Here is a 121,771-nt window from a genome sequence, read left to right as displayed (position 1 = left end):
GAGAGAACCTTTACAACCCCCCTTACTCCTCTCTCAAACTACAATAATACTGAGAGCTTTGAAAGGAGTTCACACGTAATTACAATAGTGTTTTCTTTCCTTTTTTGTTCTTAGTTATATGTTTGTTAACTAGGGATGAGAGGGGTATTTATAGGCCTCAAGTTGATTCAAACTTAGAACCTAAAAATATCTCATCCCGGGTTTCCCGAGTCCTAGCAGTACCACCGCTTGCAGCATTGACATTGGACGGTACCACCGTCCAATCTGGCGATACCACCGCTTGACACTCTGCCACTAGGTGGTACCACCGCCTGACAGTCTCTCGAAGACTGTGTCTGGGTGGTACCACTGCCTAGACTGGTAGTACCATCACCTGACAAAGTCTCAGAGACTGTGTCACGACGATGCCACATGTTGGGTCATTGTTTAGGCCTTTCACTTGGTCCAACACAGTCCATACATGGGCCTAACTGGCCCCTAATTAGGTTGACCCAATTCTAATCCTAATTATGTGCTAACTATGAAGTTTAAGATATTTACTAAGCTAAACAAGTCTGTAAGTCTAGGTTTCTTCCGGCGAGCTTCCAACGATCACTCGGCAATGTTCCAACGAACTCCCGGCAAGCTCTTGGACTTCATGACGATCTTTTTGACGAATTCTGATGAGTTTCTTTGGGAAGCTCCTAGACTTCTCGATCAATTCCGGTAGAACTTCCGAACGTCTGGACTTTCGACGAACTCTCGAACTCCTAACGAAATCGCGTTTTTGACTCCGGGACTTCATTTCGCTTTATGTCTTGCTATCGTAGTTAATCCTATATACTTAAAACTCACTTTGATCTAGACAATTACTACTAAGTTAATCAAATTATGTTCGGTATGTTATTGGTTCATCGACGCTTCGTCCGATTCTTCGGTGCATCGGCCTCTCTTGTGGCCTATTGCCCAATCGGCCAGTTAACCTCTACAACTCCAATTTCCTTAGTGCAATATTTGCTCTTCTTGGCCCGATGCCCAAACTCATGGCCCGAAGCATTCTGTCGATATGTCGACTGATCCTTCAGCGCGACGTCCAATCTTCTGACATGTTTTTCTCCGGTCCAACATAATTCTTCCTGCTTTAATTGTATGTCCTTGATCGAAGCTTCGTGCGTCACTCAAAACGCAGATCAAATCATAAACATCATTAATTGGTTTCATCATCAAAATCCGAGATTCAACAAATACATGACTTATTTATCTTTTTAAAATTTTATATTGATGAAAATCTTATGCACTAACTTAATATAGTGCTTTGGATTCAACTGTCCATTTTAGGCCGATATCCAATATAGGCCATGCCCATATATGATATTTGGTAATCATATTTAGTTTTTAATTTGTTAGTTACTTGTAAGCCTACACCATCCGGTCACCAATAAGAAGAGGAAATGCTGCAAGCATATGTACATATAAAAATTAAAATTATGTTATTATTATGTAAAAAAAATTAATATAAGATAGTGTACTTTTCCATATCATTTAGAATACTTTTCTTCTGTAAATGTATAATCATTCAATCCAAACAAACTTATTTACAGGAAAAATTAGACTCATTTTTTTTTCTCTTGATAAAATATTGACTAAGGAAAGATGATAATAGTTCTATAATCTTTCTTTTATATATATAATCTTTAGAAAATCTTATCTATTTATAGATCAAAACAGATGGTTTAAGATAAACAGGAGATTCACTCCCATCAACATTATTTCTAATAAAAAAAACTTATTATAATTTTATATAAATTTTTTAATATATCTATGAATAATCATACAAATATCTAAAAATAATAGATGTGACTTCGATTGTGACAACGTGTGATACAGTGCAATGAACATGCATGATTACAAGCTATGCGTGCTACTTCACAGGATTCAGTTAGATAACAAGCTTTCAGCATAATATGATCAAAGTGATTACATGGATTGGACTCACAAAGACCATCTTGATTGCTTCTTGCACATAATGGAAGTATGACTGCTAGTCTTTGTCATGATCATGATCAGTATTTTATTCTGCTGGTAGTGCAGTAAGTGTGACCGGGGACATAGACAGCGTTACGGTGGAAAGAACAGATATGATCTCTCCGGTCACTACAGGATTGATGCAGACCAACAGAGAATTCTTACACGACTTCCAAAGTGTGTCATTCTTATAGTCTTTCTCCGAGCACAACTGAAACCTATAAAAAAATGATTCCAGATGCGCATAGCATTTAGTGGATGGATATATTTAACTCGATCGAGCTTTTTGGAGAGATGAATTCATGGTTTTCTTCTTAGCTGAGATCTCTGTTTGTATTAATTACTATTTGGCAACTTTAATGTATATTCTTTTTAATTTTCTCAAGTAAAATATTATTAGTAGTAGTGTGATAGAAGACTTTAATCGATGCGGAGTTTGAAGAAGATCAATACATATAGTTTTGTTCTTAGAGGAACTATATAGTTATTGATTTTGTATGATAAATATTTCTATGATTATATGATATCTATCAGTGTTTCTAAGATCCATAACCATAACTGACTGGTTCAGATAATATCATCAAGTTGAGCTTTGGATCCCTCGATTTGTAGGACTTCTTCTGCCCAATAAATGTCCTTTCCCAACAGCTGTAACTGTACCTCTCCTTCATCCTCAGCTGAGGATAATCTCACGTAACTTTGAAGACCAACGATCCATAAACTAGCTGAGATTTTGTTGCCATTTTTTTTAGTTAATCATTAGGAAGAGAAAAGAAATCACAGCACTGCAGAAGCAGAAGCAGAGAAAGGATTAGAATTCTAAAACTGCTAGTGATGTGAGAGAGCTTGAAGAGACAGAGATCCAAGATATGAGGAGTTTAATGGGGGAATCTCATTTTGTCATTTTACTGAATCAATATGTGAGAGTAGAATCTCATTTAGGAAGAACTCATCTGGTTCTGTCTACCGCAAGCAAATCACTCGATCAACAAAAGAAGGTTTCTGATTGTGCTTAGCCACATAGCCTTGTGATCCATCCTGTCATGACAATCTCTTTCATTGCTTAGCCACATATCTTCTTCAGGTTCCTCACAGTTTTGGGCTGCTTGGCGATCCAACAGACCATTATTTTCTCTGTGGAAGCACTAAATGCCAACCAGTATGTGAAGCCAATAGTTTGGCAGATGAAATGAATCTATCTATCTTGCAGTGAACTGGTCATGCTCTGCTGCAACTCTTAGCTCGAGAGCATCTGCTGCAGTCACTATCAGTTTCTAAACTTTGGACTTGATATTGTTGTGTTGATCAGAGCTGATCCGAAATAATGCTGAAATGATTTTGATTGGATGAATTCTTTCGATCAGCAATGAAGTAGGATTTGCATTGGATTCCCAAGGACACAAGTGTTGGCTCTTCTTCTGAGCATGCAAAAAACTGCAGCAGCATACACATCACACATTGCGAATCGCTTGCTATCCAACATGTACACATTCTGAGAGATTCTCTTCCCTAAGCATCAGTCTGGAAAAATCTAAATCCTCGATATGTAAAGATAATGCTTTAGAAGAGCTAATGATCAACCACTACTTTTCATTGTTATTTTGGATGCCTATTTGATGCTCATGATGTGGACATGTCATCACAGCCATTTATAACACCATATATTTCCCCTTCTTTTGGTTTTGAGGGTTGACTTTGAATAACATCTCGAGGGTTTGACTTTTGTCATGGTTTGAAACATCAGTAACTCCACTCTTCTGAGCATGAACTGCACGTTGATCTCTGAGGAGGGAAAGAATTGCTTTGAGATCAGAGTTTCTTTATCAGGTCAATGAGAAGAATTAAAGGTTTTGGTGTTCTATGAATCTCTCTGATTTGGGAGTCTTTTTTTTTTATTTTCTAGTTAGACTTGCTCAATTAATTTCTGCTGCTGGTTTGACCATGAAGAGTCCATGATAAACTATACCATGGGACAAATAGGTTTGACCAGCAAAATCTGGGTATGCTGCTTTGACTTGTCTAATGTCTCAGTGGACCAAGATGATCATTTCTCAAACATTCTTATCGATTTATGATAGAAGATTTGTGCCGACATCATTTGGCCATGAGGAGAGAGAAAATTGAGTCAAAGCCACATCATATGGAATCCATGTTTATCCAGAAAGAATGTTTCTGTACCTGAAGGCCATGTAATTTCTTGTTGAAAACGTGAGAATTGGATGCTTCAATACATGACAAACATTGTATTAATGCAAGTCTAATTCATATGTTTTATGAATAAATATGAAACATTATATATTCAATTTAAGAATGGAAAAAGAACATTAGATATCTATCACCTGTTCTCCAATATCCAAAAATAATCATCCTAATGTTCGATAAAAGAAAATATATATATATATATATAAATGGATAAAGAAGCGACGAAACACCACATCATACAATGTAATTTCTTATTGAAAAGATAAGTATTAATGCTTTACTAGCACTTACAAATTGTGTAATTTGGAACTATCAAATTTATTTCTCCATGTGTCATCCATTGATTGGTATCAATTCTAAAGAACAAAACTGTACTATAAGTATAGTGTGTATGTTTGATAAAAAATAAAAATTGATGAATATATTAAATGAATAAACATGAAAAAAAAACAATATCTTTTGATATTTGGTCAAACTTTGTGGCTTAGTTCAATGAACAGAAAAAGAAGTTCTTGTCAAGAGTTGTTTTTCTTTGCTTCTGGCCACATTTTGAAAATGACCATTGTGCTTTATTGGGGGGAGAATCTAAATTAGCATTGGAGAAACTTGGCTACATGCCTATTCTCCATCTTCAACAAGGCACTGTGATGTGATGTGATGTTTCCCAACATGAACCCAAAACCTTTGAAGGGAGAGGTGGCAGGTTGGTCAACCACAAAGCCCTGATACCATCATCCCCAAAGATCTCTTGAGGTGTGCCAATGCCGTGAGAGCCCCCTTCACCATATACTATTGCTTAAATTGGAAGTGCATCATCTCACAAGGTGGCCTAAAAGCCGTGACTTGATAGGGGAGGTTGCCAACCAAACCAACCTCAGCCATATTAAAATCCCAAACCTCTTGGTCTTGCATAGGTGAGCCACGATGACCACATCCCTTGGATGGATATACTCTGATCTGAGCTTGGAAAATGACTGCACAGAAGAGAGATGTAGCCATCAAAACAGCACAGTGATTTTTATTTGTTTGTTGTAAAGAAGAAAAAATTGTCTCAGTTGGCTTATTTTCATGATAATTTTATGAGTTCTTATGATTTACTTCCAAGGCTGGCTTCACCAAAATGAAGCTACTTTGTTACTTGCAATGTATATAAATATTACAATCCTCATCATACAGTAGATGTGGGATGATTTGATGGAAGAAGTTAATGCAGCATAGCACCTACCTTGTCCTTGGATCAAAGAATATGAGTGAGAGAGAGAGAGAGAGAGAGAGAGAGAGAGAGAGAGAGAGGGGGAGAGAGAAGTGGATTTGGATTGAATGAAAAGGATTTGGTTTTGAATTGTTTTTGTATGAACTCAACACCGCACTGCATCTATTGCTTCCTTCTTAAACCCCTTCTTTCCTTTCCTCCCACCATGCTTTTCTCTTCACTCGAAGGTATCCAAACACCACTTCATAAGCCTTCTTTCTCCTCTTCTTCCTGCTCGTTCTCTTCGGCTGCCGGTATTCTCCTGAGGAGAAAGGTGAGACCTTTGAAGACTCTTAGAAAAGCTGCCACCTTTTTTTCATTGCTTCCCCCTTTTCTAGCTTGTTTTGGCTGTTCTGTAATGGTCGCTACTTCCTTTCATGGTGCTATGCTTCTTTTCTGCTTTCTATCCATATGCTGTTGTTGTTGTAGAGGGTTTTTAGATGGTCCTTCGCTTCTTTCTGGAACGTTTCTCTTTGTTTGTCTATGGAGAAAGGCGTCTCCTTTTCGAAAATTTTCCATCTTTTTTCTTCCTTTTTTGGCTTCTGGGTTACTAAGTTACTCGTTTTGATGGTCGGAATCTTAGGGTTGTTAAAGCTCTGAATCCACATAAGTTCTCAGGTATTAGAGCTATTAAATTCGTTCCAAAACCTTATATGTTTATCCATATTTTTCTTGTTTATCGTTTCTTGATGTCTTTTCGTTTGAAAATTGATTCATTTCGATTGGCTTCCGCCTTTGCCCCTTTTTTTCTGTAAGTTTTTCATGTTCTATCGAGCCCTCGTTTCATATTGTATATGTTCTTCTTTTGGTTTCTTTCTATTCTTGAAAGCAGTTAAATCATTGCTCTTGTATGAGCTCGAGTCCTCCTGTCCGTTCTTCGAGTTATAGCATGAAAACCTAATTGCGAAAGAATAATCTTTAATTGATTTGTTGGATTTTAGCCGAGTATCGTCTATTCAATGGATATGGATTTATTTGATGATTTTGTCTTACTTTCTCTGTAATCATGAAGTGAATGGGGGACCATTTTGTGTTGTTGGTGGACCGCTTGCTCACGGAGTCAACCCTTGAAGCTGCCATAGGAAGGATAAATCAGGGGTCAAACACACCAATTGCTTCATTGTCAACAGTGGAGAAGGAAACTGATCTTTCTCCTAAAAAGAAACATGTTGGGGATGGGGTGTTCATTAGTAAATTGGTCGAGTGCCGAATCTGCCAGGATGAGGATGAGGATGCTAACATGGAGATTCCCTGTTCCTGCTGTGGAAGCTTGAAGGTAAAAGGAATATACTTTTTTTCCTAAACTGTAGAACAACTCCATGTTGACGTCTATTTCTCGGTATGATGCAATTAAGATGGATAGTTTTGCTAGACTATTTTATTAGTTGCAAATCCTTCATTGTACAGCGATTAAATACCGATAGTGATGTCAACACTTCGGTGGTGGACGGTAGGTGCAACAAGGAACATCAGCAGTTTTTTAGTATAACTAATTAACATTCAACATGAATCTGGAACTTTAACTACGAGAGTAGTTTTGTTGATGTGATTGCTATTTGATCATGAATGATGTAATTTAATTAGTAATTTAACTTTCAGGTGTTGACTCTTTTTCGTATAATGGTTGATTAGCTGAGTAGTGAAGTGTCCTTCCTTGCATCAAACTGAGAAGGTTGCTTGTTTATTAGGTATCATATAAGAACCGAATGATCAGTTTCCTATTATATTTCTATAATAACATAATTGGCAGTGTTCTTAGGGGATTGCAAAATGTTCCAATTCAGCATTTGAAGTTTAGCTTAATGAGAATGGAAACAGTGGTCTTATGGAGAATGTCTATAGCTCTGCGTTTGTGCTTTATCTCTCTTTACAAATATTTTATCATGCGCTTGTTGGTTTAGCTCGCAGCTCGATAATATCAGTTGCTCCTATTTTCATTTGGTACTGCCTCCTACGTTAAAAAGCAGTTGATCGGATTGTGTTGAACAAAATCATCAGCAACAACTTGTTCTACATGGCATTTATTTTTGGTTGTGCGAATTATGACCAGAAAGAATGACACAGAAGAATATTTTAAGCTATAACTTCTAAAGATAAACTCATCATAGCTGATGCATAGAACAAAAGCTTTCAATATGTCCAACTTGTTGTTTATTCAAAATTTTCCCATGATGTCATTCAGTAACACTGAAAATTCACTTTGGTAGAAAAAGCATTAGATGCTGAGTGCATACTTCTGCTTGTCCAGAAATACTTAACGGGAAAGTTGCTACTGGTTGAACACAATTTAATGAGCAAGATTGGTGAAGCTTTCTTCAGTTGAAACAAATCTGCTCATTAATATTGAATAGTGATTGCTTTTATAAAGTAAAATATATCTTCTAATCAGATCTTTTACTGCCTGCAGTATGCTCACCGCAAGTGTGTGCAGAAGTGGTGTAACGAAAAAGGTGACACTACATGCGAGATATGCCTTCAGGTAATTCGTGATTGTTTTCTTGATACATAACCTTCATATGTGCATCCATGGTCTAGTCGTTCCAATTTCAAGTGGCAGAGTGTTTGACTAAATCTCTTATCACTCGTGCTATAATATGGATCCAGCAATTTCAGCCAGGTTATACGGCCCCTCCTAAGTTGTTTCTTTATGGGACTACTCCTATGAATTTCAGGTACTCGCTCTGATCCTTTTTCACTAAAATGCAGTGAATTTTTGGGTTCCAAATGATCTTATGATTGAAATATGATCCATTTAGGGGAAACTGGGAGATTTCAAGGCGGGATATCCACAATCATCAATATATAACAATGACCCAAACTGACCGTGCTTTTCTGGCATCCAGCTACTATGACCATGCAGCTTCAAACGCTAGAAGCATAATGTATTGCCGCATAGTGGTTGCCACAGTGAGTTGCTTTTCTTTCCTTTTATGAAATTCCAACCCTTATTTTTGAGGTAGCAGTTGAAAATTGGAATCTTCTGTTTCCAGTTCATGGTTATTTTGGTTCTTCACCATTCTCTCCCATTTATCGCGGGTGGAGCTGAGCAGTATTCGATCCCGCTTTTCACAGTAAGGCTTTACTGGAACTCATAATATATACAAAAAAAAGGTTATATTATTTCTTAGATGTTGACTTATACTTTCACCAAAAACTAGCTGTTGCTCTTGAGGATTGCTGGCATCATCCTACCTCTCTACATTATGTTGAGAGCACTTACCACATTTTACCAACGGCAACAACTGCAGGTAATTTTTTTTTAAAATATTTTGCTACATTTTCTAGATATAGATTAAACATCTAATTTCTTTCTTTTTCTTCAAGTCAGCTAATGTTTCTCCATTGCAGGAAATGCAAGAATCTTCTATTTCAGCATCGGAAAGAGAGGATGAGCATCTGCACCCTTCTTCACAATCGACTCAACCTCCATCGCATCTTATCCACATTCATTAACCGAAATGCCTTTGGGCACATAAGTTAGTCCTGTGATATTCTTGTTGCATCTCTGGTGATGCAAAAAATTGTCGGTTTTGCTCATTCCCAAACTGAAGAAGGAAAATGGAATAAAACAGAAGAGAGGGAAAAACTCAAAAGTCCCGCAGCTAGTAAATTTACCACCGAAGCTTCATTTAATTTCCAGGAGCTTTATAATACTTGCATAGCAAGTAGCAGAGGTATCAAAAACTGTAAATAGTATGTTAGGTAGTTTCACCCAACATAATGGTGCCACTCTCTTCGAGTCCATGAAGATGAAGTGTGGTTATGTATGTGATGAAATGTATGAATTGGCTACACCCTTATAAATGTTGTGTTCTTGTAAATAAAGTCACAATCTATTCAATTATATAATAAGTTTAATGCTTGAATTTAGCTGTGAATACTCATTAAAATCATCGGTTGTGAAATTGTATGGTTGATTTTCCAGCTCATTTGAGTACTGTGAATTGTGATATCCAATTTACTGTGACCACTGCCTTGTATCTTCTTCAACGGGAAACCATCATGTTGAGTGAATTATTTTAGTGAATTAACAAGGAAGCAAGGTAGATGACTTACAAGAACTGTGGATGATTGGTAGAGAAGAAAGACTGATGATGGATAAACAAAAGCAAAAGGAGGCCTTCATGCTTCCTGGTAACTTCTTTCTGCAGTGTTCCACCACATTGGACCTTATATTTTCTGTTTGATCTCTTTTGTTTAAGATATGCTTTGGGTAAAACATAAAAACAGAACAATTTATAATAATTATTTCATGTGGTAATTCATTGGTGCCTCACAGGTTTCACTCTGCTTTCAGTTTCCATTTACTTTATCAAGATGTGATCAAGCTAATAGTTTCCCATCATGCATTTTTGAAGTTAACTTAATCCTGTAGCAACTAATAGAAATTGGTGAAAGACTACAGATTACTCATATTATTATGATCGAAATACTCCTGACCGATGTGAGATAAAAATATACTTACCATGGTACAAATAAGAAGAGCACAACCCCAAATCAAATTCCACATTACTTGAATGAAAATAGGTGACTGTTGAAACAATGGTGTTAATAAACAAGGTGACATGGGACATTATGATTTGCAATTCAGATATTATGATTGACAGGCATATCTTTTTTTTTTTGAAGTCTGAATGAATGTCATATAGTCAAAGAATTGGTATAAGATTTTACATACACCCATAGTTTCAACTTTCACCATTCACCTGAAGATTAAAACTTGAAAAATTGAAGTCTCTAATTCAATGGATGACATCAGTCAAACTTCAATGTTCATTGGTGTCATCTCAAAGCTCTGCATCAACCTCCAAGCCATTTACTACTATGCCCTTTATAAGATAACCAAATGTCTTGATCCCTAATGCCCAAAGAAAACTTGATTTGAATTACAAATCAAGGGTCTCCAACCCTTCCCAGTTTTTTCCACACAGCTGACCTTTCCAATAATTGTTGCTAGATGCAGAGCTACCTGACATTTGATGCTAATTAATATAAGTTTGACATACTATTTGAAAATTGTAGTGTGAATTTGTAAAACAGTATACAGCTCATTTCCAGGCAGACAACCAAAAATCAGATAATTAGTTGATGGCGAATTCTGGTGAATATCATTCATGAAGCCAATAATCCATATTTGCTTCAGTTCATAGAAGCGATAGTTTGACTTGTTCTTGATGCCTTCAGTTCCAACCTTTTCTGTGCCTGAAACATTAGCAGGGGTAACAAAGTAGATCACTTTCTTGAACAAAACCATAGTATTGCCTAATAATAGAAAAACATGTGAACGATTACCCTCCTACTAATTATATTTTCTTTAGAGAGTGTAGTTGGTGTAAGTACTTCCGATTCTTCTGTTGGGTCCTCCAAAAGCAAGCTAGTGCTCCGAATGCACAGCTAGCAACCGCGATGGCTAGTGCAGCTCCGATGGGAACTGTCACTGCATTGGTTGAGGAAGCTATGTCATATGTCAAAGCTGCATCGTCACTGCTGCTGAGAGTTGCTTCCTTGGAAGAAGCAATCGTTCTTCCATAATATCTGACCAAAAACTGGAACACTTCATCCTCATCCCATTCTATGTTCTCAGTGCCATTGCTTTCCCTGCTGTAGGAAAGATAGCATGATGGACAGAGCTGCTTCGGAGGCCAAGTGATCTTCGGGAATCTCGGATCACCAGTACCCAAAGTTTTTTCTTCTTTCATCAATCTCTGATTGACCTTGTTATGTGTTCTCCACAGCCACATTGCTAGGTCACGGGTTTTGTTAAATGGTACTGAGACACTACAGGCGCAAATGAAAAGTGAGTTATACATAGATAAGAAATTGAAATTCTTGGAATTAAAAAAATATCATATTTTATACCTTGACGATATCTCATGAAAATGATTGCGACATTCATCACAGATGAAAAAATTCTGAATAAATTCACATATTGCTATAAAGGCTAAATTGCTCTCTCCATCTCCAACTCTAACGGATAGGGAGTGAAATAGAACCCAGAGGCCACAGCTGCAACAAACACAGTTACTCCAATAAGCTATACAGTCACCATATATTGTTCTCCATAGTAACTCATTCCATATGATCTATTAAATATACTGTATCATCAGAAGATGCATGCAAGAAATGCATAAAATAATCAATACCACCTATCAAGAAGGTATTAATGGCAGCGAGGTATAACAGATGAAAATGGTACTGGGCATGGTGATATTAAAATGAGACCAAATAAGCATGACCACCAAAGTCTAACCGATTTGTGTTTGGATGAACATGTTTCTTATAACAACTGAGACAGAAAGCACATTCAAATGCCACCATTCAGTGAAGGAAATAAATCAATATATCCTAAGACTCTTCATATTTCTCTAAGTTGAACAAACAATTATTCAATTACCATGATATGTTCTAAATTCATATAGGTTCCTACAATATAATTCCACATCCAAGATTCTTCACAGCATAAACTCCTGCATGCTAATGATCCTAGTAAAACTCACATCACGATCATAAAGTTGGAATTATATTCAGAGATCCATACAACCATCTTATAGTTCAATCAGCTAATATCAACTATGTTTGTTTTTTAAATTATATTTGTTAAAACAAGGAAAAAACAGTATAAATCTTTCAGAAACTGCAAAGGAAGCAGTTGTATTGAATTACATTCAAAGGTGTACTAGAGATGAGGACCATTGCCTGTTACATTAGATTTTGAATGGAACAGTTACATGGTTGGCTGGTATAATTTTTTCTGTATCTAACAAATTGTTAAAATTAGGCATGAGATACAGGTTGAAATATCCAAAGGCTGCAGGCATTATTTGGCATCAATACATCTAGAAAACCCAAGAATAAGTATAAAAAATATCAGAAAATCCATGAAAGGAAACAATCCATCACCCTGCTTCCTCAGATCATTTACCTCCATGTCCTTTACTACCCACGAGAAGACCCAGAAGAAGAAAATAATGGCAATCACCTTCTAAAATATTAACAATTATTTGTTCTACAATTACACATAGACTGGATTTGTCATCATCATGACAGAGATGCATCATGCATGAAAATTTTTGAAGAAATATACAGATTCCGCAAACGACATGAAATTTTACCAATAAGTTTATTTTGTTGTACAACAGTAATCAAAATACCAAAGAACAGTATCTGCAAAGGTTGGAAAACTACCTAAAACCTCTGGTACCCTTCTTACTCCCATGGCAAAATATCTGCAACATAAATTTCCACACATTAGATAATATTAAAAAGTTGCTACTTATTTAAATATACATATGACTAACTCATATTTTCTAATGTCACACACAATTTAGCAAATCTTTTAGATAGTCTTCACAAACAAGAACAGTAGCTGTCCATTTCTCATCCTGTTTTTATTACCATCACTAGAATAGATTAGTTCAATGTGCAGGACAGAACATCACCAATCAATGCATTCAAGAATTATGCAAAGGTGAACCTTTCAGTAAATTATGCTGGTCCCATATTTATTAACACAGGAATTCGGTTATCATTAATGATTTGATTTGTCAATATATGCATCAGCCATAAAAGATCACATGCAGGTTATAGTTTCACAAGACCAAGTCTTAGCTTATCAATAGCCAGTTTTCGACAGATCTGATTTTCCCACATCTTTCAAGGAACTTGATAGCTCAACTATTTTATGCAATTTTGAAGGTCAGAACAGAAATATATAGTTCACTTGGATATAAAATACTACATGACTTGCTGCTTGAAAGGTGAACCCTCCAAGTAAATTATGATGGAATTCTCCTTTTAGTAGCTTAAGGAATTAGGTTGTCATTTAATCATTTGATTTGTCAATCTATGCATCAGACATAAAGAATCACATGCAGGTTCTTTTACAAGTACAGAAGTTTATATATTTGGTGAGTGGGTTAAGTGGGTGGTGGGAAGGCAGAAAGAAAAAAAAGGTCAGGGTGTATTTTCATTTTGTTTCAAGCACATACAAAAATCACATTATCTTGTACAAATTATTGTAAGCTGAATCATAACTGAAATAAATCAATTTCAATTCTACGACTATTCCAAAAATTGATGTTAGGCTAGTTAACCAAGCAAATACATGAACATTCCATGGGTTAAATCACTTGGATTTAATAATTTTCTCTAAACGAAAAGAACCAACTACTATGCTCCAAAATGAGTAATAAAGTAGAATGCCTACCCAGTACCCATGAGGAACTTCCTTGCCACAAATATGATAGTACTTGGAAGCATCTACTTGCTGCAATATGGTGGTCTCCTGTGAACTCAGTGATATGGGATCTGAAGGCCACAAATCATCGAAATTCACTAGCATTTCAGCACTTCCCCTCCGACACCTAATAATTAACTCCAGAATAAGTACTAAAGTCTATCTTATAAGCTATATACAAAAAAAGCCTGATCTTTGACCTTTTTGAGGGATGATGAACCACCAAAAGTTGAAGAAATTTTATAAGTGGGACTTGAGTATTTGACTTGATCATCTGAAATTGTACAATCATCACATAAATTCATTCTTTTGAGAATGTAAAATATAGAAAGGCACTACATCCAGAGAAAAAGAACTCAACCTTGTTCTGGAAGATTATTTCAAATGCTTGTGCTGTTGCTTCCTCAACGTCATAAATTGCTCGAGCAATCTTAGAAGATGAAGAATCAATAACAAGGAAAGTTCCAAAAGCACATTAAAGTTCACTGCTAAATGAAAAACTCAACTAAAAATTACACATGATGGATATAAATAAATCAGAGTGACTAGAAGAGCATACTTCTTCCGGATCAGAGGCATTCCTTGGGAGTGTATCCTCATTTTCATATTTTTCATCATCCAAGCCGAATGAGCTGCAAAAGAGAGGTAAAAAAGATGTAGTATCTGATGACTTACGATGCATGAAAGATTCAGTGACTTAAAATTAACTCTAAGGCAGCAATAGATGACATTGATCAGGAGCAGTTAGTTAAGGTCCAAGATATTAAAGTGAAAAAGAAAACTCATGAACAAGTTGGGTAAGAAACTAAAATAAAGAAAGTATTCAAAGTGAAACCTAAGCATATTCTTATCATCTTTTGGCAATCGATACAGAACTCTTGGGCCATCATCTCCAAAACCACATTCAAGAGAGACTTGCAGTTAGCGACAACAAAATGATAGCTAAGATCTAGCATGCTCCAATACAGTTTTTCTTTATGGTCTTCTCTACAAATAATACCAACTAAAAGTGACACAAGATTTTTGAAATGACAATGGTTGGCTGATTAATGCAGAGGCATTTAATTTGTTGGTTCAAGTTCAGATAGAGATCAGCTTGGAATGAGTCAGGTTTGAATCAATGGTTAGTGGTCACATATACATATATATATATATATATATATATATATATATATATATATATATAGTTTCTAAATTCAAATGAAGGTTTGTCTTTTTAAATTGATAAATAGGAAGTCAGAATCATGTGCCATGTCATTCTCGTTTTGGATCCTATTTTAGTCATAGATTGGCTTGAGAAGTCCTTAAGTCACTACGAAGTAAGTTTTAAGGTTTGCATCTCTCTTTACGTAGGCCTAGGGACTTCCAGAATTTACATTAAAATTGTATTTTTGCCAAAAGAGAACCTTGCAAGTCTACGGAAGGCTAACTTTTATGGGTAGTTAGTTATCACATTATAGTTTATAAAGAAATTAATGAAAGATATGTTTTCTTCTTCCCAGTGGTATGAAGTGTGTTTGACATGAGAGTAGAGCCCTATGTGTGGCCCCTAGGAGCTCTCATCTCTAGTACAAACATATGGAGAAAATAACAAGTAACACAAAGTATAAACATCTTGTCTCAAATTTTATGCTGCCTAAAGAGTCTTATTAAGGTTAGAATGCAAGGTATATACAACAAAACTATAGATGAACATCAATCATGAAAGGGAATTGACTATTTATAAAAAAATTCTTTTTTAGTTGCTTCGCTAGGACCCACATCGGTTGGAGCCTTGTGCATTTGGATCACCCTTTAGTGAGTTAGTTCAATTTTAAGAACAATTCATTGACAAAGAAATTGAAGGTGGATGCAATTACCATGATAACTTTTATAAAGAAAATTAACAAAATAATTATTTTGAACATTGACATCACTCTTGTAGTTTGCAATACTATATAAGAGAGAGGTTTTCCGCCGTTGTTTTACTTTCAGATGAACAATTTCTACGATTAAATTAAACAGGTGCTGCTGCCATTTTGTCAGAACATGAGGCAAAAAAAAACCACAAATTATACAATAGGAACTGATAAGTACAACTTGCCTGCCAATTCTCTTGTTTATATAACTGAGCAGGTGATCTGCTGTCCTCCACTCATCAATCAGTTGTATCTCATTCTTGTCTTGCTTAGGGTCCCATCGACCAAATGCAAATTTATGTGGAGGGCCCCAGAATAGCATAGGATAATGTCCAACAGAAAATTTACCACAAAGATCTGCATTTGTCTGCACTGCCAAAGAAAATGACAGTATTACTCATTAATTTTGTGGTACTAACTACTAAGTATATGGATCAAATATTACATAAACCAATTAGAAAAGAAGATGCAAAACTAGACCAATAATTTGCACTTATCAATATTGTGAAGTTCACTAAAAGAAACAAAATTTTTAAATAGACCACTCTGATAAACCACAGAACTTTATAGTTTCATGTGATTAAATATAAATCTTGGCAACCATGTCAGCACCAGAAATCGTCCATCCCAGTCAACTTTCTACTTAGTCAGATCTAATTGAGATAGAAAAATGTTGTTCCTGCCCTCAACTAGTCCACAAGGTTCAGATCTGCGGGATCAAATGTATATCATCACGTAGCTGGACAAAAATAGGACCCAGGAAGGTGCAGGGAACCCCTCGTCTTTCAAGCTCAGTACCATAGATTATACCAAATTCCACAATTTATTCTAAGATTTCTACTTAATTCCCATTTCTCTCATAGGCAGAAAATATATACATGAAAAACGAACAAGCAGTATATATCTACCCAAGATATTAGCAAGAAATATCTTCTTGATAATTGACATATAAAAAATACTATGTTTGAATCAGAGAAACCATACCTTCATTGCACAATCAACCCGTGCCATGAGTATAATCCCAGGATGCACTGCATTTGGCCCATTGAAAAGCTTGGCAACTTTCTCATATTGAGGCTATGTGATTGTTACTCAACCAATGTCAAATTCATAAGTAAAAACTTAAAATATAATCAATCCTAATAGCATGCACATATACCTTATAGTTTCTACAAGCAGGACACCTGCAAAATAAAAGATTTAAGATGAAACATATCAAAAAGAAATAATAACGGAAAAAGGCAACACAAAATACAATTTGGAAATTTAAATTGGTAAAAATGATGATTTAAGTTAAACATCCCTTCTAATGTGTGTTGAACCAATTGAATTAATAAAATCCTAGAACCTTGCAAGCAAATTTCAGAATCAATAAATGCAATATACTTTTCCAGCACCAATGACAAAATGCATTTTAGAAAGCAACAGATTATGGTATCAGAAAACTAAATTTCATTTATATCCCATCAAATATCAAATCCAACAGGAGACTGTGGTAATAAATATCAAGTTAAAATTACAGTTACCTTTTCGTTACCCTATGATAATTCATAGAAGATCCACTCGAGGTTCCAGAGTAAAGGACATTGTTTCCTCCCTTTACCACTAGAATCAAAGGTAATGACCGACAAAAGAGAATCATTAACTCTGACTATATCACATTCTTTTATGAAATCGTATGACCATATTATATTGCAACAATGCGTTGCCTATCAAATAGAACAACCATGCAATCTGTAAGAAATAGATTGATCTTTTGTGCCAAGGTCACATAGACACCAGATGTTTATCTGAAAGCATTCATTTTGATCAAGTGATTGTCTGAAACACTACTTTGTTAAGCAACAAGGGAACAATTTTTTACTGCTCTATATCTTAAGCAAAAGCCAAACCTAAAACATACAACCTCTGGGTACACAACAGCATTCCAATAATCTGACAGAGTCAGAGGCATCATAGAATAAGAAGTTAACTAGTCTTGGAATATTTCTTCAAGTTGTCAAAATCTTGTTATTCCATCTGCAAAGTGCCAACCGAGTTGTTTAAGAAAATATGTATTCTTTTGGAATTTGGGAAGGAGGCTTTCAAATAGAGTAGCTTGCTCTTATCAAATTTATTTGATGTGCCCTTGTTTTCCAGATATCACCAATTTAGTTGGGCCACACCAACTCAGATGGAGCTAATTAGATAGAATTATGTTGATGAACTCTAGTTAGACAGAGTCCCAAAGTATAAAATAACCAGAAGTGGAGGTAGAAAAAGAGATTAAAAGAAATTTAGAGAGAAGAATAAAGAAATATGGACAAGTGCCTCAACTAGAAACAGCATTCTCACATAAGATAATCACAAACACCTGCGGTGAGAGTTTAATACTTATCTGATCGGATTGTCAGATCCGACTGGAGAAAGACAGTTGGGAATCAACTGACTGGGATCAGTTCCCAATTTCTTGAGAGTTTAAAGATCACTGGGCTAGAGACAAACCAGGATCAACATTTTTTTTATTGAAAGACTTGTTTTTCTTTAGTTGCATACGCTTCTACAAACAGAAACATACTGACCTATAACAGCTGGTATCGCTGAATAAAATAATATAAAATGAATATTAAGCATTTTCAAGCTATATGGTCAGATATCAGTCCTTGATTAGTATATTAAGTACCCATTTGCACATAACAGTCTAACCGATATTTGAAAACTCGAGATGACCTACCAAAAAAATGGATGTATAAGTGTGTTTCACTTTGTGCTCTCGTTATTTCTTAATTCCATCCCTTTTAGGTGGGTTGGGTAGGAGGGAGGGAAGAGAAGTGGCTATCTAAAGATGGCAGGGGCACATGTTTGCGTAGCTTTTGTTCGCTTGATCAGTGTTTACTTAAGAAAAGGAAATTCTAGAGAAACCAAAATGATAAAGTTCCAAGTAGCAAACCTTTATAATGAAAGGTGCTTCTCACAATATGATCTTTTAGCTACTGGCAAACGCAAAAGGCCTTACATCTATGTTAGCATGACCCTTATAAGTGTCCAAAACGTTAATATCCACTTCACGAACAACCATGGGAAACCATCCTATTGACCTTATCATAAGCCTCTATAGACAACACCTGCCAACCTGTCCCCTCGTTTCGGAGCAAACCAATAACTCGCCTGAAATTTCATCATCTTCATCGACGAAGTTGTGACAATCGCATCATGATCTATGACAAAGTTTCATTCTTTTCCAGTATTATTCGATTTGGAGCTGCTCAACAAACCAAAATTTCTATGATCCAGACAACAAGAGTAGAAATCCACCAAAGGGGGTAGAGATTTAAGTGAGCCCTCTCTCATCCAATAACCACACCGATCAAGAATCCCCAACACGCAACTCGCAGAGAAACCGGAAACGACAAATCTTTGTCAACCCGATCCTCGCACAAAGGTCAACTTTCCGATAGGAAACTAGAGCGAAGTCCGTACCAGCTGGCGAAGAACTCGACGACGGCGAACTTGAGCGGGGACTCCTTGAGGACGCTGTCGAAGTTGGAGGCGTTGAGCTCCACGGCGGCGTCGGGGGCATCGGCGCCGCTGCCGTCGCCAAGGGTTCGCAGGGCGTCGAGGCCCGGGAGGAGGAGGAGAGGAAGGGCGAGGGCGAGGAAAAGCCTTCGCCCAGGAGGAGGCATCGAACACCCAGAAAAGAATCGAAGAAGGAGCAGAAGAGAAATCACCGACACGGAGACCGCCGAGATCCACCCTCTTAATGAACAAACGGGGTGGAGAGTACAGGAAAAGGAGATTCCATGAAGGATCTCCTCGCGAGAGAGAGAGAGAGAGAGAGAGAGAGGGGCGGGTTTAATAGTTCTTCCGTTCGATCTCAAATGGGGAAGTCTTCACGGGGTGAAGGGGGGATGTTTAGAAGCCGATACCGAGAATTCTTTTTGGACCGACGCGATTGGGCTGTACATGTGGTAAATTACCAGAATAATGCTTAGCTTTGTCCATGTATACATACACACATGTATAAAGAATGAAGAAAACTCTTACCGTTTATTAAGATTGTGATGCGAATCTTAAAGATAGCAATCAGATCAATTTTGCAAGTGCAATAAATAAAATCGAGTCGCACACAAAAGCAAGTGGTAATAAGGAAAAAAATGGTGGAGATGGAGACTTCTTCATAGCTCATAATTCTAAACCGACTGATGTCTAACAAAATCTAAATATAATTTCGACTCGCAACGTAGTATAGAACATAAATCCACTAGTAGTTGGTAGTCTGTAGTCAATTGGAAATTTTGTAATTAAATTGATTGTAAAAAAAAAAAAAAAAAAAGATTTATAGGCAATCATCTACTTGATCGAGAGGGACTTGTCGGACACTATGATCAAGCTTATGATGGAGTCGACGTAAAGGAAAGTTTAGATGTGTGTATGCAAGTGCTGGTGAATGATTGAAGCACAACCAAGACGGAAAGAAAAACAACAAGTTGGGTGAGCGGTTGTGGTCGTTGTTGGTAGCTAGAAAATATATTAGTGATTAGAATGCTACTAGTAAGTGGTGATGATGATGTATCTATCATTCATGGCTGGGTAGAACCATGCTTTCAGTGGTAACCTATATAGAACGGATAGATGTGCACAGTTCACCAGAAAAAAACATACTTAATAAGATTAGATGATTTTATTATATGAAACTTTGGTAGGGATAATCCTTCCTTTGGTCAGTATAAAAATAACTAGGGACTGTTGAAAAGGCAGAATCTGCATTCATGAGTTAAGGAGCACATATATAAATAACACCTTGGAATCTACTACAACAACAGCATATAGCAAAAGCCACACGAGAAGGCAGCAACCTTATCAACCCACCTGCATCTTTCCTAACATAGTTTCAAACTTCTCACACTTCTAATAAAGTAATTCCAACTAATAAGGACAAATTTTGCATAAAATAATTTTTTTTTAAAAAAAACAGTTAGTAATGAAAATAGGATAAGATAAATAAAAAAAAATACTAAAATTCAATTCTAAAAAAGGTAATTCCAACTAATAAGGATAAATTTTACATAATTTTTGTTTATATATATATAAAGAGTAAGGAAGGAAAATGGGATAAAATAAGAACTAAAAAGCATGAGCACATTCAAGGATAAAAGAATGAATCCAAAGGACTGAACCAAACTTATTTCAACAAATAAGGTCAAATTTTGCATAAAATAGAGTTGTAATTGAAGAATTAAAAAAGTGAAAAACCAGCATGAGCACATTCAACGATAAAAGAATCCAAATGACTGAACCAAACTTATTACAACTAAGTTGTTTTCCGCTGCTTGGACACCAATCAAGCTTATTGCACAGCGACGATATGACCATCACACAGACCAACTCAAACCGACGAGGGCTTGGTAGATGAGCCCTTCACATACGACTCTGAAACATTCAGACTTATATGACTTGCTATGATGACAGCCACAGCAAACGCAAATGAAAAATGCATGTTGTCACTCTTCATCGGATTCAGACTCTGCACTCTGAAGCCACTCCACAAAGGGCTTCACATTTTTGAATACCTGAGAGTTCTTGCCACCTGCAGTACCTTCTTCATACCACTTAATTATGGTCTCTTCTTCCAGGATGTCATCATCGTAAAGTACTTTCACAACAAGGGCAACTTCTTTCACAGCTTCTGGGCTACACTTGCCACAATAGGCTTCGATAGCATGGAGCAGAAGCACCTGGGAGTCTTCACCATGGACAGCAGCAGCAATGTACTTCTTTTTCTTCCCAACCTCCTTGGAAAACCCTTTCCCCACTCCCTCAAAGAGAGCTTCAAAGAGAGCAGCCATAACCTCCGGACGAGATGCAGTCAGAGAACCCAGAAAAGTCTGCAGCTGGCTGGGGGTAGATCCCTTGTTCAAATTGTTTCTGATCTTCCCTAGCAATGTGTCATAACTGTTGGATAGGACAGCATTTTGGCCTGCACCATTTTTCTCCTCGTGTTTCACACTGCCATTGGTAACTCCCTTGTTTACTTTTTCTGTTTTCTTCTCTGGGATGGACTCACTGGTTGAGAGCATTACCATCTCAGCTGTCACAGAACTCAGCTGTTCCTGGATACGCTGTTGAGCTGCCTCCAATGAGGTATCTGTCTGCCACTGGACATCGTCATCATCAGCAGCAGCATTGGCAGCAACATTTCGACTGCCAAGAGGGGAAGCTGAACAATCCTCATCAGAGCCACCTCCAGCTTTCTTCTTAGCAGCGGTAGCCTTTGAAGAGGTTACTTCCTTGGTAGAGGTGACTCCTTTCTTCTTTGCTTCCTTCTTCAGCTTCTTCTGTTCCTCATCAGCAGTGTCGCCTTCTTTCATCCTCTCCTTTTCAGCCCTCCTCATTCCCTTCTTCTCCTTTGCTCCCTTCTTCTGCTCAGGTGGGTTCTTCAGAATAAAGGTGGTCAGCTTGTCCCTCATATCAACATCAGACACAAATCCACAGGCTGCACATTTTAGGGTTAACATCTGGGTCTTGGTGATAATAATCTCTGTCTCAGGGTTGCCACAACCATAGCATTGCACATACTTCTTAATAAAATTCTCAAGCAGACCAGCAAGCTTAGCAGTATCATGGGCCCCATTAACCAAAGAAACCCCTGTCTTATCATCAAATTTAGACTGTGCCCCCAACTCACATCCAAAATATTTTGTTGTATAAGAAGCAGGCCTAGCCAGTGCTTTAGCAATATCAACCATGTTCACAATGTTAGTCTTGATGCCATTGCCACGACCTTCAATTTTTGTTATCATCTTAGGCATCTTGTACCTATAAAAGGCATCATCGCTGTTTGAAGCACCGATATTCTGCAAAGCCATATTCACTAAGCTGATTCTTTGGTAAGACAAATAAGGTCTGTCAAAGGTAGCAAGAACTGATAGTGGCAATGCTGTCCTTTCCTTTACAAACACCAGCAAAGTCCCCCGTGATCAGAAGAGGTTGCGTGCAGTAGCAACCCAAAAGTGGTGCGGAATGCTGATGTGACCTGTAATGCATGCAGCTAAAACTCCCCCAAAAGAGCCTTTCCCTTCTAGCGGTCGGAGAATATTCTCCAAGCAATCCGATTAATACCAAAAAGAGAGAGACTTGCTCAGACATAAAAGAAGCTTCAATGTTCACCCCCTCGACTTTGGCAATGTGCAATGGTATTAGTTATGGCTTTTGACTTCCTAAATCATTGTTGACCAACTATCATTCAGTGAGAAAAAAAGGAAACACTTAACAGATCTAACAAACAAAATGTAAATGTGTCATATGCAGTGCACCGATTTATAAGCAAAACAGAGTCGAACAGAATCCAAAATATGAGACCAAGAATACTACAATGTTCATTTGGTTCTAGTTATTTTGAGTGAGTGTGTCATGCCTAGCTGAAAACACCTTGATTGTATTCACAAAGTGCCAAAGTAGGTAAAATCTCATTAACAGTATAATTGGGTTATTAGCTGCACAATTCCTTCTAGAACTTTGTGATCCCATTAAATACATCATGGCCCAACATCTAACAAATTTGACCGCAGATGTGTAATTCTGTCGATTGCCTGATTACTGGAGAAGCCATTGGCATTTGAAATGATATAACATCTTTTGTTGAAAAAATTCATCCACAAAGCAAATGGAAAACATGAAAACCTAACAAAGAAAGCAAGGTCAGCCACATTGGTAATTAAATTCAGATGCAAATAGAACAAAATGAATGCCTGCAACACAAGAAGAGGGAAAGGACAAGTCTGTAATCATATAACTAATGAAAAATATCCAGTGTACCCATGTAAATTGCCATATCCTACTTACCCCCATCTGCTTTGTTTAAACAATGGAAAGTCTGAAATCATATATCCAATGAAAAATATCCACCGTCTGTAATGAACTTCCAAAATCATGTACACTGAACTTAGAAGATATTCAGCGACAAACTTTCAAACTAGGTAAAATAATATCCAGTGCATATATGCCACAACCATAATCAAAACTTCCTGGAATAGAATTTGCTGTCAGTTAATATAGAAAACTCCAGTTTAACACTATGGTGCTCGGCTATAGGCCAATGCAGTACAGGAGATAGGTGAATGGTAGGTCTAGAATGAGAAGTCCTTCCACAGTTTGAATTTGAGGTAGCTCAAAACAGATCATGCCAATCAGTTACCTGAGAAATACGGCTCATGATGTTTACCACTATTTTAGAGACCTACGACTCCAGTTAACTGCTTTTGCGACTCCACCATTAACCTTCATCTTTAATCTTCTAGAGCAGATGAGGTTACAAAATCCAAGCGCTTGTTGATAATTGATGTCTACTTACTACATCTCTCCAGCATTAGCTCATGGAAATCATTAGCCATCCTCCATGAATGATAAAGCAGTTTACATCAGATTCATTGTGATAAAACATCTTTCATAATACAAACAACCTAAAGAACTTTGTTGTCTGAACGAAATAACTTTTTGCTTATCACCAACTATAGATATAGACAAGAAGTGTGCCCATTTGAGTTTTATTACCACTTTCTAGAGCTTGATTAGTACAGTTACAGAAAAAAAGGGACAAACATTGGAAATTCTATGACAATGAAGCAATCGCAGACCAAAACATAATCATGTGGAATCACAAACCAAAATATATCCAACGCATCAAGTTGAGCTACTGAAATTAGACCAATGAATTTAGCAGCTATCAAAGGAATAAATTTGTCAAATCCCGCCCTCGTTCAAAGCACCTGTTACCACAGATATTGACAGGACACATCATATTATACACATTCAAACATAACCAAAGATTAGCCAGGCCTAAGAGATTTATAATCTAGAAACATAAACTTCACTATACTGAATCATATACGCATTAAATATTAAACAATGGCAATATGCCGATCCTACCATACATCAGTTTCCATCTCCCATATATATCAACATCAAATAACCATAACAACCATAAAAGAAAGAACCCAGCTCTAATCCAGCCATGAATCGAAATCTCAGTTATATCTCTTTCCATGTAAACAACGCAAAATCAAAACAATCCAAACACATCAAGATTCAAGAAACTCGAAAAACAGACTATCACAATAATCGACACGGTCGATCAATCATTAGATCATCCAATCTCACCCATAACAAAAAAACAACAAATAAATAGGCAACAAGAAGAACACAGAGGACAATCGGATCCAGCTGAATCAGATATTTCCAACTCAAGATCGAACGTCGAAACCGACAAGAAGGAAAGAAGCGAAACAGGGCGATAGACGGAGCAGAGAAGGGACTCATCTCACCTCGGATGCGATCGACGGCCAGATCGACGATCTGAGCTCGGAGGAATGGACGGTAAGAGAGGCGAGGATTGGGCAGATTTATAGGAGGGGGGGGTACCGAAGCCCTTTCCCTGAAGGATTAGGGCACGTCAGCGTATGCCATCCGCCCTGTTGGTTTGCTATTAACGCGGTTTACCCTCGGCGTAGGTTTCTGTAGGCGGTTGCGGCGATCGCTTGCATCAGGGTTGAGACGCATTCGGATGAACCATCGTGATGAGCTTAATGGGCCTAGTGAAGGCCGCGAATCAGTGATGGGCCTCTTGGGTTATGCCTCATTTGGGTTACGTTGCTACGTAGAACGGTCAAAACGATCAAGTCGACATGGTTGACGTGGCCAACATTTATAGATCCATAAAATACATGATTCATTCCACCATTGAGAAAGGATGAATCCCCCTAGAAAAGTTTAGGGGGTGATCTGGCTTCTCACCATCCACCGTTCAGAAAGGATGAATCACCCCACAGAGGTTTGATGGGTGACATGGCCACCCAACGTTTGCGGCCGAAGTCCACGGTCAACGAAATGTCAAATTATCGGAAAGACTTTTTTTGGAGTTTATAATAATTCTAAGGTGATTTCCGTAAAAGAAATTAAAATTCCTTTCGTCGAATCTATGGACTGCAACTAAATAAAATTCAGGCTAAAGCCAACTCGAACAACTCAAAACATCAAAATGTGCAAACTAGAGAGATAAAATTGACCTATGAGATGTCCTAATTATTAAGATGCAGTGAATCGCAAGAAAAGGAGTTCTAAAGAAATATTAATTCACTCCATGTAATTCATTAATCAAGAAAATTATGCAACTGGTAAAAGAAACATATTAAACCAGAAGGTAAGAACCACTAGAGAAACAAACTACATGGTTCAGTGACTGGTACAAAATACACATTTGGATATAGTTTGGAGTGCAAATGTCTCATGCAAGAAAGAAAAGAGTCGCTGCATATACTTATCATCGTGCCAAGAAGATCTGAGAGTTCATTTTTGGCTCTCTCGGAAGAAGATAAAAAATCCGGCCAGCATTAAAACAAAGAAAAAGCTGTCTACGGAAATGCAATTTTTCTTGATCGCAGGTGGTCCCATAGGCTATATCGCTCCAGTTTCTGAATGAGGAGAGAAATTTCTATCATGACGCTGACTCCTTTGCAATCTTCTCGGCCTTGGCGATGACTTCTTCGATACCTCCAACCATGTAAAATGACTGTTCGGGTAAATCATCGTATTTCCCATCCAGAACACCCTGCAAAATCATTATACAGAATAATCATCTGTGACAGAAACTCGTACCATGGCACAAAGGAATTTAATACATAGAACTTAAACAAACTAGACCATCCCAACTAGAAACTTAGAGAGATTTGCAAGTAATGGGCTAAAGATCTCCCCCGAAACTCTTGATCGGCGAGGTAGCTGCTCTTGATGTTCTTGTTTGGATCGAGAGAAAAAAATAGTAAAAATTATTCTTTTGTCGCTAACCGGACAAGTAACAACAACATAAATGGAATAGCTAATTCTACCAATTCTGTTGTACTGACCATTCTGTGAATCCTGCTGATTGACTAAACAGATATATTTATTTGACTAGTTGATTATATTTATTCTCCATCCAAAAATCCTAGTTGGTCATATTTATTCTCCATCCTAACATTTTTAGATATCATGGCAAGTTGTACTGTCCTGTATATTTGGGGTGCATGGAATTATAGCTCTTGGTTATCATCCTAAAAATGTTATTGAGAAAACAACAAAAAAAAAATACATATACATTCTAAATGTAATCCACATGTAACTTTTTCAAGTGGCATAAATAGATCATTAGCAACACTGATCACTGGGAAAAAAAAATGTTCGATGGAAAGCAAAGATTTCAAGAAACAAAACATGACACAAATATATATATATATATATATATATATATATATATATATGCAACAAATAAGTTGCTACACTTGTCATATTATTCTTCACATGAACTATTCACAAATCCTTGGTTAGTGAGAAGTTGGAATTAACCAACGCCAACATCCAAACAGAAACTTGTAGCTGGATAATTCTAACCATGCCTGGCAGTTTTGATCTATATCGTGTCATGTAGATGGCAGTTGAGTCCAAGCACCATAGTGTCACGGACAAACTTCTAAACAGGATGTTTGATGTAATGCTTATGTATGTCCGTGTCTTTTGGTATGTTCATGCTTTGCACAGCATGTAGAAAGACGACCGAAGACTTAATAGTCCCATTTTAGTTGGTTTTAGTGGCCGCTTTAGGCTTGTAAATAAAGATTGTGTCATGTGGACACTTGTGAGAAATAAAGATCACATCATGAATCAGTAACACTGTGTAAAGGTAGATTCCTAACCTGGAAACTGTTCACGCTCTCCTTCAATTCGACATATTTTCCAGGTGCACTAGTGAACACTTCAGCAACATGAAAAGGCTGGCTCAGGAACCGCTGGATCTTTCGAGCACGAGCAACAGTCGACTTATCATCTTCACTAAGCTCATCCATTCCAAGAATTGCAATAATATCTTGGAGATTTTTATAATTCTGAAGAACTTTTTGAACACCATGAGCAGTGTTGTAGTGTTCTTCCCCTAACACATGTGGAGAAAGCATTCTTGATGTGGAGTCAAGAGGATCAACAGCAGGATAAATACCAAGCTCGAAAATCTAATGAGTCAAACATAAATGTTAGAAGAATCACATCAAATCATTAAATAATATTAAGAACTCCAAAAGAAGGTATTATTATAGACAACTATGTTATCAACCTGTCGCGACAACACAGAAGTAGTTGCTGGAGCAGGATCTGTCAAATTATCGGCAGGCACATAAATAGCTTGCACTGAGGTGATGGAACCTTTCTTTGTTGTCGTGATACGCTCTTGCAGTCCTCCAAGATCAGTAGCAAGAGTTGGTTGATAACCAACAGCAGATGGAATACGACCAAGTAAGGCAGACACTTCAGAGTTTGCCTAGGTAGTTGAAGATATATGAGAAAATATTCTGCTAACAAACAATTTCATCATGAGGAAAAACACACCTGAATTCATAACTTACTTGCGTAAACCGAAAGATGTTGTCAATAAAGAGAAGCACATCTTGTCCTTCAGCATCTCGGAAGTGCTCAGCAACTGTCAGCCCAGTCAAACCAACACGCGCACGAGCACCAGGGGGCTCATTCATTTGGCCATAAACAAGAGCGCATTTACTCTCACTCTGAGGTACAAAACAATTAGATCACAAACACAGCTTCAGGAAGGCAACAAAGGAGTGCAAAAGAATAGAGGCATCAAAGATAATGAGATTTCTCAAGCATGGACCTGTTTGTCTCCAAGCTTAATGACACCACTCTCGATCATCTCCCTGTACAGGTCATTACCCTCACGAGTACGCTCGCCAACACCAGAAAAGACAGAAAAACCACCTAAAATCCAAAAAATTAACAAATATAACAATTAAAAACAAGTTGGAAACTTAAATGAATATATCTCAACAGGACTAACCATGAGCCTTTGCAACATTGTTGATCAGTTCCATGATAAGTACAGTCTTTCCCACACCAGCTCCACCAAAGAGCCCGATCTTTCCACCCCTTTGATAAGGTGCCAGGAGATCTACAACCTGGCAATTTCAGAGAAATAAAGACTTCTGTTTCTGGAAAAAAATTTAATACTACGACTGGATATGGGGGAAGAGCATTAAAAAATTACCTTAATTCCAGTAACAAGAGTTTGTTGTTCTGTTGCTTGTTCAACAAAAGCAGATGTCTCACGATGGATGGGAAGGAAGTGACTAGTCTCTGTTCATAAAAGAGAGGATTATACATCAGACAAATGAAGACAGAATTTGAAGACATTATTCATTAAAAATATTATCAAACTAGAACAAATTGACACTCTTACCTATTTCACCCTTCTCATCAATTGGTTCCCCAATAACATTCACGATCAAGAGTAGTCCTACCGACAGGAACCTAACAATTTAACCAACCACCATAAGTGTAAAAAGTCAAGAATCATATGAATCAGAGTCATCAAGATTATATATTTGTCAAACAACAATCAATTTTCTTATTGATGCCAATTCTACAAGCAAATTGTCATTACAAAACCTCTTGGAAAAAATTAACAGAAAATTTTGAGCAAGTCCAGCAATAAACAGCCAGACATGATTAACCTGCCATGCAAACCAACCTAGAAGCATCTACTTGCTTACATAAATGCAAACCAAGTACAAAGGAAAGAATTTTTTTCTTATAGGACACAGCTGCCATCCTTGCAAGTAGAGAAGCCAAGCGCCACGGCAGGTGGGTTTTACTCAATCTGCATCCATCTTACCACTCAAAAATCATACCCTGTACCTGCCCTAAGCCTGACCCAGATTAAGAAAAATCAGACCATTCCCAAGCTGCACAAAAACTAACAGTATAGGGTTCCACTGACTAGCCACGAGATACATATTTAACTTTATCTAACGACGAAAGCATTACTTTTTCAAGCATTATCGTCCAATTGGTTGCTTCGTCGCAAGAAGACATCGAAGATACACTGAAAGATGTTGTTGTTTTGATTATGCAGTCATTTCAATCAAAGAATAAGGGATGATGCATACAGTGATAGGAGATCCGGTGTTGAGAAACCTCTGGCCGCGTACAAGACCCTCAGTACCGTCCACGGCGATGGTCCTCACCATGTTCTCCCCCAGGTGCTGCGCGACCTCGAGGACCAGCCGGATCTGGTTGTCGAGCACCTCCAGCGCCGTCAGGATCGGCGGCAGCCCCGCATCGAATCTGACGTCGACGACGGCGCCGATCACCTGGCAGACCTTCCCAATCGCGCCGGCGCCAGTGAACTCGTCCGTGATCTTGCCGCTTGGCCCGGCGGGGGCCTTGGCCGGGGGCGGCGTGGGCTGAGAAGCTGCCACGGATGCGGTGGCATATTCGACAGCGCGGGAGAGGAGGAATGCAACGGGGGAGGGTCTCGGAGCGGCCCTATAGATGGGGCAGGTTGCAGCGGCGGATCTGAGGGCGGGGCCCCGGCGGGTGGATGAGCGTAGGAGCGAGGAGAGAGGCGGTGGGAGGCCATTGCGGCCAGGCGTAGACGACACAAGGAAGAGAGAAGGCGGTCAATTATATTCCTTGTTCGCGGCTCAAAAGCAGAGCGCCGAGGAGAGAGAGAGAGAGAGGAGTGAAGAAAGCGGACGTTAAATGGGCGAGTGAAGTGGAATTATGGAATCGTTGGAGTCCGGCCGGTTCGGGGTTTCGGATTCCCTCCAACTAATATCGCAAATGGGCACCCATCCATCGTCCTTCCGCACATCTTGGCCGCTCATCTCATCCATTAACCATGCTTTCGACTTGAACTTACTCGTAACGTGGACGATCGAGATACTGTTTCTAATAAATGGACGGTCGGGATAGAGAATTAGACCCACTGTGTGTGATTGGTTCATATATATATATATATATATATATATATATATATATATATATATATATATTCCAGAGGATGCCAACTCCGAAATACAGATTAAACTCAATAATTAGGACACCAAAGTCGATTAAACTACATATTAAATGGAACAAAATGGATTATCATTACATGAGCTTTTTATTGTGTATTAATCCTTGTAATACCAAATCATACTGCATACTAGTCCTGAATTGTTACAATAACAAGATAGGCTATATTGTCCAAGTTTGGATATGATCAGTTAACAAACACTTAAAAGACTGCGATTGGAAAGATCTAAATGGCCTACAAGAAATATACACTGAATGTAAACAGTAATGTCATATGTAAAGGAGATGTGCCTCATATTTTGATACACATAATTTCCCTGGTGAAGATAAAACATGCACAAGATGATTGGATTAACGACCTATTAATTTGACCATCCATGCACCACCCAAGTAGAGACCCAGCAGAGGCCCTGCCAGTAGCATCTGCGTCAGGGGATCGGTCGATGGGGTAAGAATGGCAGCGGCAATAACGGCACCAACCACGACGTATCTCCAGATCGACAACATTTGGTCCCCGGACACCAGACCAACCTGCCCTAGTAGAAGCTGGATAACAGGAACCTGCAAAAGCAAGATTGTTCAAGTATGCCATGCATTTTTGCAGTAGTACACGCAGAAAAAATGATGGAATTAAAAGTGTGTTTTAAGTTAATAGTCTGCAGCAGCTAACATGGAAAACATAACTTTACAGGATCATGAAACATTACCTGAAAAGACAGTCCTGTGCTGAACATAAGAACGAGAACAAACTCAAAGTATTGATCGATGGACCACAACGACTCCACGGCACCTTCCGCATAGTTCACGAAGAAATTCAAGGCTGCAGGAGTTAGAACAGCATAGGAGAATGCAATGCCAGCATAGAAAAGGACAGAGGAACCCAAGACAATGGGTCCTAGGAACTTCCTCTCATCCTTTGTTAGACCAGGAAGAACAAAAGCTATGATCTCATAAAGAATGACAGGACTCCCCAGAAGAAGACCACAGTAACCAGATACCTGTGTGACAAAAAACATACTGTTTAAGCTGGCACAATCACATCTATCAACTTGACTGATATCAAACAAGAAACAAAAAGAAAGCTAGCTGAAAGTTGTACAGAACATCTAAGAAGTGAGAAGGCAAATCACAGAATAGAAGTGTTAAGCTACAGATGCACTATTCTTTTCCCAAAGACTCAACAAACCATTCCCCACCATCAAAAGAACACAGAATAAGAGTAAAATGGATATGTTTATAAGTCAATGATATTCAGCTAAGGTCACTAAATGTTAATAGTGATTGCTGAGAAGAATAGGCTTCTGAACATAAGAATGCTTACTAGATGTGTCAAAGGACAATGAGCTTTTGTAAGGAACAAGAAGCAAAATTCATGTGGTCATAATGCACAGAATATCTATAGCATCAACTTTGAAAAGACTGGCACATCTAGCTAAACAGCAATCATTTCAGTTGTAAGCATCCAAAAAATTAGTTACGGAACCTGAAGCCATGGAGAAAACACTTTACCTTTAGAGTGGTAAAGAAAAATTCTCCAGGTGATAACTGCAGAAAGCGAACTCCTTGTGAACTAACAGGCTCTTCAAGGAGTATGATCAAATCCTTAGAAAAAACAAAGCAGCCTAACATAGCAGCTCCCAAAGCCAAAACTGAGACAAAAATTCTCTCGCGAAGCTCTTCTAAATGGTCAAATATGCTCATTTCTTTATCATCTGGAAGAAGCTCTTTGCTGGGATAGAGAAAGTTATAAACAGAGTTTTGCTCACCATCCTGCTTCATACTCTGCAATGGATCTTTACTCATGTTTTCAGCTGCACCAAAAGCAGTAACTGTTTTAGGCCAATTTAAACTTCAAGAAAACTGATTTTGGCCGCAGGTAAATACTTAAGAGGAAGCTGTATGAAATTAATAAGCTGAGGGAAGTGACACTGTCATGCATGAGATGTAAAAGAAAGTTCAAGTCCTAGATTTGTAAAAGCTTGCAAAAGAGTTATTTAAGTCACCTGAGCCTGAACATACAACAGTGGGTGCAGAATGCTGAGATCGACCAAGTCATGTTGAAGAAAACAACAGAAAACTGACATCTAGGTGTTAGTTCATACAGATGGGAAAAAGAACTCCCACACAATTTTCTGAGGGCTAATAGAAATATGAGACAGCTGCAAACTTGTGCTTGAATCTCAAGATTGGAAGCACAGCATTGGAGGTTGTGCACTTGCAACAGAATGTCATGGAACTACAGCCCTTATTCTCAAGACAAGGGCATCTTTTCTTGGTTCCTTTTTCCCAATGCCACACAGGGAAGTGCCAAAAAGTATATCACATTCAGAGAAGAAGGTATACAGCCCTAATGTCTCCAAACATCTAATGATATCTTCTATAATGTACTAGATCTACAGGCCTGTCTCAATTTCTGATCATATGTAAGATTGATCATATTTGACATAGCAATGAATGGTGAATCATAGCACATATCCTATAACTTCTAACCACAGCATGACCAGTCAATGCAAACTGATATCCTTCAAAGCTGAAGTCATACCTAGATCTCCTTAACTGAGAATTTGCCCTCTCTTTCAAGTTTGCAGTGATAAATATTTATGAATGCAAGAACGACAACAAGCTTATTTCAATTCCAAATGGATGAGTTTGTATCATCTCAAGTTCTCAATTAAGGGACAAACATGTCATAATCATGGCGAAGAATGGCTTTGATTGGCCAAAAGGTCAAGCTTACTAATACTATATTCAGCAATTCCTCCGTCAGCTGAGTAGTGGAGGATCTCCAGAAATGCAACCTTTGGCAAGTGTTGCAATCAATTTGTACAATAGGGAAAGCACCTAAAAGAGATGTAGATATACAACAGCACACCTGCTCGGTAATCCAATAAGCATTGTAACATAGATTGGAAGAAGGTAATGATTGATGTAAGTAGAACAATCAACTCTGAGGCACATTATGTGACCACTGGGTCAAAATTAAATCCAGTTTTGGTTGCAATTGCAAGCCAGTATTCAACAGTTAGAATTTACAATGGTGTCCATTCTGAATCATTTAAGTCTTCGACCATTTGCCAGAGAAAAACAATTTAAATCCAAGAGGCACTACTATTCACTATGTGATTTCTGTATTTCAAATTTAACTAACCAAACTCACAAGGAATAGCTACACATATCGGCTTGAGATATGATCATGATGGAAGGACAAAAGCTGGTCAAAAAGAAGAGTTTGTTTGTTCACTCTGGAAAATTGGTTTGGTACATATTAACCTCATCAATCAAAGGCCACTGGATTGGATCTGTTGTTGCTATGTATTATGTCACCTAATCAGAAGTCAGCAAAAGATGATAGTTGTCAATATCATTTTCAAAATAATAGGCTTCCCATAGTGAGTGCACCTTCAATATCACCATCAAATGAATCAACACCTGCTCAGCTTAGACTTCTCTAAATGCACAACCCTCTTTTCTTTTTCATCATTGAAGCTCTAATCCTGCTAGCTGTAATGGTAGAAAAACCATGCGTTGAAAGGACTCCATCTGACCGTGGTTAACATACCAGACAGTGTGAATGGCAAAGAGCACCATACTGAGTATGTCAATCCATGCTGGCTCAAGCCAATGCAACAACATGGACCTACACTTAGGGCTAGGTAAGCCAAAAACATGTGTTAACAAACAATGGACATATGGCACTTTATGATATGACAAAGGAAGCCATGTTTCTTACAAAAAGAACATCTCAGTCATCATGGGATGGCATGCTATACCTTCTAATTTAATTTCTTAAGGAGTTCCAATTAAAGCCTAATTCAAAATGTTCCAAGAGAGAGAAAAAATATTCCAACAAAATGAAGTAACCTCGGCTAGCTCCATTTTGTTTGACTTGTGAATCATGCAATGCTGCATATCTTGATTCCAAAAAGGATCAAACCATCAAATCCTTATTTACACTAGAGATATCTCATCCTGCTTGGAGGCATATAGTCTATCCTTCAATAAACCTGATGGCATACCCTGTGATATCCCCTCCAACGACAAAAAATGTTCTCAACCGCATGAAATGATACAATGGACGAACATGGGATGTGATCGCTCAAAAAACCGTTTGTTAACTTCTTTGTTCTATCATGATACTAGGAATTGAAGAGAGAATAAACTAAAAGGAAAAAATTCTACTCATTAGCAGAAATATGTTCAAATTATTAGCAGACAGAAATTTCGGTGTACAACCAGCTCAGCTCCACAAATGCCTCGGGCACTCATCCGTCACATCCTTTTTGGGCATTTCAGTTGTTAAGTGCTTCGGTGCATTATTTTCTTGACTCGCTTTAGGTTTTTCCAACCTAGGATTCTACTAGCTACTAGATGACATTTTTTTTTTTTTTTACTTTTGTAGTCCAACGACCGACTTACAAAAGTCCGCTGGCTGAAACTTATTAGATCATTCCAAATCCCCAAACTTTTAAGAGGACCGATAATGTACGAGATCATTACTTATCAGAATAGAACCATTCATGGAATGGCTGCTTGGAAGTGCAGCAACTGTTCTTCGAAAACACGAAAAGATGCAAACTTGGAAGCAATTCCGAGAGAAAAACCTCATCTTGGAACCAATAGAATGAAGAAAACGAAAGAAATTGTCGAAATATCATAACAAGAATAAAAAGGCAACAAAAAAGTAGAAAATGCTCGAGAGGGTACCGGGCCTTTCTTCGACCGCGGCGCCGACGCCAGCGGGGAGCTGCGTGAGCGGATCCTGCTGCTGCTGTTGCTGTTGCTGCCCCCCTTGCGGGGCATCGTCTTGGAGGAGGGCGGTGCAGATGAGGCGATGCCTGCTGGAAGGCTTCGGAGAGGTGATGGAGCTCCAGAAGAAGGACGGCGCGACGCTGATCCGCGCGACATCGCCCCAGTGGTTTGGTGGGCGGAGGCGGCGTCGCCGACAGCAGCAAGAGGGTTGCGGATGGGATGCAAGCGAAAGAATCGTGCTACCCATCTCTCTCTCTTCTCTCTCCGGAAGTTCGTTTTCGTTTTCGCTTCGTTTTGGGAAATTAGGGGGTTCTTATGACGGCTTTCTCTGTGCTCCTCTTATTTTTGGGGTATTATTATTATTTTCTGTGTCCGATATTTTTTTCGTGACAACTCACGAAGGAAACACGTGCGCTGCACGCTTCAGTAACCAGGCGATTCCATTGTTTTTTTACTGCACAATGCAATTAAGAGCCATCATTTTTTCCATTTTGTAATTTTATTATTTAATATTGACTTCTTAAGATGATAAAAATATCATGACTAGTTAATTCCTCTGTTACTCTCTTTTTTTTTCTGTTGATATATATGAGAGATTTTTATTGGTAAATATGTTTCCTATTTATATTTTTTTTTTATTTTTTAATATTCTTAATTATATAAATATCCTAACTTAATTCCAACAAACTCTTTCAACTCTTTTCTTCTCATTATTTTATTATTATTATTATTATTGTTAATGCGAGCAACGATATCATTATTATTGTTAATCAGGGGGAAGACGGATCGGGTCGGATTGATCAACCAAACCGCAAGACTGAGTTCACAGTTCGGATTCGGGTCAGAAATTGCACTCATCTGGTATCTTTTTCCTACCGGAGCTCCACCAAACCGACCCGTTAAGAGGTGCAATTGCAGCGCGGATCCACCGGCCGAAGGTGCTCATCGAACCCCTAAACCCCTCGGATGTCTTCCGTCACCACCCATGCCTCCACCATCACCTCCCTCGCTCCGTCGACGGGTGCCACCACCACCACCACCACCTCCTCTACCTTCTACACGAGGAAAGGGGCTTTGCTACTAGGCAAACACTCTTCTCAATCTCTTCCGATCATAAAGGTTCTTGCTTCATCACTTTCTTTTGGTTTCTTTGCTTGCTTTTATAGAGATTATTCGAGTTGTGAAATATGATCGTCTTTAGTTTATTCTCTTATTCTCATTTAAGAATTTTGTCGTATTTTTCTTCTCCTCTGATTATGATTTTAATTGCCCTTCGTCGTTAGAGGTATGTTGTAGATTTTGAACCCTTGCATGAGGTTTGTATGAGAGTGGACAAGCGAGAGAGAAACCTCTGCCTTGATTACAGTCTGCTGCTACGATATCCAAAAGGAAAGGGCACATGTCATATAGCCGTGCTGACACCTGATACATGCTTAAGATGAGATGGCGATCGGCAATAAGAAATGTTAATTGGTTTTGCTTTTCAATTTAGTACAATAATTCTAATTCCTTAATTATTAACTGCCTCTAGTTTTCTCCTTTATTTTCTTTTCTTTCTTAGTCTATTAATTGTTTCTAGTTTAGATGTACGTACATCTCAATCCTATAAATATAGCTCTTGTGCCATGACTACCAAAACAAAGTGAATAGAGTTATGTCTTAGCTTTTGGATGTCCAGTATCCTTGAGTGATTTCTTAATTTTCTTTGTAATGATTTGTTTGATATCGACTTTATGTTTATTTTGATTTGGTATTGTTTGTATCCACTTGTAATGTTGTTTTTCTATTAATTGGATAATGTAACCCCATCATAAATTTATCAGACGAACACTTACAAGAAAAAGTCTGCTTATTTTTCATTTGTTCATCTTGGACAAGAGGGAAACTTGTTGGACTTCATTGTATTGTAATTTAGGATATATTGTCTTCTTTCTTCTTTCAGGTTAGGGTTCTGTTATACTGGGAGTTTGCCAGGAAGAGATGGAGGTTTCAGAAGAAGTGAGAGAAATAAGCAGTAGTAATAGCGCGATGTGCCTTTTGACTGACCCTGAAGGGGAGCCTCTTGGTGCTCCTCTCTATCTCCCACAGAATGCTGGACCACCACAGCTCCAGGAAATAGTCAACAAACTGCTGAAGAATGTAATCTCAAAGATATCCTGTCTTTTTTTGCTTTTGATTATATTATTTGATAGTCTTGATTTACTTTCTTTTTCTTTGTTTTGTAATTGTCTTTGAAATTTTTGATTAGTCATGGATCCTCTGGTAAAGAAATTCACTTGTTTCCTTTTTTCATTTATTAGGAGGCAAATATGCCTTATGCATTTTACATATCAGTATGCCTCACCGTATTGACACATGATACATCAGTGCCGAATGGTACATATTGTACCATCGGCCAGTCGGTATATTGGTACAGACCCATAAGACGAATTTTGGTTAGTATACAACTCAACTGCAGTCTTTTGGAAAGTCATATGCATTGACCGATGCTCAAGAAGCCTCATGTATGATCTCTTAGAAGGTCATATCCAACTATTCCACTGGTATTGGCTCAAAACCAATTTTCTCCATTTTGTTGTTTGTCTCAGCTTACTATCCTTTAAAATATTCTGTTTATGTTAAAATCCTATTTTTACTTGTTAATGTTTTATAATATCAACTTTGGGCAGTTAACTTGACATTCTGATGTGCATTCATCATCATGTGCCTTGTGACAATATATATTTTGGGTACATTATAAAATGGCAGGGCCACAAGAAATCGATTACTGGTATTTCCTGGGAGCCTCTGCATTTGCAAGCTCCTTGTTGCCGTTTAGTTAGTTCCAGCAAGGATGGGGATGCACGTATTTGGGATATTTCTTTGAGCAAGTGTGTTGTTTGTCTCTCTGGTCACACTCTGGCTGTTACCTGTGTAAAGTGGGGTGGTGATGCCATGATATACACAAGGTATGCATTTCATTTGTATAATGTTCTATTGAAAGTTCAGTGCTTGTTTTTTCTTTAATTTCTATGTACCCAATACAAATAACAAATTTACAGATATTTCATACAAGTTGATAACTTGTAATCTGGTAGCTTCTCCTTTATTTTGTCAATGTTTTATTACTTTTTTAAAGAAATAATATATATATATATATACACATATATATACATATATATATATATATATACATGTATATATACATATGAACCCTAAATAGAATAAAAGAATTAGTAGATATGTTCTGCTCAACCCAAAATGGGAATGGGTTGGGATTATGAACTTATAATCATGAAATCGACTCGATCATCATATTATAAGTTCATTCCATACATCGGAATAGAGTTATGTATATTTTTATAATGAGGATGGGTCGTTTGAGCATATGTAAATAGATACTATGTTTACATATGAACCCTCCACATCAGATCCTGCATTGGTAATAAAGAATTCAACTTTGACAACTAGCATTGCATGACAAAATAACTCGCGATGTAGCATTTGATACAGCAGATACTACAAAATTAACCTTAAAGTATGATGGATGCATTAGCTTATGGAGTAAATGGGTGAACGTAGTGGACGAGACTCTTGCCGGAGTAATTGCATTAGCTTAAACAAGATCTTCCAGGTCATGTAGATGAGGTACTACTCTTTCCAAGAATCTTGATGAGTTTATGCACATCAAACTTCACTATTTAATGTCACATAAAGTCCTTTCTTCTTCTTTTTCCTAGGTTTTCTGTGTGGATTGGAGTCCAGATGGTGAAAAAGGAGCATCTGGTGGCAAGGATAGGCTACTAAAGTTATGGATGAACTAGGCAATAGCAAAATCAATGGAGGTTCTGGTATGATACAATTTGGATTATACTTGCACTTCCTACACCATAAATAATTACTGCTTTCTTCGACTTGATTGTTATCTCAATTTGCTTGTACAGCTAGCCCTTATTTTATGTGGTGGTATGACAGATTGCATGCCCAGTTAATATGTTTATCTGTTAATTAATCATACCATTGTTACTACAAATCTGCTGGCTGTACAATGAGCTCTTTGTCAGCAATTGCTGTTCATGGAAGATGGCAGATATTTAATTATGTGTCTACAAGAGCTCGGTATCTGTGCAAGAAGGTATAAGTGCAAGAAAACACACTTCAAAGTTCAATGATCACTGATGCATGCAATATCCAAAAATGCTTCTTAATTGAGTATAGTCATTAGATTCCATATGTACTTATATTATATGCATGCATATAGAAAAATATTTCTCCTCTTTTCTCAGTTAGAGTTGATTTAAAGAATATTTCTCCTCTTTTCATTTCTTAGTCTAAATTGATTTGGGCATGCGAGGAACCCTACAAGCATGGATCGATTCGATTCGTGGCTTCTCTGGACGATCCTCGGAGGCCAACAATTTCTGGAACAGTTGTTTATCTTAGTCTCGCGTAATAGAGGTATTGGGATCATCCGGAAAGAGGACAGGTTCAAAGAACAACTCCCACACGCTTTACCAATGAAACTTGGGTACAAGGGAAGCGTTCGGTCCCGTCTCTGTTAACCAATAACTCTTCTAAATGCCTTTTCAGCCTCTCCATGCGTTGCTTATTTCTTCCTCAACCTCGATCCGAACACTTTTAATAGACTGCAACAGCACAGAGAAGAAGAAGAAGAAGAAGAAGGAGGTGTAGAGAGATGGAGGAGAAATATTTGGACATGGTGATGGTTCCGCTGGGTCTCCTGCTGCAGGCCACCTACCACATATGGCTCTTCTTCACCATAGTCCGACATCCCAATCGCACTGTCATCGGCGTGAACGCCCAGGTCAAGCACCGGTGGCTCAGAGCCATGATGACTGTAAGTCTGCATCTCCTCTTCTTCTTTAAGAATGTTTTAGTTCCTTCCTGTATGACTCGAGAGTGTTAGTATAATGACAAAAATATACGAAAAAAATGCAGATAAAACAATTAAATTGGAAGTTCAAATTTATGATTGTTTGGTCCGATTAAATAATAATTTAATTTTTTAGTCAAATTAATTATAATATCGGCAATTATTTTTAATTATATATACAATTATATATATATATATATATTAATGTGTACGCTGAACAGGACCCGCTCGGGAACGGCACTCTGGCGGTGCAAACGCTGAGGAACGACATCATGGCATCCACCGCGCTGGCCACCACCGCCGTCACCCTCGCCTCCCTCATCAGCGTCTTCGTCAGCGCCACCACCAGCACCGCCACCTCTTCCCTCGTCTACGGCAACAAGTCCTCCGTGGTGCGCTCCATCAAGTACTTCGCCCTCTTGCTCTGCTTCATCCTCGCCTTCCTCTGCAACGTGCAGTCCGTCCGGTACCACACGCACGCCGGCTTCCTCATGAGCCAGCCGGTGGCAGGGCCCGTCTCGCCGGAGCACGCCGCGAGGAGCTTGGACCGAGGCAGCCTCTTCTGGTCTCTCGGCCTGAGGGCGTTCTACGTGTCCTTCACCCTCTTCCTCTGGGTTTTTGGGCCGATACCGATGCTGGCGAGCAGCGTGGTGATGTGCTGCCTGCTCTTCTTCTTGGACACCACCACGGAGCTTCCTCGGGCGTTTCATGTCTCCTCCTTCACTGTCGAAGAAGATGTCAAAGAGGAAGTGTAACGAACGGTGGTTCTTCACGCATGTCTTTAGTGCTATTTGATTCCATCACCATAAATCTTCCATCGGAAGCTGCACTGTCTTCTTCTTCTTCTTCATGAACATCCAAGGGTTGTAAGAAGCTTTCGAGAAGCAACTCGAAGGGGGCATCACCTACAAAGATCCTGACGGTGGCTGTGTGCAAGGGGCCGAAGGTGATGACAGAAGCATAGAGAGCACAAAGGAGTGGCATGCAAAAAGAGTTGCAAGCCATCATCTGTGCTCTCTATCTTCTGTCAACAGCATCACCGACGTGCCTCCTCTGCTTCTCACCAGGAACAAGAGAGAGGAACTCAAAAGACCTACAAGGACCCATGAAACCCTTCGTACCCTCCTATTTATAGGAGGACCGAGAGAAATTTACAGCAGTCATTGGATCCTGATCTAAGAAAATAATTAGTTGCTGGATTCATGCAACTTGGACGGAATTCCCGGAGAGCAGATGAAGGAAGAAGTGGAACAGTACCTTATCCCCCTCTATCTCCGGCCATCAAGTGGTTGCGTTCGCTCTCCAGTATCACCGTCGTCTCTGCGCATATGGATCCGCCACAAATGGCAACATAGCATCATGCTGCTTCTCGTTGGGTGATCCTAATGCCCATTTTTGGGTTGGGGTTCTCATGGATCAAGATTCTTGATCATTGTCACCAGCACGAATCTTGGCATGATGCTCTGCAAATAGCTCGCTGTTGCCCACATGCCCACTATTAGGAGATGGTCACGGAAGAATTATGCTATGCTGACAGAAAACTGGGACCTCAAAATAATTCTTGAATAAATGCTTTTATGTCTTAGGATTTCATCATTTCATGTCCTTAATAGTTATCCATCTCAAATATACAAAGTCATAAGAAAAATCGAAGGTATTTCGATCGACTGGAACGGTCCAATTATGGGGGATCGAATCGATTGAGGGTTCGATAGTCCGGTCCGGCCCGGTTGTATTGGGAAATTTGAGATTCGGCCCAGGCGCATGTGATCAGATCTGGGTCGAGTCAATTGTTTTGACTGGATCCTGGCTCGAGCCGCCTTGGTTTGATCAAATCAAATCAAAAAACCGTAAACCCTTGACAACCCCCGCGCGCGGTGGCATCTTCGCAGAAAACCTAATCGTCCACTCCTTCTCTCCCTGTTGCGCTGCAAAGCGGCCGACGATCGGCGACCGGCGTCCGTGCGCAAGGCTTGCCCCAACGCGGCTGCGCCTCCCATCTCGCGGACGACATCGACAGCTCGCGGCAGTGTCTCCCCCCTTCCCGCTTGCCCTGGCCGCCGGCGGTACAACCCCATCCCATCCTCCCTGCTCTCTGCTTCTTCCCAGTACAGCGGTCGCCTCTCTCTCTCTCTCTCTCTCTCTCTCCTCCGGACAAGTTTCCATGTGCCATCCAGCCTCCAGCTCCTCTCTGCCCCCCCTTCGTTCTCCGCTCTCTTGTTCTCCCGCTGTTAGGCCCTCGACCCCGGCTGCAGTCAGCCCTTCTCCCGTGCCTTCCCCTACCCTCAACCGACCTCCTACTGTTCTCAGCACCCTTCCCTGCCTCATCCTGAATTTAATAGTTGTTAATAATAGTGATCCCTAGTTCATGTTAATAATAGTTAATTCTAGTTAATACTCTATGAATTATGTTAATTATGGAATTGTCATCGCTAGAATGCTTGTCAAAATTCTTGGACTTTTGATTCGATGTTTCAGTGGTGATACTTTGAAATGAAATGTTGTGGAACTGATGCATCGTCTAATTTTTATTCTCAATGATTATATTTTCCTTAATTATATTTTTATATTTTTTATATTGACGGGTGTCTAGCACGCCGAACACCTTGGGTGTCTTTTAGCACCTTGTGTCACTGATAATTCCTTAGTTGTACTGCTTGTATCCCTTCCCACAACCTTCCACTCAAAAGCACTGGAAGCTGTACCAAAATTCATGTGTCATACATTGTGCAAAACATGCTCTCTTTGATAATACGAAAGGTTTTGCGAGAAAAGGCTATGTCACCTACGACACCTTGGATCACTCAAGGACTGATGTCTTCCTTGCAAATGAAATTGGCACGGAGGGCGTTATGTTCTGCATATTAGCTATTGGCTGGCAATTAGACTTTCCATCACATGAGAGCTTTAGGATAGTTCATGCTTTATGCCTGCATTTGGTGCTTTCATGAAACATGTCACCGTAAGCATCGTGTCACCATAAGCATTGCATGTACCTGCCCCACCATTGTGTTTTGGAGAAACACCAATTGAAGTTAGAATCTGGTCAGTTCAGTGGAGGTGATTCCAACCATCCCCATATGGTTTCAGAATTGCATCTCCCTCTGGCAAAACTATGTCCTTTAGAAAATTCCAAATCTTAACTGATTGGCTACTTCATCTCTAAAGGTTTCAGAAGGTATAAAATCAATTAAGGCGTGTATAAAATTCTATCATTTGTACTTAAGCCACCCTCTCTAGGATCCATTGTTCACTAATCCTATTGTACAAGAAATCATGGTCATTGAAAGCTGGGATTTGGGCATAGTATACACCATAGTTCATTGGCAAACCTACGTCATGCAAGCAACTGCTGAAGGGATTCTTGACACAAACCCACGTGGATTGTAACATACACTTTGTTCAATGTGCTGCATGTTCTTATATCTTCTATTTAGGTTTCTAACAGACATAATACTTCTGTCATCCATCTTGCTAAATAGAGCTATAAGATTTGTGTTTGAAAATCTTAGAAACTAGTTGTGACATTCGAATCCTGTAAGATATGTCACTTTGTTTACATAGACAGCCAAATAAGAATGTGTTTGAATTTAAAAGAAGTGCATCTACTGTCTTAAGAATATTTTCTATTAAAATTCTTAATCACACACCCCAACATGGCATATAAAGGAAATAATTAACTTTTTCAGCAGCAAGGGAGCATCTTACTTTTCAAAGACACATAAATATTAGGATTCCTCTTTGCCACCTTTTCGACAATCTTTATGTTGACTTTATCATCTCTCATTCTTCTCCTAAACTCATGAATATGTTTATATAGATCTGTGAGCCCTAAAACTTTTGATCGGGGACTGTTGCATGTAACAAAATGCTCAATTGCCTTCAAGAAACTGATCTTTGTTGACTTCCATCTGTCTGTTACCTGTGCCTGTATCTTTTGGTGGATAATAGAAGTTCATGATAGTTCACATGAATCCAATATGCTCAGTCGTAACTAATCCCACCTTACTGTGGGGCCATGCCAATTCTGCTCGTAACATAGACTTTATGTCAGCTGTACCTAACGGTGAAACTAGCATATACCGAACAGAAATTCACAAGTTCACCATTTCTTTTGAGTAACCACACACTCTAAGCTACAAACTCTGCAAAGTGATATTTCTGAAGTATGATATGTTTAGGTAATCTGGTATTTGATATTGCCATACTTTTGATGTTATGTGAAATTTCTCCAAGTTGACTATCTTGGATGAAATTATATCTAATTACAGGTTCATCTTTATTATATTTCGATTTTGTTACAGTCCCTACCAGTCTACGTAGAATTACTGGTGATATTAGATGTCATGGTGTCTGCAGAACTATGTTTAACCTGCATAATGATCATTCAGCTTTCTTGCAGTGCTTCCTGGAAGAGCAAAAACCCCCATTGAGATAGTTGCAGTTAGACATGTCAACAGGCCCTGGACTCGAGTCATTGGTAGATCGTATGTGCTCTGTGATCAATCTTCATCTTTCGAAGTTTAGTTACTTTAGAGTAATGATGTTCAGTGCCACTAATTCTACTTTCATATGTAGTGATACCGCTGCACATGATTTTATGGATCTTTGACTTTTAAATAATGAATTGAACTGATGAAGCAAAAGCTAATGTTTTTTTCTGATGCAGAAACAATATCAGTCATTACAAATGATGGGCGCAACATTGTGGTGAGTTGCTATAATTGTAAACAATATCAGTCATTGTAGCAGCTTGTAGTGTTCCTGAGTTTCTCATGGAACATTTCTCCTTGTTACTTGTTTAGAGTTAAGCTAATTCATGATTTGGTGACATTTTTTAATTCTCCTTTTATACACGAACTAACTCTTTTTTGTGGCGTAGTATAATACTCATACCCCATTAGTGATTTGTTGACATTTTTTTCTTTTCCTTTTATACAGGAACTAACTCTTTTTTGTGGCTTAGTATAATACTCATCCCCCATTAGTGATTTGTTGACCCTGGGTTTCTTGTTTAGGGAGTTTTGAGAGGCTTTGACCAGGCTACAAATATTATTCTTGATGAATCTCATGAGAGGGTTTACTCTACCAAGGTTCGTTCATCTTTTTACCATTTCCAACCGGAATATTATTACAATTGCAGTGTATTTCATTCTGTTTTTTTACTTGATTTTATTTTTCATTTCACATTAAAATCCTTGGAAGGAGCAAGAACGTGAGATCTGATAACCAGGATTAGACATTTTGAGATCCACAATCTGTGACATTTATTTTGGCCTATTTTGCAGGAAGGTGTGCAGCAACTTGTCTTAGGGCTCTATATTATAAGAGGCGATAACATGTATGGCTCCTGAGTTTAGACAGGCCTTGTTTTACTTCCACTCTGTACCCTGTAAACTTTGCTGTTTCTGACACTACCAATCCAGTCCTAAATATAACTCGTGTGTGTGCAGAAGTGTAGTGGGAGAGTTAGATGAAGAACTGGATGCAAATCTCGACTTGTCCAAACTCAGGGCGCATCCTCTTAAACCTGTGATACATTAACAGAGGAAGCATGATCAAGACAAGAGGACGGGCTACATGTTTGTAGGAGAATATTGTTCTTGTTTTAGAGCTCAACGTGAGTATGTTGTACCACCTTCAATATTGATCACAATGCCAATGATCAGTACTAAAGATTTGTGGGCTTGCTGCTTCTAAGTTAGTTCATCTGCTTTCCTTTTTCCTCTGTTTAGCATGTCAGGAGACCAGCAGAATTCCTTTAAAAATAGTATTCATGCTGTCCTCTTGTTTTCTCAAGGTTGGTTGATGGAGTATTTGCCGTTTCCAAGTCTTTCTTTAACCATGTTTATGGATAAGGAGGTAATCTTTCAAGTTCCCTGTGGTCTTAGCAGGTGCATACGTAGAGGCTTTTAAGATTGCTGTTAAACTGGCATTTGTTTGTTTGTTTGTTTGTTTGTTTGCTGTGGAGGCACTTAAAATTGAGATATCATGATCTCATCAATATCATGCCTCTTTCTTGTCTTGTCTGTCGGAGTCTAATGGAGTGCAGGCCTTTGACTAACGCCAGCCATGGTCTGGGTCAACCTTGGTTAATGCGCCCTTCAGATCTAGACGTACCACATGTCATGAGAGATGCAGACAAAGAGTCAACTAACCAAATTGCCTATACCCACGTCTCTCTCTCTCTCTCTCTCTCTCTCTCTCTCTCTCTCTCTCTCTCTCTCTGTGTTTCGTTTGCTCATCCATCCGAAATCAACAGGTCCTTCAATGGAGCATTCCACTCCCAGGGCCATCACCTCCATCTTAGTGTCAGCTCTCCTGGTATCTCCATCCCACTGCAGAGAAGTCCCAGTCCGCCATCATCCAAGCACAGGTCTGACGTTGATTTCGCCATCTTGTTCTGTGTTTTCTAATCTGAAGCCTACTTGTATGGATTCACGTATGCAGGCGGAGATGGTGAGGTGAGCACACAAGGATCTGTGAGCCTGGGCAGGGAGTCACTGCTCACGCCACCTTCTCCTACAGCCAACATGAGCCCCCCTGGAGGACCCTCCAGGTGAGCCATGGCATGGAGCTTCCTTCAAGGGTCTGCTTGCTTGCATTACTACTACTCGTTCGTCTGTTTCAGTTTCTGTCTCAATAAGAACTGTCGTAGAAGGCAGTGAACATGAGTGTTAAAATGTTTCTTGTGGATCCGAGTAACCTTAATCATACTTGGGAGTCTCAGTTCAAGTTCTTTATACTCTGTTGTTGCTTGCTATTTCACCCAGTTCCTTTCCGTTCCAAGGTATGGAAGCTAATTCCCCATGAGTTTTGCTCAATTACCTCTTACAACTTACAATTTCAATTGTCGAAGTTTAATCGATGGGTGTGCACATGAAAGTTGGTGCTATTGGCAAGGAATGAACGTAATTTTATAACAATGGATATTAAGAAGGATCAACTTAAATGAGCAAACACCATGAGCACATGAAATCAACATCAGCCACAATGCAACTCAAAGCCATCTCTTTACATTATTATTTGAGAAAAATATTCTCTCGAAGAAAAGAAACCATTAAATCCAGCAGTAATGCATGAGATTTACATACAACTGCTCCATCCATATTACTCATTCACGACAAGGCAACTCCGGCTCTACAATGGAATGGATCAGATGCATCATCATCCTCCTCTCGAAGTCTGCAGACCTGCCGCTCGCCTGCCTCGCCCTCGGCATCCTCCTCCCCCACAGCGCCTCGGAGCCGCTCCTCACCCTGCTCAGCGCCGACGGCCGGCCCTTCCCGCCGGCCAGCGCCAGCATCGCGTCCACGTAAGCGTTCCGCACCCACGCCAGCAGCCGTAGCGGCGCCGACCACACCTTCGGCCGCAACCGAAGCGTCCGCCACACCACCTTCGCCTTCCGACATCGCCAGCTGCTCGTCCTTATTCCTCCTCCTCCGCCTCCGCCGAGCCGTATCGCTTTCGCCTGCTTCTTGGTTGCGTCCAGTCTCCGATAAGTCCGGCGCCGCCAGTACGAGTGGATGCTGTGGAACACCTGAGTGCTGATGCTCTCCATTAGTCCTCACCTTCAGCTCACGAGAGGCTCTAAGCGGAGCTCACAGTATATAACATTCCCACTGCGATCGAGCAGTAGGCCTTCTTTGACTTGACTTTGTGCTGCTGTCCTCAGTGCGAGACAATTGAACCCGTCAATGTTGGCGATGGAGTGACGGACATGGCAAAGAACGGAGAAGTGACAGAAGCGAAGTGGTCGATTGTTTCTGAAGGAATTATTGTTTGACCAGTCAACAGTTACGTGGCAGCCTCCAATTGGTTAATAAACAGAGACTCTCCAAAAGTGAATTGATTAAGATATTATAATTCTTAAAAAAGAAAGAAAATGAAACATTGGTTTAGTCGGTAAAAATTTTGACCCTTAAAAAAAACAAAAAATGATTAGATTTAGTATCAAAATTGATCACCCATTGGTATATCTTTGATCTCTAATTGGACCATCTCCAAATCTTATTTTGACTTCAAAGTCAAAGTTTAACATGAAATGGAGCCTCAATTTTAGACCAGGAAGATGACACTGATGACACTTGCAATCATTGTAATTATTATAAGTAGCATGGAATAAAATATCACACATATGCATCCTTCTTAATTGACTCAAAGTCCAACTTGACATAATTGAATCATTGCCCTCGTCTCTTGAAATCAATGGCTTAAAGCAGCATTAGAATTATCTTAGTTTCCATGATTTCCTTATCAAACAAGTGACATGAACACTGATCAAACTGTGGAACACTTTTAATTATTGAGAGCGATGAGAAGAAAAAGAAAAATAATCATTTAGAAATAGTAGTTTATTTAGCAATTAATTTCTTGACTCAAATTCTTGAGATTGCAGAGCAGAAATCTAACTCGAAGAGCGTTACAGATGAAGGAGCATGGCATGAAACAACACGAGTCATAGCCACCACAACATCAACAGCGCAACCAGCCCGGAGAGCACAAAGACCGGCGTCAGCCCGGCGTAGCTCCGGCAGGAGCTCGAGGGGAAGTTTGCAGTATCGAACGGGTACAGATTGCCCGGCGCGCCAACTATGTAAAGAAACGGCGCCGGCGGTGGAGGTGGACAGTATGGCACTGGCCACTTCGGCGGTGGTGGTGGCGGCGGGCTTTGTGCGCAACCGCAGGGATAGCAAGTGCACTTGACCTGCGTATCGGACCCCACATCGCGCTCTACTGTTGCTGAGCGTCCGGCCACCATGGAAGCCATCACCAGCACCACAACAAGCATCGACTTGATGCGCGGTGGCGGCGAGTTCGGGTTGCCTCGTTGCATTCTCCGACAACGTAGTTATGCTCTTCGTCTTCTTCCTTGTTGTGACCGAGAGGGAAAGCTGCGATGTATATATAAGAGAATTAGGTTAGTGTTAGGTAAGGTGGTGTGCTTTTTCTCTTCTTCCTGCTGTGTTTGATGCATGAACAACTCCGGGCTTTGCATGGCTCACCCTCCATTATTGCTTGTGCCGAAGGGATCACGGTGTGGGTGCCCTAATCCTATGGTCCCCATGATCACGTTTTGATGGTAAGCTTTTATTTGGATGAAAGAGAACATGCCAACATTATTGTCATCTGTGACCTAAACCAGTGTTGTTTTGTATGTGCACATATTTCCGATCATTACATCATGTTGTGGATAATATATATATATATATATATATATATATATATATATATATATATATATATATATATATATATATATATATATATATATAAATGCTTCTGAGCTTGAATCGATTGGCATCAATAATTGTCATGTTTGATGTGCTTACTCTGTCGAGATTCCTTTGGGTAAAATTGCATCAGATTGAAATTACGAACAACTGTTAAGATGAGGAGAGTTATGACATGGAGAAGGGAAGGGAAGGGAAGGAACACTAACATGCATTGAATGATTGTGGAGAAGAGAATCATCAAAGTTGTATCTAATCCTTATCTGCAATGTGTAAACACAAGAAACTTGCAGCTTGGAAGTCTCTCACATGTCTATGAGCATCTCAATGATACATCTAACCATCTATCTATCTATCTTTTGCCAACTCTGATTACACCTGCTCTCACCAAATATTGAACTGAACCTACTTCGGATCTGTTGTAATGATGGGTGGCTTTTTGTTTTTTGGAGAAAGGTCAGTCAACAGCAGCATTGTTTTGGTATAAAGTTGTCAATATTGAAGTGCAAAGTCATATAAACACAAAACCTAGACAAGCTCACTGGGACAGTAACATCATTCTTTCTGCGTTGCTCAAGTTAGATAGATAATACGATGAATCAAGAAATTGACAATCATGTGAAACACTATGCTCTAACTCCCGAGTGATAGGTTAGTTGACCCATCAAATATATTCGTTAGATCTTTATATGTCAATCTTAATCACACTTACGTAGGACTAATTAAAATATTATAATAATGAATGACTAAGCTGACAAATTTAAGACTAAGAAAATATAGACATCCTTAGTTATTTTTACTAATTCAAGCATAAGCTTGACTAATGAATGTCTCACCTTAGTTTCCTTTGCAAAAAAATTATTAAAGCAATAATACTAAAATCTATACTTCAATTAAATAAAAATATATAATATAAGTGAAAAATCAAATAGAAATTATAGAAAAATTCAAAAGGCTATGCTAAGTGTATTCCTTGGTATATCTAATAATAAATCATTCAAGGTACAATTGGGTAGATTCTCCTACGATCTTGAAGAATCGGAAGATATTAGCATACTAATAATATAGAAATAATAAAAAATAAGAATAGTAATTAAAGAAAAAAATGAAAGTGGAATTCTTTTTCGTTGGCTTAGAGGAGAGAGAGAGAAAAGAGGACACGAAGAGTCCTCCAGCAAACCAACGTGGGACTAAACCTCGCAATGGAAAGACTAAATTTTCCTCCTCTAAACATAGATCCTAAGTGAGATTAATTGAAGTCATTAAGACATTCACAAATATCTTAGCATAGAATTATCTTTGTAAACCTTACATCCAACTATTATGGCCTCGAATGGTTTATCTCTCTACCTTCCGTTATCATACAGCTTCCCAAACCATGTTGCTTCCTCAGGACAGCTCCTCCTTAAATCTCAAGGCAGGAACAGCAGTTACCTGTTGAATTGGATCCTAGCACTCACTAATCATATCTTGAACAAGTAGGGTGCTCGATTTGGGTTTAGGAATGCGATTCACTCGAATTCCAACTCATGCCAAGCTTAAGTTTTGATGTGGTGATGTTTTCGATCACATTGATTCGATTTATTTCAACTAATTCCATATATATCTTAATTGGATTTTATTTGGGTTAAATAGATACCCCAATCAGGTTCAAATTCACACCTAAATAATTAGTGAGGCTCAGTTTCAAATAGGATTTACCATTCTTTTATTGAATGATAAGATAACAAATGTTTTTTAATATATATTTACTATCATAAAGTCTGATTAAAATTGGTTTAGGTGTTCCTTAATCGGGTTTGTGTATAAAATTAAATACTCATTTGATTGTTAGCGATAGTCATATTTTTATTTTATTCGATCGGAATAATAAGAAGATACTAGGATAATGAATATAAAATTATTTCTTACTTCATCCTTCTATTAGTATATGTCTACATTTATTAATCTTATTACTATGAATAATTTAATATGAGATATATCAAATAAATATAAATATATCTATCTTATAGATATAGGATATATTATTATTTCAAGGCATGAAACTTATTATTATTATTATCATCATCGTTTACTTAATGTTAAAGGACAGCAAGAAGGCATCATTTAAAATACTTAAATTGCAGGAAATTAGTCTACAGAGAATTAGAGGGAACTAAAACTAAATATTCATCTTCCATTGTACTCATAACATTATGCTTAACATTTAATTTTCTCTGATCCATAGACAAAATATAAAAATATTAGATTAGTTGTACCATACTATGTGAAGATCAAACTCCTATCATCATACATGTTTTCACCTACAAATAAATTGTAGAACTTTGTGGCTTCTCAATGTGTTTTTAGAACAATTCCTACTTCCATATATATAGGTCACACTGTTTCTTGTCAAAGGCAGCTCATTCCTGAAGTCTGAATGTGCCCACTGTATCAACCACTTTATCGATGATATCATCGACTCCTTCATCTTCTCCCCATTCTACAATTTACAGTAATATTTACGTCAATAATTACATGTAATGCTCACTTCCCTTCAACCTCCCACATCAATCTATTTTCAATTTCATTTTAGGATAATAATATTATAAAAGCTAATCACTTGATGATATATGTTATATACAAATCTGGTCGAAAGGGAATCTTATTATAATTAATTAGTATATCATTTCATAACCAAAATATAAAATTTAACATATTCTCTTCTTCAATTCTCACCAATATCTTATAAGCTACTGATAAAATTATAAAATAAATAATTATTAAAAATTCTAGTGTTTTTTTCTTTCTTGCCTCATGTGATCTATCTACCGTTGTTATATAATGTTACAATTATCATACTTATGACACCCAAACTAATGCAATCAACATGATACTAATGCAATCAGCATGATTCTTAATTTGCATGATACTAATGCAATCAACATGATTCTCAATATCTTATTATTTATGCTGATATTGAGGTCAACCTAATCTTATTATGATTTAATCTTTATTAATATCTTTAGATCAAAATTATTAAACTACTAATTATTAAAAACCTAAATTTTTCTCTACTTCATATATAATAATAATAATAATAATAATAATAATAATAATAATAATAATAATAATAATAATAATAATAATAATAATAATAATAATAATAATAATTAATAATAATAATAATAATAGACCATTGTTTTGTCCATCAAAATCATGGATACTATGAGCATGGGAAACCTATGCCTTTGGTAAGTGGACCTAAAGATGCATAGATGTGACATTGGAGTGCTAATGTCAATGTGTTCAATCCTTCAATTCTCTCAATCAAAATCAAAATGTGAAATTGGAGTGCTAATTGAATGTGTTCCATCCTCCACTTCTCGATCAAAACCATTGGAGTGCCTTTGGGATGATGGAGGGACGCTGACACCAACAAAAGTGACTGATGACCACTTTGGAGAGAGAACCACACAAACACACACATCCCTCTCACCAACACATGACGAGTGATGTGGTTTGATGCGTACTACCCACAAAACCTAATGTGAGTTCCGATAGCAAATAGTTGATTGGTACCTTAATTTTTGTCCCTTGTCGAAGGGATACAATGACATTGTTTTGCTATGACAGTGTTACAACTGATGAGAAGTACTTTTTGATAATGATAATTTTTATATTTTATAAAAATATATTTTTCTCCGAGAATCCATTGGTGGGACAAACATCTGAAAGGAAGAATATAAGAAAAATTACTATTTATTATTATTATTTTAAATATCATTGGAAAACTTTAGATAACTGAACAAATAGATGATTTCATTTTTATTTTTTAAAATGCAGACGGTTCTATTTAGTAAAAAATCTAATTGCCCAAATGTTTTAATTTCCGATTTTTTTATTAATTCTATTTTTCAAACCTTTAATTGAAGGCGTGAAAAAAAAGGTAATCCAAGAAGGATTTTCTCTCTCTCTCTCTCTCTCTCTCTCTGCCTGCAAATGCATTAACGAGGATTAAAGAGTTGCTGGCCAACCGATGAGACAGAGATAAGAGCATAAGAGAGAGAGAGAGAGAGAGAATATATATATATATATATATATAAGAAAATCTTTATCTATATCCGATGATTACGGCAGCCGTCCTTGGATCCGACAAGCGGACTGGGCAACCCCAGACAAGGTGACCTGCCGAGTCTGCTGCTAGATACACCCTGACGCGTGTCAGTCACCCCGCCCTACTGCGCCCGTTTGACGTGACTACTCGAGTCAACCTGCCGCCCTTGCCCCGACCCCACAATCCGCTCTCTCTCTCTCTCTCTCTCTCTCTCTCCTCACGCACTTACCGTTCTACCCCCTCCTCCTCTTTCCATTATCTCTAAAACCTCCAGCCTTTTACTGGCCGCACCACATGCTCTTCCTTGTCTTTTGGGGTGGCCGATGGGGAGTCTCGGGAGGAGCCCATCCGGGCTGGACCTCACCATTGGTGTTCCTGGTTCGAGCTCTTCTTCTTCTTCTTCTTCCCCAGTTTGGTCTGGTAGGCTCTCCTTCTGTTCATCTCTCTCCTCCGTAGCCGTGGATTCTGCATCTTCCACTGTCTTTTCATCTTCTTTCTTGGATGTCTTGGGTCCATATATAGCAGCGGGCGGTGGTGGTGGCAGCATGAGGGACTTGGACATAAACCAGCCAGCTTATGGCGGAGAGGAGGATTACCCCATGGGAAGCGTCGAAGAAGAGGAAGAGGAGGGCGGGACTCCCAGGCCCAAGAAGCTCCGGCTCTCCAAGGAGCAGTCTAGGCTACTGGAAGAGAGCTTTACGCAGCATCACACCTTGAACCCTGTGAGTCATCCTCCAAAACCCTCCTCCAACTCTCTGCAGGTCAAAGCATTGTAATAAATGCGCATTTGTTTTGTTGGTATTTGATGGTTGCGAAGTACTGACGTTGTAAATGAACGAAACGGCAGAAGCAGAAGGAAGCGTTGGCGATGAAGCTGGAACTGAGGCCGCGCCAAGTGGAGGTGTGGTTTCAGAACCGCAGGGCCAGGTGAGCGATGATTAATGCTCCTCCTCGTCTTTCCTTTCTTCTCCTTCACCGCCCACGGCGTCCTCGTCGCTGTTGCTTTGACTTGGGAGTTACTGATCTCATTTAAGGCTCGTGTTTACTTGGTCACGTTGAGGAAGGTGAGATATCGCTCGGACAGCGAGGACACGACAAATGAGGAGAAGTAGATAAGAGATCGTTAAATGCTGTGGTTGTGGCATCACCCGCTTGCAGGCTTTGCCTGGAAAGACCATGACGTAGAGCACTACTTGCGTTGTGGTGCAGGACGAAGCTGAAGCACACGGAGATGGAGTGCGAGTTCCTGAAGCGGTGCTTCGGGTCGTTGACGCAGGAGAACCGCCGGCTGCAGCGGGAGGTGGAGGAGCTGCGGGCGCTGCGGGTGGCCCCGCCCACCGTGCTCTCCCCCCACACCCGCCAGCCGCTGCCGGCCTCGTCCTTGACCATGTGCCCCCGGTGCGAGCGGGTGACCGCGGCGCCGCACCTCGCGCCGTCGTCGGTAGGGCGCCACCCATTCCGCCGTCCCGCCACCCTGCCCTTCGCCGGAATCGCGGATGGCTGACCGAGATCGTGTGGGATAAGCTTTGTACATGAGAGACGCACAGGTGTTTTTCCCTCTCAACACCTCTTCGTTCCTCTGTTTGTTCTGTCTAAGGTTCATGGAACATCAAAGACTTCCTGCAAATGTGTTCTACTAGTCACTCTCTTCATCTCCATTTCAAAGTGCTATCAGATAATGTTAGAACAAGAAGAATTCATCCCCCACTGCTTTCCCGGAAGCCATTATGCAACAATGAGTTGGCTGCTACAAGAACACATCCTGGAATGCAGCCTTTACAGTGACGAGATGGGAGTAATATTGGTTGTAGCAGCTTGTGGTACATATGGTCCTTGCGATCACCCTTGTCATCAGCTTCTGTGGAAATCGTATGATTGTGGCAGTTAAATGGACCTCATTCACAGCCAACTCTTCTTTGGCTTTGAGAATCATCCATCACCCAACTAAATTCTCTATTGCTTTGTGTGTGTAGTGTCTGTCATAGCATGGGTATGAATAGTCAACATGAGCTCATATCGTCAATTTTAGCACGGGTTACGTTGACTGTGTTTTTTTGTATATTGTCGGATGCGGATTCAATTGCATACAATCCAAAGTCCAATAATTTATCGGGTACGTGAGACCTCCACGGTTGCGGGTCGTTAAAACGATGTCGGACACAGATGATGAGAAGAGCACCCACGAACACCCGATCCATCTCGATCGCGAACGGACGACGCGGAGGAGGAGATCGAAGCATAGAAGAAAGAGGGTTTGCCGATGGGGTTCTTGATGACCACCATCATCTTCGTCGTGGTGGGCGTCGTCGCTTCCGTCTTGGCCCGTCTCTGCTGCAACCGCGGTCCCTCCACCAATCTGTACGTCGTCAACTTCTGTTCTTCCTCCTTTATTCTCGTGGTTTGATTGGCGTTTGGCACCGGATTCTTCAGGATTCTCGATCTATTTCGTTATCCATGTGTTTATGTGATGCGAATCTGATGCTCGATTTAGGGTCTTTCACGATCCCCGATTGCGTCAACTAGAATCTGTTGCTTGAAGTTTCATTTGCGACGTCTCTGATATGATTCGTATGGACGAAGTCTTTCTTTCTTTTGATCTGATTTTATCTGCGTACATTACCCTTCCCAGACTTCGCATTCCTCCTTTTCAGTATCAAAACCTTTTTTTAGAATTCTACGAATAGATTTTGTTGCAAATAAGTTTGTATTTTTCATAGTATTGGTTGATTTAGCGGATCTTATATGATTGTGAGCAGGTTTGGGCATCGATTGTAGTCATACAACCGCATTAATGGTTAAAAACTGTCTGTTTACGAGTTGATAATCCTTGGTATTGCAGGAAAAGTTCCAGTTGTCATTTGTTCAAAATTTTGCTGATATTTTTCACCTAGCCGAGTTGTCTTGAATTCATCTGTGGTATCGCAAAGGATACTTACAAACTGGATGATATTCAAGTTAATATTCTAATTAGGAGTGCAATAGCGTGTTGAGTTTTCCGTTTAAAAGAAGTACATCAATTTAATGAATTTTGAGCTGACCACACAATCCTGAAGGGGGCATTCTATCATCAATTGGATGCTGCATATTTGATTAATGATAGAATATATAATCAACGAGACTTTTTTTTACCCTTTTTCAAAATAAGAATTGCTATATTATGATGTTGTCTTATATAATTAATTTATTTTCTTGATTGAGCAACCTAATTAAATAAAAATAATTAATGATTGATTATTATTTCCTTATAAACAGATCAGGAATGTAGTTAATTGGCTAACTGATTAATTATTCGAAAATTATTTCCTTTAGGAGAGCCCTTCCTTTCCTCTAATTTAATATGCATGTTGATTAGTTGATCACATCTTAGGATATGCATGTTGAGATCAGCCGATCTACGTTCATCGAAGTTTGTTTTCTTCTGCTGAGCCTTCTTTTTCTTTTATATCATGAGAGACGTATGTACAGTAGTTGGGTTCCCAAAGACAAATAGATAATCTCTACGAGAGGATTACTATATAAATACATATTCTAAAATGTAATCAACTAATAATGTTGAAATCAAATAAATAATTAACATATTCTAACATATAAAATAATTCATGATTGAAATCATCTTTACCAAAGCATATATTCAACATGCAGCTAATGATGAAAAGATCATGAAGAGTTAACTAAATTGAAAAATATAAAATATGTCCATGTCAATTATATAGTAATTATGAATTAGAAATCAAACAAGATTGCTGCACATAAGAAGATCAAGTCAACAAAGATAGAATAATTATAAGACAAGCTTATGAATCCAAAGATGAACAAGGGATCCTAGAACAATCATCTGAGATAACCAAAGGAAAGGAGGAATGATTCTTATATTTTTTTTAGAGGAAAATGTACATCATTCTCATACTCATCTTTATCTTTCTCCTATCTGATCAACCCCCATTGACAAAATATGGGAGATTGAAGGTAAGACTCTCCCAAAGAAAATAATTAATTAATAATTTTGAATTAATTATTTACATTCTTAATTTGTCAGAAATAAAGATCAATCATTAGTTATTTTTTAATTGATTGCTAATAAAGAAAATTAATTAATGATATAAGACGAAATCCTAATGTAACAATTCTTATTTTGGAAAAGGGTGAAAAAAAATCTTGTTGATTACATGGAACATCATAATTAACTGGTAATACATATGATTTATTTCTTTCCCCCGTCATCCTGTTTTCAGGATGTAATTGACAATAGTTACTCTTTAGGTTTGGAACATGGATCACAACTGAGTTAGGTCTTCTAGCCTCATGGATTCCCATATAAAATGAAATGTTGAACTTCTTGTCTTGTAGCAGTGGGTCAAATACTTGTGGAACATTTTACTGCAAGCCTTTATTACCCTGCTAATAGTTTGATTGGGGAAGATTTTTGGCGAGATAAATTTAATTGATCTTGAATGCCATATGATATGAATGTTGTTTTGTTCAATTTGATTATCAAAATCTCATTCTTTGAATCGAGTTGCCCGGAAAATAATAATGATGTAAACATATTAAGTTATTTCCTTTAAAGTTCAAGGTAAAAGTTGAGTGGAACAAGGACTTTATAGAATGTACTTGAAGCAACGTCATTGTTTGGATTTGCACCACTTGATATGAACGGGCTGGTATCTGATGTCTGAGGTACAAATGGTAGATAGATTAGCGTCATCTTGCAATATAGATAATAGCTGATTTTTAACGTGATAAAAGAGTAGATGTAGAATGGGCATGAGTATGAGTAGATCGTAAATGGACAGGCTTCTCTGCCCTTCTTTCCAATAGATAATCTCAAACAAAAGTTCACCACGAAATAAAATGCTGTTGCTGCATAGCAATAAGAACATTGGTTCCAGTTATTTGACTTGGTGCTACGAATTTTTATAAATATTAGAAAATTACATAATAGCACTATTGCTTCTCGTCCTTCATTCACCATCTCAGCCATGTTCTTTTCTCAATGAATACAGTTAAGACTGAACAGAAATGATTTTTAGACTACAGAGAAACCAAAGCAGCCACTTATGTTTTCTAAAATTAAGCTATCAATATGATTGATAACGACCATCAGATCACTTCTGCGGTCAAAACAAGCTCGAATCTGCTACCTTATCATTTACCCTATGGTAGTAGGAATTGTAGCAATGGGGCCTTGAAATGCAATTAGGATGTTCATAAATTCACTTGCTATGATGCTAAGCTATGGAATTAAACGCTTTATAACTGCCAGTCTAACACTGGATGATAGATTGTGATATACACAAAGGTAGGGTGATACTAGCATGATAGCTGATGCTTTATTTTATTGACATAATAATTAGCAGTTTCATCTCAAACGTTTGTTATTGTTGGTCATCGTATGGCTTAGTGAAAATGTTAAATGATTTCGACAATTTGGTTGTGCAGGTTTCATTTGACATTGATAATCACGGCGACAGTCTGCTGTTGGATGATGTAAGTTCTCACCTTTCTTGCTATTGCTTTCTCAGCATGAATTGTTCTCTTTTATGGCATTCTTCTAATTCATGACAACCACTGGAATTTTATAATTTTATTTTGCTTCAATCTATATAAAACAGGGTATTTTATTTCTCTGTCATTTATATTTTATACTATACATTAGTCTCTTTAACCTTTTGTTGCATGAGAGAAATCATCAAGATTGCTTTGACTGATATCATAAGAACTTGACAAATGTACAGGAAAGGAATCTTTCGTTAAGGAAGGTGGACTATTTGTTTGGAAAAAAACAGAAATGCAGAAATTAGAAAGTTCTAATGAGTTTGTCTGTTTCCTAGGAATGGACTCCAGCAAATTTGTCTACAGGTAACATGGATATTTTGTGATCTGACAATATCAAAATAAATTGAATCACTAAAAAAAGGGTCCAAAAGCCAATCATATAGTTTATTCTAACTGTGAAACGTAGCCTCAAGTCTCAACATAAATTTCTGCTTTCTGAAAATTAAGGTTAATGGCTAAGATTTTTTTTTACATTTTACCTTTTTTCTTTTTGAAATATGGGCTACCATTTGGGTTTGTTTAGTTTTTGTGTGTGGTAACTAGTAAGCACAAGGTTTGCCGTACCGGACTGTATCGCCCGGTACGGGCGGTACGTACGGGTCCGACAGGCCAGCGGTACGTGAACCGCCCCATACCGTACCGAGTACTGTAGCAGTGTATAATAACACTGTAGCAGTGTGCAGTGCTCGGTACACGTGAGTGTACCGCTCGGTATACCTGAGTGTACCGAGCGGTATACCGTACCGTACCGGTACCGAGCCCGGGTCGAAACGCCGGTACGGTACGATACGACGAACCTTGAGTAAGCATGTAAAAGACAATAACACGGGATTTAGGAGATTATCTGTTAATATTATGAGCATTTGATAGCCTCTTGGGTCAATTAAAAGTCTATTCTGGTCTTATTTGTCCAGACTGCAGGGTTGCATCTGGAACTTACAAAGCTACTTATTCAATTTTTTTCTTCTTTCGCTTCATATGTGGACAACTTTTAAACACAGAATAAGTATAACAAGAACTATGGTACTATTCCTTGCTATAACAGCACAAACATTTCAAATTTACACCAAAATTTTTCATTCTTTCGTTACTTGATATGGTATGTAAGAAATGTTTAACAGATACAACACTTTCGATTGTTTATTTTTGTTACTACAGATTTGGATGTAAAATCTGGAAACTTTTGCATATACCTAGACCTCCTTTGAACCATATCTGGCTTGTCCTCAGGCCAATTCCTTTGCTTTCTCTGAGTTTCTCACTGATGTGTTCTTTGTAATTTGTTGTCACCTATTTCTTCTCCCAAAGTTGTTTTGTATCATTAAAAATTTTATTTTGGTGGAAAGTGTATTCAAGAACCCAACATTTATGATTGTTGAATATGAATATTACAGGGAACTTGTCCATGTGACAGTGGCACTTCCGTTTTTGTTGGCAGCTGCCTCTTAGATGCTTCACTGGACCTCAGCTTTCTAGTTGATCTATGAAATTTGCTTTAAATAATAGTTTACACAAATATTTATCATATTAAACAGAATCTAAGTATCATAACTGGACAAATAAAATATTCAATCAATTCTATGAGAACCTCAAAATTATCTTAATTGACAATGAGAACCAATTGAAAAAATCATAATAAAAATAGGAAATTCAATTCCAACAGCCAGATGAATTTATCTGACTGAATCTGAAGAGTAATTGCCTTAATCTTAGAACTTGAGTGAATCAAATTGATGCTAAGCTGACTATAGGTTGCAACAGGGACAAATGTCCAAAATTTTTGTTAGGAGCTCAACTTTTGAGAACTAGGATGTAGCATCAAATGTGTCATGGAGGATCATGATTACAGGGAATACATGCTGACAAAGACAAACGGTTGTTGAATTTGGTAATGGGCCAGTAGAAGGTGATAACATGGGATGTACCTTGAAACCAAGGTTTGCCGTACCGGACCGTACCGCCCGATATGGGCGGTATGTACCGGTCCGATAGACCAGCGGTATGCGGACCGTCCTATACCGTACCGAGCACTGTAGCAGTACACTGTATCACTGTAGTATTGTTACAGTGCTCGGTACACTTGCGTGTACCGAGCGGTATACCGTACCGTATCAGTACCGAGCCCGGGTCGAAACGCCGGTACGGTACGGTACGGTACGACAGACCTTACTTGAAACTTCACTTGAGTTGGAGCTTTAACTCTTTTTTCTCCTTTTTAGTAATCATTCCTAGAAAACTTTTTGTGCTTAGCAAAAGTGTACATCAGATTTGCCTCATTCTTACTTAGTGGCACAACGGGAAGTTAAGTTTGCCTGATTGGGGAAATATTATCTCTCTCATTACTTCAGCAGGTGAAACTTGAAATATTATTTTTCTTGGTTTCATCTATGCTTACGCATTTCTTCCCTTGTTAGGTGGGCAATCGTCTATCTTGCACAGCTGAAACCTCTGATTGTCCCAATTCTCAGCGAAGGAGAGTGAGATGCATGGCAAAGAATAACTTGGATCATGTGTAATGATCTAACAAAGAATATTCCATGTTGCTTGCAGTACAACTTAACAGTTTGTTGTAAGGGTCCATCTTTCTAATCTCTGAACTAGGATCAAAAACTGATACGTATCCTTATGGTTCTTGATGTTGTGCTTCATTTAGTTGATTCATGTGATCTTTACCTGAGGGCATTGGTCCCAAGTAGTTAATTGGTCAATTTGTTGTTTCTCAACCACATTGGTGTACGATAATAAGGAGAACAAGTGTAAATTTATCATACATTCATTTGCTTAATAATATTTTTGTCATTCTACCTTTGCATTCTATTATCTCAAATTTATGGTTTTTTATTGAATTTGTGACAAGCATATGTAGTTTTGTCTGTAACACACTACACTTGTGATTATGGAAATGTTTGATTTATAATTTTCTATCTTTATCTCTTAACAGCACTAATTTATAATTCTCTTAACAGCACTACTTTATGGAAAAGGTTTTCAATTGGACTAATTTAAACTTATTTGGTCTCAGATTCTTTTGGAATCATTGTTTATTACTTTTATGGAATCATTCTACTATCTAATATAAAAAGGTAAAGGATGCTGTTGATGACCCCTAGCATGTAGTACAAAGGAATCATGTTCACTGCATTGCTCAACTTGTTTTTTCCAGACAGCAAGCTTTTTGTTTTTGCATTTGTGATGCTCAACTTTATACTATATTATGTCTCATGTAGTTTACTGTTGCATAATTAATAGGTCTCATGTTCCAGTTGACATGAAAACTCATATGCTGCTTAATAATAGGATTAAGGCATAGAATAAAGTACATTAAGAGGTTAGGGGGAATAGTTTTTCATATAAAATAATATCTAGGAACTCAACATCAATGAACACCTCTGCTTAGGTATCTCTCTCACCAGCATTGTTAGTTCAGGTGGTTCAGACAGATATATCAGAAACCTTTAAGCTCACACCAACCTTGTGGTTGTCAGGTACTTAAGCCCCTTATTGTTCTCCATATATATATATATATATATATATATATATGGGGATGAATGTTAGAAGATGCAAAAGATATGGTTCTTTTAGCATATGATATTCTTATCAAGATTTAGTGGAACAAACCACTACACTGCATACATGTCAACAAGGAAAAAACAAGAGGCTGCATTTAATTAGCCATCCTTTTAACATGAAGTTTGGCCATCCCATTAGTGAAGTACTATTATACTACAAAAAGAAGAAAGGCTTTGTGGATCATATGAATGCCTATCCAAGTCTGATGACATCACAATGAAGCACCACAGGATATATTTCTTTGTTGAAGTGTGGGATGAGAGAAACATAAAACATGCCCTTTGTGAAGGTCATGAAAGTTGACTTCTAGAAGACATGAGAGTGACCTCAGAGAGATCCCTAACAGCTAAATGATGCCCGGTGTCCGTGCCTTTTCCTCTCCACTTCATCAGAAGAAACACTTGTCCAACCACAGGGATGAATATTTAAGTAGTATTTGTGGAAGTAGAGAAACTAGTATCAAAGACTGGTCTAACCTAATCCAAGTGGGGCCCTCCACCCTCAGCTGGCAGTAAATTGCAAGACACACATGGCTGACCTGAACACATTGTGACATTTCAGCTGTCAAATTGTTGACCAAGGTTTGACTTTTGAGCAATTTTCACAATTTTTTTTTATTTTCCAGATAAGTTTTGCTTGAAGAGATCATTAAGTTTGACATCTGGAAGAAGTCATGGAGTTGGAAGTGATGCAGATACAATTATATATTATTTTCAACAGAATTTTTCTTGGTCTGATGGATGCTATTTTGTTCATGAAATCTGACCCCTTTATCGATAATAGATTTTCTTTTTTTTTTTGGCTTATACACATAATTCATGAGGCACGGCTTCACTTTCACGTGCGGTTCACGTACCCGAAGTCGACTGCTCCTTAATCTGTCTTTTGATTGGCGGCATGTGCAGGCCCCGCAAAGGGGCCCGCACATTGCTTCAATCGCAAGGCAGGTAGGTAGGACGGCGAAGCGAGAAGAAAAACAACTTTTGACGGCGGCCTCCGTGACGGAGATATTTAATTTGTATTTTACTCGTGTGCGGATAATTGTCGCTGGACCATATTATTATGCGGAATTATACAAGCAATAATAAATCCGAATACGGAGATATACAGTGAATACTAAATAATCGTAATAAGAATTGCCGAAAGATTCAAAAATAGATTTTAGACTGAAGTGTTTGTGGATACGATGTGAATCTAATCAGCAATATTTAAACAATAATAAAATAAATAAAAAATCGAATAATAATTTTTTTGGTTAATATAGATTAAGTTTTGGCGCTTTTATCAGACAACGGATTCGGATGGTAGTTATAGGATCCGCTTGGGGCACATATTCGACATTAGAACGTATATTTTATATATACGTAGACGAAGTATTCGAAAGCCGGAGGAAGGCAGGGCAAAGAATAAGATCACCAACGAGAGCCACCGAAAGAGGGGGGCGAGAGAGAGAGAGAGAGAACGAGCGCGTAAGAAGAGGGGGAAGAGAAAGGGAGAGAGTCGCGGAGAAGAGGGCACGCGCATGGCGACGCTGCAGAGTTGGCGGAAGGCGGTGGGCGCGCTCAAGGACACAACCACAGTCGGCCTCGCCAATCTCAACAGCGATTTCAAGGTATATTGTTAGTAACCCTAAAAAAATCCTCCGCAGAAAGATCGGGCTTTTCCTCCCCTTTCGCCTCTTTTTATTTCTTGGAGTGACTATGGATTAATCTCGCTTTTCTTTGGATCGAAGGATTTGGACGTGGCTATCGTTAAAGCCACCAATCACGTCGAGTGCCCGCCGAAAGAGCGCCATCTCAGGAGTCGGTTCTCCCTGTTTTCTCTTTCCTCCCCTTTCCCTTTCTCCCAATTTTTCTTTCTTTAATTGATTGGCAGTGTGATTCTTGATTTCTTCTTTATTTGGGGGGGGGGATTTGGTTGTGGGGATTGCAGAGATCTTGTTAACCACTTCGATCACGCGGCCCCGCGCAGATGTAGCCTATTGCATCCACGCCCTCGCTCGGCGCCTTTCCAAGACCCACAATTGGACGGTACTCGTCTCCCCCTCTTCTCTTCCTTTGTAGTTGCTTCTTTAATAAGTAGTGATCTTACAATCCTGTTGATTATTAGAAGTATTTCGATCGAGGAATCCATGCTGATTTGAGAAAAACCAAAAATTCATCTTTTTTTTTTCTTTTAATTTTGTATACCAGGTATATCTGTTGACAAGGATTGTAGGTACGTTATCTAGGATCCTTACATTTGAGCAATCTAATCTAATGGGAAATTCATGATTAATGGATGGTCAAAGTCATTGAAGTTCTTCTCTTATTTGTATGATGCACTGCAATGTCTCTTGGGCTTATGGATTTTTATCCAGTGCAATATTGGTGAGTCAGATATAGTTTAGATAACACTAGCGCACCGGCTTGATTATTTAATATAATAGCATCAAATACTAGTTTTGGATTCTCGGATCCTACATCTGGTGATATATCACTGTAGCAGGTTTCAGCAACCCTTTAGGTGTGGCTATCAGCAGGGAACAAATAAACAATTTCATCCATCTACAACTTCTATTCATTACTGGCTAAACAATTTGACAAAGAAGGTTCAAAAGCTTCTTTGTGGAAAATGCAATTCCACTATAAGGCATCTATTGATGTTTGATGTATATGCTATTTGTCTTTATGGGAACCAAGGTTCAAAAGATTACCTATACATATCTGGATCAGTTAATGCTGTTGAATAACAAGTTTCTACATTATCATGTTTGAGAAATTAGAGTCCAAATTCCCAAGTTTGGAAGGTGCCATAAATATTGATGTTCTGTACCTTAATATAGGTCCAGAGGCATGCTGATTATGATCCTAGGGACTGATGCCCTAACCAATAATTCTTCCAAAATATGATATTGCAACCAGCTTACCGGATAAAGAAGGGTTTTTAAAGGGGTGTTCGGTGTTGACGAATGACGATACATTTCTACCATTTTCTTAGGATCCATGACTCTCAAACCAACCCGCTCTTTTTATTTACTTGTCACTGACCATTTGAAATCAAACATCACTACTTGCTTGCTTTTCAAACAGAGCTTCTTAAGGAGGGAAAGAGGACTGAGAGGAAGTGTAGGGGAAGTCTAGAGTGGATTGAGTTAACAAGGGCCAATCACTTGGGAAACAAATAAGTTTCCTCTTTCATACATCTAGTATGAATCGAACTTCTAAATGGATGGCCTAGTATATTCTTGTCAAATTGTCTGGTGCCGAGGGTAATCCTAGATATTGCATTGGGAAGTTATTTGGCTAACAATTGAAAAGGTTGGCCAAGTTTTGGTTCTTGGTTATTATCCTAGCCCATGTAGTCTTTGCAAGAAACTAATTGTGAGTCAAAGAAAAGTTCAAAAAGTAGTATAAAGCTAGCTTGCTGTTAATGATTTACTTATTGTAATGTTATTTTATAATATGTTATGAGTAATACATGCATTGATTACATTCATATATTCCTGTTGACTGCAATGTTATTCTACTCATACGAGTTTAATGAGTGATAATAGATAAAATAGGATCTACATAGGTTGGTATAATTTCAAGGTCTCCACATAATTGTGTTGCACAGGACATGAGCTATAGGCCCATCATGGGTTGAGTAGCATCCATCGGATTGAATCACCTGTATCATTCACTAAGCATGATCCATTTTCATGGATTGTGTGCTTGAAAGAATATGATATGATGATCAATGGTATGATACGAGGATTGAGGACCATGTTAAATTTATAAGGGCGGGAAGGCTAGTATACTGGTAGGCGATTTCCTTCGAGATCTACTAGGCTACCAGACATGACAATTAGATGGTTTATCCCTCCATTAGTTGTTAGGAAGAACGTGTCCCCTCTTTAGCTGTCGTGGCGCACCATTCCATCCATTGTTGGGAATACGATATGGATTCTCTACATCCCCAGATGAGAGAATAAAGAATTCGTCCCATGGAGTGTACCATTGGGTGTCCAACCTATGATAATGGCTTGATGTGCATATTGATTTTGTATGATTGTGTGATGCAACCTTTACGTCCCTTGATGCCTCATGTTTTATACACATGAAAATGAGATTTTATATTGTTTTTTATTTTCAAAGATTCCCACTTAGTATAATGTCTTAATTATTTGTTTATCATTATTTTCAGAGCAAACCTTTGATTCCTCATACCTTCACAAAGTTTTCCACTAAACCATGACCCATTGGGACTGCTGATTGAAGAAGAAACATTGACCAAGTATAACCTGTCAGCCTGTTGACCAGTATCTTGATGAAAATTGTGAGGGAACTAATGGGTTGGAATCGTTTTGCCTTGCGGCGACCGAAGATTTTGGGGATAATGAAATGATGGCATAATTGAATCTACTGATGAAGTCCATGCCTGAGTGATTTATAGAATCTTGACAACAGATCATGTTTCATGAGGTTCCAAAATACCAGTTACAAGGGAATCTGACTGTTGAGGCAATGGTGGATTTTCAGTATAGATTCTGCTCCAGTCTGCCTTTCATAGCGCTGGACCAAGCTGATTAAATAATTTCTTATAGACATTTGCAAGTACTAGGAGAATCTGATTCCAGTGTTCGATTGAAGGTTCTATTAGTTATTAGCTGGTCTTGGCTGACAACACTGATCCCTTGTTGATTCTGGCAATCCAACACTGCTCTCCAATTAATTTGAACTAGTTGATCTATTTCAATCTTGATGCGAAGGTTTAGTGTTAATTTGTAATTCTATTTTGACCTTTTAGACCATTTTTTTTGTATGCACATAACAGATCACATTAATTTTGAAATTTGCCAGTTTGCTTATGAATTTAATTGTTTTTGATGTTTCATCTTGTTCTATTTTTAACCTTTTATTTTGGTTGTTTGCCCTGCTTTTAGCCATCTTTTTTTTTATAAATGTTGCCATACAGGTGGCATTGAAGACACTTATAGTAATCCATAGGACCCTTAGGGAGGGTGATCCTACATTTCGTGAAGAGCTTCTTAATTTCTCACAAAGGGCAAAAATTCTTCAACTATCAAACTTCAAGGATGACTCAAGTCCTATTGGTATTCATCACTCATCTTATAAATCATTAGTAAAAAGTAACTTTGTTTGTTGGAAGTTGCACCCAGTTTCTTAGCTTGTTCAGAGAAATTATCTAATTTGATTATCTTTCTGCAGCTTGGGATTGTTCTGCATGGGTGCGTACTTATGCATTGTTTTTGGAAGAAAGACTTGAATGTTTCAGGATTTTGAAGTATGATGTCGAAGCTGAGCGTTTGATACGACCTTCTCAGGGTTCTGAAAAGGTCTGCACAAGGATGACTCTGAATGGAATTTAAATGGCTTATTTCACTTCTTGGAACAATCAAAACCATTGTTATTTGGTGATAACTGTTGACTTCAATTTTTGTTGAACTTTAACATTTTGGTGACAGGGGCACAGCAAAACCAGAGAAGTGGATAGTGAAGACCTATTGGAACAGTTGCCTGCTCTGCAGCAGTTATTATATCGGCTTATTGGATGTCGTGTAAGGATTGCTCTAACTTCTACAGAAACATAACTGATCTTGAATCGAGAAAGAATAATGTCTATGATATACTGTTTCTAATTATTTCTCTTTTTTATATTTCATCATTGATGCTCTATGGGTACTGACATTGGTTTCCTGTGTGGTTTATGCAGCCAGAAGGAGCTGCTATTAGCAATTATGTTGTCCAATATGCTCTAGCATTGGTAAGCCTACTTGATTTTATGAAACACAAACTATGGTCTCTTTCAGTCATATCAGAATTGGTTGCTTCCTTTTTAGATCTGGTTTCCAGGATCGCATACTAATCTAGTAGGCTATCTTTGAATGAAGGGCCTATCTTGATTTCCTAGAAAGTGAATTTGAGGTTTTGATTTTCTGCAACTATAAGAAAATCTTTATTGTCATACTTGAGTTTATCTGCTACGTTCAGATTATTGTTTTTGTCTAGAATTAATCACTTACCTAAACTCAGATTGTTTTTTTTTAGTTATTTTTTATCCTTTGGAATAAAAAAATAACAGTTAGGATCTACTTTTTGGGCTATGAGTACTATTAGAGTATTTTCATTCTAAAAATGGAAGCTATTTTTTCATATTTATGATGTTTTCATGTTACTTCTTTATAAATCTTAAAAGTTAGAATAATGCAATATATTATTCCACTTCTTTTGTCTCCATATTTTGACAGATATTGAAAGAGAGCTTCAAAATCTATTGTGCTATTAATGATGGAATCATCAACCTTGTTGATAAGGTATAATTTGAGGTTATCCTAATCTTCTCACCTTGGTGAGCGAAAAAGCTTGCTGTGTTCTTTTCAAAAGAGGTAATAGGTATATATAGTTTGTACTTTGTATTTTCTCTTAAATTTCTACATTTCTTTCTATTGCAGTTCTTTGAGATGCCAAGGCATGAAGCAGTTAAAGCACTTGAAATATACAGAAGGGCTGGCCAGCAGGTACTCTGCTATGATATATTTGGAAAAGCTGTTTTATGTTCATGGTTGAACATTTCTAATTTTGTTGTGCCTTGGTAGTCATTCATGATCTGACTGGAAGCTGTATAAAAGCAGAAACTGTTTTTTTCTTCTTTTCATTGGGACTTCTAAAGAATGTCTTCCCTTTCAGGCTGCAAGTCTTTCTGAATTCTATGAAGTTTGTCGTGGACTTGAACTTGCTAGAAATTTCCAGTTTCCAAACTTGAGAGAGGTATTAACAACATTTGCATGTTCTGGATACTTATAATTTTCTAATTCTGCCTCTTTTGTAGCCTCCACAATCATTTCTTGCAACTATGGAAGAATACATCAGAGAGGCTCCACGGGTAGTTTCCATCTCTAGAGAGCCGCTGGTTAGTAATTTCAATTTAGATTATTGATTTACAGATTCAGTATATCATATTTATTTGGTTAAGCGAAGTTTGATTTCTTTTATCCTTCCACATGCTTTTTGTGAGCTTTTGATTGACCGTGGTCCTGTGGTCTTTCATTGTATGTTTTAGTGTTTTTTTTCTTTTTTGGGGGTTGTGTTATGCAAATCACTAGTGTCATCAGCACTGTCTTGTTGAACTGAAAAATACATGTATTCAAATGCAAGGTATATGGGATCGAAATGGGGATGCAATCTACCGGGTGATATAATTAGTATCAGACAGATTGGATTAATGTAAATCAGGGTTGGCAAAGAGAATATTTTGAAAAATGAATTATAGAGAATCTTAATAATATTTTTAATGGAAAAAATTATAGTTTTAACTTTTAACTACTAAGAAATTATTTCACCATTTTTATACTTTTGAGGATGACAATAGGCTAGAAATAGCCAAAATGACCGACTTTGACCAGTTGGCAGTAAGGCTGAGAAATTGGTAAAAATCAGATTGGCCTTGGCAGATACTTAGCCAGAGCAGGATGATCTATACTGGCATCTTTTGAGCATTGAATTATGTTCAAATTGCAGCTAACTAATTATGGTTAGGATGCTTCATGTATGTATCCTTTTCTTGTATATTGAATTTTAAAAGTAGCTTGAGTTGGACACTTCTACCAATATGCCAATATTTTCTTTTCGATAGATCTGTCATAACTATCTATTGGAACCTTTTGATATCAAGTTTGATATATAGGTCTTGTGAAAAAAAATATGGATTGCTACTAAATTTTTAAAATTGAGCTACTTGTGGAGATTGATGAGGAACTCGTGCATGGCAACAAGCTTGCTCTAAATTGGTTTCTGATCTTTTAGGTCTTCCAATGAATGTAGAAGAAACCATGTTATTATCCTTCACTTGTGATTATGAAGTTCATTGTATTATTTGGCAAGCAATTGTAATACGTGAAAATGTTTTGTTGATGCATAATTATTGTTTACATGAAAATGTTTGTTGATGCATAGATTATTGTTTTTAGCATTGCACCTTTTGACATGCAAACCAAATAGGTGACATGTCCAAAGTAAGATCATATTTGGAGAAGTTAATAGATTTTTTTTTTCACCACTTATGCTACTTTGTTCTATTTGACATGTCACCCAAAATACTGAAAAGAAAATGATTTTACGAAAAGAAAGAGAAAGCATTTTTTGCACATTTCCTTGTGATAGGATGTTTATTTTTCATTTGAACCATTGAACATGTGATTTGCCATGGATTGACTTGGCATGCCTTATATTGTTTAACCAGTGCTAGACCTCGACACTGCATTCTGTGGCAAGCAAAGCCATGAAATTGATATCATGATAATGTTTTTTATTATTCCCAGTATGTCTTCTGATTATTGAAGAATTGGATAATTGGAAATGCCTTGGGATTTACTGTTGTGTCCTTGTCCATGCAAGCCTGCTTAATTGCTTGTTTTGAAAGCATAAGTACAAACAGGAGAAATTAAGGCCTTTGCTGGTTATCAAATATAATAAGCAATCTGGTGGCCTTTACCAGAGCATGTAGATGACAACATTGAACAAGCAATCTGGTGACTTTTACTAGAGCCTGAAGATGACAACATCAGTCAATCTATTTGACCTTTGTATGTACCATTTGACTGGGAGACCTTCAAGACCTGTAATAGCATCTGAAACTCGAACAGTTCAGAGTTTTGACTAATATTGCCTCAAACCCTGTTAATTGATGATAAACTTTTAGCGGTACATTTAACTATTTTTTCGTTAATCCATTATGTACTAGTTTCTTCATGTCATCGTAGTCTCAATAAAGTTGTTGATGAATTCTAGTCTTTGACCAGGAATACCCAGAAAGGCTCCTTTTGACATACAAAGTAGAAGCAGTTCCTGCTACAGTCGATGAAGAAGAAACACCAATTGCTGAACCTGAATCTGAACCTGGACCACTACCATCCACCATTGAAGTTGCATCTCCTGCTACACCCGTTAAGATCAATGGTTCAGACACTGGCGATCTTCTTGTAGGTCTTTGACAAGATAATTTGATTTCATTGTTTCTACCTAAAGTATTAATCTTGTTTCTTTTATACAGGGACTAAATGAAACTAATTCATATGCATCAGCAATAGAGGATACTAATGCTCTCGCCCTAGCCATTGTTCCAGCTGGTATGCTTGGTAATCTTCCTTACAGAAAATTTATATGGTTATTTTAGAGTGAGTATGAAAATAATGCTGAATTTACCTTCAGATGCTACGACAAACTCTGGTACTGCTCAAGATCAAGTATTTGATCCAACAGGCTGGGAACTCGCCCTGGTGACTACTCCAAGTAGCAATAATGCAACTGCTGTTGAAAGCAAATTGGTTAGTTTGTTTCCCTTTCTGTCTATAAGATATGATGTTTAATCATCTCGAGCTTCGTAGTATTGCTTGTTATTGTGTCAGCAAGACTTTTTAAATTCAATCGTTTGTACATTACGTAATGTATACAGTTTGGATGGTTTGTACGTTCATAATTTGAAACAAGTCATTCAAAACCTGTTTAGTAAATAATTAACAAATATCGGAAATAGTCTGTTTTCTTCTTAATAAGTTATAATGAATTTAGATTAGGCTTCAATTTGAAAGCTGAAATTGCTAAACAATTATTGTTGACAGCTTAGTGTACATAACTAAATATGGTCTGATGGCATTTTTTGTTTTAATGATTTCCAGGGTGGTGGATTTGACAAGCTCACATTGGATAGTTTATATGATGAGGCAGCATACAGACAGCAGCAGCAGCAGCTTTATGGAGTGCCACCCCCAAATCCATTCATGACAACTGATCCATTCGCAATGTCAAACCAAGTCGCTGCTCCGCCAGCCGTTCAAATGGCTGCCATGGCCCAACAGCAGCAACAGATGTCCATGTTCATGCAGTCAAATCCCTTTGCTCAGCCTCTGTATCAGCAGCAGCCTGTCAGTGCGGCGACTGCTTCGAATCCCTTTGGTGATGCCGGGTTTGGAACTTTCCCAGTAAGTAATCCGCACCAAGAGAGCAACCCTTTTGGAAATCCCCAGCTGATCTAAGCTCAGGGAATGGTGTCCATATAGTTCTACAGCCACCACAGGATTTTTTTGTGCCCATTGTGTGTTACCTGTCTTTTGTAATTTGATCAGGATCAATTGTCTTGGTTGTAAAAGAAACTCAAAGTAATAATCGAGTTATATGAAATATGTGATGTAGCTACGTGAAATTGAACAAAGCGTCTGGCCCTGTCCGATTTGCGTTCTCTGAGAATGTTTGCATGAGATGCTGTTTGGTGTGAATTTACTACTTTCGTCAAGCAAGTATTTTATCCTTTTACAAATTTGAAGGTTACTGTGCTTTTGGTATTGCTATGTTTCCTTTTACAAATTTCAGCAGCTGATGAAATTATTCGTATATAAACCCATCTCACTTGTTCTGGTTTCAGCTTTAAGATTCTTCATATGTGCTTCGTTGAGAGTATATGAGATGACAATGGCGTAATGGTTACCAAGATGTCAACGATACGATGGTGTGTTATCGGAGCACACATTGAGACTGCAGATTTAAAAGATGGAGGGAGAGCTGATCGATTAAAATAAGGTTGAAGGAATAATATTTCCACCATTCACGGGAAGAAGAGCACGAGACTCATTCTCGGCGGTTAATTTTAAGTTTCAGTCCTCACACTTTGTTACATTGATATAAGGTTACGAAAATAAAACATGTAAATCTATTTATCAGAACGATATTAGTTTTATCGACGAAAATATAAAAATAAAAGGTAAAAAAATATAATTTTAACGTTCCGTGACGGACAATGATATCATTGGCATAGACTCCAATGTAGTTGCCTAGTCGCCTTTAACGATGATACATTCCGTTCTCATTGTAAAGCCACTCGCCTCCATGAGAGGAGCACGATGCTGACCTCATCGCCACTCGTCTCGTGCCGCTCTACATCTATGTCGATGTTGACACTATCCGTCATCGAACTGTCATGGATAAAATTATAAATATGATGTTTGATGTAATGCTCACATGTTCATGTCTTTCAGTTTTGTTCATACTTTGCACAGCATGTATAGGGTTGATAGTAGGCTTAGCAACCCTATTTTGGTTGGCTTTCGTAGTCGCTTTCAACTTGTAAACGAAGGTTGTGTCGTGTGAGCACTTGTGGGCATTTTGATTTGTAATGGACCCTTTGTTGTGCAACCGTTCAGAGCTTGTGAAATTCATGTTTGTAATTTGCATAGCTATGAAGTGTTTGCTGAAATGGTTGCTTGTGGATCCCGAGTGAAAAGGTTTCTCTAACTCGTTTTCTCTTTTGTATATTCTAAGGGACCATAAGAGGTTTTGGGGAGATTGATTTTTGTGGACGAACATACAAGGGTGTCACACGACTTCAGCAAATCCAGCTAAGTTCGTGACATTTGGTATCAAAGTGAGATAAGCACACTTAGAAACACTTTGCATTCAAACATGGGAGACCTAGCTGGGCTACATTGAGGGCAGCTAACATGCGCGACCATTTGGGGAAAACAGACATGGAGATATATGGAAATGAGTCGCTAAAAAAGGCGGGCATCTGAGATTGGTTTTCAGAGAATTAGCTAACCCTTCATGCGAGAGGCATTTTGAAGATGAGCAAGCTATGAAAAATACCTAACGCACAAAGGTTGGGATGGCTGAGTTCGAATTATGGCTCGACGTTGGCAACCATACTTGACGGTGCTCAAGAAAAGCGAGGTGCTTGGTAAAAGATGAAACCATGTAAAGTGGGATGGGTTGCTCAGCGAATAAAAGAGTTATGCAAAGCTCACAGAGGTGAGGAGAATTACTAACTCGAAGAACTTGATACTCATACAAGGGCTTATATGCGGACAATGAAATGTTTGTGGCCATCTCAAGGTGACTGAAACTCGGCCCCATGGAGGATTAAAACTTTCTCTTTGACCTGAGAAGGATACGTTTGTAGAAGGCTAGAGTATGTAGCGAGTTCAGCATGCTGCTAGGCCTTGAGAGATGCAGCAGGGGTTGTATTGACGAGGAGTCACAATCTAGCAATTGCGTTTACGAGAGTAAAACAATGCACAATTTGTTTAGCAAGGTGGAATAGTCCAAAGGGATGGTGAGGAGTCTAAGAGGATACAAAGGGAAAAGTTATTCTAATGGGATAAATATTCAAGAGAGATATGTCTCGATTCTCCAGGGGGAGAATCATGTATAACAGACAACATATGTTTTGGAGGAGTACCTCAAGAAAATAACTCCATGAAGCTCAACGGATCGGGCAAGCAATGAGGAGTCATTGCATGATCTTATATAAGGTAATGTATTGGTGGATGCATTGTAAGATCAAGTTAGGGAGCGACCTAAGGCAATACCAAATGAAGGCATACTTGGAGCTGATATGGAGATCAGACTCAATGGAGGGCTAACCCATGGATTAATAAGTGCAAGGGTCATAATCAACTTAATGCAAACTAAGGAGCGAAGCAATTTGGGTGTAACTTAGAAGTACCCAAGTTGCATGAAGGGAGTCGACATAGAAGATGGAACATGGAGCAGAGGTACGAATCTTTTCTTAAACAGAGGTCATGAATATGAACTCTTGTAGAGGCAAGAGCGGTATCATGTCATTCCTTGGGTCGCTCATTTTGATGGAACGAACTCATCTTGCATGGTGTCAAATACGAAGGGAGCTTCGAGGCATATGCATATTATCTCAGAGAAGCATTTGATGAAGGAATCAAAGTGACTTAACTTGCGGAGGCAAAGTTAGGGTCAGAAGGCCTTGGCACAATGCAAAAGGATACAGAGGCAGGTACTCTTAAAGAATATGTCACAGTGCCGCCATTCGAGTTGCCATGAAGGAAGCCATGTCCATGGAGATTATGTTGGTGGGGGCAGAGGCCCAAATCCAAACAATAGTGTACCAATTTCAACGAAGTCGATGGACTTCAGGAGATGCTAAGCAATGGACCATCATAGAGTTGTGCTTCGTTTGAGTGTGACCCGAGAGCAGGTGGACGAATATCAATTGTCAAATAAGCGAACACAATCGAAGGTGGAAGAGGTCCTACGATATGTTGGCAGAGGCCACACATGGAGGGATCACAATGTGAGTTTATCCCACAATGATCAGAATGGAATAGAGATGTCATCAGGAGGTGACATAGTGCAGCGAACCGTGGTGGAATAGTTCGTGGCAATGTGATACACATGAAACTAGTCCCGCGAGGGATTGGATCATATAGAGGTATGATCGGGAGCTATTGAGAGCTCTACTTCGGTGAATAACTCGACAATAAGAAGGGCTATGGATTCAAGAAGTGAATGCCATGATACTATAAAGGCGGGTCTTCTATGCGTACACCGAATTTTACATCGGATGAAAGCTTTGGTCATCAGCATATAGGGGTTGTGTACCACCGAGGGAAAATTTTGAATATAAGTACCAATGAGTCTCATTGGGGGACTTGATCATGTAGGAGTATAATCAGAGCAGTTGGAGAGTTGGACTGCTCTAGAGCTCATATTCGCTTAAGGGAGCCTAGCAACTCAGAGGACAAGGCCGAGTAAGCAAACGTTGCTACCAAAGAAACCAAGGAGAAAAAAATTGACACGAGCCTTATAACATATAGTGGAGGCCATGCATAGGAGTTGCAGTTTGTCTTTCCATTAACCAAGGAGAATTGCTTAAAGAATACAAAGGTGTTGAAGCAAGTGGTCAAAAGGGGCGAATAAGCGACAATGAGCCCAAAGGGACTTAACTATCCAAAATCAAGCATCGATTAAAATGGAGGTAGATTTGGAGGAGTATCATAGTGCCGCAGAAGCAAGTCTACCGATCATGAAGAAAGAAAAGTAGATGCGATGTGACGGATAGTAAGGCCATGGGCATGGTAATACCATGGTACCATAAAGGCGAGACTTCCGTGAAGTCATCGATCCCTTCTTATGGAGGGAGAGCACTTGATCATGAAAGGGTCCGAGGAGGTAGAGAATGTAGAGGCAAACTCCAAGTACCGAGACAAGGCTGAAGGGTAGAGGCCAAGGAACTTCATAAGATCAGTGTTAATAAGCTTCTCATCAAGATAACCAAAAGTCTAGGACTTCAGGTCGATGCAAGAGTGCTCGACTAGGAATGAAATAGGCAGTATGCGATGCTATATCGTTACTACTTAGAGGAGTAGGCAGTAAAGATGATGATGAAGACTGTACAATCCTAGAGGCAACCAAAACTATTAGAGACTTGTTCAAAGTTGGGGTGAAAACTTTTTGCATTCCAAAAGTTTGATAACATTGAGAATATGAATCATAGTAGCTAACTCAACGCAATGAGTGCAAACACTTCGAGTGCTTTGGAAGTGTGAGTAAAGAGTGGATGAAGGCTAGTAACTAGTTCGATGCATAGAATACAACCCTTGAGACTGTGGGCAAAGTCAAGTAACCTTTGCATTCTCAACTCTTAAGAAAATGAGCGAAATCGAGTATCTCAATTCTCTTATTTATCTTGCAGAGAAGCTCTATATGGGTTTAAAGTCCCTCCGAAGAAACCTAATGAAAGACAATAATTGTCAAATCCTCACCAATAGTGATCAGTGCTATTGAGAGTAGATTATCTGCTTCATTTCCCAACAGAATGTTAATCGAAAGCAGAAGTGATACGAACCTATTTGGAAGTGACAACTAAATGAAAGAAAAATCAATGGACAAATTTTGCAGAGGAATGACCCAAAAACTCTAAAGTCTACAAGGCGATACTTATTAAAGCTGTAACAAGCATCCACCCAATTCAAGCGGTACGAGGCATTTGAGAGACTAGCATATACCAAGGATGATTTTTTCTTTCATTTGAGGGATCCACAAGAACTAACAGGGATAGATCAAAGTTTGACTATTCAACAATAACGGTGAAGTACATTTAGGAGCCAAGAGGCACATTGAAGTTGTAGTAGAAGATTGAAGACTTAACAAAAGTGAGGAGATACAACGTTTGTAAAGGCTTCGACGAGGACGTCGAAGGAATAAATGGAAGAGAATGTCACGGACAAAATTGTAAATGATGTGTTTGACATAATGCTCGTATATATTTGTATCTTTCAATTTTGTTTATACTTTGCTCAACATATAGCGGGCTGACAGTAGGCTTAACAACCCTATTTTGGTTGGCTTTGGTGGTTGCTTTAGGTTTCGAAGCGAAAGTTATGTTATATGGGCACTTGTGGATATTTCGGTCTGTAGTGGATTATTTTGAACCCTTTGTTCTGCGATCATTCAGAGCTTGTGAAGTCTATGTTTGTAATTTACATTAGCTATGAAGTGTTTGCTGAAATGATTACTTGTGGATCCTGAATGAAATGCTTTTTTAACTCATTTTCACTTTTATATGTCCTAAGAGACCATAGAAGGTTTCGGGGAGATTGACCTTTACGAACAGACACGCAAGGATATACCGCATGATTTCAAGAAAATCTAGCTAAGTTGGTGAAAAAACATTAAAATTATCTTTTTACCTTTTGTTTTTATATTTCTATCGATAAAACCGATATCGTTACGATAAATATATCTAAACATTTCATAACTATAATAATGATACCAATGTAATTTTTTAAAATATAAAAATCAGAACGTTAAAGGTATAATTAACCTCTCACTCATATTGATTTATCATAATATCTAGCAACTAAAAGGTATACCCCCTTAGATTGATTAATCAAAAGATCCAACAATTGAAATGTCAGTACACTATTGTTAGCATAGCAAAGCAATATGCTACTATATATTGGTTTTGTTAAGCGAAAATCCGATTATCCAAATAGAATGCAATGTGGAAACTTCCACCGACTGGAATCCTATTCCGTGTCTTTCTCACGAGGATGTCAAGGATAGCAAAATTAAAAAGATGTCGAATCTTGCAAGTTGCATCGTAGGCGCACCGAACAAAGAAAGCCCCACGGTGCCTAAGTTTGATGTAGTTAGCTTGAACATCAAGGTGTCAACAAAGACCGAGAATGACAAGCCAAATAGAATCTCCCTAAAACTGCACCTAAGACACTCATTTATAATACAACTGTTGGAACATTACATTCGCAAACAATGATGTCGGGCACAATTTCACATATTCGGCGACCTTCATAGAATTGTACTACGTCGAATCCAGAGAAATGAGGGCACGACAAAGTGGTCATGCCTTTTAACGCCTAGAGATCGTGATCACATCAGCCACATTCAACCAGGTTGCTCCACATGGTACTGAGGTGTTGTCAATCACCTAACACCCAGCTGTCAATCATCTTTGTGTTGGGGTGTTGGCCATGTCCCTAACAGCTATGCTATTGTCCATTTTGTTCATGGATCACTTGCAAAGATAAAACTACATCCAAAATTTTACTGTTCAAATGGATGATCACATATTTCAGACATAACTTTACATCACAAAGCACCCCCATGATCCAAATATACATTCATCTCGACACTCCTAATGAAAATACCAGTTACAATTGATGATATTATCTCACAAAGTACCAGTCTGATTAGCTCCTGCCACATACAAGTGAAGAAAAAATTGGGGATGGAGGATACCTGATTTCTGCAAAAGATACTGATGCCTGCAAAAATCTGATGCCAACAACAGGAGCTCGGCCGTTTCTAAAAATAAAGTATTCCTCGTGTGTCCACTTCTCGAGCAAAAACAAAAAATAAAAATAAAACTTTACATCACATACGAAAATATTTGCAGCTGCAATGTAACTATGTGACACCTGCAACCATAAATGTACACAAAGAAACGAAAACTATATATTGAGTTTAAAAAGTTGGAGATACAAGAAAATGATGTAATACTGAACAAGATATGAAACAGCATCAAGCATGAACAGACCATTTGATACTACAAAGAATGGACGTTGTGGCAGGGTAGCTACCTATAGCAATGACTGAAACAATGAAATTTCAGCGTTTTGGCATTCTGGTGATATGTGATTTGCTCTTCTCGATAGCTGACTTCCAGATAATATCATCCAGCTTGCTACAGAAGTTTTTATTAAACTGCGGATGAAGTGAACAACTGGTCACGTACTTCAAGAACACATGCAGAAATGGAAAAGGCCTAGACAGTGGGATGTAAGTTCATTTTAATTTTCAACTCATAGATACATTCTGGAAATAAAATATGCATGTTTCTGCAGCTTCATAATTGCTTCAACTTGCTAAATTGTCTTCAACATTTTTCTTCTCTTGCTGCATCTCAATTACCATACAGGTGAAAGTTTGTTTGACTTTGATGCAGTACACAAAATATGTATTCATTGAAGAACACCACAGAGATCAAATGGTTCGATAGTTCCCAGTTATAGTTCTCAGTCACAAGGTATAATAGCTTCAAGTTCTCATTGAAGATTTTTAATATTCTTATTTTAATCTTGTCTAAAATATTTGATTTCACTATCTACCATTTGGGAAAATTGCATGTTCATAACTTGCTTATATATTTTTGTGCCACTGTCCACCTGCTTTTAGCTTTGTTTATTTTGCTTGGTTTAGACTGCCCATTTCATGCTTGAATAGACCTGAATGCCAGCTTGAAATAAACCATGTATCACACTGCAAGACGATTGTGGTATGCCACCATCATATCAACATCACATGAGGTTTTGAATCCCACCTGTAGCCTCAATTTGCAGATCTTTAGAATCTCAATTACCTGGCTCTTTAGCAGATATGATGGCAGTTGTCTCATCTTGCTTGTTTATTCTGAGATTTATTGTCAAGACTCTAAGCTCTCTGGGTTGATCTTAGCCAAACCAAGCCAAGGTCAACAAGTTCATCTTCAGCTTGTTTGTGGTTTGCTTAATTAAGGCTAAAAAGCCCATGCGGCTAGGCCCTAGTCTGGCACAATTGGGGCTTGACTCCATGAATTGAACCAACTCAAGCCTATTATCAGTCCTAGTCTCCATTGTTTTATTTGGCTGCATTATTGAAATTCCAACCTGGGATTTCCATATTCGAATCTCCTTTTCATGTTTTGTTGGCCATTGGGTACCACAAGAATCCAAATCCTTGACTAACATCTCTAAGTTGCCTATTTACTGGTGGGAAAAGAGGGTGTTGGCTTGAAATCCTCATATTTCAAAGGAAATATCCAAGGAATCTCCAAAGCAGACAAAGCCTTAATAGTTTGAAATTTGAATCCCTTCTGCCACATTGAATAACAAATACTAAAAAAATGAATAGTGAGTATGTATGCTTAAAGAAACAAAACAGAAGATACAAGAATGGCATTTATCCTATTCACTTAAAGGTTAATCTCGGACAGCAGGCAATTAAGACTAACCTTGAGATAATCTGCTGCTTCTCCTGCTGCTCTCTGAATTTCCACCATTAAAAACGATGGAGCTATTTCAAAGATCTGATTCAATTTCCAGGAAAAAGAAATCAAATGAATATAACAGAACGTTCAATGCATCACCAAAACACTATATGCTAACAACGGTTGTACACATTAGAAAATAAAGTAGCTAACTTACTTCTATCATAACTGAAAGATGAGTGGCTTTATTTGCTGTGAGGCCTTCTACCCTCATCTGCAGATTGGCATCACATCAGAGATTGGGAAGTAAACATCCAACTATCTGTAGGTTCACTAACATTACAACCACTAAAAAAGATGAACAGAGTCAAATACAAATTGCATCTAAAGAGTGATCAACAAAAAAAAAATAAACAAATATAATGACGGCCACTTTTTTTGCCTTCCAGTATATTAACAGTAGTGCTGTTTTGAACAACTAATTATTCATTTCCCATCTAGGAAGCATGTGTATTGATCTAAAGATGGTCCAATTAACAACGAAACTTTTACTAAATAACATAAGCACAAGGATTTAGCAGAAAGTCCTCAAGAATAATTGACCAGCCATCTTTCTTCATTAGCATCTTACATGTACCTATCAACTCCTGCAGTTGAACAAGAACTTCCAGAGCACTAGGAGCAGAATGGAGTTGGACAATGTTAGAATTATTTTAGATAAGCATCTAATCATCTCAAATTATATTATTCTTGTTATAACATGATTAACAAAAGTAGCAATTTCAATTATTGGAGAATATTACAAATGGATTGACAATTCTTACTTATGTATATGTTCTATAATCTGATAAGTGATAACTACAATCCATTCTTGAGGTCTTATTTGAACTAAGAACAATTCAAAATGGAAATATAATTCAGTAATGAGAGAAAACTGTTGTAAGCTAAGTTTCTAGATACTATGAACACAGGTAAAGCTGCAAATCAAATTAATAAGTCTTTTAATGCACATAGAACAGCAACCATTCCAAATCAGTGACTCAGTAACGTATCACCTTATAATTACGAATGTGAGTCTTAAAGCCCATTGATTGTGCAACAACCTCCATGCTTGACAAGACAACTCTAGCCGATTTGCAAGATAGGAAGCGGGTTTCGTGTCTTGTATAATCCTTCAAAAAAGATTCATAATTCAAGTCGCATAGGGGAATGTTATTATGAGAAAAACTAAATGTCATTATGTATATGGTTTCTTAAAGATGGTATCATCAATTGTTAGCAGCAAGAAAATCAAGAACTCAAAGATGATGATGTATGATCGATTGCTACATTGCACAGAAGGACAATGGCCTTTGAGTTGCAAGGAACATGACAAATATATGAAGAAATCAAATTGCAGATATAACTGTTAATTTAAGAACAGAGAATATCAGGAGCAGAAGAGGGAATCGAGTGCAAACAGTTGATAAATAGAGCCCTAGATCTGCAATCATATGCATCTATCCTTGAAGTCAAGCATCTTGGAATATCTGCAATCAGAGATACAATGCAAAAAGCCTAATATTCTATAGCATGCACATAACACCTATTAGAAGATGTGAAAAGTTGTCAGTCAGATCCCAAAGAAACTCTAAGCTTGTCAATATCCTCTAAGAACCATCTGAATACCTCCTATCTCTTTTATCTACCTTTTTTTAACTCATTTCCTCTCCTTGTATGGTTTTCTCATATCAACTGGTTAGGTAAGACAACCCAATGTGTTTGGCACTTCGCTTGTGACATGAAATTCATGTCCAAGGACTATAGCAAGAACAAAGAATAGTGGGCATTTTGTTCTCAAATTAACCTGGGCTTCTACATTATTAATGCAATCTACTTTAATATGTAGGCCTATTTACAATTAAAATAACATGAACCTAACACCAAGATAAACAGCTTCTCAGGCGATCTAAGATACTTAAGTAAGATCATTCAGAAAAAAGGTCTGGTACTCATCTTACAAACTTTGGTTGTCTAGACCGGCCAATTACATCTCATTGCCATGATATAACTCTTATCTTGGGTCTGATCATGTGAAGATATATCTCTTTATCCAATTACAAAGTCCAAAAAATACTAACTACACTAAAAGAACATCATCTAAAATTGCATCCATGATCAGAAATTAATTATAAGAAACTAAATATTATAGAAATATTACAGAAAACAGAGCCATATGATATGGTATAGTTGATGTAAATAAAGTCATGGATCAGTTTCACAAATTGTATTGTTGATTACTGATCATTGGAAGAAAGTAAATCAAGCAAGATGGAAACAATAATGAAATAAAAATCTATGTATTTGTGTTTGTAATAGCCCCCAAATGAACCTGCATAAAGCCACGTACCTGCCTTCGGTCAAATAATGCTGAAAGATTCAGTCCTTGTGAGAGAATTATAAGATCAAATGCATTGAGATTCAGCGGACCCAACTCCTCATTCCTAGATTGCTCACTTGCCTGCTAATAGACCCAAAATCTCTAATAAGAAATGTGCACAATATTGCCATGGATTACATCGAGCTATTTACCAATGAGAAGAAATGCAACTAAGGAACAAATAGGAAAGCAACACAATAAACCATGGCAAGCATCTTGGGAAATACCTCAGGGTCATCAAAAGCAGCAAACACATCATCGAGGTTAATATCCTCAGTTTCCACCTCACTAACAGGCACATAATTTTTCTTGAACCAGTCATCATTTCTGACCTCTTCTATTCTCATACGCTGCACAAGTATGAAGAATGTAATTAGTGTTACATGGATAAGAATAAGCTACAATTGTCCGTTTGAATCATGAAAACAACATAGCTATCAACTTAAAAAATAGTGAATGTTCACATCACAAAGTTGCACAATAAAGAGAAGAAAGATTCCCCTCCTCATGCAGTCAAGCAGCTCTCTCAAACATTTTACAACATCCAAGCATTTACAAAGATGCTTAATTCTATCTTATTAAAATATGTTCACATATCCCAGTCTCAAGAAACATTCTATGAATATTTACCCTAGAGCAAGATAAGGTGCAAATGATGACATATATATAACTGACGAGGTTGTTGGTGACTTTGTACCATATTTGACAGTCATTCTTAGCAATTCTAAAAACTCAATGACCCAATAAGTGATTGTTGCTATCATTTCTAATTCATAATCCATAGTTTAGCTAGCATTGGCAGTTAGAGGCATTTCATTCATTTTCTTGGGCAGAAATATATATTCATTGTTGTATAATCCAATGTCCAACTATGCAAATACATAAAACTCAAGCACTACACCCTAGAGTCTGATGGGAACTTGATCACCAGAAGGAATTAGGAAAGACAACACAGGTCAAAATATTAGTTCTTCTGTCTCCAGACAATGTTTTATCTCTAAACAGTATGAGGCCTCCCAGACAATAGCAACAAGACAAAACATTATTCTGAAAGGTGACCTATCAGGTGGCCCATAATGCATTTCTTTGATGCCCAAACAATAATCAATAGCTCAGTTAGGCTTTAGCCAACAAAGGCTTCTCCAGGTTAGCCAACATTATTTTAAGGTTGATAATTTGGATCCATGGCTCAAGCCTCAAGCTTTAAAAAGAATGATTAAATTATTTTCTGTATTATTTGTCTACTGTGCTTGTTTCCATAAGTAAAAGCTTAGAAACCAATTTTCGAAGCACATTTGCTAAATGTGTTTATATTCATATATTGTTTTACATTCTTGAATGAAACATGCAAAATCTGTGAAGTTCATAAAATTCTAATAATATTTTTTAACTTTTAATTTTTAAAATATATATAGAATATGTTGAAGTGAGGATTAGTCTCTCAATTTCTCGTATTCATAGGATTAGTGAACTATTCATGTATTCTTTAGGATCTAACGAATTGCTCAGCCATTCCCCAAATTGGACAAATTGTTCATCCCACCAAATGTCAAGAGGCACAAACTAAGACACACATACCTCGGCACAAAATGAGATGATCTGCTGATATCCTATCAGCAAGATTTGTAATTTCATACCGTACCAGAGTTTCGATGCCAGTTCGGTATGGTACGATATAAGTATATCGAGCGGTACATTTCGATATATTTCTCAGTATATATATATAAAACGATGACGACGACAGGAGCACTCGGTTTCCCTGCGCAAAGGGAAAAGCGATGTCACCTCAGTTTCCCTGCGCAAAAAAAAACAGAGAAAGGCGACGTCGTCGAAGCGACATCGCTCGGTTTCCGCACAAAAAAAAACAGGGAAAGGCAGCGTCGCCGAGGTGACTTGCCCAGTTTCCCTGCGCAAAAACAAAAGAGGCATCGCCTCGCTCGGTTTCTTATGTTGGGGAGAAGAAATCGCTTCTCCCGTGACGTCGTCGAGGCTTCATCGCCGCACCGGATCTCCAGGTTTTCTTCTTTCTTCTCCATCACCAACCTCTTTCTTCTCCCTTTCTTTCTTCTTCGTCACCGATCAATGCTACAGCCCAGTAGCAGACAGTTCGTGTACCGATCTGTTGACAAACCAGTACATACCGCCCGGTACGAGTGGTATTATTCGAAATTAAAAACCTTGCCTATCAGTATGGTACACACCAATTGGTACATCTTGATATGACTAGCGTAGGCAAACCTTACGTTTCACCTCAGGGTCCATTCAGGTTTGTACTCACGGTGACCTTTAAGTGTTGACTAACAAACATACTTTTGGAAAACAAAGCATAAACAAATACAAAAATGAACATGTTTTTTAAAGAGCGAAATCAAAACAATGCCAATTATGCCCTTAATTTAGTTTTATTATATTTATTTTAATAGTAATAGATAGTTCCATATTTTTTCAATGATTGTCAAAACAAGTCATGTTGCTTATCAGATACTTAACCAAACTATGCTACAACAACAAGAAGTTGCACCTACATGGATCTTTAGCTGCCATTGAGCTATATACAAAGCAATATCCTTCGTTAAACTAAGAACATAAATATTTATTTGTATTTTCTAAGGTCTTTTTAGGACTCCCCCTACTACTTTCCACACTATTAATATTAATTGCCTCAATCTTTTTTTAACTACCACATCGATCGGTCTCCTTAGCACATGTAACCTGCAGTATCTATGCCAAATAACAGATGCCATTACAGGTGTAACCTGCAGTATCTATCCTATAAAAAAACAAATATACAACTGAGCCACAGACAAATATACAAATAACAAACTCCTCTCAAACATGTGTAACCAGTATTATCCATCCCATAACAGGTAAAATATCTCTACAGAAAATAAAAGGTATGTGGTCATTGGTCTGCTGGTCTAAATGAATACTCGCAAACAAAGTAAGAGGAAACAACTACTTACAGTCTCAGGGTTAGGATCCAGAATTTTACATAGAAGGGATTTTGCACCGATGGAAAACCACGAAGGACAAGAAAATTCTGCTTTCTCAATCTGTATGTAGTTTTTAAAACAAGACCAAATAAAAGTTTAGAACAATAAACCACATAGAATACCTGACATATTTAACTTTAGAAGAAACTGACATTAAAAATCAGATAATAACTAAGCAGAACATCATGTTTAGACTTTAGATACAAGTACAACTATATACAATTATCTAAGTCTTGCAGAAGTTATATGATAATGTCATAAAAAATAGGCATACAATTAGAAGTGCAAGGCTTTTCATGTTTGTTAAGTTTTAACGATATCCTACTAAACAGCACAAGAAGAAAGAAGGCCCAAAACTGTAGAATATGGAGTAATAGCACATTTTCTGTATATCTAAAAAAGGTTGAGAGACATTAGATACTTTGCAATTTGCACGATCTAACAGCATATAAATGGTTCATGTAGCAAAATTAGGATGGACGCTTAGTCATCTCTCTTCTCGCTTCTTAATAAAAAATTATAAAGATAAACTATTCCACTATCAATTCTTTCATAATTTCACCAAATTTGTAGATGGGCATGAAGCCATGAACTGAAGTATTATTACTTTAGGAAAATATCCCAATCATGCCAATGAAAGAACAAGCAAGGTAATATGTGTAAAGAATGCTGGTGTGTTTGTTGTGCATGCTGATATGTGAGTACATATTGGTGCTTACCAAACCAGATCAATGCACAACATGCTCCTGCATGCATCGGTTTTGCTATATTACATATAACCTAGCCTGTCGAAAACAGGCACAATACATGGATCACACATGGTATTCTACCATGCCTGTTGATACCTGGCAGGCTGGCACATGATATTTGATCCCTTCTTTCTAAGTTGTCATCTGTTAAACTATGTTTGCATCACAGTTGCCATATTTTATCAAAATTCTAAACATTCAGTAGCATAGCTCGGAACACTAATTGTTGAACAAACCAAGTACATATGCGTTAGGTGATCAATAGATTAACTAGAAAGAATATGAAGGAAGTAACTCATGTTAAAAGCATTATACAAAAAAAAAAAATGCCGCGTCATTTGGCCAGTCATGTTTGTGTCATATTTTGTTGTGATTTTCTGACATACAGGCTTGGCATATCAATATATCAAATATGTGTTAAAGCAACCCACAGATTTCAGTGTACTATTAATATTATAATGCTATTTTTGCTCAAAGATGATGCTGATTGTGAAAGTTCACCACAAGGCATGATCAGACCCAGAGTTGCAACCGCATTCACACGGCTTTTGAAAATCATATTGAAGGCACTGCTTGTCAAGGTAAATTACTATAGTTCATATAACTTTTCAACCTTACACTAGTTTTCATATTCCTTTATTTTTAAATAACAGAACAAGAATTGCTGAGATACAGAACATGACACACCTGGTTTAAGCATACCCACTTGGTATGCCAGGAATATATTGCTCACAAATAGCATGACACAGACAGCACAAATTGGCCCAAAATACTATAGAGAATAAATAAAAATTGCACTGACAGTATGTAATGCTTTGCATACTCCAAATATGTGAGTCACATAATAAGATTGTCACTGTTAACATCAATGTCAAAAATCAGTCCAGAAATCAGACTCCTCACATACAAGCCAGTGAAACATCGGAAAACACTAGAAGACAAGGTTCCTAAGATGACGACTGCATGTGTATATTATATGAAATCACATAAGATTAAATTCAGGGAACAAGGTCACAATTGTAAAACAAAAAAAACAAAAAAGGAAAACGAAGCAAAGTTCAAGCCACTTATTAGATTTTTTTTTTCACTTCAAAGATATGAACATCATGCTATGGAATAAGTTACAAATAAGCATCCAAACAAGAACAAATAATTTAAAATTAAAGTACATGATTCTAGACCTCCTCTAAAAGGAAGTAAGGAATTAAATTATAGAACTTAAGCAATTAAGAACCCAACAAGAAGGTTTCCTAAACAAATCAAACCACGCCGTATGTAAAAATAGCTAAAGAAAACTTGCATACCTTGCTATAAAGAGTAGTCAAATCAACTTCATCAAATGGAAGATATCCTGCCAATAAAACATAAAGAATGACCCCACATGACCAGATATCAGCAATGGCACCATTATAGCCCTTATGACTGAGTACCTGATGCACAATGTTCATTCATGGAATTATTAGACATCAGTGCTACATAACTAGCAAGAGATCAAAAAGAAGTCATGAACATGTAATTAAAAAAAAATACCAGATATATCAATGAAAACATGTAAAATTCTAAAAAAATTGAGGCTTGAGAAGGTTATTGGGAACAGCTATAATATGAATGGTATATTGACACAAATTATGCCAAAAGTGAAATCATCGTTTATGAGTTGCAATTGAAAAGAACAAACAGGAAGCCATGAGAAACCCAAAATAACATGGAATGACAGCATCTGTAAACTTTTTAAGTTTATTAAGTCATAACTTTCAATAAGTTTTCAAGGTATCATTCATGGATCAGTGGATGTTGTTGCCTGTTGGAACATCCAATAATCCATCAAAGTCATCAATAAACAAATTCTTTGATCTAATTTTAATATTTTGGAACATAGCAAATATAATTTTTTTAACTTTTGCTATTGATAGAACAAGGTATGCAAATAAAAGTCTGGGCGCTTAGGTGATCACCTAGGCACTCTTGGGATCCTAGATGGTCATACAGTGGACAGAAGCTAATGTTGTGCAAACAAGCTGACACCTAGGGAATCACCAAGGCAGATTAATGTCATCACCAGCTTTGGATCAAGTACATAAACAAGTCAAACCAAGCCCATTCCTGTGGCATCAATCCATTACTGAAGTAGTCCTCAAGATAACAATTGTATATATATTTGACTGTGACCACAGGGCACATAATGCCCTTTTACCAGCTTAATTTTGTCGGATGTCACTGATGAAGGATCGATAGAGGGCAGGCATATAAGTTTATCATACTATCTCTCCAACATGCATGGTCTGACGAACCAATTGCCTTGCTTCACAAGGACAAACTCTTGAAGATACATATTTCATCATCATGTGAATGCCTTCATTTCCTCTAATAAATCAGTGTTTTCTTTAAAATGCTTTTCTCTCATTATGTTCCACTCCTTCCTCTATGTTTCTGTTACCTGGGACATCGGCCAGTTGTCCAGGGAATAGATAGATTTAGACCGCTTCATACATGCACAGAATTACTTGACCTAACCCACTTAAATGTGATTATTGATAGTTGGACACATAAGATTAGCAGGTTCGCTTGATTATCATCTTCCATGGCAATAGCATAGAAATTCTAGAGGATTGTCTCTGTAGTACAACCCAACTAATAGATACCATATTTTGTAAGGAGTATTAGCATTTCTGTCAGTTGACTCGGTTCCTGTTGAACATCAAGCCCTAACATTTGCAGTCAGAATAAACTGCCAAGGTGCTCCTCGTGCGTATAAGATTACCTGCAACCCATTTTAGGTCAGGCTGCAAACAAGATTGCAGGATTATCTTCCTTACATGTCAAGCAGGTGAAATATCTTGTATATATCATAGAGAATTAAACAATTTAAAGTGAAGGACATTTGCCTTTCCCAGCAGAGAGTTGGGAGATTCAGAGAGCCTACGAAATATCCAACCAAGGTCAAATATGTTTATATAGACAGGATTTTTTCCCTTCATGCCACATCAGTTGATATCTAAAGATTTCTATGGCTGATGAAATTTATAAATTCAAGTTTGTTTCTGCTTTTTCCTCGATGCATAAAATTAGTCCAAATTCACTAATAATCTGGTAATCTGCATGATAATTTTATTACACTCTTTTACCTGTTTTTCATCCTAAATAATTTTTTATTTCTTGATAATGCTTTCTCTTGCTCAAATTTAAAGTTCCATGTTCCATGGATTTTAACATCTTCTGCTTTTGTATATAAGCTACTAGTCCAACAATGGATATATTTAAACCTTAGATTAATCCAACATCAAGGTTATCAAATAAAACATGGCACATTGCTATTAGCTATATCATATCTTGTACAATATCACTTCATGAAATAACAAGTAGGTTAGATACAAGTAACTGCTAGCTCCATGTAACCTGAATTAATAAAAATAACCTAACTTAAAGGTAACTGACTGGATATATTCAAGGAATGCCAACTAAACCTAATTTAAAGATGGCTAAGACAAATATTCACAATCATACCTCTGGGGCAACATAATTAGGAGTTCCACAAGTAGTGCGGAGAAGGCTAACTCCCTGAACAGAGATTAAGAAAAAAGGCATAAGAAATTTAATTTGGTAATCACTTCCGAGAAGGAATCTCAAAAAAACGTACCTGCACAGGCATGGCACTGAGACCAAAATCTGAAATTTTAAGATTTCCTTGCGAATCTAGGAGGAGGTTTTCAGGCTGCATATGAAATTAGGCAACTTTAAGAATTTCATGCAAGAGAACTTTCACAACATTCTTCTGTAAATCCAGCAGTTTAACACCTTCAAATCTCGATGATAGACGCCCTTGCTGTGGCAATACTGCACCCCATCAATAAGTTGCTGGAAATATCTACGTGACTCAGCTTCACTAAGTTTTCCATGATGAATCTGCAGATATCTGACTTGTCACCAAAAGAATAGTGTATGCATACTAAGTAAAAATCAACTGAATCATACAAAAAAAAAAAAAATAGTGCAAGATATTAAGTCCCAATTATATAGGGTTGACATAGATAAAATATCACTGTATAATAAATTGTGCAAGCACAAAAAAGTCTACAAATTAAATATTCATTCAAAGTAAAATGGAAGCTCAAAAGCTACAGCAGAAACTGGTGTATAGATTTCGGAATTAGTAGAAGTTCGTAAAGCAGTTTGCAACTTTGAGGCCTTACAATCTTATCAAACAATTCGCCGCCGGTAATAAATTCAAGGATTATATATATCTTGGTCCGGCTTGCCAACACCTACATGCGACAGAATCATGGTCACTTTTCAGGAGGTACGAAAAGAAAATTGCAGAAAACAGAGAAAGGGACGAAACATATGTAAGAAATTGATCGTGAAATCGAAGTCATACCTCGTGGAGGCGAACGACATAAGGATGCCTCACCAGCTTCATTATAGAAATCTCCCTCTTAATCTGCACGGAACAGTGAAAAGAAAGCACCTTAAGCGATTACGATAGAGCAGATCGATTCCAAAGATCCATCATCTTTTCTCCTCGTAAGAGAACAACCGAAGAGGAGGGAGAGACCTGGTCGACCATGTTGTGCTTGATGATGGTGGCACGGTCAAGCACCTTCATGGCGACGCTCTCGCCGGTCTCCGTGTTCTGCGCGAACTTGACCTTGGCGAAGGTGCCTTCTCCGATCGTCCGCCCCACCTCGTACTTCCCCACCCGCCGTAGCACAACCATGGCTCCCCTCCTTTGCTTGCACGCAACCTGTTCGCTTCGCGGCCTCGCCTTCTCTCTAACGACACGATCCGAGAAACGACGGGTTCGATTCAGAGGGGATCTACATAGTAATGGTGGGAAAGGGAAAGGAGGGCGTAGAGAAGCACCAAAGGTCTTTCGGTGGAGGAAGATAAAGTGATGAAGAGAGAGATAGGAAACCGGCGCTTGGCTCGCGTCGGAAGGCACCAAACACAGTGCACGAACCGTGCAGAAAGCTTGGGCTTATGGGATCGCCTGTACTAACCAATTCACGGTCGACAAAAAATGCGGCATCGCATATTGTATCTTGTGGGCCCACAAAATTAATCTACCAATAAGAGAGTGCCTTCCGTATCTGACGGTTCACTATTCACATAAAGCAAAATGCAATGCAAAATTGCATACATACCCCTCCGAAGTCGGTGATACATGTATTTTTCTTAATTATTTTTTGGTTTTATGTATATATATATATATATATATATATATATATATAACTTCAAATCTAGTTGAGGTATTTTATGATAATAATTTCTATGATAATAAAAATATCAAAAGCATTTGAGGTATTTTATGACTTATATTTTATCTAAATTAACATGCAAACATAACACACGGCTAAAACATTTATCTTATGATAGTATATCTAAAATCTCATATTCATTATTTGATATTTAGATTTACTCCATTTGCTTAATCAAGATCGAATCATTGCTTCACAATAGATTAAGATAAAAAATAAGTATTATGGTCATATTTAAATTCGGACTCCTTAATAGTTAATCGAATACAATATTAGATTTTGTGAAATTTGTAGTCCAGTCTATTGTTCTTCTTATTCTCAGAAGGTGATTGTTCCTTCATGACTTATATAATCATAATTTATGTCATGGATATAAAAGGGAAAATGTAAATTAATCCTCCTGTATTACCGAGAGTCTCATGTACTAAAAGCATTAACCTCAATTAGACAGAGGGTAGTCACGAGACCTTCAAAATTCCCATTAGGTTTAGCTAATTGAATGAATACAGATTTATATTTGATCCATGAAGGTTTAAATCTTGATAATATACCCGTTAAAGAGGTCAAATTTGATCATTAGCCCACGGTAGAGGGCTTGAATGATGTGTCCGGCTGTGTGGTTTATTTAAATAAATCAATAGAAACAAATATTACTTATTATACAGATATCGAGTGATATATGTATGTCGATCGGAATTTTCTTAATGGGTTTGGACCCGAGATCCAATACCGAAACGAATCCGCGTTCTCTCTCCTCGTCGAGCATCCGCTCGGTCCAACGGCTTCATTTAATAGAGATGGGCCCCACGTAAAAGTAGCTCTGATTGGTGATGGCATTTGATGGAGATGGGTCCCATCCCGACGCATCAGTGATATAATGTGTCGGTACCAATTATGCGACATCATTGAGTTCCTTTTGGACGGACGATGATGCGTGTTACAAAGAGGCGATCGAAAGGAAATCGTTCCCAGTATTCTTATAGATATTGGTAGTTAGAAGAATGCATATTTGCATGGGACGCGGTGCTCCAATCCATCCTTGTATACTTTTTATTTTATTTTAATTTACAACATAGTATTATATATTTTTATTTAATTTATTTTAATAAAAATTAAATACACAAATATCGAATTATAGATTAATAATAAACGGTCAAGTTGTTCTCTAGCTAAGTTAGTTAACATCTTTTAAATTATCTGATAATTTTTTTTTAATTTAAAATTTGTAATTTACTTAAACTATACTGTGTTAACTCGTCAGACATTAATCAACTCGATTAAATTATGCTAATTAATTTAGTCAGCAAGAATTTCTTGACTACTGATACAAAATAGTAGGATCAATACAAATTATTAATTATATTATTATACGTGTAAATGAGTTAATTCGGATTGAGGCACAACTCTTTTTTTTTGTTTTTTGTTTTTTGTACGACATCTAACATAATTCCAAAAATATTATTTCAAATGTTCTTTCATCCCTTTTAGATATAATAATAAAAAATTCAATGAATATAATTAATCAATTAAAGTACAAAATAGGACGTCACAAAAAAACTGATTTGGTAGATATCTTTGTGATTGTTATTCTTCATATCTGCCTCCAACATAATAATCGCCATAGTGATTACAGTCAAACTCGATGATCACAAAGAGAGTCAAAAACAGTGGGCGATAATGACAAACAAGGGACTCTAAATCCAAAGTGAAGACCACATCATGTAGTTTTTGTTTGACCACCTGATTCGAGGTTAGCTCATTCTGAATTAAAAATTGTCTGAAATCCTATTCCAAGCGCAACTTCTCCGTGGACTACTGTTAACTCCATCCGGCCATTCGTAGCTCACAACGTGATTATATACGGGATGATAGGGCTAGTAGTTAGCTTTATGATTTTTATATTTTTAAAAATTATATTGAGATTCTTATATTTATAAAAATAAAAAAATTTATCTTATTTATTCTCACGTTATAAATCCTGTTGACAAAAATACGATACGTGATTAGTAGTAAACCGAAATGGGATAGAGTCAGCATATATTTAGTGATAAACCTTGGTATTTTCGTCAATATAATCAACGACGTGAGTAGAAACTAGATTAATTTTTTTTATAAGTATAGAGATCCCAATATAACTGTTGAAAGTATAAGGACTAAGATATTAAATGAAGCTAATTAATTGACCCTGTGATAATATAATAGTTATCATAGTAATTATTTAAAAAAAAAATTCTACTTATATCATAAAATTGTTCTTTAGATTTAACTTATTATAAATATCTATCAAATTATTGTTATTGAGATTAATTACTATTCACTCATAATTCTACTTGTTATTTTGGTTCTAACCTAAGCGTTGAAAAGATCTCCACTAGATATTGATCTTCATCATCGATCAATCCATCAACGAATGTTCGAAATATCTTTTCAATAATTTTTAAACTTCTACGAACATAGAATTAGGCTCATCGATAATCATTCCACTGTGTAAACGTTCATATAATATCAAGAGATTTGAGATTAAATAACGAGAATGATAAAATACGTTGCATCACGAGGAACAAAGTTGAGCAAGCTGTATCCTAATAGCCATCGACATGCATGACAATCAACACACAATTAAATAAGGATGGTGATGGTTTTGAGGACAAGTAGTGGAACCCTTTAGAATTCCACAAAATACGACAATGGAAACTATAATTTAAGGGGTTTGACATTCTGAAATATAACTTTTAGAATTTTTTTGACATTAAATTTTATATAATATAATATTTTTAGTTAAAAATTATAATTTTAACATTTCTATACTAATAAAAATATCTTCATTCATGGCAAATATAATGACATTAACCACACGCACAAATACCTAATAAATATTATGATTTTACATGTACATTCCAGAATATGAAAATATTTCATCTGAAGTTGCAGGCATTATATTTGTCACTATAAAAAATATAACTCCTAAAAAAAATGTAAATTTTATTAGTTTTAAAAGGATATCATCAACGGCCGGCTCTTAAAAAACGATAAAAATAATAAATAAATTCAATTTTCTGATGAATTATGTGAAATTACAATTAATTATGGCCCCAAAATTATATATTGCTGCTGTTAAAGTCAAAGCTTTTTGATTTGACCCTATCAAAATGAAATGCTACCCGAAAGAGACACAGAAGGCTACCCAAGTGATCCTGACCGTCAATCTCACAAGTTCTCACCGTTCCCTTGTGGTGAGGGGCGCATCAACGATCAATAGAGTGCGCGTGAAGTCTCGTTGCTTATAATAACGGCGACTTGACGATTCCCGAGGCAGTAATCGTCGTTTCCGCACGTCGACGGCGTTATTAACCAAGGAGTGTTCGCTCTTGTTCTTACCAAACACTGCTCTCCCGCTCTCTGCGGCTTCCCGAAGCGTTCCACCTCCCCAAACGCTGACCATTTCGACTTCCCCACGCATCACGTTGCTCCGAACCCTTTCTTTCTCGTCCGCCTTTGTTCTCGTTGCTCAAAAGATTTGCCTTCGGAGAAGGCCAGGGTGCGGTGGGATCGGAAGCTGATGATGGAGTCTTTCGTGTGTCGTTGATCCCTAGGTGCGCATTGTTGGTTTCTTGCGTTCTTGTTTGCGCTTTGTTTTTCTTTTTTCCTTTGTATTAGCGACACCTTCCGGAGCAACCAAATCTATGTTTTATGTGAAAGTGTTCGGGAGCAGACCGTGCGGCCACTTCTTCGTGCAGAATGATTGTATTGGTCGAAAATATCTTGGAGCTGAATCTGTTCTGAATGTGGTGTTCTTCGATGAAGAATGAACACTTTTTACTATCGAGTTATAAGATGAATGTAGCCTCGCCTAGTTTGTCGGAAATGGTTCAGGTATCTGACTATTTACTAATGGCTTCGCGACATGACCAGCTGGGAACCAGCTGAAACAGACAGACAAGGACATGCAAATTGATGCAGTCAGTGATCTTCTATACTTCAGGGAGGAATTTGTCGAGTGAATCCCTTTTAGCTGTGCTAGGGCAAATAAATTCGATAGAAACGAAGAATTTAATGCCCAATTATATTGAACATTTTTGTTTGACATTGGTTCCTTGGGCATAATTGATTTGGGGATCCAATGCTGATCAGAAGGTTTCTCTGAGAAATCTCTTTGGATGGGTTACTTATTATTGTTATTTTTGTCACAGAGAGCACGTCTTTGGTATGTGTGATAGCACGTGGAGCCTTTTAACAAGGACATAAATTTTTTTTTACCTTTGTGAACTATCCCCAGTTAGTCTTAGTCATCTTCATTCTACAATTTTTCATAATCCTAGACAGCATATTATTCAACTAGAAAGTTACGAAAAGTTATGCTACACTTGTCTGTGAAGAAACAACAGAAACAGTGTTATGGGAGTATTTGTCTGCCTTGCTCATTATCAAATGACCATTTAGGTTTCTTTTGTCGAATTGTTATGAGACACTTAAATTATTGGTTTCATTTTGAATAATGTTTAACTTTTGATTCTAAAGAAAGAACGCAGAATTTCTCGAATCATTGCAAGCTTTCATTGAGAACACACTATATATTGATGGACTCACATGTCCTGAACACCAAAAAATAATCTTAAATGTCATCATTGTTCTTCTCTTATTTGCAATTTTTTTTCTCTTCTTTTGATATCCTTTTCGAGATTACTTTGTTATTCTTGTTTGTTGTAGAAACATTTTGTTTAAATTGTTAAGCTGGAGTAAACAAATAGGAACTGATGAAAATAGACAAGACAAGAAACCTCACTCGAATGAACCATTACTATTCTGACTGAACCATTGTGGCAAAGTATGCATGTAGTATTTAAAAGTTATCAAACATGAAAATTTATGTGAAACCAAATGTTGTTAGTCATAAGGCTATTCTTAAAGTCCAACAAGGAGGCCTAACCAAGTGGATCCTCATGTTCTCAGTGTGATCTCTTAGACTTTTAGTGGATTTGCAAAGTCCAAGTTCAGCACAAGGGCATAATAGCTCTAGACAGAATGTTACCAGTTGTCCTGGTGTTTTTGGATAAGTAGTTGCTAGGGAATGTTCGATCGCAAGTACTAATTCGTCATAATTGGAAATTCAGCTATCATGTTTGATATTTCGTAAAAAAATATTTTGTTCTGTATGTAGGATAATATATAATACTTCATGGTTGATTCCTTTGATCTTTTGACTTGTTTATTCTGCAAATGAAGTGCTTTCTATTGTTTTTTATCTTTCTCTAGAGTTATGCATTTTCTTCTTTGACAAATCTAAATTATATGTGTCCACAGGGAATTTGGTCTATATAGGAGGTTGTCATGGCTACAATCACTGACATTGGACTCGCAGCAGCCATTAACTTACTAAGTGCCTTAGTGTTCCTTGTGGCATTTGCTGTATTAAGACTGCAACCAATAAATGACAGGGTTTACTTTTCCAAGTGGTATCTTAAAGGTGCAAGAAGCAGCCCAAACCACTCAGGAACATTTGTTCATAAGTTCGTCAATTTAAATCTGAGGTCATACTTGAGATTTCTGGAATGGATGCCAGCTGCACTTAAAATGCCTGAACTAGAATTGATAGATCATGCAGGACTTGATTCAGCTGTTTTCTTGCGGATATATCTAATCGGGTATTCTATTTATGTTTTGGAAGTTTTTTCATCAATTACTTTCTCATTTAGCATGTTCTTATAAGGTGTATTGCCATACCATCTAGGAAATTCTATTTTTTCTATTATGTGGTAGCATAAAGTAATTTACTCTTTTCTTCTTTAAAGGAGATAGATTCTCATATTTTGATTTAGAGAATAATATTTCATTTTAATTAAATATCTAATCGATAGATTTTCATTTTTGTAGAATGGTGGGACTTTCATGTTGAGATGAAATCTTTAATCAATAATTGTGAGATTCAACCAAATTTAATTTTTGGTTTTTTTAATTTTTTATTTGCTTTCTTCTTCTTATTTGAGTAAGAAACTAAACTACAAATACTGGAGACACTGTCAAATGACAACTTAGGACATTTGCAAAATGCTCATAGACTAATCAAATTTATCAATCAAAAAATAAATTAAAATGGTACCACAACTTAATGTCCAGTAACCAAATATTAGTGAATAGTAGGTATATGTCAATTCTATTTTCTGTCTGAATGGCTTTTTTACTTCTCTGGACATGTAAGCTTCTTGTAATTACCACTGCGTGCCCCTCATTTTGTATCTCATGCCTATGCTTTTAGACCTTGGAACCTTGAACCGTCTTCAACCATTTATAGCTTTCCATCATAGAAATCCAAGTAATGGAAATGGGACTATTAAGGTGGTTTACAATTGCAATATTGCTCCATTTTATTATTTGTTTGTTCATTGAGGATATGACCAATGGTCCAAGGTGGCAATATTTTAGATTGGGTTCATATCTTTTGTCTGTCCAGTTAATGTTTGCTTGCTTCCACCTGAAGCATTTCCACTACTTATTTATTATCCTATTTTTCTTTCGCTTGTTATGGGTTGCTCTTGATTCACAAATTATCCTTACTATAGATGATTTTTTTTTTTACTTGATTAAAAGATGACACCAGTTTTTTATACCACTATGATATTAGTGGATAAAAACTGAACAATTATTGCTCTTTTAAATTTTAAAACTTTGGTATATTCTAATAGTTGCTTTGTGTCATTTCATTGTGGTGCATATCTGTGTTTCTTTTTTCTTTTTTACAGACTTAAAATTTTCATTCCCATCACTATCCTGGCATTCTCTGTTCTTGTACCTGTCAACTGGACAAATAGCACTCTGAAAAATTCAAACAAAGTGTACAGTGATATAGATGATCTCTCCATATCAAATGTTCCTACAGGATCACAGAGGTAAGTAATTAGAAGTTGATCACTGAGCAAGTTGCTAGTTAAATTCTATTTTTGTACTATTTTGTGGATTTTTAAATTATTTGATTTATATTGAACTTGTTTGGTAGCGGAATATGTCATTATTTTTTCATGCATTTGCTGAGCAAGGTGCGGCAAACCAACCAAGGCATCAGATTTAGGAATAAGTGTACCAGACTCGGAGAATGATTAACATGCCAACACACAGCACTGTCATGAAAAAAAATTGTCAAGAAAAGTTTGTTGTTATTAGATTAAAGTTTTGATAGTATGGTGATGGTTGAGGCATGGGACTTATTCAAACTTATGCTAGCTTATGTGACATTGAGGACACTATTTCACCCAAAGATCCAAGTACTACTCACTTTGTGTGACAAAGGATATGGAGAAGTTTGTTGTCCAGATTTTGCAATTTGCATACCTTAATGGCTTCAGGGCTTTGTCAAATTTCACATCAAATGTTTGGAATTGAATTCTGTAATTTCATTTTTGCACTTTCTATTGTAAATACAACCCCTCTATTCTATCTCCAATCTATTACTCTTTGATGTGTTTCCACTGGTCAAAGCAATCACTTTTCCTCCCTGTTTATTTTCTTATATTCGGTCGAATAATGATGTTTTATACTTATGTAAAATGTGCTTAATTTCATCACAGGTTTTTGGCCCATGTCGTTATGGCATATGTCTTTACCTTTTGGTCATGTTATGTGTTGCATAAGGAGTATGAAATTGTTGCGGCAATGAGGTTACACTTTCTTGCATCAATGAAAAGCCGTCCTGATCAGTTCACTGTAAGCTCATCTAAGACATTTAGAAGTTGTTGTTAGCATAAATTGTCCCAATTTAAAATTGAGATCCTGTTGTGAAACTAGAAAAAAATTGTCACTTGAACTCCTGATATCTTAGTTTCAATTGTAAAGGAGAATTACTCTTCTAGTGCTTCTTGTGTTTGTCATTTTTAAACTAGATTTTCCTTTTTTTTTTCTAGTGCCTTCTGGTTTTTTTTATGCTGCTACAATATCGATGTTTATTTAAGCACAATCAACTATTGAAAATTTATTTGCATCAGTGACTGAATATGATGATAATCATCACTAATGCAATAATTGATTATAAAAGTACATAGCAAAAGGGACTAGCTAATTTGAGTTACCTCTTGTTATATTAAAGACTTGCTAAGATTTAAATCACTTTTTTTCTATACATTATTGTTTAGAACTTAAATATAATCATCTAACTTTCTGAGTACATTTTACTGCTTAATTTCTAACAATGACACTTATCATCTCGATGGGAAAGGAAAGGTATACCTTCACTGTACTTTCTTTCATTTTTTATGCAATCTGATTTGAGAGTTCAAATAATCTGAATCTGTTTAATTGTTTAGCTTGTCATCCATCAAGTTGTATAGATTAAAATTTCTTAGCCTAATTATTTGGTAGCCTTGTTCATACTTCATAGTATATATATATATATATATATATATATATATATACTATGAACAAGGCTACCAAATAATTACATATATATCTGTACACACACACAAACATTACTTAGGCCAAAATGTATTTGGTTAGCAAAGTTTTGTCAACTTGTATTGAAGTAGGCCAAAATGGATCATCATGCCTCTGCTATGTGTTAACTAGTATTGAAGTAGATTTGGAAATCTTTTGGACACTTTCTACCTTACAATCATTCTATTTGAGGCTATAAACAATACAATGAAGAAGACATTGCAATTATTGTCATGTGGAAAAAGTCACCTGTTACATTATTACAAATTAAAAGATCAAGTTAGGATAACTTTGCACTTGTGATCTCGACAATGAGCTACATGTAATAGGCAGTGAACTAAGGCAATATGATATGAAGGATTTGAATCAGGAGTCCAAGTTGAACCAAGGCTTCATCTGGTATCAACTTGGTTAGATCAACTTTTGTAATTTTTGGAAGTTTTAATTGTTCTACAATATTTTCTTATTAATGAAGATGTTCAAGAGGAAATTATATCAATCAGGGTTTTTAATTTTGAATAATACCACCCGATACGAGTGGTAGGTACCGGTCCAACAGCATACCAATACGCGGACCGCCCGTTACCGAGCAGAACGCCCAATATCGCCCCATATCGAACGATATAGGGGTATATGAAATGGTAACGATCAAAATTTCGATCGTTACCGCCCGACGTAGCTCAGTAGCGATTGATTTCGATCGTTACCGCTTGGTACAGCTCGGTAACGGTCGATTTCGACACTTTCTCATGGGTTTTTAAACTTATCTCCTCCCGTATTTCACTCTCACACTCTCTTAAACTATCTCAAACTTATTTTTTCTCACATTTACACTCTTCTATACTCCACAAAGCAACGATTTATGAATTGATAATTTAAATAATTTTTTCTGTAGATATTTCAATATTTATAGAAGAGCAATCCGTAACAGACCGAAATACGAACCTTGCACAAGGTTATTCCTTAAAGTCCAAAAAAGATATGTATTACTATTCTTATCTAATTTACATTGGTTTCATTAAATTTATACTATTACTATATTTATTTCTAACTTGAAAACCCTTTCCTAACTTTCTTTTTATTTTTAGATATTTTTGAAGAATTTTATGCCTAAATTAGGCGTATTAATCAGTACGCCCTGGCATACCTCTCGGTACAACACTATAACGTATCGACCAAAGCTCAAAACTTCGGTATGGTACGAAATTTCAATCCTTGATATCAACTATACATAAATAAGAACAAGAGAAAATATTACACTACTAAAATAACAAATGTGTTAATTTGAAATTACCATTTATGGTTTATGCTAATTTTACAATGTAAATCCAAAATTCTAATTATAAATTAATCATAAATATATCGATACGTGGACTGCCCTCTATCGGGTGATACTGGTCACTTGACCCCGTATTGGGTGATATGAGGTCTGTATTGAGCAGTAACGATCAAAATCCGATCTTTACCAACCTATACCAGTCGGTAATATTCGAATTTCGACCATTATCAATCAAGGGTTTGTTGGAAAATCTTGGGGAGTATCACATGTACAATAGAAAATAAAAACTGGTTTTCCAAAACAATCTTATCGAATTGTCGTTCGAAGATTGGGAGTGTAAAACTCATGAAATTGAAAACTGTATAAAGTGGTTGAGATGTTCTCACTTAGGGGAACTCGTATATCCCCTAAGATGGTAGATTCTAGTCTGTGGATGAAGAAGCTCTCGCAAACTCCTCTCTAGTGGTGATCTACACGATGGACGCAGCGGTGACACATCTTCTCATGCAATACGTTCTTTCCTCGTAATCGTGCACCACCGCACAGTAACACACAAGGAGGGATCGGTCCCTCTTGCTGTCCTCTCACACCAGAGAGGGGGCAGTCGACTGGAGGAAGAAGGGGGGAGGAGATGAGGAGGGTAGTGGTAATAGGGGTCTTGCCTATAACTCTTTTAGTCCTAACTCTTATTTATAGAGAGCCTCCTTTAACTAACCCTAATGGATCTTTTTATTGGGTATTGAATCTCCATCCAATTACTCCTGACTTAATGAATATTGAATCCCCATCCAATAATCATTCTAAGCTCTATTGAGTCTCTCCCAAGGATCCATTTAATCAGAGACTTATCGGATATCCCATATTCGATCCTCTATTCGTCACATTGTCCACCATATGTGTGTGACTCTCTGGACCTAATATCGAACTAGCCATGAGTTGCACCTGTCAGAACTCCTTCTGATTCAGAACTTTTTCTGACTCAGTGAATTATTATCCTTATAATAAGTCACTCAACTCATCGACTATGAACGTATTAGGCCACTACATCATAGTTCCCAAACGACATAGGAGGATTTAATTCATTGGACCTGTTGGCCCTCAGTTACCTTGTATCTATAATCCCTTATTCATCTAATATTCTAGAGATCATATACTATGTATGGTGCTGTCATGCCCATATGAAATCCATTCGGGTCTCACTTTAATCGGATTCTCCCGAGAAACTCTTCTCTCAATCCGAGTCTCATGCTTATCGGATTCATCACAATCCAAATGACCTTGGTCACAGATTTACCAGAGTGAGAATATATAGGATATTCCTTTCATGATATAGAGAGTGGAAGATTCTCTATTGACACCCAATTGCCTTTGTAAGGTTGGTTGTCGTTCTCAATGATTGTCTGTACTAGATCCATAACTTCTAGACTTATAAATCCGGTATTAAAGAATGAAGTACTCAAACAAAGTATTCTTGGTGTCTCAAGTCGAAGGACTAGATACACAATTGAAACTATGAAATTATTGTCTGATGATGAGGTATCATTAACCATCCAACATTCCGTAAGCGGGTCATTCTGTGAACTCATTCTCCAACGAGCACCTGTACTATATCCTTGGTGTCCTTACACAAGCAACTATGAGACCAGCTGACTCCATTATATGGATGGGTATATAGTACACCGGTCTATCTAGTTACCTCGATGTCCTTCTCGAGTAACTTATGACAAGGAATGTTTAGGATCCGAGTTTAAAGATAAATTTATCATATTATCATGATCTCATTATGATCCAATTTTCATTGTACAGATCCAAGGACATCACAATATATATATTCATCCAATATAAAGTGAGAAAATGCCATGATAAATATTAACCAAAAGAGATTCTTTAGCGGATTACATGTGTCATCACTTATATAATTGGATTGCAGGGCACCTGTAACTAGTAGGGTTGAGATTGCCCTATTTTAAATGGCCAATTTGATCATTTGAGTTTTAGAAACGGGTTTTTAAACCCTTTCCTCCCCTTTCTTTTATCTCATTTCACTCTCTCAATATCTTGAACTCTCTTAAACTCTTTTTTACTTACATCTCTCTCTTATTCTTATATTTTCACTATCCTAAGCTCAACAAAGCTATGATTTATGGATTAAATCAAATTTAAGATGTTAATTTGGGAGGATTAAGAGGAAAAACATTCTAATCAAGAGGTATGTATTTTCTTTCTAGATTTTTATTGATTTATAAGATGATTAAGCTCATTCTATATGGTGTAAGACTTAATGTCTAATATATTGTTTGATATATTTTTGATGGTAGAATAGTGTTAATTAGGGAGTAACTAAGGTCTTTAATATTGTGATTATTATGTTTAATATTGATTTTTTTAAAATTAAATACTTAATAGGTCATATCTTTATATTTTATGCATATTAAGGATTAGATCATATATTTGTGATGGTACAATATGCTTAATTAGGTTTTAATTAATTTTTTTTAATGTTGTGATAAGTGGTTTTAATGATGATTTAATCAAAATTTGATCGATATTGGGTCAATTTACATTATTTTTGCTAAAATTATACTAAATTTATATTTATTTCTAACTTAAAAACCCTAATCTAACTTTTTTTTTATTTTTGATGGTGTTTTTAGTGATTTTGTATGTATCATCAGTACACCCTGGTGTACCATCGGTATACCTCGATACGTACTGTATCGAGCAGGCTCGGTACATTGGTATGAACTGAAATTACAATCATTGTTCTGAACATGTGCATAATATTTTGCAATAATTGTTTGCTTGACCTAGTCTCTTTCTCATGTTTACAAATTAACCTATGGTGCATTTAAACTCTTTTTAGGTCCTTGTTCGAAATGTGCCACCTGATCCAGATGAGTCAGTTGGTGAGCTTGTTGAACATTTTTTCCTTGTCAATCATCCTGATCATTACTTAACCCATCAGGTATTTATTCTGTCATTGATTCCTTAGTTATATGAATGAGCACTAAGATAGTGTCATCATGAACCTGTTGAACGCATTTCAGCTTGAAAGTATTATTATATTGCTTTAACTTATAGTTCTATCATCTATTAGCATAAGCCCAGGTGTATAACTCTATAAGCATATAATTTTAGATTCTGTTACTATAAACTCATGCTTCATATAGTTGGATTTTATGATCTATTTTGGTGTTTCTTTCTGTTTTCTATCTATGCAGAGTTGTCAGGTGTGAATGTTATTCATCAAGATTATGCATGCATAATTTTTATGCACATTTACAAGTGTAACTTGTTTAGCATCAAGAACTTAAAAAAAAAAACCTTATTTATGCATACTGCGTAGGTTGTGTATAATGCAAACAAACTTGCTAAGCTGGTTGAAGAGAAGAAACAAATGGAGAATTGGCGTGACTACTATCAACTGAAATACGTTCGCAATCCATTAAAAAGACCGACTAGAAAGGTACTATGGCTATAATGACATTATCACTCTTTGATGTTTTTATTCTTTTATGTTTAATTTTTATACTCTTTATTTATACTAAGACTAACTAATAGTATTTATCTGTCAATTTTTTTTGCACATCATATTTGTGCTTGGTTTTTAACAGACTGGTTTCTGGGGACTGTATGGTCACAAGGTGGATGCAATTGATTTTTATACATCTAAGATTGATAAACTCTCTAAAGAAGTAAGTGCTACTAATTGCATTGTTTGTCTGATGGGTTAAGCTTAAGTAACTTAATAATGTATTTATTTATCACACATAAATATTTCATTATTTTAAATAAATGAAAATATCAATGCATAAGTTTAAAATATCTGGTTTCTTTCATCTGATGTCTCCTGCACTGATTTATTTCTGTACTAATATTTGGTAATGAGAAATTATTCAAATTCAACATTCATTTGTTAACAAAGTTATCAGGAAATTTTCTATCCATAAGCAGTATACATCTATTCTTCACTAGTCTATGGCTGTAGAACATAATATTGATCATTACTACTCATCATTTCATTGCTTTTTTACTTTGGTATGTTGGCTCATGTGGTGCTGAATGAGCTTACAATGTGATTAACTGTGGATAGAAATTCATTGCATCTACAAGCCTAACTGCAAATAACTATAAGTGAGATGTTGATAATTTATTGATATTACAATTTCTAACACGTCAAAGTATGAGAAGTAACAAATAGTGCCTTTCTCATGTACAAGTTTGATAGCAAAGAACCATCCACTAGTGTATCCGTTTCTCTCTTTTATTATATAAACCACCTTGCATTGTCACATCCAAGCAGATTGGGAAGATAAGCCTACATCTAGTAGCAATTCTGTTCATCCATTTGCAACTATGTAATACACCTTCAAAAACATTACTCAGACTGATTGACCTGAAATCTTTAATTAGGTTATGCCTCCAATTTTCATTAAAAGGGCAATGCTGGAGTATGTTTAGGCTACTTGGGTTTGTAGGGTCTTGAAAAATATCTTAGAAGATTTTGTGGAATCTGATTAAAATGAGGCAAAGTTACTAAAAGAAAGCCATTCAACTCAAGGCCTTATCTCACCCAAAGCACTGCCTATTTTATCGCCCAAGTCAAATACCAAAGGCTGCAACATAATAAATTGGCAGACATGAAGGATCAATTATTGACAGTTTGTACAAATGTTCTTGGAAAGAGAGAGTTCAATGTAATACTGCCTGAAAGTTATAGCAATGTATTCTCATCTTTCTGTGTTCTCCTGACCTTGAGCTGAGGATACGATTCTTTCTTTTGCATCCATTAGTTATGACATGACACTATTAGTGTTCTTGACACCTTATTTAATTCAGGATATCCTGATTTGCTGGCTCCAGTAGGTCTCCTGGAGCTTAGTTGAATAGCTTAGCCTTCAAATTGATTCACTAGTCCCAACTAGCGAGGTTTAAGTGGTCCTAGTGCCTTGTCAGCATTAGTTTCAGCAACATTACACGAAATGCTTTGGATCTTAGTGGATAGATCCCAACTTTATCCTTAGACCTATTCTCAATTGCCAATCTTAGCAACTGCACCTTGAAGTAAAGTTAAGGAGTAGTAGGAATTAGGGAAGTAATTATACCGTTGTCCGTGTTTTCATGCTCAATTATTTCATGCATGCAGTAGATGTTAGTGGATCATTAGGTGCCTTCATATAATTATCTTATCATTATTGTGGAGGCATGATGATTTAACATGCGGAACTCTGATGTTTCATTTTTCTTGGTGTTAGATTTTACTTTACCTTTTTAGTATATGTTGCTACACAAACAATAGATAGTTACTTTTTGTTTGGATACTAAATTTGGTTTCCTGGTTTTTTGGTCAAATACATTTTCAGGAAGCTGCAGAGCATGAAAATATAATAAAGAACCCCAAGTATATCATGCCAGCTGCATTTGTTTCTTTTCGAACACAATGGGGGGCTGCTGTTTGTGCACAAACACAACAGACAAGAAATCCCACATTGTGGTTGACTGAGTGGGCACCAGAACCTCGTGATATATATTGGCAGAATCTATCCATTCCTTTTGTTTCCATCACAATTAGAAAGTTGATTGTAGTGGTTTCCTTCTTCTTTCTTACCTTCTTCTTTATGATTCCAATTGCATTGGTACAATCACTTGCAAATATTGAAGGAATCGAGAAGGCAGCTCCATTTTTGAAGCCCTTAATTGAAATGTAAGTATACTGTATTGTTTATCTTTTAGGTTCAATAATAGTTTTCTTTTTGGTCCTTTTACTTTATTAATTTGAAATTGTTATTTTTTATTTTCTTTGATTAAATTAATTTTCTTTGATTGATTTCAGTTCACTTAAAGCATTCTTATTGCCTATCAATCATTGGTATAGCTGTTCACTGACAAACCATTATGAGCATATGGAACTGATAAATGTGCTACTCCAAGATGACAACAACTTTAAATAATTTTGATTTTCAATATCATAAAGTTCAAGAATAATTTTGCCTGCATTACCCCTAATGCTTGGTGATCCTTTTCTTATTTCTTCCTAGTTTCTTCGACAGAAACATGCTTATTGACTCTATTGTGTAAATGCCAAATTTTGCGTTAGAATGGTTAGCTATAGGAGAATAATCAAGAACTTTGCAATAAAATTTGATTTATTACTACATTTCTAATGATATTATTTTTCCCTACATGGGTCTCATGTTTCTTCTTATGGAATTATGTGCAATTTCACAGACCCGTCATTAAGTCATTCATGCAAGGTTTTCTCCCCGGAATTGTTCTGAAGATCTTTCTTATATTGCTGCCTATGATACTGATGCTCATGTCAAAGTTCGAAGGATTTGTTTCATTGTCAGCTCTCCAGAGAAGATCTGCATCTAAATATTATATCTTCTTACTGGTCAATGTGTTTCTGGCGAGTATAATTATTGGAACAGCATTCGAGCAACTTAATAGTTTTATACACCAGTCAGCAAATGAGTATGTTTTAAACCTTCCTTTTTATTTGAAAGCCAGGTCGCTAAAGTTTCTGCAGAGTTCAAACTTCTTTAACTTTATGCAATTCTTTTGAATCATCAATAGCAATATTTTAGATCTATGTGATGTGTTATCAGCATACAAATGTTGATAGAATGCTACATCAACATGTTGTTGATCTGACTCATCGATCTATAAGATAAACTGTTACTTTATCTATACCTCTCTTTCTCATATATATATGTATGTTATCCTACCGATAGATAACCAATCGACAGACCATACATACATTAGATTTGATGTTTTAAAAGAGCTCAACCAGATGGAGAAGCATCTAATTAGTAATAAATTTGGTCAGTTATACCTTATCGGCTTATCCTACCTGTCTCAAACTTTGAGATAAATATGAACAGGCTTGGTTAGTCAGGTTGGTTGTTTGAACTTTGAAGTAAATTTGGGTCCAATTTGGGAGCTTTATTGTAATGTAAAGATAAGCTTCATGCTGTATAAAGATAACAGAAACACACATGCTACTAACTTAAGGTCTCAACAGTGGGTTAGATCTTGGTCGTCTTGCTTGAGCTTCCAGATCAAGCCTGAGCCAATTTTGTGTTGAACATTAAATTCCAGAATCTGTTAGCAGGTTGCTAGTGTTGCTTTGTAGATTGCATAAATATGTATATTTTAGATGGCATATATGCATACTACTCCATGAAAAGTCATGTGGTATTTGGCAATGAATGAAACATAATTATGTTTTTGAAGTCATTTATTGGATCAAACAAACATGGATGACTGATCTCTTAATGACATATATCCTGTATTGTTTATGCAAATTTGATGTAGATTTGTTAAGTTAAAGGAATGAAAAAGACATTGATATATATTTTCTTGGTTTTTTTATTTGTGACTTTTAATTTGATGATGAATAACAAGATGATGATTCTATTACCTAACTGACGCTGATTGAGCCGAAGTAAATAAAATATGAAATACTACATGTGGCTAGAAGGCTATGTATTGATGTAAAACTTGCCATGCAGTGATGCTTTATGGATCAAAACATGGCAATTAGGAAACAACATTTTCAAAATTTAGGTTAGATGAATACAGACATTCAGATGAATGAATTACAAGGAAAATAATTTGAAAGATACATTTGTGGTTGGCTAGAGGTTGCTCCACTCTTGTAGCATACAAAATCAAATAAATACTTATTCAAACATGCATTAAAGACTTCTAGGTTCACTAATCTGGAAATTTGAACTATTACAAGTAAATGGATCCAGTGCAGGAGGAAGATCATAAAAGACTTGGTCAGATATTTTTGAACAAGGCATGAAGTCTTTGGGCATGTTGAGGATGTTGCCTCCAACAAAGATTTATGGTGGAAAAGGATCCATGTAGTCGGCTTAATATTTTATCAACAAAACCATGCTGTTTTTCACCTCACAATACGGATGAGGCTGTATCCAATATTGATCTGTTCGGCACAGATAAAGATTTGTTCATATTGCCAAATCATTCTGACATTACAGTAAAGAGGCAAATTCATTATCTCAAGTCAACTTATACAAGCCGTTAAATTAAACAATAACATTTCTTACCAACATTTGTCATCATGTATCGACCAAGCAGAAAAAGAAGAGAAGAGGAAAGAACAGATAGTGGTAGAGGAAGACCAGGAGGAAGGAGGAAGAGGAAGGAAGAAGAGGAGGCACTGGAGGAAGAGGATAAAGAAGAGGAAGGAAGAAGAGGAGGTTTTGCCTGCTAAAATTGCATGGATGTCCAATAGCCATGCAAGCTGACTCTTCACTAGAAACCACCAGAAAATGAAGGAAAGAATTAATTGTCTACCTAAAAACTCAAGGACTTGTAATAAGCATCACAATGGTCTTTGTCAAGAATTCGTAAAGCAATGGAGTTGTATATTCCATATAGAAATGAATTATGCACTTGGACTTGAAGATTCAACAATCACTTAGTGTGTTTCATAGTTTTGTTTCTGATTGTATTTTTTCCCTTCAGTTTTTGACAACATGCTCTGCTTATAAATAAGCTGCCACACTGCTATAAGAGCTTTTGGTAACTAAATGAATACTTTAGGCTTAAGACCAGTCAAAATAAGATGAAGAAACAATAGGGACTATTCAGATTTTCTAAAAGCTAGTCTGGAATGTTTTGATGGGGTTTCTTTTACATATGTTTCATCTAGGGTGCATCCAATGCTATTACACAAAGCTGTCTTTATTGCTGTAGGCACAAACTCCTCTACTCCTGTATTCTTCACTTAATTTATTTAAGTTTACAACATTTCCATCTCATCGTCATCCATTTGTATCCTACATTGTTAATGAGTCAATGACCATACAACATTTTGGTCTTCCCTATTATTTAAATCAAGGTATGCAGTTTCGAATAATACCGCTCGTACCGGGCGGTACATACCGGTCCGTCAACTGACTGGTACACAGACCGCCCGTTACTGGATTGAATATATATATATATATATATATATATTAATATATAAATATTTTTATAAAAGGTGACGTCGCCCCACATGGGAGAAGGAAAGGCGACGTCGCCTTTTATAAAAAATATATATAAATAAATATAAATAAATAAATAAATAATATATATATATATATATACCGAGCGATATATCGAACGATATACCGCTCGATATATAGTATCGTACCATACCGAGTGAATGTTGAAACTTCGGTACGGTATAATATTTCAATCATTGATTTAAATTATTACTAAATCATCAAGGTACACATCTTCTTACCACTGGTTGCTGAAGATCTTATTTTATTGCATTTATTTGGATCCATCATTGTACAATTTTGTTTGATGTATCTAGAATTTTTTATTTCCACCATAGGATTTTAAAATTTTATTCCTTATCAGATCATTATGGAGTAAGGACAGACCTTAGTAGTTAATACCAGTGTCTGCCATACCGAATCGTACCGCCCGGTACGTACCGGTCCGACAGGCCAGCGGTACGCGGACCGCCCGGTACCGGTCCGCACTGTAGCAGTGCTACAATGCTCGGTACACCTGGGTGTACCGCTCGGTACACCGTACTGGTGCCGAGCCCAGGTCGAAATACCGGTACGGTACGATATTGCGAACCTTGCTTAATACAATGATAAGATTATTCCTTTGCAATTTGGGAGATCATGATTCAGCTCAATGATATGTCCTTAGCTGGGATTGCCTAAGGTGTCCGATACCCAAGTGATATGCATCTACTAGGGTCAGCCTATACCTTAGTAATGTGTAGTCCACAAAGGACCTACACAACAAAGAAAATATTTGAAAGGTAAACGTGTGAGTAATTTGCTGTTGACGTTGCATCATCATCTCTCGAAAGGGTCCTTTGTGGCTTGAAAGCAACACAAATGAACCAATATTTATTAGGCTCGAAAGGATCTCGAAAATGGGCTGAAGGAGCACACATAAAGGGGATTCCAATGGTTGATTTAGGCCTAATGTTTACTTAGCACTTTCGTTGAACATAAAACAGGTACACTAAAGACGTTGCATCACCTGTTAGATACCTATCCAAAGCCCCATCCACCCTAGTGCCACCTAGAGGGATTAGTCGAAAGAAGAGGGAGAAGAAAAGAGAGAACCTGAAGATCTGGCGCCGCTCTCCCTCGACGATCCTGATCTGTCGCCGCCCTCCCTCGCCAGATGCCGTAGATGAGATGTCGCCTCCTTCTCGTCTGAGGTGACAAAGCCTCGGCATCGTCGGCAACTTCTCCTCATCCGCGTGGGGAGAAGAAGCCTCAGCGACGTCGCGGGGAGAAGAAACCGAGTGTTGTTGGGAGAAGGAAACCTCGATTTCTTCTCCCCACATGGGCAGAAACATGAGGCGACGTTGCCTCGTCGCCCTATTTTACGCAGGGAGAAATAACCGAGGTTGGTTTCTTCTCCTACGTGGGCAGAAACACGAGGCGACGTCGCCTCGTCACCCTGTTTTGCATGGGGAGAAGGAAACCTCCCCACACAAAACACGAGACAACATCGCTTTTTTTTATACTTACATATATATATATATGTATATATATATATGTATGTGTATATATATGTATATATATATATATATGTATATATATATATGTGTGTATATGTATATATATATATATATGTATATATATATATATGTATATATATATATATATATACATATACATACATATATATAAATATACATACATATATATATATATATATATACACCGAGCGGTTTATCAAAATGTAGCGCTCGATGTACTTGTACCGTACTATATCAAGTTGAGCTCAATACTTCGGTATGATGCGGAATTACAAATCTTGGTACAAACTATCCTAAAAAAACACCAAAAACACGAAGAAAATAGTAGAAAACACGAACTAAAAATCATCGTGGACAAACGACGAACAGTTTACGATTTGGGAGATCATGATTCAACTAACAGAAATAGCCTTTTTAAAATTTAAAAAATAAGACTGCATTCATTGATCCTCCCAGACCTCGCATTGACCGGAGTCTCGTGCCCTTAGTATACCTTTTTATTAGATCATTATGGAATATATTATTTCCAGATAACAGCTAGAAAATAGAATTAGAATATGACAGACAAACTTGGTAAAATGAAACATTTTCAGGGAGCCCCTAGGGTTACCAATGGTTAACATGATAAAAAACCTTGAATCAAGGGGTATACGATATACAAAGTGTACAAGCTAATCTAATTTCAATACAAGAATATCATGATTCATGTTGGGACATGTCTGGAGCGATAGTGATCACTATAGCTGGGATGTAATTCATTGTAAATCATGCTGATCCTACAGCAACTGCCAGTTATGTTATCCTTAATCCCATTGTTGATTAATAAAGCTGTTAGAGAAAGTGCCATTCATTTTTCTGTTTTGGAATTGTTGTTACACGATATACCATTCTGTTTTCTACTCTGGAACAAAATCATGATGTCTATCCCTAGGAGGATTTAATATCCAGCTCGGACTTATGTAGTTAAGTTTTGTGTATTTATAGGGTTATATTTGGCTATTTAATGGAAGTACATGTTACTGTTCAGTATTTATGTCAAAAATGTATTTCATATTCATCTTTTTTATGTTTGAGAATGGTTAGTGAACTATTGTAAGTGGATCATATGCTATGCTGTTTTTTTTGGCTTGATCTCTGATGTCCTTTTCTAAGAATTATACTGTTAGATCTCATGCAGTTGAGGTGTCCGAGAACAATACTCTTAACATGATGCAGAAAGTGCCTGAGATTAACTTGGTTGATAAAAAGAGAAGAAATTTCTAAAATCTGTTCATTCAGCCGTAACTTCAGATTAGGTCTAGCTTGTTATGTTCTTAATTTTTGAACATTTCAGTTCTTTTAAGTCTCAATAAATTGAAGTTGGCTCTGTTATACAGAATTCCAAAAACAATTGGTGTATCCATTCCAATGAAAGCAACTTTCTTCATTACTTATATCATGATTGATGGTTGGGCTGGAATTGCTGGGGAGATCTTGAGATTGAAGCCTCTTATTATCTACCACTTAAAAAATCTTTTCTTGGTGAAGACAGAAAAGGACAGGGATGAGGCAATGGATCCAGGAAGCATTGAGTTTGCCATATCTGAACCTCAAATACAGCTGTATTTCTTGCTCGGTCTTGTCTATGCTGCAGTCACGCCCTTCTTACTTCCTTTCATACTAGTATTTTTCGGTCTGGCATATGTTGTTTTTCGCCATCAGGTGAGCAACTGCAAATTGTTGGTAATCATGCATTTATAATTCCAAATTTGCAATAATTATAATGCAAGGCTTTTTGTTTATTTAAGTCATATGCATGTCTTGTTAGTTATTACTATGTTGTAGTCATGATTAAGATTTGAATATCATTTGGTATGACACAACATTGATGAGATTTACTATTTACTAAAAATCAAGGTAAACCAGGTGGTATGCTAGGCTTGTACCAGACAATTCTTTTTTTTTATTTTTTCAGGATTTTTTAAAACTTGGTACCAAGGTATGCAATTTCGAATAATACCGTCCGGTATGGGCGGAAACGTACTGGTCCGTCAGCTGATCGGTACACGGACCACCCGTTACCGGACGGAATAAAATATATATTAATATATATTTATATATAAATATTTTTATAAAAGGCAGCGTCGCTAAGGCGACGTGACGTTGCCTTTTATAAGAATATAAAAAAATATATATATACATATATGTACATATATGTACATATATCGAGCGGTATACCGAACAATATACCGTTCGGCATACAATATCGTACCGTACCGAGCGAACGTCGAAACTCTGGTGTGGTACGATATTGTATACCTTGCTTGGTACATGTTGGCAAGGTTTGTAATTTTATACTGTACCGGAGTATCAAGCTCAGCTCGGTATGGTACGGTATAAGTATATCGAGCGGTACGCTCTGGCGTACTACTTGGTGTGTGTGTGTGTGTATATATATATATATATATATATATATAATAAGAAAAACGATGATGTTCCCTCGTTTCTTCTCCCCGCGAAGCCTCGACGATGCTGTCGACCGAGGCTTCTTCTTCCTGCGTGGATGAGAAGAAGTCGTTGATGTTGCCGAGGCCTCGTCATCTTAGATGAGGAGGCAACATCTCATCTGCGGTGTCCGACAAGGGAGGGTAGCGACGGATCGGGATCATCGAGGCAGAGTGGCATCGAATCTCCATGTTCTCCCTTTTCTTCTCCCTCGGCTAATACTGCCTTGTAGCGAGAGACAACGATCAAAATCGATCGATTTCGCGTGCTAATGGGGTTGAAATAGCCTCAATTGATGGTACCACTCGGTAGTAGGCGGTCCGCGTACTGGTCTGCTAGCGGACCGGGCGGTATCATTCTAAATGTAAAACTCAGCATGCTAGCATATCGATGCTTGGTACACCGGTATGAACTGGCATGGTAATGGTCCAAGCCCTAACCATTATACTATCAGTACCCAAAATTAAGAACCTTGATCATAACTGACTTTGTGTCTTGTTATGCTAGTCATTTTCTTTAAAATCCTTAGGTTGAGTTCATTCCTACAAATTATTGTAAACTACAATAACTGATTTTTTGAACAATAAACTTGAGAGAGATTTTTAAAAACTTTGAGCACTGTAGTATCCACCTTTTTTTAAAATAAAGAATAAGCTAAACCCTATTCAAATTCACTCATTCAATCAAGGAAATGAAATAGTTACAAAAGATGCAAATATCAAAGTTCACTCCAGCTACTAAATTAACAAACTACAATGAAATCACTCACTGAAAGAAAAAACGTGTCAAAGTTCTCATTGTAAAATAATTATCCAAGAGCTAAACAACCAGAAGATATTTACAAATAATTAACGATGATTACATTAAAAAAAATTATTTTTTTGTTTTCTGAACAATGCAAGTAATGGATATTTCAGTCGCAATAATTCCTTTGAAGATTGAAACGAAACCTACTTTCATCTTGAGTTGTTGGACATGTAATTATCATTTAGAAATATGTAGTCCATAATAGATTGGACCAGGTTCAGTCATTGGAGTTGGAGAGTTCTTGTCACAATTTGGATAGTATGGCAGTGTTAAAGCTTGTAATGCCTACAACCTCTGATTCTTTTCTAATTTGGCTTGCAAAAAAGTAGCGCGGGTAATAGAGGCAAGAGAGCACTGTGAAGACCAATCAACCTGAGAAAGCAAGTACCTTAGTCTTCCAGCTGGTATGCCTTGTCTTGATTTTTAAACGGGGTCACATAACTTCTCTTGTCAATGGCCCTGGTTTAAGGAAGGCCAGATATGCGATAGTAAGTCATCAAGAGGATAGTTGAGCAGGGTTGTGAGCCTTCTCCCTCTATTTCCATCAATTTCCATATAATAGTTGCTGTTTTAATTGACTGAATACAGACTCAAAGAAACAAGACGAGCTTGAGATTTATGATGTGTTTCTCTTCACTGGGACATTAGAAGTGTTCTCTGCTCATAATATTGAGAGGATTTTTGAACTATTGTTGCTTTTTCAATCGCTTGGATCAAGTGTCGTTAGTAGTCAATGACTTCAGCAAAATTAGAAAAAAAAAATCAGAAGTGCTCTAATCTCTAAATGTTTATAGAACAGAAGTTCTTAAATTTTACTGAATGGTTAATCAAGAGTTTTGTCTCATAATTATTTTATTGAGGAAGTTCATATCTTGTGATCTTTATTTCAGCCACTTTGAAACAGGCATTGTTGGCCTCAGCACAGCATTTGTTCTAAAAGTGAAAAGCAAATGAAGGAAGTTCAAAACATATAAATCAGGTTAACAAATAATTTAAGGAAACAAACATAATTCCACTGGTTTAGCAAAATCATATGGTTATGAACATGAACTTGAATGTCTCTGTATTTTATATCCAGTTTTTGCTCCAGTTTAGTTTCCTTGCTGATGCTGTGATGCATACAATTTAGTATCTATCATATGCACTAGTCAATCAAGAAATTGTATCTTTGAACTACAGTATTTGTATTCTGATATGCATTCTTGTTTTGTTTAGATTATAAATGTGTACAACCAAGAATATGAGAGTGCTGCAGCATTTTGGCCTGATGTCAATCGCCGCATTATCACTGCTTTGATCATATCTCAGCTGCTTCTACTTGGACTCTTAAGTACAAAGCATGCTGCTATTTCAACACCTTTGCTTATCCCCCTTCCAGTGTTGACTATATGGTTTCATAGGTTTTGCAAGAATCGCTATGAACCTGCTTTTGTTAAATATCCACTTCAGGTAATTTTATATTATGAATTTTCATTTCTTGTAATAGTTGAAACAATGTATTAGCTCCCTTTACGGTATTTTTGTCTTTGTATAAGCAACAAATTATTATATTTCTGAGATTAAGATTCATAGTCATAGACTCATAGTTATACTACAAAGTTACAAACAGCTAGTCTATTGATAAAATTGAGATAGAACTTCTCTTAGGGAAATAGCTTCCAATATAATGCTAAGTGGCCTCTTGTTGTGGGTCAGCATGTTAACTGGACATACAAGTGAATCTCTAGAAAAAGACACGTGTGGACAAATACATGCATGTATTTTTGCATATTTGTTTTACGAAGCAATCAGGAACTTGAAAAAAAAGAAGAACAAACCATGGAAGAAAAGAAATTCAATTGATGGAAAATGCTTTCCCATGATTTGCAGCTCTTATACTACTGACACATCCAAGTAGTACATGGCTAGTAACTTAGTATATTGCATTGCTGATGAATTGTCACCCTGATCTGCTGTTTTTGAACTGAGAAATCCAAGTTCACATTCCTAGCCATATCTAGGGGATCGAAAGGTGAATGTGCCAGTGCTTATTGAACTACATGCACTCCGATGCATGTGCCGGCATTCAGGATCTGTGTTAAATTGGCACAGTGCAGAATTGCATGGCCTTGGATGGTTAGAGTTTGATTTCTTATTTCGATTTATTTCTTTAGCATGGAGTTTACATTGAATCTTTTAGATATTTTTACTTTTGCCCTACTCATCTCATCCAGAAATTTTATCAATTTCCAAATCTGGTTCAAGTATGCCTCTGGGATGATTTTCTCTCTTTATGCATTTTCATGCCTTACTGCAACCTATTAGTCTATACTCCGGTTAAATTTGGTGTCCAGAATTTGTTGTATACATGGAATCTAAAATTATAGCAAAATGTGAGGAAATAGAAGCATACTTGACCGAACTAAATGTCTGCCTATGCACCTGTTGCTGATTGGTTCCAGTTCTTCTCTGCATGATCTTTATAGATGTTGTACACTTCCACTTCAGTAAGATGTTCTTGAGTTGATATAAATTCTGCATTGTGCTATAGAATACAGATGATAGTTCACTGTGGTCTTTCCAACTAGGATTACTAATGAGGATATCTTATTTTTTTTGTTTCAATTTCTTTTTTTTTTATCAGGAAGCAATAATGAAAGATACACTAGATCATGTTAGGGAGCCTAACCTAGACATGAAAGCATACTTGCTGAATGCATATACACACCCAGTCTTCAAAAATGGGGAGACTGAAGATAAGGTTCCAGGTGATGAAGAATTTGAGAACATACTGGTGCCCACCAAGCGCCAGTCTCGCAAGGGGACATCAGTTCCCAGCAAGTTTGGCTGCTCATCGTCGCCTTCCCTTCCTGATGTTGTCCAATAACAGCTATAACATAACATGGTACTGTACACCCTTGTAATGTATTGCCAAGTAAATCAGTATTGCAAATGTGACAAATGAGCAGAAATTCCATACATCCATATGCATTCTGTTGTGGCTGAATTGTTTGAATTGAAGTACTGTAGTTTAAACTTTGAGCAGATAATAGCTTATAGTTTGAAAGAGATTCATCTTCCTGTCTCATGTCAGTAAATGACTTGAATTTCATGCTCGTCTTCAGAACGTTCAAAGAAATAACTTGTATGGTACATTGGTAAGAGATGTGCTTTCTTTTGATATATTGGTAGAGGGTATTGTATGTGTTGCCAACAAGGCTGTAAAGAGTCTCTGCATTGACCTTTGTTGGTTTCTGTATGTTGGAAATGTTCTAAATTTAATTTCATGGCTGAATAACTTATAATGACTTCAAAGTTCCATATACAAGTATTTTTATGGAAATAAGTTGATAGCAAGATGGGGAATTCTTATTATGATATTGTGTGCATGACAGGAATGTGATTCACTCAGCATAGCTCTGCTACAAACTAGCATCATAACTTGTGGACTTGTAACAGATGATGTGTCATGGAGATCCTCTTGGTGTCGATTAAAATGTTGCATCTTCTAAATTAAGATCGGTTCAAAATGCCTTTGTTCTTGAATGCTTGCTAATGTTTGCAACATTGGGTTTATCCATGTTAAGATCAGTTGAAATTTTGTGGTGTAATTGCTTCCTTTGACTACTCCACTTGACGAGGAGAGTCCTAAAACCAACAACTCCTATGGTGATGAAAGCGTCTACAAATGAACAATGGTGATGAAACGGTAGTTACAGCGGATTTAAGCTGCTGGAACGGCGACGGCAGCGGTAGTAGGCCGATGGCAGATACAGCGCAAGGCGTGGAAGCAATGGTGACGAATACGGGTGGTGCAGTACAGCCGTAGGTGGTTCACAACGGCATTACAACGTGCAGGGGCGTTCAGCAGCGACAAGGGGCACCAAAGCACGGCAGACAACAGCGGCCAAGGGCAGCGTGCAGCAACGGCGTGCGGTGACGCAACTTGCCACAGAAGCGGTAGCGACGTGCCACAACTGTGGTATGCAGCAGCGGAGAGACGCAACGGCGGCGACGTGCAGAGACGGCGACATTGAACCCACCGACGCGACGGAGGAAGCCTCGGATGCGACGTGACGGTGGAAACCGCGGACGCGAAGTTGACGTGACGTCGAGCAAAGCCGTGATCGAACGCACCGACGCGACATTGAACGGCTGGGCGGCGCAGCGCTGGTAGTGGTTGTGACATCGAAAGGCAGTGGATGGCGACAACTAAGATCGGTGCAGCGGCTGCGATGGCCGTAGCGGAATGCTACGACATCGGCAGCGGACCTACAGTGAGGAAGAGACGGCGGCTGCAATGGCGGGCAACAGCGCAACGCGTGGTGGGGAGTAGCGGAGGCCGTTCCTAGGCGGCGACAACGGCTAAAGGAGCGGTGTAGCGGCAGCGGGCAGCCGCAGCGACGGTGGCGTCGGAGACAGCGTAGCGGAGGGCTGATCGGACGGTTGTTGATGCGGATACTGCAGGTGGAAAAGCACTGCCGCTTAGAGGATCGAGGGGCCGATCTGCCGATATCGGGCAGTCCTTGCTGTCTTCGCGAGGTTGCCGACTGGGAGGAAGAAGGAAGACTGCCGCTGCTGATGTGCTCCGATCGGGCAAAGGGCTCGCTGCTAGTCGTGAAAGCGCCGATGTTGTCGCTGCTTGGACAAATGCTAGGGCCGCACCGTCTTGGTCAAGTCGGGTGGTCACGGACTTGGGGCAGATCGTGGATCTTTGTGGCCGAGCGGAGAGAGCCGATGTTTGGAGGAACAAGGGCCAGCACCGCTGCAGCTGCTCCACCGCCGATGTCATGTACATGCCGATCCACGGCAAGTTGCACCTCTTCGTGGCATTGGCTGTCACCGTCTAAATGAGTTGGATAGTGCCAACTTCAGCAAATTGGGTTTGCTTGTTGCTGACTTCACCGGTTTGATTGGTGCCAACTTCACCAAGTTGAGCGATTAGGTGGGTTGCGATTGGAAGTGTGGTGGTCGTCTCGGAGATGTAGAGCTGTTTGAAGATAATTTGAAGGCACTAATCAACTTGAAGATGTGATTGTCTTGAAGAAGTGTGACCAACTTGATAATGCAGTTGACTTGAGAAAATGATTAATCTGTTGACATGGTCATGTCGTCTTGATGGTACATTTGACTTGAGAAAATGATTAACTAATGATGCCTTTATTTGTTGGATTTGGTGTATTCTAAGGCAAATAAGAGAGTAGTTACTTGTGCATCAATACAAGTGAAGCCCATGAGAAAAATTATCCAACTTGATGGGGTTAATGTCGGTGGTTGATTTAATGTTGACCAGCCCGACTTGGTTTGGACTCGATCTGTGCACGGAGTGTTGGATATGCCCGATGTTTTGAGCTCCCCAAGAGGTGTTGTTTCAAGGTGCCTCTCCTGCATAAAGATCGATGGCAGGAATGAGTTCTCGAGCAAGTTAGCATGATATAGGTTAAGGAGTCGAGAGGCAGAGAGTTTGGACCTTAATTGTCGCATCAACTCTAACTTTTATAAGGTGCTTCCCTTAATATTCTGCGTAAAAGAAATATTTGAGGAATATTTTTTATTCGGATTTTGTTGATGTAGCCGGGGAGTCAGTTAGAGCTTTTAAGCCTTTTCTACTGATTGGGGTGCTATGTGTCGAGCTCTACTTGGAAACTAATATTCTCCCTATCACTATACATGATTTGGAGTTAACAACTACCATCTTTGTATTAAAAGGTTGGAGCATTAGTACTCTTCGTGAATAAACTTTTGAAATTTCCATATATCACAAGAGCCTTAAGTATATCTTCATATAAAAAAAATTAAACGAAGATGGTTGGAATTCCTAAAAGATTATGACTTCAATGTTAATAATTACCTTAGAAAAGCTGATGTGGTTTTTGATATTTTGAGTAGGAGCCTTATAGCTTATTTAAATGTTCGAAGGATTTTCATGATTTTAGATCGAGCAGACATGAAATTAAGCTATTAATTGAGACGACTAAAGGTTTGGCTTGTACCGTAAATTTTTTTTATAGAAAGAATAAAATAAGTCAAAAATAATAATT

The 121,771-nt window shown here is 37.5% G+C and overlaps 12 protein-coding genes, 1 long non-coding RNA gene and 1 pseudogene across 22 annotated transcripts; 9 read left to right on the top strand and 5 right to left on the bottom strand.

Moving 5' to 3' along the window:
* The first annotated feature begins 5,337 nt into the window (after positions 1-5,337).
* LOC135635668 (uncharacterized) lies at positions 5,338-9,328 on the top strand. Its single transcript, XM_065146909.1, has 8 exons — positions 5,338-5,732; positions 6,471-6,734; positions 7,866-7,937; positions 8,063-8,130; positions 8,215-8,365; positions 8,449-8,529; positions 8,617-8,706; positions 8,807-9,328. The coding sequence occupies exons 2-8, from the start codon at positions 6,474-6,476 to the stop codon at positions 8,909-8,911; spliced, it is 828 nt and encodes a 275-aa protein (XP_065002981.1). The 5' UTR covers positions 5,338-5,732; positions 6,471-6,473; the 3' UTR covers positions 8,912-9,328.
* An 850-nt stretch (positions 9,329-10,178) lies between these two features.
* Positions 10,179-19,466, bottom strand: LOC103981358 (sulfhydryl oxidase 1). Of its 2 annotated transcripts, none has more exons than XM_009398072.3 (12): positions 19,052-19,466; positions 16,752-16,776; positions 16,577-16,669; positions 15,778-15,959; positions 14,254-14,326; positions 14,056-14,124; positions 13,895-13,968; positions 13,665-13,821; positions 12,644-12,684; positions 11,318-11,464; positions 10,751-11,236; positions 10,179-10,660 (listed from the first exon to the last, which is right to left on the bottom strand). In XM_009398072.3, exons 1-11 carry the CDS (start codon positions 19,252-19,254, stop codon positions 10,762-10,764), a joined length of 1,539 nt encoding a protein of 512 aa, XP_009396347.2. In that variant the 5' UTR covers positions 19,255-19,466; the 3' UTR covers positions 10,179-10,660; positions 10,751-10,761. The 2 variants fall into 2 exon arrangements, with proteins under 2 accessions (XP_009396347.2, XP_009396348.2); XM_009398073.3 differs by having other exon boundaries at positions 10,799-11,236.
* A 1,379-nt stretch (positions 19,467-20,845) lies between these two features.
* LOC135636325 (eukaryotic translation initiation factor 5-like) lies at positions 20,846-22,438 on the bottom strand. Its single transcript, XM_065148010.1, has one exon. It carries the CDS (start codon positions 22,435-22,437, stop codon positions 21,073-21,075), a length of 1,365 nt encoding a protein of 454 aa, XP_065004082.1. The 5' UTR covers position 22,438; the 3' UTR covers positions 20,846-21,072.
* A 3,316-nt stretch (positions 22,439-25,754) lies between these two features.
* LOC135635437 (ATP synthase subunit beta, mitochondrial-like) lies at positions 25,755-30,063 on the bottom strand (annotated as a pseudogene).
* A 613-nt stretch (positions 30,064-30,676) lies between these two features.
* LOC135634579 (sec-independent protein translocase protein TATC, chloroplastic-like) lies at positions 30,677-35,530 on the bottom strand. Its single transcript, XM_065144962.1, has 4 exons — positions 35,165-35,530; positions 31,970-32,271; positions 31,168-31,458; positions 30,677-31,021 (listed from the first exon to the last, which is right to left on the bottom strand). The coding sequence occupies exons 1-4, from the start codon at positions 35,454-35,456 to the stop codon at positions 30,812-30,814; spliced, it is 1,095 nt and encodes a 364-aa protein (XP_065001034.1). The 5' UTR covers positions 35,457-35,530; the 3' UTR covers positions 30,677-30,811.
* Positions 35,531-36,159: 629 nt separating this feature from the next.
* LOC135636921 (notchless protein homolog) lies at positions 36,160-39,392 on the top strand. The gene is made up of 5 exons (XM_065149104.1): positions 36,160-36,328; positions 37,152-37,348; positions 37,958-38,157; positions 38,745-38,836; positions 38,929-39,392. Exons 2-4 carry the CDS (start codon positions 37,190-37,192, stop codon positions 38,806-38,808), a joined length of 423 nt encoding a protein of 140 aa, XP_065005176.1. The 5' UTR covers positions 36,160-36,328; positions 37,152-37,189; the 3' UTR covers positions 38,809-38,836; positions 38,929-39,392.
* A 490-nt stretch (positions 39,393-39,882) lies between these two features.
* Positions 39,883-40,905, top strand: LOC135636920 (uncharacterized). Its single transcript, XM_065149103.1, has 2 exons — positions 39,883-40,046; positions 40,304-40,905. Exons 1-2 carry the CDS (start codon positions 39,885-39,887, stop codon positions 40,835-40,837), a joined length of 696 nt encoding a protein of 231 aa, XP_065005175.1. The 5' UTR covers positions 39,883-39,884; the 3' UTR covers positions 40,838-40,905.
* Positions 40,906-41,950: 1,045 nt separating this feature from the next.
* LOC135583547 (sm-like protein LSM8) lies at positions 41,951-45,881 on the top strand. 2 transcript variants are annotated; one of them, XM_065149105.1, is made up of 6 exons: positions 41,951-42,148; positions 44,485-44,569; positions 44,752-44,792; positions 45,101-45,175; positions 45,371-45,423; positions 45,536-45,881. In XM_065149105.1, the coding sequence occupies exons 2-6, from the start codon at positions 44,533-44,535 to the stop codon at positions 45,624-45,626; spliced, it is 297 nt and encodes a 98-aa protein (XP_065005177.1). In that variant the 5' UTR covers positions 41,951-42,148; positions 44,485-44,532; the 3' UTR covers positions 45,627-45,881. The 2 variants fall into 2 exon arrangements, with proteins under 2 accessions (XP_065005177.1, XP_065005178.1); XM_065149106.1 differs by having other exon boundaries at positions 44,474-44,569.
* Positions 45,882-46,265: 384 nt separating this feature from the next.
* LOC135636924 (uncharacterized) lies at positions 46,266-46,825 on the top strand. The gene is made up of 2 exons (XR_010496096.1): positions 46,266-46,458; positions 46,533-46,825. It is a non-coding gene; the product is annotated as an uncharacterized LOC135636924 (long non-coding RNA).
* Positions 46,826-53,697: 6,872 nt separating this feature from the next.
* On the top strand, positions 53,698-55,063 carry LOC103981702 (homeobox-leucine zipper protein HOX3-like). 2 transcript variants are annotated; one of them, XM_018825609.2, is made up of 4 exons: positions 53,698-53,831; positions 53,934-54,133; positions 54,259-54,338; positions 54,621-55,063. In XM_018825609.2, the coding sequence occupies exons 1-4, from the start codon at positions 53,735-53,737 to the stop codon at positions 54,913-54,915; spliced, it is 672 nt and encodes a 223-aa protein (XP_018681154.2). In that variant the 5' UTR covers positions 53,698-53,734; the 3' UTR covers positions 54,916-55,063. The 2 variants fall into 2 exon arrangements, with proteins under 2 accessions (XP_018681154.2, XP_009396718.2); XM_009398443.3 differs by having other exon boundaries at positions 53,713-53,831; positions 53,937-54,133.
* Positions 55,064-55,158: 95 nt separating this feature from the next.
* Positions 55,159-61,784, top strand: LOC135636923 (V-type proton ATPase subunit e1). Its single transcript, XM_065149107.1, has 3 exons — positions 55,159-55,769; positions 58,851-58,898; positions 61,382-61,784. Exons 1-3 carry the CDS (start codon positions 55,672-55,674, stop codon positions 61,446-61,448), a joined length of 213 nt encoding a protein of 70 aa, XP_065005179.1. The 5' UTR covers positions 55,159-55,671; the 3' UTR covers positions 61,449-61,784.
* Positions 61,785-63,918: 2,134 nt separating this feature from the next.
* Positions 63,919-72,755, top strand: LOC135636945 (putative clathrin assembly protein At2g01600). 2 transcript variants are annotated; one of them, XM_065149180.1, is made up of 15 exons: positions 63,919-64,149; positions 64,270-64,339; positions 64,470-64,567; positions 67,476-67,614; positions 67,730-67,857; positions 67,987-68,079; positions 68,235-68,285; positions 68,770-68,835; positions 68,974-69,039; positions 69,209-69,289; positions 69,351-69,431; positions 71,320-71,499; positions 71,571-71,646; positions 71,729-71,844; positions 72,196-72,755. In XM_065149180.1, the coding sequence occupies exons 1-15, from the start codon at positions 64,060-64,062 to the stop codon at positions 72,550-72,552; spliced, it is 1,692 nt and encodes a 563-aa protein (XP_065005252.1). In that variant the 5' UTR covers positions 63,919-64,059; the 3' UTR covers positions 72,553-72,755. The 2 variants fall into 2 exon arrangements, with proteins under 2 accessions (XP_065005252.1, XP_065005251.1); XM_065149179.1 differs by having other exon boundaries at positions 71,571-71,655.
* Positions 72,756-78,858: 6,103 nt separating this feature from the next.
* Positions 78,859-91,892, bottom strand: LOC103981348 (CBL-interacting protein kinase 8). Of its 6 annotated transcripts, none has more exons than XM_009398054.3 (15): positions 91,521-91,892; positions 91,344-91,406; positions 91,159-91,230; positions 90,764-90,871; positions 90,606-90,680; positions 90,473-90,526; positions 88,273-88,398; positions 86,190-86,279; positions 83,454-83,576; positions 83,197-83,307; positions 81,863-81,979; positions 81,025-81,081; positions 80,832-80,906; positions 79,423-79,546; positions 78,859-79,260 (listed from the first exon to the last, which is right to left on the bottom strand). In XM_009398054.3, exons 1-14 carry the CDS (start codon positions 91,680-91,682, stop codon positions 79,451-79,453), a joined length of 1,329 nt encoding a protein of 442 aa, XP_009396329.2. In that variant the 5' UTR covers positions 91,683-91,892; the 3' UTR covers positions 78,859-79,260; positions 79,423-79,450. The 6 variants fall into 6 exon arrangements, 5 of the variants coding, with proteins under 5 accessions (XP_009396329.2, XP_009396328.2, XP_009396326.2 ...); XM_009398053.3 differs by having other exon boundaries at positions 78,859-79,176; positions 83,197-83,310; positions 91,521-91,891; XM_009398051.3 differs by having other exon boundaries at positions 83,197-83,310; positions 91,521-91,890.
* A 3,703-nt stretch (positions 91,893-95,595) lies between these two features.
* LOC135636650 (calcium permeable stress-gated cation channel 1-like) lies at positions 95,596-119,022 on the top strand. Its single transcript, XM_065148527.1, has 12 exons — positions 95,596-95,816; positions 97,525-97,865; positions 98,961-99,107; positions 99,783-99,918; positions 104,784-104,885; positions 105,267-105,386; positions 105,535-105,615; positions 107,284-107,624; positions 108,149-108,394; positions 113,837-114,161; positions 116,967-117,200; positions 118,375-119,022. The coding sequence occupies exons 2-12, from the start codon at positions 97,552-97,554 to the stop codon at positions 118,615-118,617; spliced, it is 2,289 nt and encodes a 762-aa protein (XP_065004599.1). The 5' UTR covers positions 95,596-95,816; positions 97,525-97,551; the 3' UTR covers positions 118,618-119,022.
* Positions 119,023-121,771: the final 2,749 nt, after the last annotated feature.

Source organism: Musa acuminata, chromosome BXJ3-4, assembly GCF_036884655.1.
Source record: "Musa acuminata AAA Group cultivar baxijiao chromosome BXJ3-4, Cavendish_Baxijiao_AAA, whole genome shotgun sequence".
NCBI classification, from domain to species: Eukaryota; Viridiplantae; Streptophyta; class Magnoliopsida; order Zingiberales; family Musaceae; genus Musa; species Musa acuminata.
This window is presented reverse-complemented; position numbering and strand designations above follow the sequence as displayed.

Excerpts from the sequence above, each read along its gene's own strand:
- LOC135635668 (XM_065146909.1), top strand. The coding sequence starts at position 6,474 with ATGGGGGACCATTTTGTGTTGTTGGTGGACCGCTTGCTCACGGAGTCA. Across the intron at positions 6,735-7,865 it reads CCTGCTGTGGAAGCTTGAAG|TATGCTCACCGCAAGTGTGT; the intron begins GTAAAAGGAATA and ends TACTGCCTGCAG. Across the intron at positions 8,530-8,616 it reads ATTCGATCCCGCTTTTCACA|CTGTTGCTCTTGAGGATTGC; the intron begins GTAAGGCTTTAC and ends ACCAAAAACTAG.
- LOC103981358 (XM_009398072.3), bottom strand. The coding sequence starts at position 19,254 with ATGCCTCCTCCTGGGCGAAGGCTTTTCCTCGCCCTCGCCCTTCCTCTC. Across the intron at positions 16,777-19,051 it reads GTCGAGTTCTTCGCCAGCTG|GTGTCCTGCTTGTAGAAACT; the intron begins GTACGGACTTCG and ends TTTATTTTGCAG. Across the intron at positions 13,969-14,055 it reads AAATAATCTTCCAGAACAAG|ATGATCAAGTCAAATACTCA; the intron begins GTTGAGTTCTTT and ends GTACAATTTCAG.
- LOC135636325 (XM_065148010.1), bottom strand. The coding sequence starts at position 22,437 with ATGGCTTTGCAGAATATCGGTGCTTCAAACAGCGATGATGCCTTTTAT.
- LOC135634579 (XM_065144962.1), bottom strand. The coding sequence starts at position 35,456 with ATGGGTAGCACGATTCTTTCGCTTGCATCCCATCCGCAACCCTCTTGC. Across the intron at positions 32,272-35,164 it reads CGCGGTCGAAGAAAGGCCCG|CTGAAAACATGAGTAAAGAT; the intron begins GTACCCTCTCGA and ends CTTTTGGTGCAG. Across the intron at positions 31,022-31,167 it reads GCACAGGACTGTCTTTTCAG|GTTCCTGTTATCCAGCTTCT; the intron begins GTAATGTTTCAT and ends TTGCTTTTGCAG.
- LOC135636921 (XM_065149104.1), top strand. The coding sequence starts at position 37,190 with ATGGAGGTTTCAGAAGAAGTGAGAGAAATAAGCAGTAGTAATAGCGCG. Across the intron at positions 37,349-37,957 it reads TCAACAAACTGCTGAAGAAT|GGCCACAAGAAATCGATTAC; the intron begins GTAATCTCAAAG and ends ATAAAATGGCAG. Across the intron at positions 38,158-38,744 it reads GATGCCATGATATACACAAG|CTTATGGAGTAAATGGGTGA; the intron begins GTATGCATTTCA and ends TGGATGCATTAG.
- LOC135636920 (XM_065149103.1), top strand. The coding sequence starts at position 39,885 with ATGGAGGAGAAATATTTGGACATGGTGATGGTTCCGCTGGGTCTCCTG. Across the intron at positions 40,047-40,303 it reads GGCTCAGAGCCATGATGACT|GACCCGCTCGGGAACGGCAC; the intron begins GTAAGTCTGCAT and ends TACGCTGAACAG.
- LOC135583547 (XM_065149105.1), top strand. The coding sequence starts at position 44,533 with ATGTCAACAGGCCCTGGACTCGAGTCATTGGTAGATC. Across the intron at positions 44,570-44,751 it reads ACTCGAGTCATTGGTAGATC|AAACAATATCAGTCATTACA; the intron begins GTATGTGCTCTG and ends TTTCTGATGCAG. Across the intron at positions 45,424-45,535 it reads ATTATAAGAGGCGATAACAT|AAGTGTAGTGGGAGAGTTAG; the intron begins GTATGGCTCCTG and ends GTGTGTGTGCAG.
- LOC103981702 (XM_018825609.2), top strand. The coding sequence starts at position 53,735 with ATGGGGAGTCTCGGGAGGAGCCCATCCGGGCTGGACCTCACCATTGGT. Across the intron at positions 54,134-54,258 it reads AGCATCACACCTTGAACCCT|AAGCAGAAGGAAGCGTTGGC; the intron begins GTGAGTCATCCT and ends ACGAAACGGCAG. Across the intron at positions 54,339-54,620 it reads TTTCAGAACCGCAGGGCCAG|GACGAAGCTGAAGCACACGG; the intron begins GTGAGCGATGAT and ends GTTGTGGTGCAG.
- LOC135636923 (XM_065149107.1), top strand. The coding sequence starts at position 55,672 with ATGGGGTTCTTGATGACCACCATCATCTTCGTCGTGGTGGGCGTCGTC. Across the intron at positions 55,770-58,850 it reads CGCGGTCCCTCCACCAATCT|GTTTCATTTGACATTGATAA; the intron begins GTACGTCGTCAA and ends TTGGTTGTGCAG. Across the intron at positions 58,899-61,381 it reads ACAGTCTGCTGTTGGATGAT|GTGGGCAATCGTCTATCTTG; the intron begins GTAAGTTCTCAC and ends TTCCCTTGTTAG.
- LOC135636945 (XM_065149179.1), top strand. The coding sequence starts at position 64,060 with ATGGCGACGCTGCAGAGTTGGCGGAAGGCGGTGGGCGCGCTCAAGGAC. Across the intron at positions 64,568-67,475 it reads CCAAGACCCACAATTGGACG|GTGGCATTGAAGACACTTAT; the intron begins GTACTCGTCTCC and ends GTTGCCATACAG. Across the intron at positions 69,432-71,319 it reads CCATCTCTAGAGAGCCGCTG|GAATACCCAGAAAGGCTCCT; the intron begins GTTAGTAATTTC and ends GTCTTTGACCAG.
- LOC103981348 (XM_009398053.3), bottom strand. The coding sequence starts at position 91,682 with ATGGTTGTGCTACGGCGGGTGGGGAAGTACGAGGTGGGGCGGACGATC. Across the intron at positions 91,407-91,520 it reads AGCACAACATGGTCGACCAG|ATTAAGAGGGAGATTTCTAT; the intron begins GTCTCTCCCTCC and ends TGTTCCGTGCAG. Across the intron at positions 83,577-86,189 it reads TGGATCCTAACCCTGAGACT|CGTATGAGAATAGAAGAGGT; the intron begins GTAAGTAGTTGT and ends ATACTTGTGCAG.
- LOC135636650 (XM_065148527.1), top strand. The coding sequence starts at position 97,552 with ATGGCTACAATCACTGACATTGGACTCGCAGCAGCCATTAACTTACTA. Across the intron at positions 99,919-104,783 it reads GCCGTCCTGATCAGTTCACT|GTCCTTGTTCGAAATGTGCC; the intron begins GTAAGCTCATCT and ends AACTCTTTTTAG. Across the intron at positions 117,201-118,374 it reads TTGTTAAATATCCACTTCAG|GAAGCAATAATGAAAGATAC; the intron begins GTAATTTTATAT and ends TTTTTTTATCAG.